Consider the following 126,965-nt stretch of genomic DNA (forward strand, 5'->3'; position numbering starts at 1 on the left):
ATTTTTGCAGTCCAGCAAATGGAATTTCCTAAATTTAAGTATAAACTGAATGGGACGATAGTATAGTACTATAATAGTAGTATAGTATCTTCGACGCTGAAGAATAGGCCTGGGTAGGCCGGTCACCGATTCTCGTGAAGAAAATAATGCACTGAGAAAAAATACACTCATAAAAATAAACGGGTCGTACTGTTCAAATAGTATTTCCTCACGTAGCACCGATACCCCCTTTCCTCGAAGGAAACTGAGTCAGGATGAACCACGCAAGGGTGGAAAATTCATCGTTGTTTGGACTATCCCCATTCATATATCTGAGCCAGAATGAAGGCCTTCCAGTCGGCGCCCAGCCGTCGTGCGGGGCGATGTTAGGCGGTGAGTTCGTGACCCTGGTATTGGCGCCCCTTCGCTTACATAGGCTTGTGACCTCCATAGTGATAAATATGTCTTCTAGTGATTTAATAAGAAATGATTAATGGAATATATCATAAACACAATCATAACGACGTAATATTTGTGAGGACACTTGTTCCATAGTTATTTTTTAATGTTCCATTCACTTATGAATCGCAATTAATTTGTTGAATAATTTACTTGGGGCCATTTTCAAATCATTCAAAAATCTGGAGATAACCGGACAGCGACTACTGACATTTTAATGCTTATACCTCTATGTTTTTACCCTAAAAAGTCCATTTTACTATTCGCTTGAATATTTCTGATTTTCACCTAGTGTCTTAATCGTTAAATATAGTAATACAACATAGTAATTTTTTTAAATGCCCATGCTATATGGTGCTAATAACTCACCCAATGACTGCAAAAAAAGCGATATTGAAATGGTCACGAAGACTCAAAGCGAAATAAAATATCTATCGCTTATATGATATAATGTAATGTATAAAACATGTAATATAATGTAATGTAACAACATGTAGCATATATAGCATATAATGTAATGTATAATATGTAATAGGACCTTTCTAAAATATTTATGTTATTATATTTGAAGCCTGACTATGAAAAAAAATTAGCAAGTGTTTCATAAGAAAAATTATGTGTTTTTGACAGTTTACACGCGTGTCTGTTCAGATTATTGCGCCTCAGGAGACGCAATAGTCTGTGAAAATATTCAATTTAGTGAAAATATGTAATATTAGCGATGTCTTTTATCTCTACGTGGGTCATCTTGACTCACGGGCGTACTAATGCTACAGCAACTCTCTGCTCGTAATTGTATAAAGTAAAGCGTCACTATATGGGCAAATGACCCATTTGTTTCTTTTAGTGCGGGAAGCAAACTCCTTGCAGGGTTTCTAATTTAAATGGAATATTTCTAATCTACAAGTTGCAGAACCGTCTATTAATGTCAGAAGATGAATCCTTTCATTTTATAAATGCATAAGTATCACGATAACATCAAAGTTTTTAAACATTTTTACACTTTTCCGTCCCATATTTTATTTTTTATCTTTGAATCTGTTACCGACCGTAATTTTATGTCACGCTTTTTTTTGTTTCCCTTTCCCTCTTTTCTGAATCAATTTCTTTGTTTTTTTACACTCCTGAACTTTTATATTTTCTTAAAGGAAAGTCTATCAGGCGGAATTACGGGACAAAGTGAGACTTTGAAGTTAAAGACCTGAATAACGTTAACCTTTTCACCTCATTATTAATTACTACATTATTACTAAATGTTGTAATTATGAGCGCAAGAGAGGAGGTTATCTTATATTACTAATTGAATACTCAGCACATTATGTGAGAGCGAAAGTCTGCCCTTAAACTCGTATGTTACTTTATTGGTGAATAAAATGTTCGGTAACACATGCTTGGTGCAGTAAATTTATATTGCACATTTTTCGGACGCTGTAAAAGTAGATGAATCCTCCCACCCAATGATGGAGGAATAAATATAAATGTTTTTGAATGAATATAAATATAAATGTTTTTGAAATATAAATGTTTTTGAATGAATAAATGTTTTATTCCTCCAATGATGGAGGAATAAAAATCAATTTTCGCTTGCGTATTCGTTGAAGTTCTGCTGGTATTTTTGCAGCAGCCTCTGCTGTTAATGATGAAACTTCCAGCATAAATAGTTTAGAGTTTTACTAAAATATTGACGCGGGTATTGCTTAGCGGACAGAAAATAATAATTGTCACTTTTAAATGAACAAGTGTACAATATTTGCCTTTTGTAGTACTTAACTCGTGCGTACTCACGGCGTACATACGACATCAACATCGTACAGTAGTACGTATCAAGATTCAACAATTTTTTATTGAATGCACGTTTTCCTCATTGATTGCAATTACCTACTGATTAATTAATTATTTAATTTTCTAAATTTACTCCGCCGTTGTCGGTGAATATAAGACCATAAAGAAGTTTAAATAATTTAAGCGTAAACATTTGTGTAGTTCAAATACAACGTGATGCTGCACTCAAAATACTACAGCCTTGTTTGTGTCGGACGCTTGTGACGAGATATTTGTTTGCCTTATCGTTTAAAAATCTCACTAACAAACATGTTTGGCTTGTTGCTTAGCTAATTAAAACAAGAGAAGCATAAATGTTCTTCTAAATAGAGTGCCTAAGCTCTCATCACAAGCGGTTTTTTTCAACTGCCACATTCAATCAAAATTTAGGCTGAACTATTCTTATTATAGAAACGGTAATTACTGTCTGCTTTTATTTGTTTGAAGCTAATGCTGGAAATATACATGGACTGTTTGAACTCATATCCGCGATACCCATTAGTTTGAGTTATTATCCGTAGGTGAAATTTTATCTTTAATGGTAGAGTGAACCCTGTGACATTGTGAGACGGGAGCACGTACGGTAACCTGAAGTTCAACAAATTTTCATTTTCTCAACAGAAATTGTATTAATAATCTATATAAAATGTTGGTTAGTGTGGACAGATCTTTTTTTAAATAATCTGATTTAGTGACGTGATAACTTTATTCTCTTAAACTTTCTAAACTTATTTTAAAAGAATTAGGGATAGCTGGATATCGAAATCTTATAGGTTAATTTAGCCATACCGAACAAAGCCAGATTAATTCGCTCGTTTGGTATACATAATCTCAAAACTATGAACAGTGATATTAAGATTCGCGAGTATTAAACACCTGAGTGGAATCACCGTGGAAATTGTTTCCTCAAATGAATTAAATTTTTTGCCGTACCTTCAATGGAAATCCGTCAAATTCTGATTAATTGGAACCCAGCAGCCCATTAAGCCGCGACGCTGTCATGCCACAGGAGGTGAGTTGCCGGCACCACACATGCCATTTTTCGGTTCATTGTTTCCTGAACGGGAAAACATGTGATTCGTCAATTAAATTTAGGTTTTGTCTCGATTTCATTAACATCTGCTAATAACCTCAAAAATTTTATGACCTCTTCAATGACTGCGTTTAAGGTGATCTTGCTTGTGTAAAACTTCTATGCAGACGCATTATTTTGTGTACAAGCTTTCTCTCATTGTGTTCATATAAGACATAATTTTTCTGACAGTCCCATAATTTGAAAATTGATAATAATGCTCATTCTAAAAAATATTCTAAGCAATTTCGTTACTATAATCTCTATTTCGCAAGAGATATCTCCTCTGTAATCAATTACAAGGAGAAATCATGTGCATTCTTTATTGGTTTGTCGTAAGTCACAGAATTGAAGAAATGTCTTCCTAAATCTTGTAAACACGAAGCTCTGATAGTTCGCAGGAGTTCTGCACAAAATTTTTCTCGCTCATTCGACAAAACTCTTCTCCTTCTCAAATAATGTAATGTTTTTTCTGTCGCATAGGCTGCTCTTAAAAAGCTGTCTGCACAAAAACCTTTCTTATCAATCGAAATTATTTGCTCGCTAACGCCATATCATTTCAATCATTGCTAACCTGATTCGAATTTGACGTAAATGTTTATGGGAGTTGATTTCCCAGCCCCTCTCTGACAGCTCGCGCCTCACCCTTAATGAGATGCCGAGTATAAGCGTTCGTAATGAGATAAACCTCGAGAGATGATGTAGGCCTCGTGTCGAGATGATGTAAGCATCATATCGAGATGATGTAAGCATCTCGTTTCATTTGAAGATGAACAACATCAAAACAGTTATAACGATCATTGCTCGTTACCGTGCCTGAAAAAAACATGTTTCGTTGCTCATTTTTATTAGGATGCCGATGGTTTAGTAGTCAACTGATTTGGGAGTGCGAATCACTGGCGCAATAACGGGTTCTATTTTCTATTAAAGTTGTGCCATATTAGCAAAGATCGTGTAGACATAAATGGTGTCACAGTTTTTTTACAGAAGCATTACCGTAATTTGATACAGCAACTTTATTATGGAGTTATTATGTAACAGCGTATCATTCTTCTCTCCACTGAATTTAGAGGGTAAACAGCGTATCACTCTTCTCTCCACTGAACTTAGAGGGTAAACAGCGTATCACTCTTCTCTCCACTGAACTTAGAGGGTAAACAGCGTATCATTCTTCTCTCCACTGAATTTAGAGGGTAAACAGAGTATCATTCTTCTCTTGTATTTACCACGAGTAATTACGCGCGAGCAGTTGCGGTATTTACCATGAGTAATTACGCGCGAGCAGTTGCGTTATTTACCACGAGTAATTACGCGCGAGCAGTTGCGGTATTTACCACGAGTAATTACGCGCGAGCAGTTGCGGTATTTACCATGAGTAATTACGCGCGAGCAGTTGCGGTATTTACCACGAGCGATAACATGCGAGCTAAAGAGAATTTAGCTTCTTCCCGCGAAGACGGTGAACGAAGGTAATGAGGACGCTAATTATCTTCTAGTGTAGGCATTAGTTTAGCCGTTGCACTGTCCTCTTGATTCACCACCCGACCCAACTTTTGTTGTTTGAGAGTTTGGCAGGTGTACGCTTTTGTCCTGTATAGGAGTTCAGCAGGAGTACGCCAAGGATGAAGGTGAGTTTTTTAGTGTATTTCCTATTTCTGATTTTTTTGTCAAACATCCTACTGTTGCCAGATGGAATAAGTTTGCCCTATTTTGCACAGCGCTTGTAGCCGCAAAAAGTTCCTCACCCATACACCAGCAATACAAACATCCGCTGTCGCCGTGCCCAGCTGGCTGTGTTTTAACGACATTCACCGCATACGAACAGGACATCAATGAAGATAATTAATAAAAATCATATTGTCTCTTTCGCGGGTAGTGCGGTTAATAGATTTATTATTCCTTTTTATCTATTAATTCTTGTAAATTTCTCTTGAAAATTAATTGGAAACTTTAATTAACATAGAAAAGCTCTTCTTTCTTAGCTAATTACCGCCTAAACCTTTTTATAATGCAATAAAAGATTTTTAATTTGTATTTTTAACACCGAAAATTATAGTAAGATGTTTCCCAATTCAAAATTAGAGAAGTTCGACAACACTCAGAGTAACTTTTGGGTAAAGTGTAGACTTTTCACGCTGACTCCGGAAAAGTTTTGAAGAGCCGTCGGCGCGGAAAGAATCCATGAACAGGTTTCTCTCCGGCCTCCATATTCAGCGAGCGGCTGCGTGTTTCCGTCTCTCTCCCTCCGCCAGACTGAATTAAATTACGCACCTGTTTTCCAAGTGCCTCGCATTAACTGACGCTTGAATTCATTTACTAATTAAGGTAAAGTAGTGAACTACTTCTCTTATTAACGATAAAAGGACGGCTAATTATAACCAGAGAAAGGCCAGCCGTATATTATCAGTGTAATTGGCAACTCTGATTTTTAATTCATTTCTAGCGACCAAAGTTGATACACTCAGCTTCCCTGAACTCCTGTAATCGGGATGGGTGGTTACGGATCGTCGATATATAAGATTAGTTCACGGATTTAGATATGTTTTACTTATTTAAGGCTGGTTACTAGGTAACATTTAACTGACTGCGAATGAAAGTTACAACGTTGGGCTAAAAATGCAACACAACTCTCCTCGCAACACACAACACTCCTTGCAACACACAACTCTCCTTGCAACACAACTCTCCTTGCAACACACAACTCACCTTGCAACACAACTCTCCTTGCAACACAACTCTCCTTGCAACACAACTCTCCTTGCAACACAACTCTCCTTGCAACAGCTGTGACCGTATTTTCACTTTGTTCCACCCAAGCCAACATGGAGTCCATAACCACCACTTTCAAGGGCTTTCCAATACATTTATCTCTAAATTAAACGTGCTCTGATTTTGCATGGGGCAAGTATTTTTCGGGGCATACACAAAATTCACATTGATCAATTTTTTCATGAAACATTTGACAGATCGGATCATTTCAGGGGAGAGAGTTATTGAAGAGCCTGATTTGGAGCTCATATTAAAATTTGATGAAAATGAAATTTGATTCTTCAGCGTCCAAATCTAATTTGCACACCAAGTGAAAAGACACGCTTATTCAAGATGCAAAATGGCTTGAAAAAATTACGATATTTTTAAAGCAAATGTTTGATACTAGGAGAAGTTCTTATCAGTTCTATAACAGAGCAGACAGGCATTGTCTCCACGACTTGCAGCTGGCTGAGTTCGAAGAGCTGATCTACATTTCATGTCTTCCTTGTCACTGGATAGAACGTAGGAGCTTTTATCGAGCCTTCTGACGTTAATTTATTCAGCCGTGACTGACATTCCATGAAATTCTCACTTATCAGTTTTTTAGCACAGGCCATTTTCACACAGGCCATTGTTTTTGTCGTGAGCTTATTTAGTCCTCGGAGTAGTTTATACTTGGTGGTTAACGTTCTATACTAAACAATAACAACCGAATTTATTTTCCGTGCTTTCCGTACGGAGTAAAAACGCAAGGTGGCGGTTACCAGTGTCAGTTTACATGAAAATTTATTTCGTTATTTCTGAACTCTGGAGCAGCGAAGAAAGTATTAATATCGTCTGGGATGGAATAGCCTTTGTGCCTCTACAGGCTGAAAGTGCAGACGGTGAACTTTTATTCCTTACCAATAGTAATTACTTTGTTTCGTTTCAAAATCGTTTATTTTACGATGAGTTATAAAAAGATTACGTGTGCTCATGTGTTTTAAACCTGAGGTTCTTTTCCGCTTCGAATGTGATATCTCTATCACCTACTGTAACATTACCGGAAAAGCATCTCATTTAGCCTGAATTAAATGAAAATTTAAGGAAAAGAGAAAAACAACCTTTTTAAAACAACAAATCTCTTTTTTAAGGAAACAAGAGTTTAAAGGACGGACGCCTGGCTCGCTTGAGTGGGCAGAAATGTGTCGTCCTCGCCTCCACTGATTGCATCGGAGCTTTTTTGGGCATGTAAACAAACGTAAAATTTACGACCACGGCCACTGGCTGGGCAAATTAGACTGTGATACTACCACGGTCACTGGCTGGGCAAATTAGACTGTGATGGACCACGGTCACTGGCTGGGCAAATTAGACTGTGATGCGACCATTGCCTGGTGAGTTATGTGACTTTTATTCAATTGATTAGTATTTCTTTTTTGTGGCATTCGTAAATATAACTAAGACAGCTGAACAATGGGTATAAATACATTACTTTTTAGGCTTTTCTCTCAATTTTTATAATCATACAAGATCAATCCTTGATTTTAATCGATATGCACGATGAATACTAGTTTGAATTTACTTCTAAACATTTTTAACCATGTTAATGTTGTCAATAAAATTTAAAATTTCACGAGCTCCTTGCATAAATGCGAATGTGAACCCCTTAATTTCTCAAATTTCAAATGCATGCATATCGAAAATCGAATGAGCGAGAGACAAATTTTGAAATCGTTGTATTTCTAGAAAATTAAATTTAGATTGTTAACGGAGCCGCCTCCTTCGCAAGCAAACCAGAGAAGCGACTTAAATCCCTAGATGCAACGTTGACAAACGTGTTAAGCAAACGTTCCAGCAAACGAGGGATGAATACTGCATTGAATATTGATTACAAATCAATTAAATTGGAATGTTATCGTAAGAAATATTGAAATAGTAGTGTCATCAAAAAGATATGATCGAAATTGGAGTATCGTCGTAGAAGAAATTAATTTAAATGGTAATGCTATCGACAAGAAATTATTTATGTCGGAGTGCCGTCGTAGAGGAATTATTGATGCTGGTGTGCCATAGTGAAGAAATCTTTCAACTAGGAGAGGCATTGTAGAAAAAATTTTTAATAAGAGATTAGTATCTTAGAGAAATTATTTAAATGGGGGTGCCAATTTAGGCGATAAATCATTCTAGTTAAGATCAATCGTATGGAACATATAATACCATCTATTCACGCAATAAATCATGATTCGTCTGGAGTAGCTAGAAATTTAGCTTTGGAATGTGTAGCTACTTTGATCTTTTTCATTTTGATTTTTCGATCAACTTTTATTTAATCTGCAATGACATACTATCCGGTATAACATGCTCGATTTATCCTGGAGTATTATTAATTAAAAAGCTCTTGCAATACCCAGTATCTCTCTCCAAAACATTAAATTATAATTAATTAGGTTAAAGCGACGAAATCAGCAAACCGCTCTTTATTGGCTGCAAAAGCTATTGAGACATGTGTGTTATTAATATAAAATATAGGTATTATATAAAGTTATATGTGTTATTATTTGTCCACTTGGCGACTGAGAGAGAAGACTTGTAGTTGTTTAAAGACAATCTATCCACCATCTTTACTTACAGTATAGGTCTTTGGAAACTTGCGTGGGCGAATTGCAGCTCGAGAGAAATGGAGAAAGACATTGAGCTGTTGATGCTCTCAGAAGAATTAACGCGTCATTTTTTCTCAATAGTGACACACTTTCTTACCCACAGCATGAGCAAAAAGCGGACGTAGCACTGATACGCCTCTTTGCAGAATAGAGCTTGGCCAGGATGACCCACAAAAGCGTAGAAGTGCATTGTCATTTGGACAAAGTCTCGCTTATTTCTCTGATTATAATATCAGGTGCAATGCTGACATCTCGCGATTAGGGAGGGGTGGGAGCTGAAATCCTCGTGAAATTCGATTTATTTGCTAGATTTGTAGACAAGAGTTATTCTTTCACATGTTACAATTATGGTAAACAATAAAATTGGGGATGCTGTTTCGTTGAAATTCAGGATCATAGGCGTAATATGTACCAATCATAAATAATGACATAGACGCAACATAAGTTTTGAAGTTATTTTCAACAAAAAAGGAGCAGAACTGAAATTATGGATGTGCACTTCATGCATATTTAGTGCCTGAGACAGTCTATCAAGTTTTACAAAATTGTTCGTTTCTAGGATTTTTTTTGGAGTGCAATTCACTCACTTCTTCTAAAAAGAAAATTCTCTAAAGTTTCCAAACTTTAAATGACAGAATGAAAAATTTTTTCGTCTGCAAAAAAACACAATGAAAAATTTTTTCGTGCAATCTAAATTGTTTTACTTCGTCGCTTGAGGATATTCACTCAGGATTAGCTTCAGGATATTTGCGGCTTGAGGTCTTCATTGTTATTTTTAGCAGCAGAACTGATGTCTATTCTCAGTTTGCACTATACGATATCCTTTGGATTTCAAGTTTATTAATGTTTTTTTTACATCAGTTAAAATTAAAATGATCTATAGAGTTATATCACTTGTATTATTTTGAAAAGGAAAATAAACTTTGCTGTGCCAGAAAGAAATACATTGTATACTCGCTTTCCCTCATAGGCTTTGTTAAAAAATTGTCAAAATCTGGATTTCAGGGAAATCTTATTAGGAAAAATCAAAAGTCAAGTCAGCATGCGTGCCTTCATCTGACCTTTGGGAAGCGATTGTTATAATTTCATCCAGCACAAAATTGATAACTTGAAGACATGGATTAGTCATCATAAAATTAATCTTATGTCGCCCATAAACTTCATTTCAAGTAAGGTCAGGCAGGAGTTCCCCTTTTATTTCTCTTTTTCAATATTCGTCGCTACCACTTCCATTTTTCCCACTTTACGACCCGTATCGCGCAATCCACGGGCATTGAAGCTGAGACTTCTGCCTAGGAATTGGCGCTCGAACAGCCCTCGCTACAGCCTCCTGAGCCCTGGTCGCGCCGAGCTCAGATGGCTCGGCGTCCGCAACACATTTCTATAGGCGGTCCATCAGACCAAAGCTGAGCCATGCGCCTACGAGCATCACGTCGGCACGAACTCCAACCACAAAAGACATGAAATAAAACATCGGTTTCTGATTTTTGGAGCTTTCTATACGCACTTCTTAAGATTAAGAAACTCTTTTTCATATTTTTATGCATGTCCACAGTAACAATAACCAACAAAGAATCGACAAAAAGAGTGTGATTTCATACCTTCGGTGCTTTCTACGCTCCTGTTAACTGTCAGGATCGAGCAGTCATTGGAATTTTACAGTCTTCTTTATCTAATTTGATTGTTCATCTTTAGGAATATTAACTTAAACACTAGATTTTAGTTTGCTATGTCGTTAGTTTGAACTTATGGTGTATTAATTACAGCATGCAAAAATCTAATATTGAACACAATTCTTTCAATTTGGATTCAATGGATTCCTAATCCTTCTGGGCTTCTCCACAAATTCACTTTCGCAATCTGGAGGAAATGGCCTCCAAATCTTTCTGGGTCTCTCGGTGGTCTTACAAGTCGATCGTTCGCTCCTCTCTGAGCCAGCGCGCGCTAGGATTTATTTCACGATCCTTACATCTCCTCGGGTACAACACCTGTCTTCTTACATTTATTTAGTAGGGAAGGTTGGTCTTCTTACATTCCTTTAGGAAAGAATGTTGGTCTCCTTACACTCCTTCAGTAAAGAATATTGGACTTCTTATATTCCTTTAGTTAAGAATGTTGGTCTTCATACATTCCTTTAGTAAAGAATATTGATCTTCTTATATTCCTTTAGTAAAGAATATTGGTCTTCTTACATTCCTTTGTTAAATAATATTGATCTTCTCACGTTCCATCATTTAAGGATGTTGGTCTCCTTACATTCCTATGGTAAAACACGCTGGGCTTTTTATATTTCCTCAGTTAGAGAGGCTCGTCTGTTTCTGAAGCTTTGGCAAGTAACGTCGGTTTTCTGACAATTTCCTATATTTCTTATGTATAAAAAGTTAGATTTTCTTATATTTTTTATTCTGACAATCGCGAGTCGAGAAGGCCAGCATTGGGCCGGCTGCCATCACTTCTTCTATAGTGGGTAGCATTTTTTAGTACGCAGCATTTTTCGGGCAGGTTATATCTTGTACGGCGCAGTAACACAAATTTTCTCATTGGAAATAAATTAGTCGCTTTCTTGATAAACGTTACCAGCGGCAAAATTTGTCTGATAGTTATAATGGTAGTTTGGACTGTTTTTCTAGATGATATATCGTTCAAGTGTTCAGGTCCGGTGCAGGATTGGTGTTTTTGGTTTTACTATCGTGATTAAATTATTCCCCAAACGTATTGTATAGTAAGTTCTAATATTGTAGTTTTAAAAAAATAAAAAGCGGAAATTTTATAATTTTCTACACTTTTTCAGCTAGATTTTTTTTAGATGAGATTTTCAGCTAGAGTTTTTTTTCCGATGACGATTGATTTTTGAGTAGAATTTCTGATTATTAACAATCGTCACAAAAAACGACTCTTCAATAGGTTCTATGCAGAAACTTGCTTGACGATGACTGTCACTTCTTGATGTCATGAATCCATGAATATTTTACAAAGTTCATCTTTAGCGTTACATAATTTAAGAGTTGCATTTTCTTATGAAATTAATACTTTCAATTTACATTGGCAACTACGTTGAGGACGATAACGTTGTTGCACATTCTGGGGTCATACTTTCAAACTCGCTAAGTGAACGTAAGTACTTATGCTCTATTTTCTTGTCTATGATTGGTGGATTTTGCTTGAAAGGCCGTCAACGATTGGCTGATGAACTTACGATCTCTTAACTTTTTTTGAAAGTATGAGCCCTGGTCAGTATCTCCTGCCTGATCCTCAGAACAGGTTAGTTTAAGCTCCAACAATTTTTTTTATTATCTGAAAAATTGTTATATTGTATTATCATTTCGTTATTCATTTTTTCAACGACGACTATTTATTAGATTTACTTTTCGGCATACGTTGCTGAGGTTATTATTTAAATTATTATTCTTGTACTTATTATTCATTCACCAAGAACACCTTGTTATATATTTATGCTTTAATAAAAACTTCAGATCCGGTCTCTTTAATTTCGCACTCTCGCTTACTGTGTGGGTAATGACTGGCACTTACCCCACACATCCGTCAGGTTATCTTAGACCTTCTTTCCGATGACAGAGACAACATAAATATGTTCCTCTCCAAATTAATGGCACAAGAAAGCGAGTGTTTATCTCATCAAAATAAACTTACATAACAGATCAGAATCAGCGAAGAGTGTACCGGAAAAATTGAATATATCTTACCGTTTTAGATATTAATTCATTTGAGGAAGCATGGAATGTATTTCAGCCGAAGCGATCTTTACCAAGCCGAAAAACCATTAGCGCAGAAATTAGAATTCAAAATTAAATGCATTCTATATTATTTGAACCAGAGCAACGAAGAAGTTTTTCAGCATTTTTATCTAAGTGAGTACAAAAATTTAACTCTTGCATTCTCATAGCACTTAAATATTATGCACTCATTTTCCAAGTTTTCTCAAATCTCTGTACTTTAAATCAGATCTAAAAATATTATCTGGCTCGAAATTTTTGAGTGTTGGAAGAGCCACCTCGGTATGCTTTGGAGCTCTGCCAAAAAAAGGATACACAAAGTGCCCATGCGCACGCATCGGAAGAAAATCTCAAGCTTCATTGAGCCGTTCATTTTTCTCAGCTAGGACCAAGCAGAAAGAGGTCGTCCCCAGTAAAATGCGACATCCTGTCCTGCATTCACAGTGGATGTGCTAGATTTGCACTTTCATTGCCGTTTATTCTTACGCACGGAAAACTAAATGGCCCATAAACGTCTGCGAAAATTTTTATTTTTAGGTCCGAGTCACGTTAGACGTCAATAAACCGTTTAAATAATTTATAAATATTAACGAACAGTATTGTTATTACAACTTTTATGCCTCTACAGAGCTTTTGTTGTCATCTTAGATGGAGACTTCTCTCAATTATTTAGATGTCGTTGGGTAATTCAGTGGATTAAATTTGACAGGTCACGAGCTGAAACTAAAGATATTTTAAGGCCTTAAATAAAATATGGAAGATAAATTTTAAATGAATAATAACCAAATGGCGAGCTACAGCCTAATGGTGAGTTACAGCCAAATAGCAAATTCTAGTATTATTGGAAAGAATGGTTCGTTTGTTGTTTCAGTGTTAGTTTTTTTTCAAACGATTCTATCCATTTCAAATAAGTCAGTTAATTGTTTAATTGCATATACATATTATAAAATCTTGTAATGACAACTCAATTGCAACGAAAAGTTTTATAACCATACTTCACTGTTACGTATATGAATTATTCACTGTTAGTGTATAGGGATACATCGTAGCTTTTGGCACACCAGCGAACTTATATGTAACGTGCCTTTGAAATTCGATTGAACCTGACGCCAAGACCACTACTTCGTAGAATAATAATAAAAACATCTGATTAATAATTACCTTTTTATATATTTAATTAATCATTTCTCTCATCCCGCCAGTTTTTTCTTCCAATGTCTTTCGATTCCATAGCTCGTCCACCCTCCTGCCCTTCTTTTTCACCGATCATAGGCTTAATTTTTTTTTTTTTTTTGCATTGTAGCCTAGGCGCTCAAGCAGCTTGTCCAGGAACTCTGGCAAGATTGTTCGATTGCTCTCCAGCTTCTGAGCTTTCTTGTCAGCTCGCCAAATGGCCTGATCAGTTCCTGACAGTATAAATGTTTTCAATCAGATCGAACCCTCGATCAGCAGCTCCAAATGTCCCTCAGACTCTATATGTTATCGTCAGCCGCTCCTGACGAGAGGAGACGTACAGAATTCGATTCTTCTTCGCAATTAGGATGTAGTTTTAAATCTTCTATTTTGATCTTGAAATGATTTCGTGGTATCGAACTTCAGTAATAATCATGTTTTTCATTACATTCGGATAGACGGAGGTTTTTGGTACAAGTTTTTGATGCGACTATTCGTACGTACTCTGCCTTCAGTAAAGTTATTCCAATTTGTAACGTTTCAAGACGGACGCTTCTTCTTACCCAGAAGGTTTAAAATTGTACTAAACGAATTTTACTCAAAATTCAGGTTCAACCGTTCAAATATTCATCGTATGGTGTAAGTCCTTCTAATAATAACCATTCTTAATAGCTCAAACAGAGTACAAGTTCTCAAAGGTCATCCCGATGGGATCGCGTGAGCAAAAAATACCATAGCTTACCTGAGCCGATTTATGTCATGAATGTTTCTGAAAGCCAAGTCTCCACAGTGGAAATGTAGTCCATTTTTGTATGAGTAAGGCAATGAATTGTTCAATGATTTCTCAATGTTCGTGAACTAACAACAAATATTTATAATTTCATACATAAAATATTAGTACACCGGTGAATGGTGAAGAAGTTTATGAATCTGAACTTTTGCTCCTGACCTAGAATGTTGAATTTCAACACACACTATGCACTACACGCTTAATACTCGGTTGTAATAATATCATTCTTCATGATTTTACATCTCATCTGATACTTAATTTCTTTTCTGTTGTTGTGCATTAATTTTAACTAATTTTAATATTTTTTCTGCTATTTTTGCCTTTTTTAAAACGTAGGATGAAAAATATTCATCCGTCCAACCGAGCAGTGTTTATTTCATGTTTTCATGACTTCCCGACAGAAAGCGTGGGAGATCAAAACAAAATCATCATTTTTCATACTAAAAAAATTCTGGTCTACATATATTCCTTGCAACACAATTTGATGTATTTGTAGTGTGTGGAGCCGCTCTGTCGCTTCAGTACGAGAAACCATACGTAATAAATCCTTCATAAACTCTCATTTTCAGTTGAGGCTGTTTACACCCAGGCATGTAATCAAACTACATTGATATTCATTGTTTTTACAATCACAAAGCAAAATAAAACTGCAGAGTTGTGTGCGTGTCTCCGCGTTATTTTTCCTGAGATGTGAGCGCTTTTCACATGACTGCTCTATTCATGAGCTGTCAAGCTGCTCGTTCGCCGCAACACACGTCATTGAATTTCCACGCATTCCAATCCCATAAATGTCCCCAGGATTGAATGAGGTGGATTACGATCCCCAGTGCTGGTCAGGTGATGAGCGTTGCGTGCGTTTGGTAAAAATTATGAAATTTTCAAACATCTCTACCACTTCTGAATTTGTTGACCATTGAAATATTATGTCATAATTTCGACGTTATTGTAAACTTGTATGGAATTTGCATATTCAGAATGCCAAAAATACTACCGGAAGCACAGATTTTTATAGTCTTCAATATTTTATGAGTAAATATGGAGAATAACTACAATTCTCATCCGTAATTAATCATTTAGAGCCAAATGTTAACCGTTGGCATTAGCATTCTCCGTATCATTTAAATTAGGTTCTGAGATTATGCTGAGAATGTCACTCCGTTGCAAATTTTCTCGTAGTATACGAGTTGAAACTGGCCAATCTTGAGGCTGCGTTGGTACTCTAAAAAAACCGAGGCCTGAAAATATACGAGTTACTCCGCACCTCTATGGGAATCTACCCAATATTATCCAAGAAACTGAAACACTAAAACAGTTGCATAGCTTCCACTAAGAACTGCTCAAAAGGTTCATATTGCCTTGGAGTTCTGAGCTTGGCTTATTTCTGGTGTCTTGAAAGTCCAAACACTTCGCAATCCACTCCCGCTCGAACTTTGGTGTCAAATCAAGCGCACTTTGAAACGGAGCAATGCCGATCCTCTCTTGGTGAGGCTGGATCACGTTTTTGCCCTTTGATCTTTAGATGCATCTGGAAACCGATCTTAAATCAAACTGAATTATGATCTTGGGCTGCCATTTTATATCCGTCTGATTTTTTACCCGGTCAAAAACTACTTTGCGATGGTTGGAGGTTCGAAAAATCTTGGCTTCCAACTTGGACCAGGTCCCATGTATCACATTCGAATTTTTGGAGAGTGCAACTTTAGTTCACTATTCGGCCACACCGTATTGTCAGGCTTTCGTATTTTGACAGCAAATTTAAGGAATAGATCTCAAGAACCTGGCTTTTCTTCCAATAAATCTGATGGTGTGCCGGTGATACTCGAAATGATCCGTGAAGTTTTCATTGGTTGTCGATCGCGATTCTGCACGGTCGCTGCTCAATATCGTCGGATCGACTCAGCGCAGGAAAGTATTGGAAAGTTCTCATTTTAACAAACAAATATTTCTTCTACCTCTGGCGGATGCAGCTGTCATTCGATAAAGTTTTTATCGAAGACCTTTACCCGTGCAAAAGTTCGCGATTTTTCGTTTTTGTCAAGATTTCCAATCATAAATCGCCCTCACTGAAGTAGTGGATATTAGTAGTTTCTAAAAATGCTGTTCCTTGTACTTTTTCACTTGCTAAATTCCTGTACATGACATCTTTACTCAAATTTTTCTTGCTACTGCTAAATTTGCAAACGTTCTTTCCGTTTTCTTCATTCACGTCACTTCAACGTTCCTACCGTATTTATAATTGTATTTTTTCGCACAGTTCAGGACGTGACATTCTTAATTGATTTTATCTCTTCTTTAGGCCTCCAAGTCTCAAAGATCCCGTCTCCTTTGTTAAAACATTGTAAAAATTTCGAAGAATTTTTGACTTGGCACCAATAGCGGCGGTTGAAAAGCTTCCGTTCGAACATCCTGTTTAACCCAGGATTTCCACCTTTAATTCTGGAATCATTTTCATGGATCCAGAAGTCGATTTTTCAGCTGGCGTTTTGATACTCGTCTCCATTTAATGGTGTGATTTCGTGTTGAAAACTAATAGCAGCGAATTTTTATTATTAAGCGAGGAATTAAATTTTTTACTCAAATCATGACCTCTTTTAAGAGAAATAGTCAGAAATTCTGAGTTGCAAAATGGCAGAAATTAGCAAGTGTGACCAACTATTTTTTAGAAAGATCAATTTCAATTTGGTCGATGTACAGGGTTGATGAACTACACTCTTAATCATAAGCTATCAGCACTGAAGATTTCTCACTTCAAAGGCAACTTTTGCTTGCCTGCTGCAGATGTTCCGCTCGCTTCATCTTGAGACCAAAAAGTTACGTTAGCTTCGGCAAATGGTCAGATTTTTTTCTTTTGCTGACATTTTCAATTTCAGAACGTTGATCTGCACAGTTTTATTGGCAAATATTCAGTTCTGAATCCTCCTAATAAAAGTTCATCTTAAAACGTTTATGTTACGCTGGGCTCATATTTTGCGATTTCATGAAATCGAGATCTATACAGACATTGGGGGGTTAAGGGTTCATGTATATCCCTAAATTATTTTTGGGTCCATGTATATCCCTGAATTTTTTTTTTTTTTTTTGGGCGGGGGTTTCATTTTGGTCAAATTTTTCTTGTCAATTACTTGATAGATTCGAGATTTTTTCAAATTTATATGTACCTATGAATTATTCATACATCCAGCTTCCTTTTCTTCGAGTGTTTCACATTCGAATCGAGATTGAAACAATAAATACGATTTAAATATAATGACAAAGTATCTTCAATAAATTTCTAATCAATATTAAAGTATCCGGTGATCAGAACTCACCTCGTGCGCAGCCGCTGCTGGCCTTTGACTCGAGGCCCTGACATTTATTGGCTTTCATTTTAGTTGTAGTCTTCAACTTCTGTAACAACATCAACAGAAATAACCGAGATGTGCCTGCTTTATGGGAATAATGGTGGGTTCAATAAAATTAGTTTTAAATATTTAATTCCAGGTTAAGAAATTCTCATTATAATTATTTAACTCATTTTAGTTTACATTCACTCATTATAATATAAGTATTTAGTCCAATTTTTGAATTCGGGAGTATGTACCCAATAATACTTTATATATTTTTTGGAGCTGAGGTATCGTGTGTACTTATTATTATTTTGAAAATTGAGCTGAATTTGTGTGTAACTGTTCACCATTGTTCTTTGTGAAGCCAAATATGACCTAATTATCGCCAAAGAATCGCATAATTTAATTTAAATCTTAGAGGTTTCTTACTTCTTTGAATTATTTTAACCTTCAGAAAATAGCTAAGCGATTTTAAAGTTTCCATTCACATTTACCAACCTCAGGCTCTCTTCCATACTCAGAAGAATAAGTGAGTGTTTGTCCTATTACGTATGCACTTATTGTTCACGTATCCTGACCCAAGTTACCCCGGCCATGTGGCGTATCAGTGCTACGTTCTCTCCCTGCTCGTGCCGTGGCTGAGAAAATATTTCACTATTTTAATGAATTATTTTTTGCCGTTTTGGATGCGCCCGTATATAGATAAATTTAATATGCATATATGTATATAAGCATAAATTAGTTATCGATAATTTTCAATGTTGGTTCTCCCACTACTGCAGGCTGGATTTTTTTGCCGTCGTTGTTAAACTCGACTTAATTCGCTAAATTAGTTCTACTTTTGATAATAAAAATATACTTTAATTGAAGATAGTGATTATCTCATAACTCCATGCGTTATTTTACCTCTGTTTATGCAAGGCAGATTATATGAAACACTTTGTTATACTTTTATATAATAACAAATCAAAGCATTAATTTATTCATAGATGGTAAATAATTGACATGCAATAGTTTTAACAAAGACCACTCATAACAATGTGTGCTTGAGTTCAAAATTTGCATGAGTTTCATCCTCTAATTTAAATAGCATTTGCACTCAACTCATTTGACTAAGAATTTTCCCTCATAGCTGGTCTCGGTGTCTTACAAGAACTCTGCTGTTACAATTCATAAAGCTCTACCGGGCAGTCTGCCGTTAATATTTGAAGACCAGTTTATGCCCGACTATTCCGTCTGTTAGATCCCTTTATAATTGCCTTTACCTTTTGCATTGCGTTCTTATCTCAATAATGGGTTTTTTCTTCTATCTACGAAAAAAATTCTCAGCCTTAAATGTAACAGCAGTTGCTTTATCTTGTAAAAAAGAAGAACCATGATATTCGTTTGCGCCTCTAATTAAAATTTTTATACGAAGCTTTAAATACTACTTATCTTCATGAAAAATGTTATCATAAATTTACCGCATTTTCGAAGCTATTTTCAAGAACAATACTTAAAAATCATCGCTGGCGAAGGTAGGGTCAGCGAGTAAAAACTACCCTCACTTATTGAAAATCTTTTAACGTGAGACCCAAGAGAACGAGAGGTGGGCTTATTGAACCTCAGCAAGTTTTCCGGGCTTGTGCTGCACGATGACGGAGTCATTAGGGCTTTCATGCTCCCGTGTCGAACTATCGAAAACAATTACGAGCTCATAAATCCGTCAGCTAATCACTAACGGCTTTCATCACTAACGGCTTTCATCACTAACGGCTTTCATCACTAACGGCTTTCATCACTAACGGCTTTCATCACTAACGGCTTTCGAGCTAAACTCACTAATACAGGCAAAAAATCGGGCACTACATGTACGTAGGCAGCTGAGTGTACTTACCCCGCTACGTGTACTTAGGTCACCACGTGTACTTATAGGCTGCTACGTGTACCTAGGCTGCAACGTGTACCTTGGCTGCTACGTGTACTTGGCCGCCACGTGTACTTATGACGCTACGTGTACCTAGGCCGCTACGTGTACCTAGGCCGCTACGTGACCTTATAGGCTGCTACGTGTATTTGTGCCGCTACGTGTACTTAGGTCACTACGTGTACTTATGACGCCACGTGTACCTAGGCCGCTACGTGTATTGAAGCACGTTTTGATTCTACGGCCCTCGAATAATAGTAACGAGTTCCCCTCTATGTCCCCCTACAGCTAACGTGTACCTAGGCCGCTACGTGTATTGAAGCACGTTTTGATTCTACGGCCCTCGAATAATAGTAACGAGTTCCCTTCTATGTCCCCCTACAGCTCATTCAGGAAGACCGGCGTGTAGACAAAATTGATGTAATTTCGCAGCACGAGTCTATAGAACAAGCTGCACCTCAATGGCCCTGATCAGCCCATTCAGCTCAAGGAAGCTGATACTGCCAGACTCCAAAGATGCTCTTCTTGCCGAGCTCAGGCGGTCTGGCAACGATGATGTCGGGGCTATTGCACAGATACTTTTAATAATGACGATATTTCGTTACCTATTGCACAGCTACCTTTAATGAAGATATTTTTTCATTGCTACCTTTAATAATTATAATATGTCTGTGGTTATTGCACGCTACTTTTAATGATGATAAGCAATATCGGTCGCTAATTAAAAGCTTCCATTAATGCTCCATTAGAAGCTCAATGAATCTACGTCAATTTCTTTCTTTCGTGTCATCAAGGCATCGATTTAGGGCAGTTCTTCAGTCAAAAATTTTTAAAAATAATTATAAATAAGAAAATTAATCATTCCCTACAAGCAGAGAACAAATAAATTTTGTTTTAATATTAGCATTAACTTTCTCTTCTTATCTGAAGCTTTTTAAATCAAATTGCCAGAACATTTTTCAAATTTCAAGTTATTGATTACAGTTCCCCTTGAAAGTTCACTAGAGAATTTAAACGCTCAACTTTGTTTTAAAAATTAACATAATTAATAAAAAACCATCTATAAGGAAAATATTTTCCCCAACTTGATTACTACGTACTTATTCCCACTGCACCCAGTCCAGCATTCAAACAAAGAATAGAAAAGTCTCATCCTTTCAGCTCAAGCTAAAAATTCACACTTGACACCCAGCAGGTCTTGTCATCTTATCGTGGGAAAAAGACACAAAATCTTGAAGTATTTACCCCTGCATTGAATTCTCCGCTGCTCAAATTTTAAATTTTCGTTGCTGAGCTCAAGTTCATTACTTGAAGCAGACAACATCGCAGGCCTGCTGCTCACTCCTGAGCGCTTTGAAAACTGTCTCTTTTGATGTCTCATTAGCGCCACGAGCTCATGCAAGTTCTTCTTGATTATAATTGTTTTTAGATTATCCGATTATCCCGACTCCCTTTGTAGTCCAGGCACCAGGTTGCGGGGCGAGCGTTCATCAGCGCCCTGAGAATTCCATAAGAATTTCTAATGGTGGCAGAGGCTCCCTTTTGGCGAGGATAAGTGTGTGCTGTAAAAGCGTTAGTGCCTACGTCTACCTGCCACATCCAGTACGCGAGCGAGGTTTACTTTTTGTTTGCAGCCCTAGGCCGACGTAGCTGTATCAGGAATAACCCCCGGCTGCCATTCACTGCATCCCTTGCTGAGAGTGGTGCTGCAGCTAAGCTGCCCCATAGGCTGATTTGCTGAAATTCTCGCATGTATTTTTATTTTCCAATATAAATTCATTTGCTACTTTACTTTACAGAGTAAAGCAGATTTTAGAATACCACTTAAGAGTTTATGAATACCTAGGCACCCCATTTGCTTAAGTTGACGACGTGTGACGTTACGCAAAGAATTGTCAATCTGCGACTTAGAGTTATTAACTTCATTTTGAATATTCCTGCCCATTAGAATAAAAAATTAAACTGGTTAATTGGCAACGTTCTGTTACAGCGCTTTTAATGTATGCGCGGTATTTCTGATTCGCACCGTTGAAATTAAACGTGTGTGGTGAACATCTTTAGAATAATCTTGAGTTTTTATTCATAGCTACTAAACGCGAATAAAGTCGTATTTGTAAACTTTTTAACTAAGTTCACAGTAATACCACAAAAACCACAATTAGCGTCATGCATCACGTATGTTCACAGGTAAACATCCGCTGTGAACGTGTGAATGAAACACATGCTATGTTTCATTTATGGGTTGAAACATCTGCCGTAACGGCGTTAACTGCTAGAGCTGCAATTGTACTCTACACAATTGCAATTATTTTATTTCATTAGTTGCTTCATTTGTGTATTTTCTTCTTGATGCTGAGCAGCGCAGCGGGCCAAGCGTCCAAGGTTCCCGCCGGCGAGCGAGTGAACGCGACTTGGAGAACAGAATTCAGGACATCAGAAGGAACAGTTGCAGGTTCGTGAACACCAAATAACTCTTGTATTATCTAGAAATTACAGCAGAACGGAAGAAGAAAATCATTTTTTCCTAATATTCAGCCATACGCAACGGTGAATTTATGTGCCGGGTAAACTTGTGTCAAATTCAAATCAAAATTAAGAACTGAATTTATTAATTTATTTTTACAAACGGCGAACTGTTTGTGAAAAAATAGATGAACAATTCTATGGAATTCTAGGTCAAAACTTAACTTAATATAAATGATCGAAAATTAGCTTTATAATTTTCACTGAACCTGAACTTCTTCTTTGTTTAGAAGAAAATTTGCAAATGTTTGAAGCCACAGCAGTATTCGCCGGCACTTCATCTCCCGCAGGACTGATTCCTTTGGTCGGAAGGATCCCATCTTTGCTAGAACGCTGCCTCGCTATTGAAAGCTCACCGATGCATCCTGGACCCACTCTACGATAGGCGCCGAAGATTTCAACATTTTTATAGCATTAAATTATTTATTTATTTTTCTGCGGCAAATCAAAAAAAATCCCCGAAGCCCCAAGCCCAAAACAGGTCGCACAACTGAATTTCCTGTCTGATCCAACTCGAATATTTCTAAACTAAAAAAATTTCAACAATATATAAAAATTTTTCTTCTATGTCCACCATTTTCATGTAAAAATGATAAAGCAAATATTTCCCGAAATAATTTCCGGCTAAATTCTTGCCACGAAAATCCCTCACCGAGTCTACAGCGGTCCGGTCCGCAGTTATATTTCCATGGCGACTCGGCCAGTCACTGTGGCATTGTTACCTAGCTTTTCTGCATCACTCTCTCCCTCTCTCCATCATCAAGCCCTTCACAGCCGGAGATTGGCACAATCGCTCACTTTGTGTGCGCACAGTTTGCACGGCTGCCGTACCAGTCCATTCCAAAAACAGCAACATTCAATCAATATTCTACCCTTAATCCAGAACAACTCTAAAGCATTTTTTAAGTTTTCGGATTTAAATACATTTTTGCCAGTGATGATCAATGATAATCATCTACTTATTTCTTCACTTAGTTTCGATTTATTGCTTTTTAGGTACAACAATCAAGGATCGCGGCGGTCTGTGTTGGCAAGACGCCTCAGTAGAGGATCGGTGCAAGATTCTTCTCACGCCTCGAACGATGGCCTCANCTGCTGCCTGCCCAAGATGCCGAGAATTGCTACACTGAGATTTGTGGATATTTGTTGTAATTTGACATTTAATCGAGACACAGTGCTTTCAATTTACTTTTTTGTTCTTTTTTCGTCGTTGGTAATCCAATGTACAGCCATGACATCTCAATCCAATACAGCAAATTTTTTATTTCTTTTGTGGATTTTGCAATAAATTGGTGATTTCCTAGGAAGCCAGTCCAGAATGCAAATGAAAATAAATACGAACTGCCCAAGCGGAACAGTCATTTAAAAATACAGTTTTTTCATTTCATTATAGGAGTAATTCAGTATCTCGAGGGCATTCGTTCCAACCCAGCCTAGTCTCCAATTTAGTAACGTTGCTGACAAAATTGTATATAAGTTGGCATTTATCATTAGGACTTTTGAAGTGCACTAAAATTATGACACAGGATTCGTAGTGTGCTAAATTGTAGCCCTCTACTACCGTACGAAAGTCTATTTTTATTTATCTTAGAAAAGGGTGGCAAAATTTGTTCATTTATACTGGTTTGAAGACCAGACAATGAGTTTTATTTATAATCTTCTTGTTGCCTTCCTTAATAAGTCTAACTAGATTTTTCGTGGGCGTTGGTAGATTGAAAATCAGGTGCCCGTGTCGCGTCCAGTACGCGTGCGACATATACTTTTAGTTTGTCGCCTTACAGCGCGGCACGGAGCTGTATTCGGGGTCGCAGCCACCTGCCATTCGTTACAGTTGTGATGTTCCTAGGAGTTGAGCTTCCGCTGTATTACTCCTTAGGTCATTTTGCTATAATTGTCATATCGTCTTGTTCATGTTATAGTAGTTAGTTTATAGTTGTCCAGTGTGAAGTAAAATCGTTTTCTTTCTTCTGACAGAGTAAAGTAAGCTTGAATTCCGTTGACAATTTAGAATTTAAAGACTAGGGCGCAAACCATCCACGTAAGTTACTGGTGATTTGTATCTGTTGCCACGTTCATATTTATTTTAGCCAGGAGTTGTGCGATACTGATATATTGGTTCCTTAAATACCCATGTATACTTATACTTGGTATAAATCTTCAGTTTTGTTATTTCATTTGTTCTGATGTGCGGTATTTGTCCCGCAGTTTTACAAGAAGAATAAGGAAACACGGAATGACTATACTACAGTACTTCCCTTATCATTGTTCCTGCCTGGCTTGATGAGGTGGCCGTTTGTAATTTAGCCAGGACAACCCGAATATACATTTTATATATTTTAACAATGTATCAAAATTGTATAAATCAATGAACAATGATCGAAAGTACAATATAATGTAAATGGGATATTATTCAAAAATTGAATTTGGATGGATATAGTATAAAATAACGCAATATTATAATTCACGTAAATTAAAGCCGAACATCATTTTATAGAATGAAATTTGTATTCATTTTCAAATATTTCTTTTGTTTGTATTTTTTTAATAATTCGTAAATATATTCATGTGAACACTAGTGTAGTTCAGCAGAAATGCTTTCTTTTATTGCAGGTTTCATTGAAGCCCAGAGAATTTTTCTTATTGACCTTTTTTTATTCTCCAGTTGGAGAATTAGGCTTTTGATAGGAGTTGAAAATTAAAAATATATGGTTGCCTATGGACCTTTTATTAAAATTTATGGCGTTTAGAATGCAATTACATACACTGTCAAGTATGGGAAGAGTTTTGCAACACTTAAAAACGAAATTTCGAAATTACGTTAGAGCAAACATAGGGTATTATGGATACAGATTGAAAATCAAGCTTGAATTACGAGAACAGTTTCAACGTCCTGACAAATCCGGTGGTTTGTAAATTAATAGCTGAAGACTCATGCTTGATAATCAGAGCCTCAGCTATCGCCAGTCTCGTGGTGTCTGGGCATCTCATGACGATTCTAATGTGGGTCTCCAACGTCGCGCGAGTGAGGGTCTCATTATGAGCCTCTCTCATGTGGTTCTTCGGTCCTCCGGTCTGGAGGTGGCATGTTAGGCGGCGGCTCAAAGTCGTGCTGGTCAAACCGATGTAATTTACATTCTGGAGAAGTCTTCAACCTTCTTTGTAGCATGAATATTTGTAAACAACATTGGTTTCTTGTAATGTTCCCGACTTTTTGCATGGATTTTTTTTTCATTTTTAAATTCTTGAGTTTCTTGTTTTTATTGTAAAGCAGGAGCTTGATTCGGTCGGTTGCGGTTGTGCTTCTGATACTAATCATATTATTCAGCACAATGGATTTGAGGACTCTTTCATCTGTCGTATAGCCTCTAGTTATCTGGTTTTAGTAATAAATTGTCATAATAATTCCGTTGAATATTGGTTCCTGTCCGTTTGGTTTTGACGTGCTCGATAGTTTGAAATTCCGTTGTCGATGGTTTTATTCGCATATCCGTTGTTACTAGAATTTGCTTGCAGATCTGGAGTTCAGTTCTTAAGTCACTAGCGGAGGTTCAGGTTTCAAATGCTCTATTTATTAGGGCGCGAATAGTAAAGCAAAACGTAAATCCGTACACTTCACCCCAGTGAAACTGTCGACCGGCGGTAGAGAACACGGACCAATATCTGCCATACTTAGCGAGAAACCCGTTATGGGCCCATGGCCCGCAGTGGGCTCGCTGCCCCATGTTACACTATATGTTAATTCTCGTAAATTTAAGCCAAACATCATTTTATAGAATACAATTTGTATTCATTTTCAACTATTTATTTGTTTGTATTTTTTTGATAGTTCGTAAATATAATCATGTGAACACTAGTGTAGTTCAGCAGAAATGGTTTTTATTGCAGGTTTCATTGTAGACCAGAGAATTCTTCTTAATGACAATTTTTTTTATTGTCCAGTTGGAGAATTAGGCTTTTGATGGGACTTGAAAATTAAAATATATGGTTGCCTATGGACATTTTATTATAATTTGTGGCGTTTAGAATTCAATTACATACATACATTATCAAGTAGGGAAAGAGTTTTGCAACACTTAAAAGAAGAAATTTCGAAATTACTTTGGAGCAAACATAGGGTATTATGGATACAGATTGAAAATCAAGCTTGCATTACGAGAACAGTTTGTTGACAGTCCTGACAAATCCGGTAGTTTGTAAATTGATAGCTGAAGACAATGATAGGCGCCGAAGATTTCGTGAACATACAGTTATCTACATATTAAGCAAGTTTTGTTAAAGACCAGAGAATTTGTTTTATTTATTAGCTTCTTGTTAGTTTTTTCAATAATATCCATTCGACATATGTATCCAAATTCTTAATTTCTATGTATCCAAATACTGTGGACATACTGATGATGGGGACCTTAGCTTTAGCTAGTCATGTGGTGTCTGGGCATCTCATGACGACGCTGATGTAGGTCTGCAACGTTGCGCGAGTGAGTGTCTCACTATGAGCCTCTCTCATGTGGTTCTTCGGTCCTCCGGTCTGGAGGTGGCATGTTAGGCGGCGGCTCAAAGTCGTGCTGGTCAAACCTATGTAATTTACGTTCTGGATAAGTCTACAACCTTCTTTGTGGCATGACCATTTGTAAATAACATAAGCTTCTTATAATGTTCCCGACTCTTTGTATGGATTATTTTTAATTTTTTAAATTCTTGAGTTTCTTGTTTTTATTGTAAAGCAGGAGTTTGATTCGGTTGGTTGCGGTTGTGCTTCTGATATTATTCAGCACAATAGATTTGAGGACTCTTTCGTCTGTCGTATAGCCTCTAGTCATCTGGTTTTAGTAATAAATTGTCATAATAATTCCGTTGAATATTGGTTCATTGTCCGTTTGGTTTTGACGCACTCGATAGTTTGAAATTTCGATGTCGATGGTTTTATTCGCATAACCGTTGTTTACTAGAATTTGCTTGCAGATCTGGAGTTCAGTTCTTAAGTCACTAGCGGAGGTACAGGTTTCAAATGCTCTATTTATTAGGGCGCGAATAGTACTGGTTTTGTATCACTGTGGACATTTTCTCACTTTGTTCAATACTTTTCCGACGTCTGTAGGTTTTCGGAAAAAAACTTAAGTGACGAGCACATTATCCTCTACCTGCACGAGTATGTCGAGGAAGGGAAAAGACAGATTTAATCCTAATTCGCAGGTGAATTTCAAGACTGAATTGAGTTCTCAGGCCACGCGTAGCTCAGTCATGTGATCTTCGTCTCAAACAACGACAATAAAGTCGTCGACGTATCGGCAGTAGAGCTAGAGCTTGATTTTTGCGTCTTGCGAATACGTAAAGATACGACAAAATAGCGCACAAGATTCGAAATACTGAGTATGTGTTAAATAATGTCTTCCGCTGAATGAACAACGAATTTGAGTTTGAGAACGTTTTTCCTTAAACAGACAGTAAAACTTCCTTCAAATGTAAGCCTAAACTTTTAATCAACACACCGACGCTAGAGTCACAATTGTACATCAAATGACAGCCAAAAATAATTTTATATACATATGACTAAGTTCATTTTGTTTTTGAAGCTTGACTTCGCAAAAAAATAGCGCTATTCTATTCTGATTCCATGATGCTTATGTATCGAGTTACTACCTCGTCCTGGAATGTTATTCTTAAGGGAAAAAACAGTTCAGAGGGTATTTCATGCATTTCTTGGCAGACAGTGAAGAGGTGAATTTTGGAAATAAATAGGATTTTTAATTAGGACAGTTTAAATTTATTTATTTTTAAAATATTTGAACTTTCTTTGAATTTCAATCTGGGAAAAAACGGAAATTCCATGCCTAATTTTGATAGCAACAAAACATACTTTAAATAACATTCGTTTGATTCAAAATATTCAAATGAATAGGGATTCGCGATGAAATTTTCGAAATGGCATAATTGAAGAGGACAGGACGCAAAATAACGGTATTTGTAAACCTAAAAAATTATCAATTCTGAACAACGCCGGATCAGCCTTGGAGTTTTTTTTTTATCTGCAGACCGAAATGAGAATTTTTGAAAGTCGAATGTTATACTGTTCTATTTTAATAATACAATCAAACAAAATTATTGTGCGACCAATATAAAATCTTTTCTATTGATATTTGGCCACATACACACATCAATGATGCATATTTCAGTAATAAATACTTGAACAAATAAATTTATTAATCTCATCTTATGGTCACTGCCAATGACAAACGATATCTAGTTCGTTTCAATCTACTTTGAAAATTTCCTTTGATTGAAAACAGAAGAAAAAAATCATCGTAAAAACTAGCTCTTCCGCTATATTCTATTTTGCACGATAGAAAAGAAAACAAAAGCTTTATTACCCATGAAACTACGTCTGGTTGGGGTTTCTTCCCTACGTCGCTTGTCGTTTCTCATTTTGCGGGAGCCAAAGGAAGCTCAGCGACGGTTTTCCCTGAAGTCGAAATTTTTCGTGACACACCATGAAAAAAAATCTAAAACCAGAACTTGCTTTCCGACGGACCCATTTTTATCTTTTATATTATTTTGTTTTTGAAATGGAGTCACTTTGGTTCTGGAAGCCAACCAAGGAAGAATGCATTGCGTAGTAAAATGGAAGACAATAAAAAAGTCTCACTTCTATAAATTCGTTTACATACTTCTTTCCGAAATATTGTTTTTAGCTTTTGTTCTGTATGCATCTTCTCTCGGGCCACAGTTATCTATGTAACCCAATTCTTAATATTTTCTATTTTAAACACTGGAAAGTTTTCGAAATTTTTCGTATACAAATTCAAGCCAGTTAAAACAAATTGAGAACTGTTACTCTAATTATGAAAATCATTTCATTCTATTTCGATAAAACTTATAGATTCGTTTTTTTAAATACCACCATATTATTTAACTTAATTTTGTTATTAAAGTTGGTGAGCGAGCTGGAAGCGTGGGCCAGCGACTGTACTCTGCTGAACTTCGTGTTTTGTTATTGTGCCTCGACCCAAACTTTAGGAATATTAAGCACGGCGAGATTGTTTAGAACTTTTCCATGTAGGTCTGTTGGAAACTTCCACTGTCTAACAAACTATGGGAAAAAATGTTGAAAATACAAATACGCAAAGAAGTTGTCAATGTAAAAATTATCAAACTTTTTTGCGCCATGAATGAAAATAACTAAAATTTATACGACTTGCAGGATAAACCTTGATGCGACAATGCGATAGCTTTTAAGTGAATGTTCCACAAGACATTTTTTCAGTCGGGAAAATGAAAAATACATATTTCAAGCACTTCATGTTTCACTTACTTAATATATTTGTATCCTACCTGGCTGCAACAGCTAGAAGATACACCGCAAACTAACTTTGATGTTATTTCGCCGCCAATTCCAGGGTTCTTTCATACTTGCGAATTTTTGGCGAAATTTGGATAGAATTTATGCAATAGTTTAACCAACTTAAAAATGTATAACTTTTTAATAAAAGTGTAAAAGTTCATTAAATCGAGCATTGCGTAGTCAAACAAATCTCATTTTAGAACTGGTCTATCAGCCGTAGCTATTAAGGAGATTCAATCATGTTTCTGAAAAGCACTGCCTAATCTCGGGATGCAATCAATCGTCATCGCAACGCTGATCAAGCCTCGCAAGTGGCATACACCAGGCGGCGTATAAAAAAAAGAGTAACTGCCTGCCTTGTTCTGCTTCTGCTGCACTGGGTTCTGCTCTAAATAATTCTTCTGTTCCTTTTCGCACTCCACGAGGATAACTATACCCGTGTACTATTGTAACGTTATGAAATTATTCCGTCTTATGAAGGTATCTGCTATACCGTGAGTCTGCGTCATATCTTGTCTGCTTTGACATGTATCCTGTCAAAGTAACACCAGCAGTGTTGTCTGTCAACCCAACTATTGTCTGTTTTACAATGTCATGACATAAATCTGACTGCCAGTCTGGCTAACTGTTCGCCGGTCAGTACAGTATGTCAGCCTTTGGGTCGATATGCCATCGTTTGCCTTTGTTTTCTGTTAGTTCGTCGATTGAAGACATGACTTTGTATCTCCTTTGTTGCAGGTGCGATGCAGTGCACAGGCTTTGCTGTATCTCTGCTTTACTGTGTGAAGTTAACAGCTTCGGCTTTAATGAGTCGATATTACTGCATAGTTCATCGATACCAAAATCCCCATTTGTGTAGATTTATTATTTATTTTCGGCCGGCATTCTTTTATAAGTATGATAAGATTCCATAATTGTAATTATCCATATAAGGTATGGAAAAAATCGAGAGAAATTAACAAGATAATTAAAAATACGCTTGTTATCACGTAGTCCAGCAACCAGAACTTCCTGAAACCAGATGACTGTATAAAGGGTCATATTCCAAAGACTGCATATGCTTGCTTGTGTAATAGATTCATACAACGGCATGAATTTGTACATAAACACCGTACATTGCATTACATTATATACAGCATAAATTACATGCTAGTGTTATATCTGCCTCATATACACCGTACATTACATGCTAGTGTTATATCTGCCTCATATACACCGTACATTACACGCGAGTCTTATATCTGCCTCATATACACCGTACATTACATGCTAGTGTTATATTTGCCTCATATACACCGTACATTACACGCGAGTCTTATATCTGCCTCATATACACCGTACATTACATTTTAGTGTTATATCTGCCTCAAATACACCATACATTACGCGCTAGTCATATATCTGCCTTATGTTCCCGGCGTTAGTCTGTCTTATTCATTCCAGATATTCAAGCTAACGCCAAGCTTTGCTTCTAACTTTCCGGATAAATTTTTAGAGTCGGGCAGCTATGATAGAAGACTTCTAAGTTGGCGCTCAAGTTCTTGCGAGGCAGGAGATTTTGCTCGTCAAAGTTGCGCTGGTCTCTGCGATCGAACTTCAGTCCAACAAGCCCTCGTGCTGCGTGCAGACAGTAACTTAGGATGAAGCTTTTCATCTCCAATTTAAAGAAAAATGTTCCATATTATGTGAGATTTTGATCAAAATGCGTGTTAACATATTCAGCCAATGGTAAATAATTTTATGGTCTTGCAGAATAAAGTTCACGATTTTATTCATTATTGAAATTTAGACATGTTCGTGCACGATTAAAGAAATTAGTTCAAGCATTCAGTTCATCCTTTGTGTTTGCTTACTTTAGACACTTTACTTTATTACTTTACTTTATTTCTCGAACATCAGAATTGAAGTCTACGGTTTCTGCTACTAACATTTACTTTACTGTATCATCTAATTATGAGAGGGACATTGTGAAGGAACTAAAGACTATTATTCTCATTTCAGTTTTCTGTAGAAATTACCTTGAAATGGTGTAATTTTTTTAATTTAGCACTAGAGAAAACAATCGTACATATGTTCGATCCATTTATTCTTCACTGAACCTGAACCAAATGTCAATTCCAGGAAAGACAAGGTCCGTGTTTTATAGGACACCCCGGAAGAATTTTCTATGATATCGTTTTCTCTGCTCAAGCGATGGGAAACTTCTGTAATACACTAAATTTTCAACCATGTATGTTCATTTAAAGCGTTGTCGAATGTGTCTCATGTTATTGGCTTACACTTCAAATAGAAATTTCAAACTTTTCGTGATAAATTAAATATTCTCATGTGTATGGAATATTAGATATTGAACTAGTGAGCAATAACAATAGCAGTAATTGATCATGGAGAAAACTCAGAAAAGAAACGCTTTGGGAACTAAGAGTAGATGTAGATATAATTGAAGCAGCATGCTACTAAATAAACACGACATGGGATGATGTTTAAATCAAATTGAAATAAAAATGGTTGAATTTATTCCCTGGTTGAATTTATTCACGGCATAATATCAATAAAAAGAAATATCGTAAGCAACTAATTATTAAGCGAAACTTTAATCTCGGAATTTTCTTGATTCAGAGCAATCCATCGCACCGATCATAAAGAAATTATTCCTAATTTTATAGTTAATGAAAGAGATTTATTGTTTTTTATATTATCGTCAACGATGCGTGAATTTGGTACTCGGGTTTAAATCCCCCCGCCCTCACTGCAATCCAATGATTCTGGGACTAGCTCCCTCCCCCTCCAGCCCCACGTCCCGCCCGGCGTTATCTCGAACGCTGGGCCGTCCCGCGGGTGAAGTTTTGTGCCCGTCGGTCCACCTGAGAGCCCAGCGACGCTCGCTCTAAAAGCCCAGTAATCGACTCGCTGGGACCTCAGTGCCCATCTGGCTGTGGTAGGGTAAGGTGTGCTCAAGTTTTCGTCTGAACTTCTGCCACACCTGTTCACGACACGTTCATTCTGATCTCAAGTTTGAGGCAACTTTTGCCAGCGTTTTGACACTAGGTGCTCACGAAAGTTTTGCGAACTCATTTAATACTGCCGCACTAATTCCAGAAGAAATACAAATAAAGATGAATACTTAACTTTGGCAATGAAATATGACAGTGAAGTTAGCGCTCATTAATTATCGATATTTCACACAACTTGACTAATAACCAAAAATCCTTTACTAATGATATAGCTACAATAACGGTCAGAAAGTGTACGCTCACTTTGGATGCTTGCAGTTTCTTCCTCCGACAGATTTTGAATAAAGCATAACGGGGTTTCTTTCAGGCACAAATCAAGCGGTAAAATAAATTGCATTCCTTCTTCATAATTCAAATTTCTATTTGGTGCGCATTAAAATGTTTGAGCTGAAATTGCGTAAATAATTCTGCCTTTATTTTAATGCAAATCTGTAAAGAAAAACTTTAATAACATAACATTGAGAATTTGATTTTGGTATAATTGATAAATTAATGGTTTAGATTGCAGACTATTTAAAATTCGAGAGTTGAGTAAATCTTCATGTTCAAACGTTTGGCACAATTTGCTAGAAAAAATATTTCTTTGATTTATTTCATTTACAATATTCTAACTGCTATAATTCTACAATTTTTTAAAATTTTCACCAAAATCTTCATTGTTTGTAAATTTTTTACAGATTTAGGGTAACTTAATTGTTTGATGTTAGCAAGGCAGTCACCTGACGTGGTTTGGTGTGTTCTGTTGCACACTCGTTAACAACATCTGTTATACGCTGCTTTCGATCAGTTATTCTGCCCAGATGTTCAAGCGTTCCTAGATATATAACTGCTCAAAAATTGTCAACGGCCCTCAGATGTTCAACTGTTCCCAGTTCATCTGCTTCCAGATTTTCAGCTGTTCCAAGATGTTCAACTGCTTTTAGATATTCAACTGCTTTCAAATTCCCGACTGTTCCTAGATGTTCATTTTTCTGCTCAGATGTTCAAGTGTTCTCATATATTCATCTTCTCTGAGATTTTCAACAGCTACATCAAAGATTAGAAGATCGCACCTTCTCTTCAGCAGCAGCTCGAAGACAAGAGCGCCAGACAGCTCAGGTATCACGTGGTTATCGCTACAGCGTAATGAGTTCAAATTGAACGATTTCTTTACGCTGGTGAATGTAGAAAGAATAATTCAAGGACTCTTCCAATATTTTTTATGGAAATAGACTATATCACGGAAACTATCTGAAAAGCAGGCAATGTAAACTTTAAACTTTAATAATTTGATATTCAGTTTCCATTTTATAGAAGAAAACAAATCATTCACTTAGTTAAAGCTCTATGCATTAAATTAGACCCAGTGAATCTTAAAATAAATTTTATCGACTGCAAACAAATTTTAAGTGCGGGAGAGAATTGTTTTACGAGTGTAAGACCATTTTGTTCTACAAAATAATTGTGTTTCTAGACCAGGCCCTGAAATCCTGTACGAGACGTAACTTGAAGATGAAAATTATATTTAGAATATTGCTTGAATGCTTATGGAAATGCAGTTTTTTCCCTTCTCAACTACCGCCATAAAGATGAAACTGACGCAACAAAAAAGCAGAGGTGATTCAATCCCCTACAACGGCAAATTTCCAGAGTGAAAATGGCCCCCTGCGTGCATTTCAGCATTCATTTGTTTCAAAATAATTGAAATAATGTAAAGTTTTTGATCGAAAAACAAATTATAATAATTTTCGATCGGGATTACCAGGTTTTGGTGCGACGTCTAATTACATGACGTAATATACCTCAGGCGCGTCCTCAGGTCGTCAAGCAATGACCATGTCCACGGGTGACATCACCAATGAAGACTCTTCCACTGTCCAGTCTACGGAGCGATACGCCAAGGTACATCTAATTTCCATTTCCTATGAGCACTTTTTGATAGATTTTTCAGACAGTCAACTGCTCGAACTTCAATGCCATACGTAAGTTGCTACTGCACTCACGTCACCGCCCGTGGATATAAAAGATATATTTCATAAACAAAGCTTAACCAATTTTGTAGATATAAAAAATATATTTTTATAAAATCTCCCAGATGCAAAGTAAAACCTAACATTGATTCTTTATTATTCAATATCTTTATATATGAGATATTTTAAGATATTTTCCGTAATAGATTCGTTCCCTTAGCTCACCTCGCCCACAGAGAGACAACGAGCTTTACTTCCATTCAATAGATTAAAAAGGATTTTCTTTCATATTCTTATTAAGAATTAAAATTTTAGCCTCAAACTCGGGAATAGAATTTAAAACTCGGAATCTGAGTTCTGCAAATTCAGAAACGTAATATTTACGGGAAATTTAAAAATTTAGAGATTGAGAAGAAAAAACGATCGCCTTTTGCAATAATTTGTCCACAATATCATCCAGGAGAATGAAGCGAAAAAGGCTGTGATGCAAACGAATAACCAATAACTGACACCCAAAAATATAAAGATACAGAAATGCATTTATGCAAGCGATACTGTACAGGATCTACACGGACTACACTCAATGGTTTAAGAGACAATTTCTATGTTCAAATCATGGTTACAAAATAGGGCAAAATTACTCCCGCAATCGTACCGCTACAAAGTCCCACCGCGATTATGCAAATCGCTTGTTGATTTCGCATTTCAACGTCGCCGGAGAACCAAAAGTTTAGTTCCTGCTCGACCATCCATCCTGATATCCGTGGAACTGATAAGCCTCTTTGTACCATGTTGAATGGTTAGCTAGAGAGGCTTCCAAATATCTCATTAGCATGCCATTTCTGGTTACTGCTCCACATTAGCATGTATTTGCTGGTTGCTGCTCCTCATTAGCATGTAATTGCTGGTTGCTGCTCCTCATTAGCATGTAATTGCTGGTTGCTGCTCCTCATTAGCATGTAATTGCTGGTTACTGCTCCACATTAGCATGTATTTGCTGGTTGCTGCTCCTCATTAGCATGTAATTGCTGGTTGCTGCTCCTCATTAGCATGCAATTGCTGGTTACTGCTCCTCATTAGCATGCAATTGCTGGTTACTGCTTCTCATTAACATAAAAAAATGCCATTGCTGGTTACTGCTCCTCATTAGCATGACATTGCTGGTTGCTGCTCCTCATTAGCATGCCATTGCTGGTTACCGTAACTCATTAGCATGCAGTTACTTGTTTCTACATCTAATAAACATGCTCCTAAAATATCTCATTATTTATAATCCATTTCAGACGACCAATCTCACTGAGGCAATAACAACAAGTGTGTAAGAAGCAAACTACCAAGTTCCTCACCACGTTGGTTCGCGTTCCTGATATTTCGCTAACACTCCCAACATATTTCCCAGAAACTCTAGCAACTTACTTAGATGTTATAAGCACGACCACTTCATTTAACGAAAAACCTATTTAAGTGAGTAAGTAAACTAATATATATTTTATGAGAAAATAATATGCCAAAAAAGCTCATTTTACTCCACATGTTTTTGATGCTTTATTAATTACTAAAATCAATTTATGAATCATCTTGTCTTTCTTCTGCAGAATTCATTTTATCCGCGCGCAAATTCCCGTGCATTGACGACAAATTAGATCTCCAAGATATTTCAAATTATTTGTGCTTCAATCTTCACACTTTCTCTACCCATTTGCCCAACAAAAATTTCAATTTTCCACCTCTTTGTCCTTTTTGTCTGAACTTCTACGCTAATAATTTCCGTAATGTGCGACTTTCAGTCAGAATTGGCAGAATTGTATTCTACTTCACACTCGTGATTCGCCGCCGAAGACAGCGTTGTTTGTTGGCCATGTTTTTGCTACGTGTCTGAATGATCAGCAGATGTCTCGTCACCGACGTTGTTTTTTTCAGAAATGTTTTCTTTTAGCACACCGAGGGAAGTCCATTGTTTCCGACAGCACTAATTGCTGTTCTCTAGCCTCCCCCAGCGCAGCACAGAGCAACCAATCACGAGACATATAGAAAAACTCGGAAAAGTTGCGCTGTTGAATTGACTGCTCAGAATATTTTATTCATTAGAAATCTTCCTTCAAGTCGAGTTATCTGATAATTTTTACATGCGTTTTGCAATTGGTGTCGAACTATTTAAAAATTTTACCGATTTTTTCATCCCTTTTACGAATTTCAATAATTCCTAAATATTTTTAGGGACGCATTCCAACACAAGGAAAAAATAAAGCCATTTTTCACCCTGCATTATTCAGCCAGGTGATCGAATAGCATTATCCATTAGCCACATTATTATCCATTAGCTCCAGTAAGAACCAAAATTTTCTCGAGAATCTTTATTGGCAAATATTAACACTGAAATGTGATTTTGACTAATGCTGACAAATGACTTGAATTGGTATTATTATTAAGTTTCCTGAAAATAAATAAGCAAACAATAATAAATATGTAACAACGAATAGACTTGAACATAAATATTGTATCGTAATCAGAAGCATCAAAGTCTAACCATTAAAAGTGACTCATATATTCACAAAATTGTACACTCTTGACAAACGACAGTAATTAACCTAACATCCACTTTAACTGTTCCTATTTACACGAGACATACCTTACACATCGACGGCAACCAAAAGACTAAACTATCTTCCGTAATTCGGCCAAGGTCACGTCAAACTTCCTCTAATACAAAATGAGAAATGTACAACATGTCCAGTCCCTAACAATATTGTTTTTCACGTTTTCAATCCTAATTTTAACCTTATTAAACATAATAATACAAAACAACTCAATTAAAACAATCACTAAGTAAAACACACGAAAAACAAATCCCAAATAAAGTTCAAACGCTCCTATAGCTATATGTTCTAAGTTCCGTAACGGTACTAACTCTTTCGAACGGCAACTTGGAAAACTAACATACTCGTAAGTAAGGTGAAAAGTTGAAAAATGCAAACTGTATAAATACCACATCTTATATTTCCCTAACGCCTACAGTGTCATATCCTTATTTTTTCGTTCATCGGTAATTGGTTGTGACAAGTGTCAAGTGGCAGCAAAGAGGCTGCTGGAAGTCACATGACATCCATCTCTTGAGAGCCACAACTTATTTCGAGCCTAACTTCAATTTAGTTCTTATTTTGCGGATGAAAGGAAGCAAAATAAAACTTGAATAGATCCGCAGAAAATCATCAGCTATTGAGACATTGATCGAGCCTTCATATTATGAAGTTTATGCATATGTGAAGTTTATTATTAGCGGGATTTATGCATTTTCACCGTATAAGAACGTATAGTTAATTTGTTGACACTTTTTTACAGTATCCTCGCATGAAATGCTCGGAAATTGGCAAACGGTAATGGAATCATAGGTAGACAGGTAAAGGCTTTACTTCCGATAGAATCAGGCAGAAAATCATTTGATTTTTATTGACCAAACGTTGCCCCCTTTTGGATTGTCACATTTGACTCATTTATTCGAATTTTGTTATTATTATTAGCATTCACACTAACATAAGGGGATCTATGGACAATCCATCACAATGGATCGTCTCCAATGACCACCTAACAAGTTGCTCACTCATCTTACCTTGTGTTGACTAACTGGCAAACAGTTGACAGGAAACTACCAAAAAATTCAGAAGAAACAGAAAATAACTTGACAGGAAACAGATGATCAGTTTACAGGGAAAAACCAATTAGTTGACAGTCGATCTATTTACATTTTTCATTGAACTTCACAACATTAACGAATAAACGAGAAAAAATTAAAAGCTAAAGGTTCCTGAAACTTCAGAGTACTGTAATATTTGACAGTTTTTCCACCCTTTAGCTACTGATATATTAAGCGTCGTCGGTTTCCTTTGTATTCAAAGACCGGGTAACGAGATTGGCTGTCAGAAGACAAAGGCTTAAAGAACGCCCCAGATTGGACCGAAACGTGTTTTGTCGGACGAAAGCTCTACTGTAGCCGCGAGTATAATTCACATGCCTGCAGACCTACTCGTCACAACGTCACAGTTGGGAAATTCAGGCAGGAAAACAGGTCCTGCGGATTCCCCGAGTTGGAGCAGTGATATAAAGAGCTACTGAAATGAGTGAGATGAGGGTAGAGTGCTCAAAGGTCGTCTGAGATAATGAAGGTGGTGTTCAAAGCTGTAGATTAGTTGTCATAAATATATGTAGGTTTCAAACGGACAAATCGTCCGTCAAAGTTTTTGATTTTTTATAACTCTTCCTTATATATAAAAAAGTGTATTTGTGAGTTCTCGTGACTCATTTTCTTACAGACATTGCGTTCTTGCTGTAAGTTCTTGATGCAAACGCTTCATAGTTATACATATTTCCGGTCGGCGGCAATTTTCTGAAAACATTCATTAAAAATTGAATGAAGAGAACGATTCGACCAATTCAATTCAAATTGTTCCACAAACCAATTACTGCATCTGGCGTAAACTACCGAAGATTTTATTGTCTAATGTTGTGTGATATCTGCAACTATTTTCATTTTGCCAAGTCCGCTTAGAGCGCGAGGCGTGTGAAATTTTGCAAGCTTCCGTTTACATTAGCCGAGCGTAACAAGGCAGGACAGTTCTGAGTTCTGCAACTGCCTAACTACTGCATCAAAGCAACGCTGCAGGTTCTGGTAACTCAGAACCACGCTTGTTTTTTTTCTGTGTTATTTGTTCAAAATTAACCGATATTCTGAATAGTTTCTGAAGCATAATTACATATTTTTAAGTTCATCGTTGAAATAGTATCACCATTGCATGTACATCCCATCCAGCTCACTTGTAATAAAATGGCATTATTACCGTAGTATCGTTCTAAGTGCGACGATATGAACGCCAGAGTGTCTATGAACGACATAAAAATTCGCTGATGCTCAGTAAAACGTACCATTACTAGAGACAACTCTGTGCCAAATTGTCCTACTCGTGTCAATTTCGCAACATAAATGCCGACATTCCTCAACACGCAGCCATATATATTTCATTCGATGAAATTCGAATATTATAGAAAAAAGAAATACCGGATCATGAGCAAGTGATATATTTATGTACTGTATATTGATTACACTGTTCCTCCGCGTTACTATAGATCAGCTTCCTATTTCCTCGTATTATTAAAGACGATGTTTCGGAAATAAAGAGAAATAAACCCGATATTGGAATTGACAGTTGGTGGGTGGCTACCAGCAGCCGACATGCATAGGTCATCCAGCCTGATTGTTCATAGAATGCACGATCAAGTTTCATAAAGGATAGAATTCATATTTACTTTTTAAATTAACACATAAAATTGTGCATTGAAAATCCTTCGACCTATTGTTGTCTACTAGTTTTGAGGCTGAATGGATGTTAAAACGATGAATTTTTCCATCGCACGTCAAAATTTCCTTGCCAGAACTGATTTAATTGGCATAGCATCGTTATATAAGGAAATAAAAAAGTTTTCTCATGGCATTCCATTATACCTTCAAGGGATCGCAGCAATCGTTTCATGCGAACAAATTTTTCAAAGCGATATTCTTCAGGATCGAAATAACGAAGAGCAATTTTGTGCCTCATTAGAACAAAAATATGTTTTTGCATGAACAAGAATTTCAAATTATTTATTCGAATTGATTTTTATTATTTACCGAATTCATTTTAAGTTCGATATTAGGGAAATCACCTAAACTAAAGTAGCGGTAATTTAAGGTTGATTGGTTGGCCTAAGCTCTGCTAAGGAAATGAAGCCTTCATTTAGAAACTATTCAATGATATTATCAGCATATCAGGTGTCGTATGCATTCCATTCGACATTAGTGAAAATAGCGGTAGCGATGTTAATATTCTTTTGATATAAACAGCAGATGAAACGAGTCCTTTCTGCACTCACAGACACGTCAGGCGAGATTTAGGACTTTTTTCGACTTATTTTGTGTGACCTGCGGAGCCCCAAATTTTTTCGGCCAGTAACTTTTCAGTTTAGTTAATGACTGACAATAATGCTTTAGATTAGAATCATTTTAGCTTCTGCTCTCATTATTTGAATGCAAGTATCATTTCTGATACATGATTTTGCTTCAATTCGATTTTCAAGTATTATTGAGTATCTCTATCATCAATTTTCATGTTTTTCCAAGCTGTACATTCTCGAAATACTATATTGCAGTCGAAATGATGAAACATTTTTGTTCCATAGCATAATCAACTGTCATCTTAACCACTTTTATACACGACCGTGTTCATCACCGTACCGCTTCAACGCAAGCTTTTTATTTTTCATATTTTGCATCACTTGGTTAACCAATACATGAACGCGAGGATGGTCTTCAGCCGTAACGAGTGGCCACAAGAAGAATGACGGGGAATCATTTAGAAAAATGATTACTTGAGTCAACGCTGATCATCTAAATCCTGTAGCAAATAGCATACTGCCGAAGTGTCCACCAGGCTCTATTTTTTACACGCTGCTTGGTTGACTGAAGATTGGAAATAGGATAATCATCCTACTTTCAGATCAGCCTTGACTTGTTCCCTGTCACGCCGGCGTACAATTGGGGTTGCAGTTGCAGGCAGGAAAGTTGAACTCAACTTGCTGGAATGTTTCGTATTAACATGGAAGATCTCGTCAAGTACAGACTCACAGAAAAGTGAAGATCGTGACCATTTTTTCGGTTAACTTGTGAGCAAGAATTACTGTGTGATCATAGAAATCCGCTGACAGTAGAGAAGACATTGCGTTCATGTTAGGACTTTATATCCATATTATCAGCATGCGTCACATATCTCGGCCGTCTCTGATTTCCAGGAACCACATCTCGATGAAAATAATGCCGGGACAAGGACAGGAAAATAACGATCGAGCATGTAATAAATCTTTCTAGGATTTATTGTAAATAAAATTAACTAAATAGTTGGAGCCGTCCACGGAAGGCGCAACCGAGCTGCGCCACCCCTTCTTCCACACGACCTATCTCGTCAGGACACTCATCCTAGATAGAACAAAAGTTCGGTCACGACCAAGTAAAAAATTAGAAATAAACTGCTAATCAGTTGCCCCTTAAAGTTCTCAATTTAATTAATTATCAATTTCATTCAATTATCAATTTTAATCAATTATCAATTTTAATCAATCATCAATTTTAATCAATCATCAATTTTAATCAATCAACAATTTTAATCAATTATCAATTTTAATCAATCATCAATTTAAATCAATTAATAATTTAAATCAGTCATCATTTACATCAGTTGTCATTTAAATCTAGGAAATAGGCAACTAATGGGGAATGTGATATAATTAGTCAATTTAGAATGAAGACATATGGCCCTGCCCGCAGTTGTCCCGAGGTCATTATATTAAGCTATACCTGAGGACCGGGTTCGTTTACCAAAGTAGTGAAGGTAAGTAAGACACATCTGTCCAGAAAACATATCTTGTACACGGAGTGGTAATACATTATGATACAGAGGTATATGCAACGGCGTCGACCGTAAGGTCGGAGAACTCTACCGACACGTTACATCGCGGAGCGCTTATAAATTACTGCGGGGGCCTTACTTAATGTTGCTAGCTCTTATATAGGCTTCGCTTCCGCCCACTACTAAGGTCTTGATCGCGTGATCTATCACGTGTCTTCCAGTTGTTGACTCTTCATCAATCTCTATCAGGTCAAGTGAATATTACGTCTCAATTACATACAAAAATAATGATTATAATGAGACGCCAGATTGACACCGGACACAGTTTTAAGCACATCGGTAGTTTTTATCTGAACAGCCAATTGAAGTATCAATTCAAGTTACATGAATAGTAATTTAACTATCGCTAACAATTCAGTGTATTGACCTAATTACCTACACGCATGCACTTCTAAATGTAAGCATCACTGCGACCACGAATAGTTATGAGCTACACTCGTTATTCCTTGGGTAAGCAATTAATTATTAGTGTTATATACCTATTCTCTGAAATTCTTTCGTGTCGAGCTATTGCTTCTTCATGACGGAATCGCAACAGTGAGAACCTGTCATAATAATCTACATGAACCTGTTACGAGGCCGTTTTCGGGCTTCGTTTTTTCACCTACAATTCCAAGCCTCATCATCAAACAAGCTCTGACGATTTATTCTTAATCATTTAACAAAGAAATTGATTTGATTACATTTATTTAACTTAACGCCAATCATTATCCAATCATTGCTGCACATTTATTTAAAGGTAAACATGTTAAACAAACGAAAGAGTTGAATAAACAAAAATAGTATGTAATAATTCACGTCTACATGCATTGTTAAAAGGGGAAGAGTAAACCGCACCGTCCATGAATGTTTGTAGATTATTAATAGTTAATAATCGCGCAGTACCCAAAACAGAACAAAATGCTGTAATTTGACAGCCGCTCGCTCCATTTGTTCAACAAAATGGGCTCAGGAACACTTGCCACATTCACCTTGACTTGCCCGACATAAAAGCGCAAGAGATCCAAGAATCAGATCAAGTTTCCGCATCCATATACCATAGCTGCCTTACTCAGTACCTTCAAAACTTTGTTAGAATTTCAGGTCCTCCTAATTCTTGTTCTACTTTGGCTCCTGCTCCTGGGACGCCCTTAGCAGAAATTAATTAAAATCTCCTGAAAAGATTTGGGCCTCAATGCATAATGAAGGGTTCATTTGAAACAATGACTTGATTACCGACTTTCTTGTAGCACTTTTTTCCGTGCAAATCTTTTGAAAGTCTTTGTAGGAACAGTGGATGCTGCAATGGTTGACGTTAGTTCGCAACTTATTGATAAGTTCCACGTCTCATCTAGAGAATTTTTAAGCAGCTAAATTAGCTAAAATAGTTCCAAGAGCAATATTGAAAGCTGCGCGCATGAAAATGGGGCTCTTGTAAATAACAATAACGAACTTTTTTTGTCGCCAAATGTGCCAATAAATACATATTCGTTAGATGTTGATTTTATAATATCGTTGATTTTATTTAACCGTTCCCTCCATTGAGTTTTTTTATTGCACCGTTTTATGCCCAATTAAACGCGTAAGCCTTCCTTTTGATCGTTTGGTCAGCATTTTCGTTTGAAAGCTCTACGACTGAGCGAAATGTTATTATGTTTTGAGTTGCCAAACCCAATTGTATTCTAAAATTCAAGCGTGCTCATTTTTTTGCGAATAATTTTTTTTCAAATAGCATACAAGAATAGAAAATGTATTTCATTGAATGTTTGTGCTCAATTTAACCTAACAGACAACAAAAAAAATTTTCATTCTGCATATTTCGACTCGCTTCTGATTTTTTCAAAATCAGAATAGAGATTACGAGGAAAAAAATTTAAAATCCTTTGCTAAAACAACAAATTGCTGGTCACTCGAGAGTTTCTTTTATTGTATTATTATGAAACTTTTCTCATCTTGAAATGATCTTTCTTTTTCTACATGCGTGTCTGATTAACGCATGAGCTGCTCTTCAACTTAAAAGCAAAGTTAGAAGTTGACTTTTAGCTTCGGTGTTGCAGACTTTTTCTTTGAACTTGCGCCGTAAAATTCTAATGAGCCTTCAAGGAGGAACCAAACAAAAGTTTGTAGTTCTCAAGTGTCTCGGCCACACTCGGCTTTGTTTATAAAATCTCTCAAGAAATGGATGAACAATACGTTACGCTTAAATTTATTTCCTCAGTGGTTATTTCTAACATGACTTGAGAGTTATTTTAATGTTCTGCCCTCTTGCTTGATTTTTAGATTAGTAAATCTTCATATGAGCCAAACTTGTTTGAATGCAAAAAAAATAATTAGTTTTGCAGCAAAGTTCTTTAGCGTAAAGTGATCAGAAAAATTTAGTACATTTTTTCCTTAAGAATTTTGTTCCATTAGGCTTGATTATGTCTGGAACATTTAAGTTTAAGTAAGTTCAAGACGTCACCTAAAATATCTCATGTTATTTATTCGCTGTTATATTTTCATATAAAATGCACTAAATTAAATAAAATTACCGTGAAAAGTTACAACTGGGCCGGCTCATTGGGAAAATGGAATGGATAATGTTGCCCATCCGGCAGCACAAGCAAAGACAGACTTAGCATAGATACGCCCTGTTGCCTGACATAATTGGGTCAGGATGATTCACACAAGCGCAAACAATACATCACTATTTTAACAATGTCTCACTTATTTTCCTGAGTGGAGAATTCAAGTGGGTCCACGAGAAGAGAATTAAGGGAGATCGCCTGTTCGGTAGCAGCGTCCCCCGCCTAGGGCGTGTCGGCCGACCATTCACTGGGAGAAATTAGTGGGACTTTGTCCCGTTATTTAGCTATGCACTTTTTTGTCGTTTCGTGAGTCGCCACGACCTATTTGAGCTTGGCAAAAGGGCGTATTAGTGCTGCGACCACTCGCTGTGAATGCAGTGGGTGAGAAAGTGTGTCACTATTTGGACACTGTAACCCATTAATTTTACTGCGTGAAACACGACTGCCGTTGACCCCGAAAATCTTAATCCATATTTAATATTTAAAATAATTTATGAGTAATGTACGGTCACTATAGGCCCGCATCTAAATGCATAAATTACCTATTATTTTTGCTTTTATTTTGTAGCCTGACATCGTAGCATGGGGCCGAGTCCCACAAATCCCTCTTTATTAAAGCCTTTCAAATGATTAGAAATTTCTATAATATTTGATGACTGAGACTTTGCATCTCTCTATTGAAATAATAATTAAAATTTTCTGAACATGTTATAATCTATTGATTGACTCTTGATTTTCATTTTTATTTCGTTGAGCTATGACAGGTCCAGAGAAGTTTTTACTATATATACGTTCGATTTAAGTAAAATTCGCCTCAATTTGCTAATATTTTCGTGAAAATTGGCCTCAATTTCTAAATTAAACTAAAGCTCGAAATTTACTGCCAAGTTTGAAGTTGCAAACTTTCAGGGAAATTTTCGCATCTAGCGAAACTTACTTATATCAAAATATCAAAGCTCCTCGTAATCCTTTCTTCCGTCATCAGATGCCTGGAACTAGCGATTCAGTTAGAACTTTCTGGTCACTCGAGCTGACCTTGATTGTGAAAGTACACAAGAGCAACAAAATACTTTGAAGTAAAGTCACGTAAGTGACTTTACGTAAAGTCACGTGAGTAAAATAGTTTGAAGTAAGTCACGATTCACGGACCAATTGCCTGTCCGCTTTCCGCATTCCTGCACTCATGCCCAGCAATTTTTGTCACCGAAATATAGCTCGCTTTTTGTCTCTTCATTTCGAAGCGACGGTGCAATATGGTTGCCTTTTATTGTGCTCGCATGAAATAGAGTTTTCTATTTCCAGCCGAAACAACCAGAGCGCTCAGCCAAAAGAATACATTCCTGACAACAGCATTCCTGCAATTCAATTTCCAGTGGGCCTTGCCCAATGAGCTCATTTGAATCCTGGTGTTTTAGATTTACAAATGAAATCCTCTCAGTTAACCGCTTGATGTAACATGTAGTCTCAAGTAGTGAATTTTTCGATGCAAGAAATATTATAATATATGTTAATCGTCATCGTTAGGCGTACTGCCATTTAGTTCAACTGTATAATGGATCATAAGTAACGCGGTCTCAGACGGAATTACTTCTATTGCATTATCTGATTGTACTATATTTCTACTGAGCTCTCTGATAGAACGCGTTGTACTTTAAAACTGAACGCGTTTTTCAGTTTGCCAGCCGCGTTCGATCATGTCCCGCGCACCGCCTCCTGACCTTTAGGGATTTCAAATCGCGCCTTCATCCCCCTTTTTGTTGGGATGTTTTTTCCGCTACGACGAGTATTGGTTATTCGTTCATGTGTTGCTGGTGGTTGCTGTTACTACTTCGTTTGTGTGCATTGAAACATCCACTTGTTTTAGTTTCGTCGCACAAACATGATGGAAAACGTTTGTGTGCATTAATTAAAACATTCACTTGTTTTAGTTTCGTCGCACAAACATGATGGAAATGTGGTTTATCGAAAGCATTAGAAGCAGTGCGATTATTACACATTGGCAGGCACTTACCGCAATATAGTAGCGGTATATTTGAAACATGTTTTTAATCTAATATTGCTCACAGAGTAACAACTACAGCAGCTGTGTATGCTGCTGCCTTTAATGCAGCTGCTCCCTCACTTTGTCGCGAGTTTGGCCAAGTTGTAGTAGGCCTAGACATGAAACTTGACAATAGGAGGAAGCGTCATTCTTATCCAATGCGAATCAGCGCAACAATCTATTATGTTTACTTGAACATAATCACCATCTTATTCTTAGAGCAACATCGTCATCGCCAGAGCCATACTGGAATCTTACGTCATTACCGATACATAATCGTATAATTACAAGACCGTCATCGCAAACTCCATCATTGTGTATTGAGCTACAACACTTACAACTCGGAGTCGACCGAATAATCTATGCATGAATCACTCTAGATTATAAGCAAACACATGGACGCTGAGGCTTTTAACTTCGAAGGTAACTTCTTGATGCATTTATAGATTAAACAAGGCGATGATTACACCAGGTTAATGGAACAGCTTATCTAATCTTTCAACGTAACAGCTGAGCCATTTGTGAGAGTGAAAGTCAATTTGTCTTGCACAAAATGCTAGCGGTTCTTCACGAAAGCTTCTACGTTTTTCATTCAGACGTGTACATTTATTGGCTGCGAACACAAATTAGCGACTGCACAAGCTTGTCGCTTCTTGATGTCTATTAAAATTGATTGTTTCTTTGCTTAGCTGTGCATTTCACATGCGCTCCTCCCTGTCTCTCATATCTGGAGTGTCGGAGCAGTCTCCGAGGAATGTATCTTGTCTTGATTTGATTAGATATTAATTTCTACAGTTGGAGCCATAGATAACATAATAAGTTCTCGTGTTTAAACATAGAGAATAAAATAATTTCTAAAACTAAATCCTCCGAGAACAGCATTGAAGCCATGGAGAACAAAATAAGTTCTAGACGTGATACCTAATCGAAAATAGTTATTTCTAGTAGTGAAGCCTTTGATTATATAGTAAGGTCGAGTTTTGAAGCTCCATGCAACATAAAATATTTGCAGTATCAAAGCCATAGCGAGCATAGAGAATAAAAAATTGTACTCTTTTGCATGGCCAAACCGAGTCAAAATGACCCACTCGTGGCCCAAAAGTGCATAGCTTTTCCCACTCATTTCCCTAAGAGGAGGAACTCTTCAGGGCAAAATTCTGCGAGACAAAAAGATCATTAATAATTTGCATCAGCAGTATTGGCCTTGAGTCACATATTAACCAGAGCATATTCATAGATCAGGCTGCCTAGAAGTAAAAGGGACACGCAAAACAAATTAGGCATATTCTCCTAATAATGACTTACTTTCTGCTCGTAGCACTGATACGCAATTTACCGGGCCTAACTGTGTCACCATGACACACACAAAGGCAAAAATGCATCACCATTTGGACAATGTCTCAGTCATTTATCTATTGATTTCAATTGGTAAACAGGCCGATGGAGTCATAGGTTGTGTCCGGCTGAACGAAAACGAAAGCTGACCGACCCATTCCCGGATTACTTGAGCTCCGAATCCGACCGCAGCTCCAATAAATAGTTAAAAATATCTTTCTGGATACATCAAAAGGGGGTTCTCAGTCTTCGTCTGCCTATACTTAACCTTGATTTGAGTGAAACTCGATTATTACAGTAAAAACACTCTGAATGATTTTGTAATCATTGATCAATTTCACCACTATTGTTATTTACACCATGTACAACAACCTTTTTCACATTATCCGCATGAATAAAAATGTGAAAACAATTTTTCTCAATTGAGAGAGAGAATTTTATTCTCATGGATATATTTTACAGTAACTTTTCTTTATATTAATTAAAACCATCTTCCTCTCTGCAATTATCAGTTTTATTAATTTAGTTGCGGTCTCAAATCAGTGAAGAAATATAATGTCGGAACTCCCAAGCCTCCTCCAGATTTATCTCGCTCGCCGTGAAGAGAGCGTGAGGACCCACGGGTCCATGGCGCTCATGGCCACCAATGCTATTTTGTTCTCTGAACTTCAATTTTATTTTATCGTGGTTCTAAAGTTTCTTTTTTTCACATAACAGATTTTGGTCACGCGCGGCAGAGACTCTTCTCATTACTGCTATACTTGTTAGCTGTGCGGCAGTGACAAGAGGCTCTCGTGGCATGCGTTTTTACTTAAGTATTCGCTAATGAGAACTTATTTCGCTAATGAGAACTTATGATTATAAGAGAAAAGCTTGACCAAAAAAGTGTAAGGTTTCTTATCAACTTGGTTTAATTCGTTCTAGAATTTTAGCTCATGATGCAGCTGTAAAAAATGAGACAAAAAATATAAAAAATCTGAAAAGATTTGAAGTTCTAGTCCTCTTTTGTTTCGTAATTTCAATTTTAGTTTTAGAATTTTTCATTGGCTGAGGATTAATTTTATATGCCGAACAATTTACATGAGATATTTTTTGAAGAAACATTTCTGATCAATAATTTTGTTATCAGTGCTAGATAACTCGAACTTCAAATTCGAAATATATAAACCGGATAAACAAGTTCCAACAATGGCCGAAGTAACAGATATTGCCGCACTCTGTCACAATTCAATGTTAGAATTTACGGTGCAAGTTCTCGCCCCTGACATCACCACTTCGACAAAATTCCTCGTATTGCCGATAAATCCTTGAAACTGGCTTCTTCTGACACGCCTGCCGCCAAGACTCGAGCGCAGCATACAATGGTAAGCTCTGCTATTATCTTCCATTTATTTATTACTAATAAACTAAAATATTACTTCAAAGAAAGTGGACATGTTCATAAGTGTTGATTTGAAATTATTCATTATCTGTGTGCGAAGTAATCAGTTAATTACTTATGGCTGTTGTTTCTAGAGTTTACGGTCTGCACTGGACTCGAGGCTGATTGTGGAGACGTCCTATAAAATTTTATCGATATCGTATCTTTAAGATACAACGGACCTCCAGAAGACGATCATACGAATTTAGTGTTCCAGTTGAATGTTGGATTTGTTAATCAGTTACCAAATTGATTCAACTATCATGCTCCACTCATTTTTATTCAGTTCTTTCTCATTAAATTGATGTCTCGAGCTACGTTTGAAGCGGGATCCTCTACGTGGCAATAGGGGCTCGGTAGAAATTGTTTAAAAAACATCAAAATGTTTTATAACTGGTAATTTTAATCTATCATCTCAATTTCTATCTCGAAATGCTTAAAAAAATCCATCTTCTTCAGAGGAGTATAATTTTAACATATTATCTAATTCTCTTCAAAATTACATTTTTTTAACATTGGTTGAATGTTAAAGCACATTACTTTTCGAGGTAATACATCGTAAAATTTGGTCTTTCTAATAGCTAACTATTTTCTCATCTCATTAAATGAATGTTTTTACAATCAGAATGCATGTTTAATGCTATGTTATATGTTTCGAGAATATTATAATCAAATTATGTCATGAAACCGATAATTTAATTTTCATTAGTATTACACAAAAAATTAGGTCAAATAGAAGTAGTAAATAAGTAATCTGTTAATTTCACGGAACAGTTCTCTAACGCCAATTCCTGATCTCCGTCAATAATTCAGTTTTGGGTGCGCGCAGTGCGTGGCTGCGACTGCAGCTGAAACGTAATTGACGGTTCGCTATTTATGCTGGCAGCCTTGCCGAATAATTATTAGGTTGTTCGTTATGCTGAGTGAACACTGAACAGTAAGTAGCAATGTTTATCATTGTGTTTATTGAACTGAAAATAAGTAGTTATACATGTTACTAAACTATCAACATAGTTTATCGATAGTAATTTTCCTTTCCAGCTCAGACAATCTTTGTGGTTGCCATAGTGGTACATAATAACCGGAATGCAGGCTCAGATAATTACCGTTATTACCATTATGTTGCATACATACCGCATATCATCAGAGGTACCGCTTATCCTCTGCTGTCTATTCTCCCGGTGACCGATGTCAGTGAAGTTTTCAAGTGCTCTTATATTTAGAAGTGCAGCGGTGATGCTTCGTTACAGCGCGGCTTCCAAAATGATAGCAAATCCGAGGCTCACAAACCCTCTAAGCCCCAACACTGCAGCTGCGTCACCCTCTGCTAAATAACAGCAACATTGTTCAGGTGGAAATAACAGCTGCATTTCCCAGCCGGACATTACACCTGCGTCTCCCGGCTGAGTGCCTTGCTGGACAAAAAATAACTGTACAAAAAAAAACATCTTGATGTAAAAGTAGTCTCTTCCCTCCACCTGATCTATACGCATCTAAGACAGTTGCACTTCGTTGATGAGCAACTCAAGGACTGTCTTTTGACTGCATATTTTCCGAATTTCTTTTGTTCGAGTTTTGTGATCAAGGACAAGCAGACAACATCATTCCGGTGGTGGTTTATTGCCAGCCGCAGGGGCAAAATGCGCGGCCGCATCTGCCTTGCGAACATTGCCATGCAAGACATGAATTACGTGCGCTTTTGCGGCACCATTTCTGCGGCAAAAATACGGCGTGCATACGATGACGGACGTCCTTGTCAGTGATGGAGTCACCATTTGTTCCTGGTGATAAATCGAATTTCCACGCAGTGGCCCGTCATGACTGTTGAATGTGAGGTCCAATATATGCATGCAGGCGTCGATGTGGAACGCGGTCATCAGCAACGGCAAGCGAATTGTTGAGGATATTTGGGCGTTACGGACTTGCAGTGCTCGGTGCAATGTCTGTCTCTTATACACATCTAGATGTGTATAAGAGACAGGTAAGCATCACTGCGACCACGAATAGTTATGAGCTACACTCGTTATTCCTTGGGTAAGCAATTAATTATTAGTGTTATATACCTATTCTCTGAAATTCTTTCGTGTCGAGCTATTGCTTCTTCATGACGGAATCGCCACAGTGAGAACCTGTCATAATAATCTACATGAACCTGTTACGAGGCCGTTTTCGGGCTTCGTTTTTTCACCTACAATTCCAAGCCTCATCATCAAACAAGCTCTGACGATTTATTCTTAATCATTTAACAAAGAAATTGATTTGATTACATTTATTTAACTTAACGCCAATCATTATCCAATCATTGCTGCACATTTATTTAAAGGTAAACATGTTAAACAAACGAAAGAGTTGAATAAACAAAAATAGTATGTAATAATTCACGTCTACATGCATTGTTAAAAGGGGAAGAGTAAACCGCACCGTCCATGAATGTTTGTAGATTATTAATAGTTAATAATCGTGTAGGTGCCCTAAACAGAACAAAATGTGATAATTTGACAGCCGCTTGCTCCTGTTGTTTACCAAAATGCGCTCAGGAACACTTGCCACATTCACCTTGCCTTGCCTGACATAGAAGCGCAAGGGATCCCAGAATACGATCCAGTTTCCGCATCCATATACCATAGCTGCCTTACTCCNGTTCATATTGCGGTGAAAGTCAACAAATTTCATTTGGTAAATCGTCAAACAATGTCCGTACAAACCACGGTGGTACTAAAACTTCAGGTATATAATAAAAGGCGCAACGGGAATGCCATTCGTACAGGAGCTTGCCAGTCTAGTGGCAGAAACTTTTACTTTTGTTCAGGTATTATTAGTTGTCTTCTCATTACAGCCTTGCAAGTCACGCTGCTCAAGAAGATCGTTTTATTAAAGTCATTGGAAAGTTGACTTTATTGGCTTGTTTTTGGCTATTTTGAATTAATTAGCTCTGAATTTTTTTATATTTTCCGGCGTCTTTTAGTTATATTTGTGTTGCATAGGAGGCAGAAATTTGCCACCGCCCTCAGTGTGGGAGTTCATAACTTTGGTGATTTTGCATCCTCCGGGCAGAAAGTATAAACTTTTAAGTTATTTACAATTTGTGCTTCCTGTGACCATCGAAGTTCTTCGATAAATGACGAGGTTGTTGAGTCCTTTATAGACGTCATGTGCGTATCGCTTGCCGAACGTAATGTGCGTGTCACTTGACAAACGCCATGTTCATGTCACTTGACAAACGCCATGTGCATGCCGCTTGACAAACGCCATGTTCATGCCACTTGACAAACGCCATGTTCATGCCACTTGACAAACGCCATACGCTTGACAAACGCCATGTTCATGCCGCTTGACAAACGCCATGTTCATGCCGCTTGACAAACGCCATGTTCATGCCGCTTGACAAAGGCCATGTGCATGTCGCTTGACAAAGGCCATGTGCATGTCGTTTGACAAACGCCATGTTCATGCCGCTTGACCAACGCCATGTTCATGCCGCTTGACAAACGCCATGTGCATGTCGCTTGACAAACGCCATGTGCATGTCACTTAACAGACGCCATGTTCATGCCGCTTGACAGACGCCATGTTCATGCCGCTTGACAGACGCCATGTTCATGCCGCTTGACAAACGCCATGTGCATGTCGCTTGACAAAGGCCACGTTCATGCCGCTTGACAAACGCCATGTTCATGCCGCTTGACAAAGGCCATGTGCATGTCGTATGACAAACGCAGCGCTGTGGCAAGCGCCGTGCAGGTGACAGTGAGCCATAAGGCCTCTCAGAGCACCAGCCAGCCCCGCTTTATCAATGGAAGCAAGGCGAGCAATTATGCAAGCTTTGTTGCTATATATCATGCCAGGCATCGGGACTTGTTCTTACTGTTCCTCTTTGATCTTCAGTCTAGGTATTGTTCTCCTTGTCGAGTCATTAATCTACATGTTTATGCTGATTAGTCGAGCGCTGAAAAGTCATTCCTGCAACAATGTGCATTAACCCTCGCAAGACTCCATAATTCTGCAGCGTTACAATAGTACGATTGTAGGTGTACAATTGTACCTATGTAGACAGAAAAAGGTAAAATGTCATCGATTCATTAAGCAAAAGAATAAGCATTAATTGCCATCATAAGCCTTTGGAAAATAATTATCTCTTCATTCATAAATGTTCAAGGCATGAAAAGATGCTTTAAAACATGAAGAGATGCAATAAAATTGAAAAAAAACAAAAGCAGATATATGACTGATTTATTAACTAAGAAGTAGGAAATGGATTTCAAGAAGAGACTTGTTTTATTCCGCAACATTGATCGGCACTGTAAACAACTATTTTATTCGAAAAGATGTCAGAAATTACTCAGCAGCTTGGATAAGTCATTGAATTGTAGTACCATCTCATGGTACGTGTTAAAGCTCGACGTTCCGCATCACTTCAGAGCCGACTTAACAGACACAGTTTACCTGTATACTGTAAGCTCGATTATTCGCTACTTTTCTGTCAGCTAAGATGAGGAACCGCCTGTGACTTGGTAAGAATAGATTATTGCAAGGCAATCTTTGTCAGCAAGCTTATTGAAATATGCACCGAAATATGAATAATATTTTACTGTAAGATATATTAGTTAGTGGTGTTCAGTAGACTATTTCTTGTGAAAGTAAATGTTCGTGATGGAGATTTATTATCCAGATTTGTATTTTAAAAGTTGATTTTGTATCGATTCCAGAAACCAGTTAATAAGCACCTCAACACTGCGTCTTCTTTTAGCGTCCTGTATGAACCTAAAGGATCTCCATTAAAATTCTTTACAGTATGAGATACTCAGGAATAATTGCTATTATGTATACAGGCTAGTGTCCATGAAGAGAAATAAGTGAGATTTTAAAAAAAATTATGAGAAAGATTTCTTTCAAAGAACTTTGTGAGAGATTTTTTCGAAAACTTTTCTGCCCTTAAGTGGGTCATTCTGACCTAGTTTGTCCTGAAAAGTGCGTCTCAGTGCTATGTTCGCACTCTGCTAATATTTTTGCTAAGAAAATAAGTCAATATTTGGACTATTCGATTTTTCTTGAAGATTTCTTGATTGTCAATTTCTAAATCGGAATTCAAAGAGTTTTCCAGTAGTCGATGAACTCGCAATAATTTACCGTTTTGTATCAGCTTTTAAAATGACAGTTTGAAGAAATGGTCATGGTCCGTGTTAAAAATGATAGCAGCCTTTGCAGCGTCCAAAGAACGGCCTACAGTCGATAATTAGGCTACAGGTATGCACGAGAACAGCCATGTTGCATGAATATGAGCCAGTGCTACGTTGAATGTTCGAAATATACCCTAGGAACCAAACTGTTTTCAAACTAACCCGTTGGTGAGGATAAACTAACCATTGCTTCTATCGATTTAAGTCAACAAAACGAAAACAGAGAAAAATCTACGAGTCACTTAAAAATTGCGTCCATGTTTATCGGGAAAATCGTTTCGTTTGCGACGTTTGTTGCAATAGACAAGGCGTGTGTAATGGCTTTTGTAACTACAAACAATTGGCTTGTGTAACGATAACTATACAAAAACTATGCTAGTATACTTTAAATTATTTTTAGTTGGAATCCCTGCCACATCGAAGTTTTAGAGCGTGTTAAACATGCAAAGACTTAAGCAACAACCATCGGGCAAATACAATGGAACCAATTTTAATTATTCAAAGCGAAAGTAGGCTTGCTCATACCCTTTACTTTGCTCCTTGTCTATCAAAGTCACCATTTGCTAGACACTAGCGAGCTCGAAGGTGCAATTATATTCATAATTCATCCTTACTCAGGTCGCTGCTTCACTGCAGGTTCACTTAGACTCGTAATTTCGAGGAGTTAGCCTAGCTGTCTGGCCTGCAGCCTTTGTGTACACGTAATATTCTGGCTCAAGTGGGCCATTTGCGCGTCAAAATAAATTCTTACAGCGTATCCTGTATGCGCGGCAAACGCTTCAATGGAAATTACACGACGCCCAGACTTGGAAGAAATAAATATATTCTTAAAAATAACGTGCACGATGTGGGGTAATTATCAATAGTCATTATTATTATTAACTAATTATTCATAATAATTATTGTTCATTTCTTCATAGCAGGCGATCAGACTGCTAACCATTTTGAAATTTTAGGGGATTTAAATGAATATTCCCGAGTGTGAAATTATCGGCAAACAGTGAATTCAAAAATTTTTAACGCTAATATATGAATTTTAATTTGGAACCTTTTGTGAAATTTTTTATTAATATTCTTTAATCTCTTATCAAACAAATAATTTTGCGCAATCAGAGTATATAAATTTTTCACAATTCGATTTTCAACATTTTATTAATGGTTCAACGAATTTCGAAATCTGCAATATTAATTGAACAAAAGTTACGTTTTTCGCCGGTTTGCTACCAAGATCGATAGAAACCAAGTTCTTTCAATAGATTCTCAAGGCGAATATTTTTCCTGAATTCAGAGATTGTAGCATCGACAGCAAATTTGATGTTTAAGTTGACAAATGAAGTTCGTGGAAAAACTTCTAAAGAATTGGTCGCGGATTTATCCACTGAACGACCAAAGTTTTCGGGGCATCCAACCGATCGTAGGCTCGTCTAACTGGCGCAACCTAACAACAACGTCTCGAGTGTTTCAATCTGCGCAATTAACATTTGTTTGGTCATGCGTGTGCTTTTGCCTCGCCTAAAATGCGGGCGTCGTGGATTTTTTTAAAGAGCTACTCTTTTCATCCAATAGTAATTGACTTAATTAATTGTTTTTGATGATGTTTACATGATGACTTAATTTTGTGGGCCTCTCGTCATAATGTCTTTATGAATATCAGTTCATTTTTCTATACATGTTATTTAACTCGTGTCACCTCTAGAAACTTCTGCTCCCGGGTTAATAATGAACTAAATTTCAAATTAATGAATTTCATGAATTTCAAATGAATAATTTCCTGTCTACACCCGTGCTCTGCGAGTTTTATGAACTTCTTTTCGCAATATCTGATTGAGAAAAACCTTTCAAATACAAACAAACTATCATGAATAACATAACTCTCTGCTTTCCTGGATAATTATAATTTATCTCCGGTGTATTGAACGTGGTCGTTGAAAATTTCTTTCAACCACGCTGCTCGCACCGTAAGTGGAATTCTAGAGTATAATTATTAATCCCCTGATTACATTATTTATACGTCTGCCGTTGGTGATCTCGAGATTATTCATTAGGTTGTCTCTTATATTAGAACTCTCGTTTTTGCCTGCTTCCTGGAGACTGAACTTTTGAACGTGGTGCGGTGCACTCAGTGCTGGTACAATCTGAGCTGGTGCACTCTGGGCTGGTGCACTCAGTTCTGGTGCACTCAGGGCTAGTGCACTCAGGGCTGGTGCACTCAGGGCTGGTGCACTCTGGGCTGGTGCACTCAGTTCTGGTGCACTCAGTGCTGGTGCACTCTCTGCTGGTGCACTCAGTGCTGGTGCACTCAGTTCTGGTGCACACAGTGCTGGTGCACTCAGTGCTGGTGCACTCTGTGCTGGTGCACTCAGTTCTGGTGCACTCAGTGCTGGTGCACTCAGTTCTGGTGCACTCAGTTCTGGTGCACTCAGGGCTGGTGCACTCTGGGCTGGGGCACTCAGTGCTGGTGCACTCAGTTCTGGTGCTCTCAGGGCTGGTACTGGTGCACTCAGTGCTGGTGCACTCAGAACTGGTGCTCTCAGTGCTGGTGCACTCAGTGCTGGTGCACTCAGTGCTGGTGCACTCAGTGCTGGTGCACTCACTGCTGGTGCACTCAGCAGTTCAAGTGCGCACGGAAGATGAAGTTTATTAGCAGTTCTGTTGTCGAGGATGACAGGGCGACCTGCCTTTGTCTCCTGAACTGCATTGAAAAATCGCTTTAAAAGGAAGAGCACAGGCTGAAAGACCGCTTTTTCTGCCATTCCTGCGCAGGAAAATAATTTACTGTGCTATCTGCAGCTATTTTTTATGTCCAATGTCTTCTACAAATGTATGTCTTCATCTATTTTTTATGTCCAATGTCTTCTAGAATTTGTTTAATCGTCTTTTAGGAAAAGTATTGATTCTAATTCTCATTATAATTTCTTTGATGCGTTGAAATAACTTCAAAAATAACGGTAAATAATTTGAAAAAATAGCCCAGAAAATGTCCTTAAAGAAATTAAATTATTATGAACACATTATGCCTATATTTAATTCAAATAAAATCTTAAATTACCTACAACAATCAAGGAACAGTAAATTGATTTATTTATGCATCGTATTTGGATTTCAATTTCTCGAGATCTGGCGATCACAAACGGTGATTCCTTTGTAGCCGCTAAGCCTAGCGTTTCGCTTCATCAGAAATTCGTTATACGTCAAGCACCGAACAAATTTGTCCCATTTTGCTTTGGCCGCCACAGTTCCGTAAAATTTCCTTCTGGAACCGCGGCTGCTCCATTAGCGATGCATGAGCATCGGCGCGCTCGATGTTAGCGGCACTTCTCCACAAAGTCAAACGCTAATTTGACAACCTTTATTCTAATAAAATATGAGCTCAAGATGTGTGGTTACCCCAGAATTGGGCAATACATTCTTCACATGAAGAATAATTGTTAAACTTTTTTAACAACATTCCCAGGTGTAATTTAATGGCTTTAGAGACTGTTGATATTTATTGGAATTAATACATGTTCCATGAAAATAACTCTGCTGGTGTCTCCCAATTTATATTCATAATCGTATCTTCTTAGACAATTTAATGGTAGAAATCGAGGCATATTCGTTATTTCTCAAAGTAAAGGATTTTAATTCAAGCACGAATAACAAAGTTCAGTTTTTATTAACTTACATTCAATTTTGTTTGCATTTGTGCTTGCCTACATATCGCGTATCTGTTCTTCGTCTGTTTGGCTCCTGAAATCAGCACGAAAAATATTTCTTTTGAATACGACATCGCAACGGGGATTGTCTATTTTTTAAATGTCATGCAAAGCCATTGTCAACCAATGGCAGATATCCTAGCTTATGATATTGTTTTTTATTCAATTCCATTCATCGATAACATTTTTCGAAAATACTTATGAATACTTTTCAATATGTGCCTGAAGCATCTAAATATTATTTTGTTGTTGCTCGGGTCACTGTTAGCCTAATTTCGTCTTATATTATAAGCTGGTAATTCAATACAGAAGCAATAGGAGGATACATTAATATGTTAACCGGTTACGCGACGCTTAACCGTGATCACTTAAGAACAAAACATCATGACAAACAGTTACTAAACAAAAATTATATCTGATCGTGCGTCAACATCACGATTTAATGCGTCTATTTATAAAATAGCGATTAAATTGTCATCATCAAAAAAATAAAAACATGTAACCTGAAGTGTGCATATCAAATTGTTCCCTACCTTTCAATCAATCGATTTGTAAAAATATACTCACTTCGACGTGAGCTTAGGCAATTTAATTTACGTTATGGCGAACTCGCTGAAACTTTCAGAAAAGAAAGCCTTCAGCCACAGCCTTCCTCTTGTCTGCAGTTAACGACCTATGCAGAACTTCTATTAGTTTCACGCCAGCCTAAATTGAAACAAACTTAGTCATCAACTTTGCTCTGATTCCATCAATTTTTTTCGATGTTTGGAAATTTTGAAAATCAAATTACAAATTTTAATTTGACTTAGTACGAGTTGTGGGACCCGATAAGCTGTAATTAATCTTTTATTTCGAGAGTTTAAACAATGTCAAGTAAATTCGGCATATTTTTATTGAAAGCGCTCGGGAACTAGCTTTCTTTACTTCAAATTATTAATTTAAAGAAAGAGAAGTTAATTAATTCTAATTAGTCAAATATTATATTTGCGGATACAATTACTTGTATTCGTAAATCATAAAAAATTCTTATTATCTTATTCTAGAATTTTGAACTGATAAAAAGCTTTTTTAATGAAAATAATGTGTATTCTCTCGGATTTATTTTTACTTCTATAAGTTTTTTCTGCAAATTAAGAAACAAATTATATTTGTATCCCTTTTTAAGTTTTTCAAATTTATCCCACTTTATAGAATAATTTTAAGGTTTTAGGAGAATGTTTGACCGACGATTATATGCAAATCCTAAACTCGTATGCCTTGATACAGTTAAATTGTTTTAGCAGCCTTCATCATACTCATCATAAACTCGCATGCCTTGATACAGTTAAATTGTTATAGCAGCCTTCATCATACTCATCATTTTCGTATCACGAGCTCCATTAAACAAAAAAATTTGGTAGCCAGATTATAAAAGGCTCAAAATACAGGCCCTTCCCTAAGGAGACTGATTAAGTTTTATTATGAAGTTTATTTAGTCCCATTATCTCCGAGCGCCGAGCGATCTTTCGTTTCATCCAATTTTTTATTCTCTCTAACGGTAATTGAGAAAGACCTCTACAAAATTTTCTGAAATATTTCAGAGCGTTATTTTGAGGTGAGCTCAGGTTTCTGAAGTATTAAATAGCACTCTGTGATAATTTTTGCTACAAGCGTGACCTATATTACGATACTAATGTAACCAAAGAATTAGTTCAAGATGTGTCGCGATTTTGTTCAGCCAATATTTTAATAGCAAAAGATGTTTATGCTGCTTCGAAAATGAAAGTTTTAAAGACATAAGCACAATAATTAACAGCGTCCCCTGAAAACTGGTAATTAATATACATTTGTTCATGTAACATTATAATATTTTCTGGTTTACAATTTCTCTTGCACATCAACAAACATTGAAAATACAGCCACGTTGTAGCATTTTTGCTGCTTGCCGTGATATTTCCTTTAGCAAAAAGCAAGAATGAGTCCGATCGAGACGATCGTCAGCCTCGCCTCTATTAGGTTTTCTTTTTGATCAGCACAAGGGAGCCAATATCGCTGAGGACTTGACAAAATTTTCTTGGGAATTATGAGAGAAACGCAAAGGGAAGGCGAAACGAAACGTGCGGCGCTCATGTTTTATGCAGCAACTCTTGTATAGGAAGGAGTTATCTCCTTGAACTTGAGTATAGCGGGCACACTTGCTGGGCCCTCCGCCCACACGTGCCTCCTCGGAACATTGATTTTGGGAAATATTTAAAATTTTTGTACAAGAATTTGTATTGTATCAAGTGATTGAATTTTTTATCAATATCCATGGCTTGTGAAATATAACTTGTTATTTATTTAAGTGATTTATAGCTTTTAAAAAAACTAATAATAGACCGATTTCCGAATCTAATAATCGATGTTGAGATAAATATCTAACTAGTGAATAGCTTTTTAAGGGCATCACTGGAGCCATGAGTTGGCTCGTGATGAACCTCTTCCCGAACATGCCAATCGATTTCAAAATCACTTTTGTTTATTGGAACTTCCTAGGCCCTGCTCCAATCATTGAACAAATTGAGAGCTTCCTGCAAAAATGCAGTCTAGCCTTCCGAAGCTCACGCTTCATAAGCTGACCGTCCATTACCTAGGCTTTCGAGAGCAACGCTTTTAAAAAACAACAAGTATTCGTGGTTTTCCAAAACACGATTCCACTACGATTTCGGAAATTTTTTCGTTTCTGCTTTTCACCTCTGTCAAAATCTGTAAATATGTTTTTAGTTCCCTGTCGTTATTTTTAAACGTTTATTCATTTAGCTGCTTATCAACTTCGTATTGTTTACATCATTCAACCCACCATATATGTCAGAAACTGTATCGACATCGTTTGGATAATGGCGTATGGGAAAATCGTGACTTTTTGGAAATCCTGGCATTCTTATGGGTATAGAATTGCAACTGGCGCGCTTCCTTTGTTGTTTTTCACTCGTTATTTGCGTAACATTTTTCTTTCCATACAATGGAGGACGCGGTATGCAGGTTCTTTCACTATGGCAACCACCTAGTGAAAGATAAGGGCGTGCAGCCTTAGCTGGAAATGCCTTACAAATATTTGTGTGGATTGTGAACAAAGAAGTCTTTTTGATATGAAATATTCTACACATCGTTCGCGGCATCATATACAAACTGTTTAGAAAAAATTAACGTTACATTAATTGTCTTTCCATTATTTAATGCATGAACATTGCATGAAATGTTACTGTTCCTATGTTCACACTGTTCCTGTATACACAATGTTCTTGTATACACATTGTTCTTGTATACACACTGTTCCTGTATACACACTGTTCTTGTATACACACTGTTCTTGTATACACACTGTTCCTGTATACACACTGTTCCTGTATACACACTGTTCCTGTATACACACTGTTCCTACTAGGCTACTAATTGTTTGTACCTGTGTTCTAGGTTTTGAACTGACGATGGAGCTGGACTCCGAAACGTTTTCTCTTATAAGAAATGGTGAACTTTTTGGCTACTTTCTTTACTTTTAAATTCCTGGTAAATTTGCGACTTAAGCAGCCAAGTGATTTTAATACACACTGTTCCTCAATTAAAATAAACTTGATATCAAATGTTCTTCGCATCGTTCGCTGCATAGAATGAAAATTATTTTTCAACAGAACTAAATTTTCAACATTCTTCACGGAAGCGAGAGGTTCCTTAATATATTGAAAATCAATAATTTGCGTTTTAAACTAAAGTGGCATATTAATTTGAGTTGTCCCTTCTACATATAATTGAGATTAAATTATTGAGAAAATCATTAATCTTTATGACCATCATGCATGAAGGTTGGGAATATTTTGGCAATTATATAACATCCTGTTGTGTCAGCGCGTATAGAATTACATTCCTCGCTCTTCCCAACGGGGTGGGGCTGCACTTGCAGAATAACATTCCTCAAACTTTCCAACAGGATGGGGCAGCACCTGCAGAATACCCCTATTCTTTCTTCCCCACAGGATGGGGCAGCACCTGCAGAATACCCCTATTCTTTCTTCCCCACGGGATGGGGCAGCGCCTGCAGAATACCCCTATTCTTTCTTCCCCACAGTATGGGGCAGCACCTGCAGAATATATCTATTCTTTCTTCCCCACAGGATGGGGCAGCACCTTCAGAATACCCCTATTCATTCTTCCCCACAGGATGGGGCAGCACCTGCAGAATACCCCTATTCTTTCTTCCCCACAGGATGGGGCAGCACCTGCAGAATACCTCTATTCTTTCCTCCCCACAGGATGGGGCAGCACCTGCAGAATACCCCTATTCTTTCCTCCCCACAGGATGGGGCAGCACCTGCAGAATACCCCTAACTATTCTTTCTTCCCCACAGGATGGGGCAGCACCTGCAGAATACCCCTATTCTTTCTTCCCCACAGGATGGGGCAGCGCCTGCAGAATTAGTGCCTCTCGTTACAGCCTCGAGCGCCCAAAATGGAAGCCGTCGTCGGTGTTGGCCGAGCGCCGGATTAACTCAAGCTGAGTCAACATGCCCAGTTTTACTCGCGGGATTTTTCGGTGGGGGATTCAGGATTCCATTCCGGCAAAACTTTTCTTCGGTAACAAAATTATGAATGTTTCGAGTCGCATTTGAGATTTTAATGACTCCGGAAAGAATGTTTCAGTTTTGAATCAGACTCGAGGGAAAATAAACTTTTTTCCGTTTAGTCCTCCGGTGTATGGCGGACTGAAATGAAATCCAAGTCTAATTTAATTAGTAAACTTCTTTGATCTTCATTGTCATTGACATAATTGTCATTGGATCATTGTCATTGGATAAACACTTGGCCTGGTGGCCGTATAAATTAAGATAAATTCCATTAATTGAACTAATTATTCGTATTTGTTCTCCAACATTACATCAAACATTCATTATACATAATTACATTACATCTGATAATGTATAATATTACATAATTATACATTAAATCTGATAAAATGTTTATATTGTGTGACAACATTTTTTATTGCAAGACTTTATTCGATTTTTTAAATTTAACATTTCGGGATTTTATCAATGGTTATTTTACTGCAGCCAATGATACTCGCATCTGAAGTCATGGCAACGCACCTTAACACCTGCGGACAAATGCTTAAAATGAGTTTCCATGGCTGAAGTCCACTAACTTTTTAACTTCATGTATAATTTTACATTAAATAATCATATTCTTTTGGTCCATATCTAGCTTCATCTTTCGCACAACTCATTGAAAAATATCATATTTTCATTCCCTAAATCAAAAAAATTTGTGTTCTAACGTCTAAAGAATATTCTTTCATTGGTTATATATATTCTTAGATTCATTATCCCTCTTGGTCTCCTAAGGCCTTATCAGCCAGATATTTGTCCAAGTAGATCCCATACCCGAAAAGAAGATCCCGAAAAAATTTAGGGAACGATGGCGCTTGCAAAAATTTAACGGTAAAGAATAAGACTTCCAGAGCAAAAAAAATGTCAATTGTTGGTCATCAATTTTTTCGTTGAAAGTTCCATGTGGAGTCGATGGCCACAGAAGCCACAAGATACGGAGCTAGTCCATAAGTTGAGCCTGAATAAAATATTTTTTACATATATTTTTGCAGACTGATTATAACAATATATTTCCATTGTGTTTTCGCTTAGATGTTTAGATATTTTTCAGACTGAATGCTTATATATCATCCAAATTATGGAATGTAAATTCTGAGGTCAGCATAAATATTTTCTGTAACATCCGGAAAATTATTTTTCCCGTCAATAATTTTTGATATTAATTCGTTAGGGCATAATTCAATCATTATAGTGTAATTATTTTCGTTGCTAGTTTCCACATAAAGATCTCTTGATATCAGCATTCAAGTTCTCGTTAATAATTGGCAAGATATCATTATTTTATCTTATTTACCAAAATTTTATACCTCATCCTCATCATTTATACCAGCCCCTATGCACGGTGGTTCTCTAAGCGCGTTTTAGCAGCTCATAATCAAGGTCAAGGTAGCGGAACGTCCAGCTAATTTGCCTCATTTTGGCAATAATAAGAACTTTACCGCCAACAGTCGAGAGCCTGGCAAGGTTCTAACACGCGGCTTGTGGCTTCGCTTCAACCGAGAACTGCAGCACTCTGCCTCCTTAACACCGGCGCCTGTCTTATATCGAAGACACCACTAGAGCTCCTCTGTAGTTTATTTTTTACGTCTTCGTTAGAGGAAAAATTTTGGAGAAGTCTTGTTTTTAGACCGTCGGCTATACCGTCGAAATATATATTCGCCTGACACAACGAGTAATGGTCCGTCTTATGCTCAAAGTTTCTGCCTGATTTTCTTATAATTTGTAGAAACTTCAACTTTTATGGAAATTTAGTTATAAATTTTTTCGGGACGATGCACGTCTTTTCTAAGGCCAAGGAGCACCGCCGCCATGATTCACCATTTTTTTATTCTGAAGCTGCATGATTTTTTTTTTAGAAATGAGCTACACATTTTCCTGCAAATGTAAGGAATATTTCGTTTTATATATAACGTATGATATTAAAGACATGAATTTTTAAATTTAATATAGCTAATATGAAAACAAAGTCAAGAAATTAGTGCTGCCTTAATTTTTCAATTATCCTCTTCACATTTTGATAATAGAGTGCATTGTTAAATTAACATTTTCCTTATTTTTAATATAATTCTAATTAATGTATAATGTATTACAATGTATAATAATGTATAATGTATTATAATGTATAATGTATTATAATGTATAATGCATTTAATGTAATGAATTTCCAATTTAACATTTTCCAATTTACTACATCATTTTTGCCTAGCACGTCCTCAGTTTTATCAGACCTGAAAATACATCTTAATTCTCTGCAGCCCGCCCCGCAATTGCCTCCATTCCTCCAGTAACGATTGCAAAAGAATGCAGTAAGGACCCATGCGCTTTCTGTCAATATTCTTATCAATCTTCTCCTCAAAGATCTTGTCAATCATACCCTCTATTTCAGTACTTATATTTAAAGATCTTTTCTGTCATACACTCCTTCTCTAAGTGCGTAGATTGAAAGATCTCAGTCATACGCCTTTCCATTTCATGCAAAGATTGGAAGATCTCTCCTGTCGTGCGCTCTTTCTTTCAGTGCATTTAATGCAAAAATATTCAATTTATACGCTCCTTCTTTCAGTGCATATACTGCAAGAACTTTCCATTTATACGCTCTTTCTTTAAGTGCATAAATTAAAAACCTTTGCGAAAATGTCAAAGCTCTTTTTTTTTGCTTGGTTTCATCTTCGTTACGAGACGAGGACGCGTTTAACTTTTTCTATTAGTCTTATATCCCCAAGGCTGATTTGACCTCAACTCATTAACATTTAATTCATTTGCCTCACAACAATTTCATATCCTTAACAATAAGCTCGATCGCCTTCCGATTTTCAATAATTAAACGTGTTTGATTATTTTATAGAATAAGGAAACATCTGATAATCATCTGATAATAATGAAACGTCAATAATCATCCTCACGACATAAAATAGTGTATAACTGACTTGCTAAAAACTTACGGAGTGAAGTCTTGACAAAGGTCTTAGTGACGTACTGACTAGTAAAAGACTTACCGAGTGAAGTCATGAAAGGTCTTTGTTACGTATCGTGCGAAGCGAAGTCTTGCCAAAGGTATTTGTGACGTACAGACTGGCGAAAGACTTACCGAGTGAAGTCATGAAAGGTCTTTGTTACGTATAGACTAGCAAAAGACTTACCGGTTTAAGTCTTGTCAAAGGTATTTGTGACGTACAGACTGGCGAAAGACTTACCGATTGAAGTCATGTCAAAGGTGTTAATTGTATAAGCAATCTCTCGTGAAAAAATTACAAAGATAACTTGCAATCCAATCTCATCTCATTGATCGGTACGGAACAATCTTTGCTGAACTCAGCATCCGTCCATTGATCGTTCGAATAGTTTGATATAATCTAGTGAAAATGATTGTGTTAAATACTTAAACGGAATACCAGATGATTTTAAATTCAACTCTTTCCAAACATTTAAATAAAAAGAAACAGAAGAAGCTGAAATAGAACCTTTATCTCGAGCGTTCACCGCATCACTCTTCAGTATTACAAGAGTTTGTTCCAGAAACATGCATATTCTGGAGCGAATAACTTGAAGCTTACCTTCGTCCATTGACTAATCATCTTTCCGATAATTAGATTCGTATCGAGGCCAATTATTGTCACTAGTAAATGTAATATGATTTAAATGAGAAGAGATTAACTCACATGGAATATATTTGCCTTTTCAACAGAAGCGAGAAGTTTTATTTTAAATTCAATCGATTTCAAGTCAAGCAATACGGAATTACAATTTGAGGTGCACACGGAAATTCTTGAATTTAATTATAATTGGCGCATGCAGAAATTATTTTTCCTCGTATATCCATAATTTTTTTAGCTGCATTTCATTTCCTTGTAGGCCTACGACTGTGTTGAGAATCCTCTAGGAACTTCAGCCAAGGAAATAGATGGTCGAATTTTCGGATGTCTATTATAATGAACTTGAATTAAAAATGATATCTTCATCAAATGATATGGAGACATTCTATTATGAGAGCACGAATTTGTCGTTCTCAATTCGTGGAATAGTTTAGATGATGAAATTTTCTTTCAAAAGATCTGATACCTTTAAATCATAATTTGGAGTCAGAACTTTTGAAATCTTAGAAATTTTCTCTTTCACTACGTGGTTGCCTCTAAATAAATTTTGTTTGTAATACTTCAGGTCTAAAATGTGAGCGATGGCCATGAGCGTATTGGCCAGTAATGACCATATTTCCGACTGATGGATGATACCGAGAATCATTGGTTAAAGCTTGCATCGTCAACAAAAATTTTCTTTTTCACTCGTATCGAAGCCTCGAAGTTTGGGTCAAGTTTTACGAAAACCAGATTAACGTCTATGAAAGTTGTAAGAGTTTTACTTGCTCTTACTTGACTGCTTTAAGAAAGTTCTGATCGAGCCCAGAACTGATCGAGGTTGCAGTAGACCTAATACTTCGTTGCTCTCTAGTTACGTGGTCTTTGCTTCAGTGAATACGTTCTGATAAGTTTAATTAAATGTTAAAATTAAAATAAATGATGTTGCGGTAGACCTTATACATCGTTGCTTTCTAGTTACGTGGTCTTTTGCTTCAGTGAATACGTTCTGATAAATTTAAATAAATTATAAAATAAGATTAATTTAATTAACACCGAAAATGCAGTCCGTCTTAAGCGTTGTAAGCTATTGTTTGCATTTGATTCTTAACATGTTTTAAATGTCAGTATTTTATTCGAGTTTTTGGCTGTGTTTTGATAAATGAATTTATGATATCTAACCGCTNCAAGTGAATCTAGAGCCCTGAGCAGAGTAAAGATGTCGAGACTTACATTCAATTACAAATGTTTAATTTTCCAATCGTTTATTGCGGAAGACGAATCGTGAATCAGTCACCAGTTTTCACGAATCTAATTGCTTTGCGATAATGTGAATGTTAGGTTTCCTCGATTGGCATTTCACTTTCAATTCATTTTGATTTGTCATTCAACATGATTAATGAAAATAAAACTTTTCCATAGAAGATATTCTATCCACATGGACCAAATCCTGTTCTGAAACCTTCATCTTTATATACTGTATGTGATACTCTAAATACAAAGGTGAAGCTAACCCATTTTCTATATTTATTTTCACTGGAATGAAAATCTATTTAAAACTTCACTACCAGTATTGCCCGTCAAATATTCATAACGCCACAGCCACTTAAACGTAGCCCGAGAATTTTCAAATTGAGGTGAACAAATTCACGAAAACAGGCAAGTTTGTTTACCTGCATGTCAGTCTAGTTCACACGTATGTCCGCAAGATATTATCTAAGGCGCGCTCATAAAGTACAGAGAAGACAGCCTTGTTGTGTGTTGTGTGCATTACAGAGAATTCAGGAGGCGCGGCACTTTGTCCTACGCGCAAAGTTCTTACTCATTGTACCTGCACTGCAGGCCTACCAAAGCTCTCGTATATAATAACATAATAATAACGTTCTTCAACACGCTTGTCTCACAACGCTGGTGCACCGACGCTCTTTTCTGCACATGCGTTACAATGAAGCGAGACATAACTGGATGAGAGCTCAGCCTGGACCAAGCTGTGTGTCGTCTCTTCAAGATATGAAATGAAAATTTCAGGCCTACATTATTATTAAACACGTCTACAATATTTCTTTGAATTGTACAAGTTTCTTAGAAACGTGAGTAGAATATTGTCTGGATGCAACATAATCGCTTCTCTGAGCCAAATGCACTGTAAAGCATAGATTCAAATGTAAAAACGGAACGTATTTCACTAAAAGTAAAATTTACATTAACCTTTTTTAGGAGACCCTCTTTCTGGTACATAATCCTTGGGCAACTTCCTGGTACTATTCCCTGGAGTTTCTGGAAAATGCAACTAGCGCTCACATAGTTCGCCGAAATCTCTAGCAAAAATTTCTTCAGAAATTAACACACTTCATTCGCAGTTGTTTTGCAGCTAAAACCTCCGAGCCTCTTACTTCTTGCCTGCTGGAAGACAGGCAGTTCTCAGAAGCCGCGACCAAGTCCCGCTGTATTATAAAGAGGAAACGTTCACTAAAACGCGGTGACGAAAGATTTATTTACTGTTCACGAACGTCATCAAGTTGAACGTCAATTTGAAATTACGTTAAATTCGGTACGTAAGAAAGTCTTTTCACCGACTGATAATTTCTGCTGGTGGCATCGCCAATTATGATATCAGCAATCGCACAGCATAATCATTGCGTTTAGATAAGCATCATGCATAAAGATTAATATTTAAGCTTCGAAATTCATTTCCAACAACTAATCGGCTTCTGATCAAGGGCCAAGATTCAAAATAAATTACAATTGTTAGGACCCAAAGGAAGGTCTTGGCTGGCATAAGCAAATTTGTCCGAGCTCCCGTTTCATTTATTTTAGCTCAAAATATCGCAAATAACATCATTTCAATCCGGTTAAACATTTTTTCTTTACATTTGAATTGTGAATAGAAATTTAACTCAAGTTTTCGACTTTTTTGGTTTATGAAAATATCGAGTTTGCCTCTAAAGCTCCAAAATATTTAGGCTTTTTATAATTTTTGGATCTCATTTGACGCTCGTCATGCTTCCCGTGTTCAATGATAAATGGTTTTGAAGAATAATTACTTTGTACGCAGCACTCAACCCACGATTAACTAATTCATCGCATTCTAAAAATGAAGTTAATGACAAACTCAATTTATTCGAAATTATTAATTCTTACTTGTAAATGAAAATATTTAACAATAAATTTATATGATATTACCAAGTTGTGGGAATTTCTGAGAAAACTTTTTGACTCTTTGCGTGACTCATTACGTGATTCATTACTTTTTTATGAAGGACACAACTTATTTTAATTTTTTTTAAAGATGGATTTATGAATGGAGTGAATCATATAGATGATTGTTAAATAACAAAAAAAGCCCACTGAGCCAGCCAATCAAAAGAGCAGGGAACTTACAGCGGATGTTGTGGGCGTCATTCAAAGCTACTTAATAGGATCATTTATCTGGCATATAAATAAGGTTACGTATATCGAATTAAAACTTAGTGACGTGTAAAAAATTTAGTACTATAGGATAAAAAAAAATAAAAAAATAAGCCGTGCTGGTGACAGGAATTCAGCCTTTTTAACCTGATAATTCTTAGGGTAAATTTCATCTCCATTAAACTTGACGCTTTAATTTCTTATTTTTATTTCTATTTATTGGCTTTGTTTTCCTTGTTTGTGCAGTTCAATAGTTTGCAAAAAGAAGAACTTCGAACCGCTTGGTAAGACTCACGATAGCAGATAGTTTGGTAGGAATGTCCTTATTCTAAACTGACCAAGCATATGTTCATGTCTACTACACGTGCATATGTTCATGTCTACTACGCGTGCATATGTTCATGTCTACTACGCGTGCATATGTTCATGTCTACTATACGTGCATGTGTTCATGTCAACGACATGCGTACAGAAAATGACAATTAAATTAAAATGATTTACAGCAGTTATACAATATGACACTTCCATGCACACGTTAATTTAAAGCGCAAAAAAAATTGTCAATATTGTAATGAATTTATACGATGTTTTCATTCTTTTTCTATATTTTTATTACCTCTGTTAATGACTCGCACTGATACAGTAAAATGGAGCACATGGAGAAAAAGAATGAAACCTCTTTATTCAGGTTGAGCTCAGATATATATGTTGAATAGATCATCTTGTGGCAAAAGTAGCTTAAAACGCTTCCAAGCTCCACAGACGTGTTACTCTAACTCTTGCCTCCTGATCAACCTGTAGCTGACAGTATCCTTGGTATCCTTAGTAACCAGGGCCTATACTTCAAAAAAAAAGTTAAGAGATCGTAAGTTTATCAGCCAATCATTGACGGCCTTTCAAGCCAAATCCACCAATCGAAAACAAGAAAGTAGAGCGTAAGTATTTACGTTCACTTAGCGAGTTTTGAAAGTAGGGCCCCAGACAGACTACACATCGTCAGCATGCGAGAAATCCACTAAATTGAACAAAACTGTTATCTAAAATTACCGAGAGAAATTTGCTAAAGACCGATTTATCAACAAAAAAATCTATGGTGGAGAAAAAAGTTTAAAATTCTAATAAGATATAAAGGTTTTGTGACAGGCAAAAACTCGTAGCAATACATAACATAAATGTTTAGTTATAGTTACAAGAATGTGCTCATACATCATGTAGGCACGGGTATGGTGATGCCACACATCATGTAAGCGCAATAATGGTCATGTCTCGCATCATATAAGAGTATGATCATGCCACACGTCGGCGGCAGTCCCCTCTGTTTTCCTCAGAGCGGAAAGATAACAAAGCCACGGCAGATAGCAGCTAGATTATCTTATCTCATTGTGTTCGCCCCGCAGAAGAAACAACTTAGTTTGAGATCTGTGTTCGACTGATAGTTAATTACAAGGCAAGATCTAATTGCTCTTTGAAGTCAGGCTGGCTCAGAGATCCAATTTAACGTTCAATAACAGCAGTTTTTATAGCATTCATTTACTTTAAAACTGGAGGGCACTCTTTAGAGAATCTGATAGAGATCTTAATCGGTGAATAACTCCCTGAGACTATCCAGCAAACTTAGAAACAACTCTTAATAAAACTATTCTAATAACTCTGAATAAGATTTTCCGCAAACTCGCAAAAAATGACGTGGAAGATTATCTTTACGAAGAAACAATTGTAATTTCTGAAAATGTGCTCAATTCGTATTTACTTTGTTTTCCAGGAATTTATCTGCCCTACACAATGTTTCGTTATTATTTTTCGGTTACAAATAACTACAATTCTGAAGCGACATTTTGACTCCTAAAGCCATGTCTCCTCGACATGAAAATAACTATGGTCTTCCAATAAAGAGTTATAAGCGTGTGTACGACAAAGGAGAAACTGTGTGGCAATAGATATTTCTGCAGCGTTTCTGTGGTAAAGTCAGGTTTTCTGGTCAAGTTGCTCATGCCAAAGATTAATTGCTGCGCGAGACAACTGCTGATGAGATCTGAAAGAAGAGTTTCTAGCAGCAAGCTTCATTACCCTCACAACGCAAGACTTGAACCTGTTTAGCAAATTTTGCACAAATAGTACTGATTAATTATTTTATTACTTTATTATTACTTTAACTACATGATTGTTTAACTACATTCAACTTTTAGCGAAACTATTATGCGACTAAACTGGGAAAACTTTAAAAACATTCTTGCCTCGGGTCATTTTTAATCTGATATTTTAATCAAAACATTTTTCGTGCAGAAGTGATTTTGTTATGATATTTTTTATCGTAGTTGCTCCCTCACTATATGCCCAGGCAATGGCATTCTTTTGATCCAATTTATTGGAAGCTCGACGGTGTTGATGCTTGCTACTCCCCTTTTGATGCAATTTAAGGCTGTCGACGTAGACTTTCTGTGTATCTTCGATACAGTTATTGATATAATATGTTTGAAATAATAATGCTTCTATTCATGGTATGGGTCCCAGCTACTGACAGTCTTATCAATTTCGTTGGTTTCGTCAATATCGTAAGAATTATTTGCCATTTTTTATTTATTCTATCATTTCTTAAAATTTTCATATGGTCTCTACCATGTGCTACTAAAAATTAGACGTATTTATGATATTATCATATTTATTTTCGATATCGAATATTCCGCAAACTCAATCAAGTACAAATTCATTTCAATTCCTCAATTTCGATCCACGCTAAAACATTAATTAATATAGAAACTTTTTCATACACACAGCAAACAATTTTTTCGAATAACCTTTTGAAAAGTAGTAATCATTTTTCCCTGCATTGACAGGATAACAATAAAAATATTCAACTTCATATAATTTACGGCTTATTTTCATCAATCTTTCATTAGCAAATTAGAGTTTAACTTCCACTACCCTATGCTCATTATAGTCTCTCTTACGATGGTGAGTCCAATTAATAGAACCAGCACTGATTTATTCCCTATTCTTCCCAATAAATCGTGCAAGTGAATTAGCACCAACCAAAGGCAACGTGTTTATTACTCTAAATTACTTTGTCATTCAGTATTAGGTTCATCGATCGTCAACGGCAACATATTTATTATTCCTAATAATTTTGTTATTCTTCATAGAGTTCATCAACCAACAAAGGCAAAATATATATTGCTCTGAATTATTTTTTCATTCAATATTGAGTTTATCAACCGACAACGGCAACATATTTATTACTCTGAATAATTTTTCATTCATTATAGAGTTTATCAACCAACAACGGCAACATGTTTATAACTCTGTAGAATTTTCTCGTTCAGTATAGAGTTCGTCGACCAACAACGGCAACGTGTTTATAACTCTGTATAATGTTGTCATTCAGTATAGAGTTCATCGACCGACAACGGCAACATATCTATTACTCTGAATAATTTTACCACGTTTTTCTTAGCTTCGTTTCATGTCTGCCTGTCTGTCATCAGAAATTCAAACCTTAATTTAGAGCTCTTCTGAACATCCTAGAAACATGAAATTTGGCATTCATGCTTATGCTGCCTAACAATTCAAGATTTGTTCATCATAACTAATAATTAAAAAACAAATTTAGAAACAAAAATTAAAAAAAAATAATAATAAAAAATGAAAATTCACGTTGGGAATGGGGTTATTTTTCGAATATCCAGACTTGCCAACCCTGGAAATTGATTTGAATTGCTAAAATTTCTAAACTAAAAAGTAGCAAATAAATATAAAACCATTTTTAAAACCACGCTTTTTTGATTTTTACAAAACTAAAAATAATGAAATAAAACAAATAAAAAAACCTTAATATTATTCAAAAAACTTAATGTTTAAAGTTAATGTTTTTTTCTTTTTTGTCCGTTAAGAAAACGTGATTTATAAAAGTTTTTTTATTTGTTTTATTTTAATTCATTATAGAGTTCATCAACATATTGCTCAGTGGTGGCGATGAACCTCAAAGAATTAACGTTTTTTTGAATAGTTAGGTATTTAATTCTGTGAGATTGTTATCTCAAGGTTATAAGCAAAGGATCTTTACAAGTCTAATTATCCTAACTATTAAGCCGAGAGGCGCATAAGAGTTATCTGAGAGCAATGATGAGAGTAGCGACGTAATGAGAGGAGTCGCGAGAGGAGAAGGACTCCGCTGTGCCCAAGAGGACGGACAACAATACTTACAATTAACACCAATGACTGAATAATCTGACTATATTAGCACGATATAACCTTCACTAAAAACAAATATAGAACCAATAGTTAACCTCGTCAAACTCATACCTTAGAGTCGTGCTCTGCAGCCTCAGTAGCTCAGACCACCTCGCAGGGAAATACAGGACGAAGTGCTTCTAATTCTATGACTAGGCTCAAAGAAAGGTTGCATGCCTGTCAGTAGTACGGAATGGGCTTACAATACTACAAATTCCATTATACGAGCTTCGAACCCTTATGTGTTTACTTCCGAGAATAAACGTTTTGGAGCATTACATTTTAACATCCAGGAATCAAAGTTTCGAACCCTTTGGTCTTTACTTCCAGGAATAAACGTTTCGTTCCATTGCTTGTTTTATTTCCCCAAATGAACTATTTTGAGTGGGAATTGAATTTTCTGCCATATGCTTCTTATTATTAATTATGGTGAAAAACGATGCAGTTTGGCAGCTGATGACTGCGATGTCTGTGGTGCTAGAGCCCACTCGGCCTCTTAATAATTTTCCAGATGATTGCTAAAATTAAATACTGCCGCTAAACAAAACGACATTTCATTCTAATACAACCAATAATATGTCCTTTCAAATGAATAAAAATAGTTTGCACGTGATCAAAAATTTCAAAGTTCTTTCCTCTATCTATGACTTCCATTAAAATTAGCATGCAATCGTCGTCTTCGTATAAGAGCTTCGTGAGAGTTCTAATATTAGATGCTACCTCTCATCCACAGAGAATCCAATCCAATATGATTCTTTTAATGTAAATTTGATTGAATTAGTTCGGCTCTTACGTGGACGTCATATGGATTATGCCCCTTTCTCTACATGATTCTCTGCATCAACCACGCTGAGCGGCTTGTAGCGGAAACTTGACAGAGTTAATTAACTGGATGGAAATGATAGCGTCTAGTTATGTGAAATTTAATGTTTAGCTATGTACCCTACAATACATAATAAGGGAAAATTATCATTAAAATTATTTAATTCAGTTAAACACAGCTGCTTATGATCATATTCTGTTAAGTTGGATAAAAATTATTATTTTGATATTATGATATTATGAATGATATGATAAATGATATTATCAATTCTTTTAAGTATAAAAACTCGAGGGCAATCATAAGTACTAAAAAAATCCAATAATAGTCTCAGTAAACAGATAATTAATAAGGGATCACAAGGAAATCATACCGGTAGTTAAAGTCTACGGTAACATTGCCCAAGATTTTAGTATCTTCACAATCAGCCTTCACGATAAACAAAAATTTTCTATAAGAAAAATTGTACGCGATAGTTTAATTTAAAATTTTCTACAAGTTTTGGACTCATTATTTCATCTACAATAATTTATCCGATCATTTATTTTGAAACTGTCAATCAACAAGGGTATTTCTCTCGGAATTATGAGTTATTGTTGGTTTTGAAAAATTGTGGAATCGACGTAGCAATTTTCTTTTCAACCTAACATTTTTATGATGAAGGTATTAGCTCAGCTGGCAGTGATACTTCCAATCGTAACTTTACTTGCTGGTTTGGTCGAGCAGCATTGTTGTCGTAGCGGCAACTTATCCCCTGGAGTTATTGTCGCTGGAGCTTTTCCCAAAGCACTACTTTTCGCTATCTCTTCCCCGCATCATTATTTTCTACGCCATTTTGAGTTAACGGAGTAATGAAACTGTGTCTTTACGTATCTTTAAATTTATGAAACGAACTTCAATATTGAACTCAGAGGTTTGGCCGAGACTATACATTTTACATTGTCTTATGTAGCACTTCTCACTCGTCAAATTTAAGGCTGTCGACGTAGACTTTCTGTGTATCTTCGATACAGTTATTGATATAATATGTTTGAAATAATAATGCTTCTATTCATGGTATGGGTTCCAACTACTGCCAGTCTTATTAGTTTCATTGGTTTCGTCATTTAGTGACTAATATCGTGAGAATTATTTGCCATTTTGTATATAGTCTATCATTTCTTAAAATCTTCTTATGGTCTCTTCCATGTGCCACTAAAAATTAGGCGCATTTATGATATTATGACATTTATTTTCGATATAGAATAATCCACAAACTCAATCAAGTGCCAATTCATTTCAATTCATCAATTTCGATCTACGTTAAAACATTCATAATACCGAAACTTTTTCATGCACACAGAACAAAATTCCTCCAAATAACATTTTGAAAAGTAGTAATCATTTTCCCATGCATTGACAAGATATCAATAAAAATATTCAAGTTCACATAATTTACGGATCATTTTCATCAAACTCTCATTAGCAAATTCAAGTTCAACTTCCACTACCCTATTCTCATTATAGTCTTTCATACGATGGGAAGTCCCAATAGAACCAGCATCGATATATTCACTATTCTTCATAATGTTATCGTGCAAGTGAATTAACACCAACCAACGGTAACGTGTTCATAACTCTGTATAATGTTGTCATTCAGTATAGAGTTCATCGACCGACAACGGCAACATATCTATCACTCAGAATAATTTTGTCATTCAGTATAGAGTTCATCGACCAATAACGGCAGCATATTTATCACTCTGAATAATTTTACCACGTTTTTCTTAGCTTCGTTTCGTGTCTGCCTGTCTGTCATCAAAAATTCACACCTTAATTTAGAGCTCTTCTGAGCATCCTAGAAACATGAAATTTGGCATTCATGCTTATGCTGGGTAACAATTCAAGATTTGATCATCATAACTAATAATTTAAAAAAATTAGAAAAAAAATTTAATAAAAAAAATTCACGTTTGGGAATCGGGTTATTTTTCGAATATCCAGACTTGCCAACCCTGGAAATTGATTTGAATTGCTAAAATTTCTAAACTAAAAAGTAGTAAATAAATATAAAACCATTTTTAAAACCACGCTTTTTTATTTTTACAAAACTAAAAATAATGAAATAAAACAAATAAAAAAACTTAATATTATTCAAAAAACTTAATGTTTAATGTTAATGTTTTTTTTCTTTTTTGTCCGTTAAGAAAACGTGATTTATAAAAGTTTTTTTATTTGTTTTATTTTAATTCATTATAGAGTTCATCAACCGAAAACGGTAAATTATTGACACAGTCAGTCATCTTTCCATGCATATTCAAGCAGCAGCGATCCCTGGTCTTTTAATGCCTGCATTTACGCCAGTTTTGCGAGCTTGAGCTCAAGTTCAGCCTCCGATGTCATGTCGTTCTCGCTCAATTATCGTCCCAATGGAGAGCATTTGTAAGTGGTCGCCAAGTAATTGCCTTTATTGAATAAGTCTTAACTGGATCACGACCATGCGTGTTCATGTTCAGGGCCTGTCATTGCTGCATAAATGAATGAAGTTATAATCACGTAATTCAGTGCGTGCTGGATATGAAAAATAGTTGGGGAATTTTAACTTGAATTTTAAGGTTTAGAAAAGAAAATGTTTGTGAAGTGACTCATGTCGTAATTGTACAATATTTTAGACGTTGAATTCATTTGAGCAAAAACATGAATGAAATTTAGAATTTCACTTTTTCGTTTTTCTCTACAGCTGGTGATCGAGATCAACTCGCAGGTGGCACTGTTCAGGGATCTATTGATCTGCATAGGATCAGTTCGGGACGGTCCGGAGCTCAGGGAGAAGATCCGGAAAGTTAGAAGACAGTGCGTGGAGGCCTGCAAACACGCAGCCGCTATTTTGCTACCTGCCATCAAAAAGTAAGCTTTCTAAGCTCAAACGAAACTTTACCTGCCATCAAAAAGTAAGCTTTCTAAGCTCAAACAAAACTTTAACGTGAGTAACTTCCGTGAAGCTCAATTTCGATGGCCGAACTTTATCATGTTTCCATTGGCCATCCATTTGTGAGTTTGGTGCTCCAACTTTGGTTGCCTTTATAAATTGCGATACTTTTGAACTTCTGCATTTTAGAGGCTATCTTACATCAATGGATGGTATTTTCGTGACGCTTAACTTGGCTTAACTGAATTTAGTATTTAATCATCAATGGTGTGGCACAGTTTCCTCAGTCCTTCAGCAAGGCTAGTTTGGACCAGAGTTTTGTTACTATTTATTTCCGGCATTGGACCCCGTGAAATGATCGAGCCATGGTCCAAGAATAATTCACGATCTCTAGCCAATAGTCGTTTTGTGGGTCATTCTGACGTAGTTTTATCAGGTTAAATTTCTACTTTTTATCATTTTATAACTTCGACAGCTGCATGAACACTGACGCACACATATCACTGAGAGCGACAGTGTCACAGTTAAGTATAGTCAACTTACCCTAACTACGACGACCCACTCAATCTTGACAAGTTAGCTGCAAGTTTAACTACGTCAAAAGGCAGTATCCTTGTCTTGGGTAAAGTTTAAGCAGTCTTGGTGTAGCCTAACCTCATGAGCATATATCACCAGACTGCCATGATTTCCCCAGAGTGTTGAACATCTTTTGTCCTCAGCGCGTCTGTTTGCAGCGGTGGCAGCGCCACAATCTTTCTGAGAGACCTTTGTGGTAATCTTGCTCATTAAAACTGTAACGGAATTAAATTAAAACTTTCAAATTTGAGGGAATTTTGTATTTGGGAAGAAAAAATATAATTTCTGTGTGAGCGTTGCCACGTTTCCACTTCCATAAAAATATATTTGTTTATTATATGCCATTTGCTTTGACCTGATATTAACACTGGGAAAGTCTACGACTGGCAATAATCAATGGAATGATCTGTGACCAACGATTATTATTGGGATCATTGGGACATTGAGATCACCGATCATTCACATGATCTTTCACATGCACAGATCATGGGGATTAACTTTCACCTGCGATGGTCAAGAGATGATATCCACCAGAATAACCATTGATGATTTTTGCAGCGACGTGGCAGAAGGCATCCCAGTAGACAATCAGAACTTCGTGCACCTGGTCAGCTGCACGCAACTGCTTGCCAGGGAGCTGAGGAAATGTCGGAGACTTGTCTGCGCGATGCCTGTCGACATGACCGAGTATTATGGTGAGTTGACATGACCGAGTATTGTGGTGAGTTGACATGACCGGGTAATGGCGAGTTGACATGACCGAGTATTATGGTGAGTTGACATGACCGAGTATTATGGTGAGTTGACATGACCGAGTATTGTGGTGAGTTGACATGACCAAGTATTGTGGTGAGTTGACATGACCGAGTATTGTGGTGAGTTGACATGATCGAGTATTATGGTTATTCGACGTGACCGAGTATTGTGGTGAGTTGACAAGAACGAGTATTATGGTGAATTAAATGTCAACAAACGCATTTTTCTAATCATGTTCCGAAGCCATTATATATTATGACCACATACTGTACTTAAAAGATTTACAGGCTACTCACCAAAAACCCAGGGCGAGAACTATATGATATAAAATGCTGAACATACCCATTTGACTTTGAAATAATTGCGTGTGTCTTGAGCTCATCTATGGAAGTTCCACGTATTTAACAAGGTGTTCGGCTGGAAGCCTCATGAATTTGGCGAAATTGTTCCTCGTCATTACTAATAATAGCTCAATATTAATTTATACTATTCTAGTTTAAGAATAATTTGTATTGTAGTGTAAAGTAATTCCTAATTATAATTTAGGACGAGAAGCAGTCAACAACAAGACGATGGTGTCGAACAATGAGTTTCCGCACCATTTTTTGTAGAGATAAAGCTCAGTTCCTTACACGGCACTTACTCAGTGCAGCGGGCATGCTAAGCCTCTAGTCTTTTGACTGATGACTTTGAGACAATACTGGAGTGTGAGGAGAAACTAAAGTAATCAACAGAAATTAACTAAAGAGAAGGGACTTAACGAAAGAGCAGGGACTGAACTAATGAACATGATCAACTAAAATAAACATGCCACTTTTCTTCTTTGTATTCACGGCATGGATGAGTTCCAATAACTAAACACCAATAAACTAAAAACTTCATTTTAGGTCATGTTATGTTGTGTTACGTTATGTCATGATTTTATAGTTCATAATTCTTTCAGACAGTAAAAAGTAATTCCATCATAAATCAGCAGTCTTGCACTCATTCAACGAAATTCTTAAAGAAATTGGTTTGCAATCTTCAACGTACCTCAAATTCAACGTACGTATCTCTGCCCAAATACCGAAACTATAGGCCAACGGGGACCGACTAAGTTTGGGAGTAATCATTGGTTTCTCAGAGCTCGCCAGCTGTCTGTACTTGACAAACAATTCTCTCGATCTGATGGCTGATCACCGCGAACTTCAGAGCACAATGCTATTCGTACGAGGCGCCTTTTGGTGGACAATATAACGAACTCGAGGCCGAACGACCGCCACATGCATACGCTTGGCAGCAGATGCGAAGGCCGTTGATGGTCGCGGCCGAAATTCTGTGTTGGTTCAGAGCTGTGTTGACCTCAGCCTCCTAACTTAATTGAAATAGATTCGCATCAAGTGATGCCTAGTTTATTTTCACCGCACTTGAAAACTTTAATGACACGAAAAGGTATATTTGCTACGAGCTTATATAAGTTCCACCACAAGCACCCCTCTGCCATTGTTCAAATTTCAAACTATCTACATTTATATTCTAAAACAAAATACGAATTTCAATTAAACTTGTATCACTAACTTTGCAATTGCATTTCATTAAATATCATTCATTTGTCAAGGCAAGACACTCCAATAGTCCTGCCTTGCCTAGCCGCGGTGGCTGTTTTGACGTTCCTGTATTGAAGTTTCGTGATGAATTGAGTGCGTCGTCACCGGAGCGCTCGATCTTTCGAACGCTTCTGTCAACACTGCACACAAGTTCCTCCCACACATTCACTCACTCTCTTTCATGATGAATGGAGTTCGTTTATTAAATCTCTCGAACGCTTCTCTCAAGACACTTCACAAGTTCCTTCCTCATGCTCCTCACATTCCTCAAGTTCCTCACATTCCTCACATATCTCACATTCCTCACATTCCTTACATTCCTCACATTCGTGACATTCCTCACTTTCCTTACATTCCTTACATTCCTCGCATTCCTCATATTCTTCACATTCCTCACATTCCTCACATTCCTCACATTCCTCGCATTCCTCACATCCCTTACATTCCTCACATTCATGAAATTCCTCACATCCCTTACATTCCTCACATTCATGAAATTCCTCACGTTCCTTACATTCCTTACATTCCTCACATTCCCTCTCATTCTCTTTCATGTGAACCACGACCCTCGTGAATGCTATCTCCAATCAGGTCCAGGCTTATCCTTTTGTCATTAAATGAAAAGCAAGTGAGCTTTCCAGATAACATTGAAATGCAGGGTATGGCTATATCTTATCTAATTTTTTTTTTTATAAAATTTACATGGTTCATTCACCATAAAAACAATTTATAAATACACGAATACCACATATTCTTAGCCAAGATTTGAATTAGTGATCAATCTAAACTTCTTCAAGGTATTCAAGCCTATATTTTCCAGCTAATCTAACCGCTTTTTTATGTTCAGAGTTAACATTGTTAAATTTTCAGTTAGCTCTCCTTCAATATGTGCTGTACATGCCAGAATAGCATTCATGCATTATATGTTAATTGTTTTTACAGCTTTAATTTGAATTCCGCGTGATGCTAAATTGTTTAATCATTAAAGTTGTTTTGGCATTTACTCTGCTATGGCTTAAATCTATTTCATCTTTTGTCGTGCAAAATAGCAAACATTTTTCAATGGATATTCCATAAACATTGAGCAATAAATTTCTCAGACATTCCTCACCGGGCGGTAATTATTAATTTTAATCACATTCATCACTCGCAAAACCTCCACCTTCTTCTGCTGCGTGAATATTGCACGCAGTGCGTGTCCATGGCATCATGGCTCGTTATTCATCCATGCTTTCTCACTTTAACTCATCCATTCTTCAACCTGATTTTCTAACTTTGATGTAAATGTGACTTTCTGACTTTGATGTGACTTTATATGTAAATTCTAGATTTTACGAACTGACGATGGAGCTGGACTCCGAAACGTTTTCTATAAAAATATGAATTTATGTGGACTATTCTTTCTTTTAAATTTTTAGTTACCTTGCGAATTAATTAAGCAAATAAGTGATATCAATTCTTCAACCTCATAACAGAGGATGAATGGTCGCAGACATTACGGCTCTCCAGGCCGTACCAGTCGCTATTTTAGAGCGCAAAAAAACTCGAAAAACTAATGTTTCTCAAACTTGATATGCCAGCTCAGCCATCAGAGTGTATTCCAAGCTGTCATGCAAAGTATAGCCGATTGTATTAATAAATAAATTAGCACGAACATTCCAGCGTGAAAATATTTTATTTTATTGACATAATTGACTGATGTTTTTGGAGTAATACTTGAGTAACATCGAAGGAACTGTGTTGGCCTCAGTCAAGTGCTGCCCTCAGTCAAGTGTTGCTATCAGTCAAGTGTTGCCATTAGTCAAGTGTTGCCATTAGTCAAGTGTTGCCATTAGTCAAGTGTTGTCCTCAGTCAAGGGTTGCCCCAGTCACGTGTTGCTCCTTACCAAGTGAGGTCCTCAGCCAATTGTGGTCCTCAGTCAATAGGCTCAGCCAAGTATTGTCTCCAGCCACATGCTGCCCTCGGAGCTATACTTGTGAAAGACTCTCATCTTTAGATTATGGACTTGCATGAACACATTTTTACCTCGGTTTTAGTAATGTATGATATCCCTGCTCCTTTCAAATCATTCATTAATCACACAATTTCATATTATTTGCCTGAAATAATTGCGATATGACAACTGTTATTCTTCACATGCGAGATTGATGTCTATATTCGAATTCGATAGCACGTAGATATTGATTTGAATTAGGATATGAGCACACTCTTGACTAAACTCTTCGGCTACGTCCTTGACCAATAACCATTCGAATATCTAAAAGTGAGATTGGTGTATTTTATCGATTTATAATAAATTTGCAGAGTTTCAACCTTTGTAGACTGCAATTGTTTGATATAAAGTTTCAGCTATTTCGTCATTTTTTGAGTGTTTAAAATGGATCATGGTCTAGAAAGAGCATCGTACCTTTCGGATGAGACTCCAACATAATCGTAATTCTTGGTCGTCTTTTATCCAAATAAAGAATGTTAACCTGCCTAGTTTTATTCAATAAATGACTTGAAAACTCATTTTTGTGAGCCGGGAAATACCTGTTTCGTCGTTGTTGAGTTGCTTTGCTAAGTTAGTCGTATTTCAGCTGGCGGTTCCTTTCAAATTAAGGGGAATTTACGTAATGTGTTTGAATCTTTTGTTGTTGTTATGGGAAAGTTGCAGCTCGGGGAAATTCTCTCAAAAAAGGTTAATGAAGGGAATTACAATTTGAATAGAAATGCGTTAGGGGCAGGGTGTTACACAGCTCTCAGAAATATCAATTTCCTCGAACTCTAATACTTTGATGAAAAATTAAATCGAATTCCAAATGATGTTTTGATGTTCATTGAACTATTCAACATACGCTGCATTAGACAAATATCGTACTCGTGATTTTATAATATTTTGAATTCTTTACAGATTTCTAACTTCTAGCGTCTCTTCTTATTCTTTTTGCATGGTAATCACAATCTGTTCCTAGCCGTTCAAGAAGTTGTTGACGAGGCCTTTTAAGATGCGAGCAATTTTCCACAATACATGCAATTCACTCAAACCAAGCCTCCTGAGAAAGTTAAGTCTTCAAAATATTCTTCCCTGCAGGTCCCGAGTCTTCCCTTCCGTCTAATCTCACCCACATTCAGAGGATGAGTGAGATTTTGTACAAAAATTAATGCACTTTTGCCCGCTATGGGTCATCTTGAACGGGTTTGACGGGGCAAAAAGGCGTGTCAGTGCAACGTGCGTAACGTGCATCACTATTGAGACAGTTTGACCAATAAGTTTTTCTAACTGCAGGAAACTGGAAACCAGCGTCAAAACGAAGATTTTCGAAAGCTCAAAAGTTTGCTCCGACGTTTGCTTTAGGAAGGCTGGATCCTGGTCCATTCCGTGATTGCATTTGTCATTCTTAAAAACTGTGGCAGTTCGTTGACAAGGGCAGCTTCCTGCTTCCAATTCTGTCTCCGATAATATGCCGGCCTCGGATGAGGCACTACCTTGGCTCTTTTCGTCGCCATTTCATCATCACATCAATATACGCTGAGAAAATATATAACACAAGTTTATTAACTTGAGTGAATTTAGTAATTGTTCTTGTGTAAATTAAGCGAATTCGTAGGAATTTAATTCGTTTTGAAATTTAACCCCGAACTTCAGCTTAGAGAATAACACAGACTTCAAATACAACTATATCGAAATGAAAGAAAGATATGAAAGAAATGAAATTCTTCTTTTCAATCATCGTCACTCTAATTTACGCTAATAAATCTGCTACTTTTTTCCTTACTTTCTAAGCTACCTCATTCTCTTCATGACATAAATTCATAATCTCGTACATGATCCAATTTGGTCTCCAGCATATAATTTCACATAATGATACAATATCATATCCATAATATAATTTTAAATCGCTGAAGTAAATTAACATCCACCAGAAAATTTGAATTCAAAAATACAATTCAAAATCACTGAAATTATTTCGCCCGTTACTTTTATAGGTAAGAGACCTTTACTGGCCATTACTCAATTCTTTTTATAATTATCACGATCCACATTGAGCAATATTTCTCTGTTCTTCAATGAAGATTTTTTCGTCCATCAGAAAATAAGCCCGGGCCTTCTGGTATGGGTGGACTTGGGATCCTGTCCCAACTGCTGCTCTGCAAGTCCCTGCAGCCAGACTTCCACCAGGAGGAGATCTGCAGCCTCACCAAGGATCTCGAGGACATCGAGAACATCCTCAGGGATATGCTCGAGTTCATGCCTAAGGTAAAGCTACGAGTTTTTCGTTAGGGACAAGCATTAATTATTACAGTTCAATTATTTTGTCTCTATTGTTTATTTTCAATCATTTAGTCTCAATCGTGACGCCTTTTAATTATCTAATTTTTAACCAATTCAAACCCAAGGCTTATTAGTTTCTAGATCCCGTTCTCACCAATACATTAGTCTAGTGGAACTCAAGAACATACTATTTTTAAAAATTCACGAAAATATTTTGCATTTCATGGCAACAGGAAGACAGCGACTTACGCCACCTCGCACTCACGGGCGAAGACGTCTTCAGCCTGTGGAGCAAGAGACGCACGAGACGTTCCCTATACAGGAACATGAGCGTCTTCTGCTGCTCCTGCAAACCCACTTACATATAGCAGTTACCGCGGCCTGTGCTGCTCTAACTCCCACCGCGCAGCCCACATATAGCAGTTACCGCGGCCTGTGCTGCTCTAACTTCCACCGTGCAGCCCACATATAGCAGTTACCGCGGCCTGTGCTGCTCTAACTCCCACCATGCAGCCCACATATAGCAGTTATCGCGGCCTATGCTGCTCTAACTCCCACCATGCAGCCCACATATAGCAGTTACCGCGGCCTGTGCTGCTCTAACTCCCACCATGCAGCCCACATATAGCAGTTACCGCGGCCTATGCTGCTCTAACTCCCACCATGCAGCCCACATATAGCAGTTATCGCGGCCTGTGCTGCTCTAACTCCCACCATGCAGCCCACATGTAATAGTTACTTAATATTGAACATATTGGAGTCTCGGGACATTATCACCAAATTCGCGAACGATATCGCGCGACAAGTTCTGTCACGTTGTGGTGTTTAAGCAATTAACTGTTCATCTTTGGTGATTTGCATCAGGCTACTTAGGATGACAAAGCATCTAAGTATTTGCAAGAACATTTCTACAGACAATCGTTGCGTTTTACCAAATTTGTTTATTCCTCCGATGTTTTTCATCATATATATTATAGCTTGCGTGTGTTTGTTGTTCACGGGGAAGGGAAATGGTTTGAAATAAATTTTTATTTTAAATTTGGCGGGTATAAATTTTTCAAGAAAACTATTAACTGAATTCAGTACGGCTGGATTCGAGATGACAAGGTGCCAGATAACGTGGATATTATAATTGCAGGGAATCCGAGGCAACGCCTGGTTATACATTTTCTCTACACTGTCAAATAATATACAAAATGCTTGTTGATGATCCATTCAACTCGCAATGCTTTTTGCGTTGCATCAATATCATCGAAAAATGTCGAATAGTAAAAAGTTAATATTAGAAATGGTGAATTCTTTCCACAAGAGAATCCGAGATTATCACCTGATGCACCTGTCGGGATTTGGTGATCGGGCCAAATTACCTCACAGAGCTTGACGCTGATGTACGGAAACACAAGAATTAGAATAGACGCAAACAAAATGTACGTGGTATTCTGAGCTCGACTTGCGCTGCAGTATCACGACCGGGTTACAGGAGAGGTATTTTACCTGCAATTCATCCACGATCGCTTTGGAATTTTTAATCTATAATCTATAAGAAGCCATATTTGGGAATATAAGGTAAAATGTTCCATGAAAACGAACGGTAACTCGCATGGTTTGTTCCTCGGTGTTGGCGGTGGGAGTGGATGTGGTAGGGATGATCAGATGTTGGTGTAGCGTGTGTAGGGATGATCAGATGTTGGTGTGGCGTGTGTAGGGATGATCAGATGTTGGTGTGACGTATGGTGTTTTTGGTAGGGTTGTAGAATGAGTGTGGTGTATTGTGTTTGTATTTGATGGTCAGGCTATATTGTGGTGAGGGTATATGGTGGTATGGTGTACGTGATGACATGACTCATGTGGTTGTGAGTGTATGTGGTATAGTGCATGTAATTGTGATGGTGTAGGTAGGTTATGGTGTGTGTAAAGTAGGCAAGTTGTGTAAAGACCTTACCAAGCCAGAACTGGAAACATATATCCCTCAGACTGGACTGGAAACATATATCTCTCAGACTGGACTGGAATGTGATATGAATCATTCTCTTGATTGAGTCGTGTTCCGACAAATTGTACATTAAGGATTAGATTGAAAAGCCAATTGTTTTGTATTGTTCCTACGCTTCTTTCACGGTGGACCTCGTGACACTTGATAATATTTTGAAACGCACTATTATAAACAATATTTTAGCCTCCAATGCACAGTAATGTTGTAATCTTAATTTGTGTATCACCAGATGAAGTTGTGATCTTAATATTAGAAAAAATAATTATTGAATCAGCCGTAAGTTTTATTCATGTATTGCATGCCTAGATTTAACGCAATTATAAATAGGTTCCGAGAGTAATAATTATTATACGCTATTGCATAATTTAGAATGAGATATTAGCTCTTGTAACAATTTTGGTGAGTGACTAGAAGTAGTATTCGTTAATATGTAGTAAATAGGAGATTAAAGCGAATAGAGTTATAGCATCTTTTTTCCACTTTTATTGTTAAGTTTTTGAGCTTCAAAATTTTCAACCTGCATAAGTACCTACTAATTTAACTAATCTTGAATCCTGTAGACAAAGTCGAAACTTCTCAGTTCTAAAAAAAGTCATGTATTGATTGGTTAATAATAATTGAGGACATGGCAGATGAAAAAGTCAGTTAATCGATTTGTTAATAATTGATAGCCTGGCAGATGAAATTTACATAATAAAATAGCATAGGTCGTCCCATTCCCGTTCACACAGTAAAGTTTCAGCTGGCAGGAATAACCGCATCTATCCATGGTCATTATTTATTCCTATTGTTACTGGCGATACTTAGGCGAAGAAATGTGCCAAATTGCATCAAAATGTTGCGCATGTTGCTTTTATTATAGCTGCGCTGTATTAATAATTAGTAGTGGCCCTCATGATTAATTCGGTTAGCATGATCCTTGCAGATTGTTTTAGTAATGTATTCTAACTCAAAGTATCCCGATTTAACTTTTAATGTTTAATTCTTTCGTTTTGTTAGACTATCATATAAGCATGACAATGATTATTATCTAGTACTGTCAGTGTGTGCAGCTTTGCGCCTAAAGATTCCTCTATAAACTGAAATAGTTCAAATGGACTATAAATACTATACTCTGGTGATGGTCGACTTTGCAATAAATATATTTTGTACGTTTAATTCTTATCCTCTACTTATATATTTCGCATTTTAAACACAAGATATATGCCGGTTCTTTCGCTAACTCATGTTGTAAGTTTTATATCTAAATATTTGTAAGTTTTATTAGTGCAAATTCATTTAATATTAGCAATAGAAATTTCTCTGATTTTATGAAAATTATTACATGTTATGAGCTCAAATTACGACAATTACTGTTTTTGTTTTATAATATGAGCAGTTATATGACTGAATTCAGATGCTACCAATTCAAACAATACATATGCAATATAATATCTCAACATGCAACTCAAGAATTAAACTACTGATATTTATTAAATTCTTTGATGATAACCAAATAAATATTTTTCTCAAAATATAGATATTTCTCAACTTTCCGAACATGCGGAAAACATTTTATTCGATTTATTGCGAGTTGTGTTGTGTGAACAGGATCTTGGAGAGAGTCAGCTGCGTTCAAGTGCCAAAATAGAATGCTTCATGGAAATAGGCTCGAGACTACAAATGGAACCAACCATCACCTCACTGCTCACAGAACTAGGCCTCACCTCCCTATCACACTCACAATGACTCTCACACTCTTACAATGGAACATCCGCAGTTTTAGGTCAAACATCCCCTATAAAAATTAATGAAGAATGAGCATTAAAACAGAATAATCGATCAGCCGTTCATGCAGGCATTGCGGCTGCGGGGACGTCAGGACGGCCGACGGGACGGGAGGTTGGAAGCGAGGTTCATTGCTAAATGCTAATCACGTTCACCTGGATGCAGTAGGCCTAAATGCATCACTGACGCTTGACGGTGCATAGTCATGATAGTGGCAAACCAGAGATTTATTAGAATAAGTTCATTTTTAATTTCCTCATTTACTCAAGATTTCAACATATTTCTTAATAAATTCTTATGTATGATAATTCTGGTATCCAAGATACTTTACTGGTCTACTTATAGGACTCAAAAATGAACTTGAGGAAGAGTCTAAAAAACTCTCTGCTTTGCCACTATGGACTGCCGGACTGGCAAACCAGTAATTTTTTAGAATCAGTTGATTTATCATTTTTTTCTTCATTTACTAAAGATTTAAACCAATATCTTATGTATGATGATGCTGATATCCCACTTTCCAATATCCATGAATGATACTTTGCTGGTCTTAGTGGTCTAGTTACCGTCTACTTATAGGACTTGAATCTAACTTGAAGCAGTGTCTAAAAAAACTCTCTGCTTTGCCACTATGCAGTCGGATGGTGATGACCCGGCATCATTCAGATTTCAGATGATGATGATTCACTGTCATCTGATGATCTGAATAGGATAATCTGAATTTTGATAGCCTAGGCAATGGCTGATGCCAAAGCAGACACTGATACTATTTTGGAATCAGTTTGAATGTCAACTTGTCAAAGCCACCAAAAGGCATGCGATTACCCATGGCCATAGGCAGGAAGATGTGCTAGGTGCACAGGAATTTATGTCTTCAATTTTTCATTCTGCGTGCTGCGCAGTAATATGTCAAGAAAAAAATTCGCAGTGTGCCATTACTATTTATAGCTTATAGATTAAACATGGGTGCATGGCAACAACAATACCAGACATGCGGTGCAGTGGCAATGTACTTAGGGTATTAATAAATAATAACATATAGTTCAATCCCTTAAAAGTACAGAGACGAGAGACCACAGAACCAGAAGTTACCACTCTCACCAGAGTTGTAGACTAAGTAATAATGTCACTTGTTTGCTTGAATTGCAAATTCACTAAAAACTTGAAATCAAAAAAAAAAAACTCCACAAAAATTCATAGTAGGTATCTTTAAAGAAAACGTTTTGGAGTCCAGCTCCATTGTCTGTTCGAAAATTCTAGAACACAGATAAATCCAGTATGGAATTCTGAAAAGGTAATATATTATCATGTTAACATAATAAAATGTATCAAAAACTTACCACCTTACACCTTCCACCAAAGTGACAATTGATACTCATTACACTGAGCTCGTCAGATCAGAAACTGCGGACACCCGGACAGCCGCGCTTCCTTTATCTCGCTTGCGTGTGGTTCGAAAACCGATAAAAAGTCGGCGGCTCTTCCCAAATGCAAACGCTAGTCGTGTATCCGTATCAACAAATTTTTTGTAATGAATATGTTCCAAAATAAAATAAAAATTACGTCATCTTTCGCAAAAAGTTCTCATGATTTCATCGATACCCACAAAGTTCTCGAATCCACACGAAATGATGGGATAAACTGCTAAACTTTCACGGCGTATGGCAATATTGTGTTGACTGTTGACATTAGACAAGAGGGTGTCAGACACCTTTTTTTGGTCTTGTGAAGTTCGATTTCACAATAATTAGACTTGATCCACATTCCATACTGACATTTAAATGATGGAAATTTGTTTCAAATTATAAATACCAATTAATACGCGTCCAGACATACATTTTTTCATGTTTTTTGCCTATTTTGTCAATATTGTCTATATAATTAACTTCACCTCAGATTCTAAATGATTTCGTCTGCCATCCCGCGTTTTCGAACGTTTTGTGTCTTTTAGAAAATTTTCGTTGTTTAACATGGGAAACTATTTCATTATATAAAACATNGACTTGCAACTTCCAAGTGATTAGGTACCTACTTTATAGAAACTGAGCAAGTTAGTGACGTGTTTTAAGCCTTTAAGAAGTTCATTTTTTGCCTCAAGTAACAATGTTGGATCGAAAAAGTGGTCTTGGTGGATCGAAATAATATATGAACCTTCGAAATTAGAATTCCATCCTGGATAAATCAGTAATTAGTACAGGCTAGATTACAACAAAAAACCTAAGCTGTACAATGGACTTAGTAAAATCCTACGCTGTGAGTTGTAGATTTTTTTAGACTCTTTCTTTTTAGGCCTATGAGTGGACCAGTCAAGTATCATGCATCATGGATATGAGTATTACCATACATAGATGATAGATAGAATAGTAAATAAAATAAATAATAAAGCATAGAATCAGAAATTGGTTTCCAATTTCCAAAAAATCTCATGTTTGTCACTATTAGGTTTGCTGCAGGATTGGAATTTTCCTACTTATGAATGAAATCTTGCAGTTCCAAATTGACAATTTTTCTAGATATTTGCAATCTTGCTACCCAATCTTCTCATTTTGTTAATAATTAGGAGTTGAATATGAAAATCTGTTGTTGTTAAGATAATTATGCATACACTTTAATACAAAATTAAAATACATGAGTGTTATTTAGAAAAATCATGCATGAACATTTTTTGTTCTAATGAAGAACTTTGAATAATTTCTCTTTTCTCAGGTTGCATTTCATGACAGCAGAAAGCTATGGATGGTGCCAAAGTTGGAAAATATGAACATTTTCTAAATGATGTGCTTCGAGTGGATCTACAGTGAGTATTAATTTTCTACAAAGCCATTTGCAGTTATTACATTAGAATAGGGTAGGCTATTAATCTGTATCAGTTGCTCAATTAAATTATGTTTATTCTGTTTTTAGTTTGTATATTACTCAGTTTAGTGCAGGAACATTTACTGATGTGTTGCAGCTAAAGCCCCTGGGGTATTGGAAAAATTGTAACTAAATCAATAATTGTTTGGAGTATCATGTGATGTACCTATGTTTGCATTTATTGTCTGTTGTAATAAATGAAATCTTGTTGCCTATCTGATGTCTAATAATTTTTTCAGAAAAGAAGTAGCAAACCGAGACAGCATCTGTGAGAAAATTGCTATTTACTCCCAGCTTGGCCAAACAATTGACTGCATCACTAAAGTGGACACTACAGATGGCCTCCTAACACAAGTCAACATTGGCTCCAATTTTTATGTTCAGGCTCATGTGTAAGTTCATTAAGGCCCTGATTGAAAACCGAGAGGCTTCGAACAGACTCGGCTCTTCCCTAAGCGTTTCCTCACTAATTAGGATAGTCTTTACTCCACTCGCAAATGAGATGGCGATATGGATTTTGGTACTTACCCAGCTATTTATTTATAAGCGTTGACCAGTAACAAAAAATATGTAAACTTTGTATTAAAAAAGTTTTAATGAGAGGAAATTTCAAGAAACTTTGAAAATTATTGTTCATCATGTCTGCGACTTTTTTACTTTTTTTGAGATGTTAACGGGTTGTAATTTTTATTCTCCATTGAATGGTATACTCGGCATTCCTTGATCAGCCTCCTTGTTGTAGATATTTTCTACCGAAAAATAGTTATGATCAAGCCTGCTGATATGCGGAGGGAAAATCCTGCATACTAGCTGCTCTAATGGAGGCGTTGTGCAATGTTTGAGGGGAAAGAGATGTCGTAAATTACTCAACTGTCAGCTCACGACGGGTGGCATGGTAAAGGCGAAGTCAATGAGGGGCGAAGAATAATACGTGGCCAGTGGTCGGTCTAGTCCAATTAGTTATAGCCGACCGTTGGCCATCCCTTGGCCACCTGAAAGCGATCAGTTGCCGCGAAGAAGGGCCTGGCTAGGATATCATATTACAAAGAGTACAAGCTCGAGGGTAGCGACTGGCCGAGCTTTGGGCAGATCAAGGATTTTACACGATGGATGCAAAAACCCGCTCTCAGACTTTGCTGCCTTTTGACTACAAGCCTTAATTGCTACAAATTTTATATTATTTCCTGAAGTTCTTTATAGTAACTGAGTATTATCCATTTTGATAAAGGCAATAAAAATAAAATTTTTAGTTTGGTTGAAGCTAAAGCTAAAAACACAACTTTGAATTTTGCCTGCGACTTTTTCACTATTCCCAGCTTCTGAAAATGTCATATGTTCAAAATAAACATTTCAATGAATTACATTTTAATGCATTTAATTTCTTCAATAATTTTTATTTGTGATTATATGTTTTAATCCGATGAAATTTGCAGGCCTGATCCTTCACGCATTTATGTTGATGTTGGGCTGGGGCTGTATGTGGAGCTGACTCTGACAGAAGCTAAAAAAGTTGCTGAGAAGAAAATTGAGCAGAAGAACAAGGAATTGGAGGCCTCAAGCAAGCGATCTGTGAAAATTAAAGCTCAGATAAAGTTTGTTGTTGAAGCCCTGAAAGAACTGCATACTATACAACCTTCCTGTGACTGATTATTTCCTGAAAATAGCAGTAACACTTGTTTAAATTGAGCTCTGATACAATTTGTTATGTTACGAGTTTAGCTTTATTTGCTAGTGATATCATTAGTGCCTTTAATTCCTAAATAATTTTGAACTGTGATTGAACTTATCTGAGTTTACAATTTTGAATGTAATCATGATGGAGGAAATTAAAGTAAAAACGTCATCAGTAATATTGATAATTGTAATATCCACTGTAGTGTCATGGCTTCTACCGCTTTTACTGGGAAAATATTCTGACCTCACGTATCCTAGAATAGCCTTAGAACACCAGACCCATGAACTCATCACTATCAGTGACCTGTACAAAGATGCTAAATTAAAACAACCTAGTGCTGGTGGAAAAGAGAAGAAACTACCTGAGTGTCCAGCCCAGCCATCTGGACTTCAGGGCTTACAGTTCCTGCCTCCAGACATAGAGCGGCTCCAAGTTGAGGACGATGAGCTGTGGGCAGAGAAACTGTCTCGTGCATGGCACATCAAAAGAGGTGGATTGTGGCAACCATCACACTGCAAGCCACGTTATGCTGTGAGAAGAATCATCAGTGATAAGCCTCCTAATACTAAATGAATCATTATAATATTTTTCTATTTAGTTATTTTATCATTTGTTTCTATGTAATTTGGTCGAATTATACTCTGGATTAAGGTACGTATGTATGAGAAAAATCAACTTGTTGCTGTCCTAGACGACCAACTGCTTTATTAGATGACTTCTTTATTACCTATGTTGCAGTTCTCTTAATAATTGTTCATTAATAGATTAGCTCTTAACTGTTACTTTCATCTATATCTGTGTCAGTATATGTTCAATTAATCTTCCTGCTCTTTGGGAAGCATGCACTTACGAGAACAGTTTTGTTAAAACTAAGAGTAGAACTTACGTGTATACTCTTTATTCAGTGCTGGTCAAATCTAGATCAAATCTTTTTAACTAAAAAGAAATATCCTTGCCAAATTTTGCTTTGGGGCTAGTCACACATTTGCTGAAACATGAATTTAAAAGAAATTTTCTGCAATTACTAAATTTTTTTAAAACTGCAATTGCTGTAAAAAAAACTGCATTCAAACTTTGATAACAGTAAACTGCAATAAATACCTATACATGTTTTATTTACTGTTTCCAGGTGAGTGTGATTGTTTGTGTGCGCGACAGACAAGCTCAGCTGGAAGCTTTCCTCCGCCACATGCATCCATTTCTATCGCGGCAGCTGCTGCATTATAGGTTACTTATGATATTAGTTTAAATCATATCGGGTCAAGAACATACTATTTAAATTTATCTCTATGAAAATTTCCTTTTTTTTTTTGTATTTCTTAGATTTGTAAATACTTTGAAATTCATGTCCATTATTGGGTTATTTTGAAATGTCTTTTAGATATTTTTTCAGCCTAAAACGCTGTTTAGGTAGCACTTTGCTGCTGGTCCGCTAGTTAGCCCTTCTATATCCCTTTATTGAGAAAATATCCCCTTCCTGTCCTCTCATTCAGCCCTTTCTCTTATCCACTTATTAACATGCAGGATTGTGGTGGTGGAGCAAAACAACTCGCTTGCCTTCAACCGCGCCAAGCTGTTCAACATCGGCTACAAGGAGGCAATTAAGGCAGGCAGGGACGGCGCCGAGGCGCTCTGTCTGGTCTTCCATGACGTCGACCTTCTCCCGCTCAACGACTTCAACACCTACACCTGCACCTGGTCACCCAGACACATGAGTGTTGCTGTTGATTCTCTCAGGTTGGTTAACTAAAATATAATCGCTCATTTGTCGCCTTCTACAATAACCTTTGTCAATGCTATTCGTATAGGATGGACTGGTAACGAAAGTTACTGCTACTATATGCTTTACTGGGGTGCACTTACATATCATTAGTCCGCTCAAGTCGTAAGTTAACCAATATTTTGAATACAAAATACTAACTTGATTCATCAATAATTCACTGCATCGTTTTGGAGACCAGCTGCATCGTCAGTTTGATGACATTGTTAGGAACAACAATTCAATCAATAGAGACCAAAGTTTGAGTAGAAAAATTAAAACCCGTTTACCGGATAGATGAAATAAACGAAACGTATTATAATTTCTGTCCACGTCAGCTACCTATAACAAATCCACAGGTCACAGATCACGCACTGTCACTTATTACTTTGTTGTAGTACCAGCAATCATTTTTTACATATCGGTGATAGATCAGAGGGAGACGTCTGACAATAGTTGAACTAGTATAAGGGTGACAAATGAGAAGCACATTTTTGCGGATGTAGTTTGTTGTTCGCCTGTGACGTCACTGATCCCGGTGACGTCACAGGCATTAACGGTTATTCACCGAAATGCGATCAAACCTTTCAACCAATCCATCATGGGAATGACGGGATTGTTTACGTTTCTCGATCTCAGTGACGTAACAAGAAAGCTGAACTGAAAGACGGAAATCCTCGTGGGTCAACCTTATACACCGGTAGTTCAACCATGCGTCCGACGAGTATGGGAGCTTAGAGTTAACAACCCTAATGTATAAAATAGCAAATTCCTAGTAAACTACGGTCCGCAATACAGTTACTACCGTAATGTCGGGATACCCGCTATTTTGTCATAACAATTCCTTACCCAACAAAACCTTTAAAATAAAAATTTCAAGCGGATAATAACTGCACATTCTCAAGGATTTCCGCAGGTTCAAGCTGCCGTACCGCAGCCTGCGTACTTTCTGCCTAAACCATGAAATTAAAGCACCATAATTCGTGAGGATTTCGCAGGTACGAGCTGCCTTACCGGAGTCTGCGTACTTCCTGCCCTAACCATGAAATTAAAGCACCATAATTCGTAAGGATTTTGCAGGTACGAGCTGCCTTACCGGAGTCTGCATACTTCCTGCCCAAACCATGAAAATAAAACACCATAATTCGTGAGGATCTTGCAGGTACGAGCTGCCGTACCGCAGTCTGTGCGGCGGTGCAATGGCCATCACAGCGCAGCAGTTCAAGCGCGTCAACGGCTTCTCGAACGCCTTCGAGGGCTGGGGCGCCGAGGACGACGATTTCTGCAACAGGTTGCACGACCAGGTCTGCTTCGACTTCACTGTGTCCTTACAATTGTTTCGTATTGTGATTTGTCCGATTTTCTCCTTTTTAGCTTAGATTTGCATTATTTTGTAGAAGACGCAAATAACAATTGCAATAAAAAATAAAGCCTGTGTCACTTCTGGGCCTGAGCCCTCTTTTGCTGTTATTCAAGCCTGTGTTGCTGCAGGGCCTAAGTCCGATCTTGCTGTTATTTAGGCCTGCGCTGGTGTAGGGCCTTAGCTGAATCTGCCTGTTATTCAAGCCTAAAGCCTGTGTTGTTGCAGGGCCTAAGCGTGGTGCGCTTCAGCCCTGAGGTAAGCACCTACACGATGCTGCCTCACGCCCCCGCCACCGCGGCGCCCCAGCGCTTCACCACCCTCAGCAGCCGGGACCCCAGCGGCCGTGACGACGGCTTGTCGTCCCTCACCTACACCATCGTCGCCACCGACCATCATCCCCTCATGCTACACGTTACCGTCACCTGGTGATGACCATCCGATCATAGGTTACGCCACTACCAGCATTTTTCAATATTAGTTCTTATTAACATCTATCTTCATAGGCTACTAAGTTATCACAGCTAACTGGTCATATCATATATCAATTGTAAGCTAGCATCAACTATAGGCATTCCTTACTGTTCCCTCTTATTAATAGCTTTCTAGATAATTCCTCGTAAGTAAGCCGAATTACATTTATTTTAATTAAAAAATGAATTAAGTTAAAAGGATTTTCAATTTTTTCTCTGTATGTGAGATAACGCCTGTAATATTCAAACCGTGCCGTTTTGATCAAAGATTAACGCTATCACTATTTCCCTGCTATATATCATTGACCTTCTATTGATTGTCAATTATATGGATGCATCGAATCAATAATCATTCTTCGTAGTTTAAATCCTCATCGCGTAGCAAGATGGATGTTGTTTAAATGAGATTATGCAGCTTGTAATAAAAGTGAATAAATAAATTTTCGTTTATTTGTAAGGTTTATTTTTATTGTCATGAAATCAGAACATCGTTGACTTCAACTTAAGCAACTTTATGGAACGTTCAATCGTTGCTCATTTCATGGTCTAATTAACTCTTAACCCTCTACCGCCTGACGTGAGTAACCGGAGCAATATTGTTACAAGCCTACTTCCCAGAAATGATACCTACGTTCTAGTGAGCGCAAAATGACTTGCACTGATGGTTGCCGCCACGTAAGACTTTAAAATGTTCTCTGTTGCGTACAAACGTCCTCAGGTTGCTACACTCAATAGTTTACGTGTAATTAAAGTTGAAAGTTATGTTCCCGGAGAGTGACATACGGCGGTATAGGGTTAATGAGATAATCAGACCGAACAGATAGAATTTTGTTCTACCTTACCAGACCTGGTATAGGGTTGACAATAGCCCGAGTCAACATCGGTGAAGACAACACTTCTCTTCAGCGACATATACTTTGTGTATTTTTGTTTTATGAAGAGTAAAATATAGACTGAGTGTCATAGTTTTAGAAAAAATACTCCTTATCGCAAGGTTACCCGAAGTCATAAATAAATATAAATACAAGTCTTTATCTAAATTTGCTTTCAATAGATGTAAACACAGAGGATTATCATCAACAACATTGATGCGCAATCGTGTCCTGAGACAAATTATTACGTATAAGGAATTCTGTTGACGTGCTTACTGGAAAACTACGAAAATCAGGCAAAACATTGGCCTCGTACTCAAATATTTCCCTGTAATCGTGTATTTCTCACTTTAATTTTGACAGATTCATTGTCAAAGTAGAGCGCTATGACTAACAAGGGCTCAACTGGAACTAATCGGGTATCAAAGGAGTAAGAACATCGACGCTTACGATAATATCGTGATAAAGGCTGGAATTAAACGCTTCTGAGCAAACTAAAATAATTGGTTTTCCCGAACTATTAAGGATTTATTCTCGCAAAAGAATGCAGAACGGCTAGTATGTGATAGTTGATTTCCCCTGCCAATTTCACAAGTGAAAAGTTACACTTTTACGCTTCATACTCACTATCGAGAAATTTCCCGAAACTGAAATCAAGTATTTACTTGACCTCTGTTCGGATCAATACGCAGGAGCTGTAACAATACTTGATGCGATTGCAACGAAAAATTTAAACGAGATTCATATCGGAAAGTCCAAGTCTGAATCGCGGACAACTAAACCCACCCTAAAAACACTAGCCTGATTTAGTTAGACAAAAAATAACACCAATGCAGCTCACGAAACATAATAATAAATCGTTATTTCTCCTGTATTCGTCGTCGCAAATTGAAATAACGAACGACACTAGCAATGTACTGGCAGTGATCTTGGCTAAAATCCTCTACATATAAACCAACAATGTAATTATTAACAGGGAATACATTCAGAACCTTCTTCACCTCATTCATCTTTGATGAAATCATTAATATTCAACAAAATTATAACAACTGGAAGACTGAAAATCCAAGAATCCAGTTGCCAACATTAACGAGTGAAATAAAGCTGTTGGCAGCAGTTACTTCAACAAGTGAGTGAAAGAGTTCAGTTTATGTGCAAAGCAACACCAGTTAGATACCTAGGTAACTGTTGTTAACTATTTCTCAAAATATTTCAGCTAGCCACAATAAGCTGTGTCCTACAAAAATCGTATCACTACGTGAATCAACACTAAAATGAAGGAGCTAAAACATTCAGGCACCAACATCAGCACAGAAAAATAGATGAATAACCCTAATAGTAACCTACTCGTTTGTATAGTATCGTCATAAACGAACTCAAGACAACGAGTTGGTGACAAGCACACAAAGTAATCGCACAGGAAGTCAGGCAGCTCTACCGCAATAATATTCATTCTAGCAAGCAAATAACACAGTATCGAGCGCTATAATCTACAAAATTCAACAGCATGTCACAGATAATGAACGACTGTTATTTTTAAATAACAAGGTAAGGAGTTAGAAGGAATTTCTCAGTGAGATCGCTTCCTCAGATTCACCGCTACACAATGAAACTTGAGGTTGGGGCATAACTAAGATCAAACTAACAGAGCTTTTGCAACGTTAACTCTTACAATAACATAAGGTTCCTCTCTACAAGTCACCTATTATATAGAAATATTCTATTTCTTCGATTCCCTACATATTTTCTTGGAGAAATCGTCAAATCGTTGTTTGATGCCCCGAGACATTGCAATTTTTTAAATCCCTGTTTATGGTAAAAAGTTCCATTGAGGAATTCTGAGCTACTGTAACACAAATTATTCTTAATTAATTAAGACACTCCACACTTGTTTATCACAGAAAAGTCAGTATTTGCTGATTCTTAAATTTATCCCCGTCTTTTTAAATGACACTATATTTAGCACAAATGAAGTCAATCTTCATTGATCTTCTGAAGCACGATTTCCACAAAATTTTTGAGTTACAGAGAAACTAGGCTAGATGCTTTTCCTAGACTTCAAAATTTCATTATTTTACCTTCAACATAACAATACATGTAAATAAATATAACCAATAGAAAGCAAAGTGATTCTAATAAGACGAAAGGCTGATCAGCACGCACATAAATAAGTAAACAGCGATGGCGAAAAAAATTCTCAATTCAAGTATGTAGATCTAGAAGCGCAGTTCTTGAAATAAATGTAGTTCTATAAATGGACTCCTGCGAGAGATCTGAGACGAACTATACATGACTCACTTATATCTTGTGTTCGAGGCCTGTGGAAACTGCACAAACAAAATTCATTATTAGTTTCAATCGCGCTGACGACAATCAAGTGATCTTAGCCTTAGTTGAATGCCATTATTGGATTTCACCTGGCATACACGCTATGATTTCTGCATTCACAGCTTGAGATTGTCAAAAACTCAACTTTGCGTCAATCCATTATAAGTAAATTAATTTCTTATATTTGACAAAAAGAGAATAGACGATATTCACGGTTGATCGAACTCGATAATATATTCAGACGATTCTTATTGGTTAAGAAAAATAAGGTATGAGAAGGCGACTCCTAGTGGTGAAGGATCCTTCCAAAGGAAACGATTTTGAGTGGTAAAGGCCTACCGAAAGAAGAAACGACTCCAAGTAGTGAAAGAACCTACCGAAGAAAGAGACGATTCTTATTGGTAGAGGAACCTACCTAAGGATACGAAGATTCTTATTGGTAGAGGAACCTACCTAAGGATACGATAATTCTTATTGGATAAAGGAACCTACCGTAGGATACGAAGATTCTTATTGGGTAAATGAACCTACCGAAGGAGGTTACTTTGAGGAGCGGCTTGGCGCCGAAGCTCTCGTTAGGTCTGATGCAGGCCTCGGGAGGAGGGCTCCATGTCGACAGCGGCCGACACAATTTCGCTATCCTCTGCAAGATTAAAATGATGAAAATATTGATAATTGGGGATCAGCTCCTTATTTTCCACAGCTGAACACACCGGAACACGTGGCTGGTAAAGATTTATAAATAAATTACTTATGAAGAATAGAAAACACGAAATGTACAAGATAACAGACACAACCTACAAGATATTCCTTCTTCTCTCTCACTATGCTCCTCTAATGTCTTTGCCACCGTACCTATCAACTAAAAACTTGACACTCATGAATGGCACCTCTGTGATGATACCCCTCCCTCTTGCACCCACGTATATGACTTGTTTCTACCTCTATTATGATGCCCCTTTTAACATATTTATGACCCTCGTTTACCTCTGTGAGAGCGCCCCTCGTTTACCTCTGTGAGAAGCCCCTCGTTAACCTCTGTGAGAGCGCCCCTCGTTTACCTCTGTGAGAGCGCCCCTCGTTTACCTCTGTGAGGGAGCCAATCGTTAACCTCTGTGAGAGCGCCCCTCGTTTACCTCTGTGAGGGCGTCCCTCGCTCACCTCTGATAGGGCGCCCCTCGCTTACCTCTGTGAGGGAGCCGGTCTCTCTGCACACTTGGTAGAGGGCGACGACAGGGATGAGGGCGACGGAGGAGAAGGACAGCGCCCACCCCACGATGTTCGCCCACCGCGGGAAGTGGTAGTCGCCGTAGGAGGGCGCCTCGTAGAACAAGAACGTGCCCGCCAGGATGGTCTGCAGTGACCACCATTTTCGGTTCATATACATCACTTGAGGTTCATATACATCATATGCGATTGATATCCATAATCCGTTCAGATTCATATTCGGTTCATATTTATGATCGGTTCATATTCATATTCGGTTCGTATTCATGTTCGTACTTCGGTTCGTATTGCACTCATGCTTGCGAAGAGAAACATGGCGATAACAAGTATAACACCACACTGAATAAGCACGTCACGTAAATTTATTAATCATGGAGGCAGCATATAAAGGAAAAATGTATTCTAACTACGGATTAAGATCAGAAAGGAAAAAAAACTTTACAACATAGTTCAAGAAGCTGAACGTGCAAACAGTCGTCATACCAGAAAACCTTTATTCGTCTTCTTCATCGATATTTTATCGAATGCAACCGTGTGCATGCGTGTGCACTGTGCACCCTTAGTAGCAAAGTGGTACTTCAATTAAGGAGTATCCACTGACCATGAAAAAAAATAATATTCTATTTCATACCATTAAAAACAAACATTCTAGGAATGAATTGAAAGGCAATAGCACCACTCACGAAGACCATGAGCGGCATCCCGAATTTCCATATGTTGCGCCAGAACCACCGCGGGTAAGGATGCTTGCCGAGCATCAGCTTAATATCATCCATGAAATTATCCACGCCATAGATCCACGTCACCACCAACACCTGCACGAGCATCAGTAGAGTACGAACATAAAAGTAGAGTAAGAAACTAAGTTGAGTACGAACAGATAAGTAGGGTAAAGTATACAATGAGTATCAGTAGAGTAGTGTTGAGTAGACAATGAGTATCAGTAGAGTAGTGTTGAGTAGACAATGAGTAACAGTAGAGTAGAGCAGGAATACCAGTCGAGTATCACATTGAATAATCTTCACTTGGCTTCGGCGATAAAAAAAATCTACTGGCCTGAATTTAAAAAAATGTAAAAATGGCACTCATATTTATTACCAGTTCAGCTCGTTAATTAGGTCAATGTTTGGCAGATTTCTTTGTAGGAAATACTAATTTAAAAACCATACCTCGATGACGCCGACCATGAGAGCAGAGAAGGTAGAGCTGTAGGAGTCCATCATGTTGAGGACGTACATACCGGCCTTGGTAGTCATAGAGAGTCCTACGCTGAACATGACTAGACACGCGGCCAGCAGCCCCCATCTGTGCGGTACAAAGTCATGTCTTAAAAATATATTCTTATGCTATAAATTCTAAACTAAAATAGCCTTATGATCATCTACTGGTTCGATTGCATCACATTTAACGCAATTTGAATCTTAACGTCATGGCTCGTGCATTTGTTTGGTGCTCTCGTCGCAATAAAGTCGAACTCCGCATCGAATCAAATTAAAGTAAAATTTCATATCGAATTAAAGTAGCATTTCCAATCGAATTAAAGTAGCATTTGGAATCGAATTAAAGTAGCATTTAAAATCGAATTAAAGTCGAATTTCGAATCGAATTAAAATCGAATTTCGAATCGAATTAAAGTAGCGTTTTGAATCGAATTAAAGTAGCATTTCAAATCAAATTAAAGTAGAATTTCGAATCGAATTAAAGTAGAATTTAAAATCGAATTAAAGTCGAATTTCGAATCGAATTAAAGTAGAATTTCGAATCAAATTAAATCCGCACTTCTCAAAGTAGCACTTAGTGAAGTCTAGCCCATTCAGCGAGCCCCTCCCTCACAGATCCTACTGCAGTTGTGTATCTGTGTGCCATATAGTGGAGGGAGAAGGTCGCAACACCTTGCCAATGTTCAGCACCTAGTAGTGATCGAGTGACAAAGAGGTTACTAGCGGGCACAGGATAACGGGTTCGAACCCGGCAAGCTGTGGAAAATCTGAGGCGTGTCTTGAAGGCAGCGCTGGCCACCGGTTATAGAGGCCTGAGTGGCCATACATGTGTCTTTCTGATCTGTACCTTAGTTTACTTTAAACCTTGCAGAACTGCATAAATTTGCAACGCTGTAATCGTACCGATTTTAAGTGCAGATTTGCCCATGTAATCCGGCAAGGGAGAAGCCCAGACCTGACAAACTTACGAGCAGTGGAAGATGAGTGGAGGATGAGTGGAAGATGAGTGGAGAATGAGTGGAAGATGAGTGGATGATAAGTGGAAGATGAATCGAGGGGAAGATGGCACAAGAGGAAGCTCGGGTTCGTAGCGACACTCACTTGTAATTTTTCCCGCGCAGTGAAGGGAAGTCGTCAGTAATGGTCGTGATGATGGTCGTAAGGATAGTAAATTGTGTGCCCAAGCCCAGCGTGAGCAACATGGCGAAGAATAAGATGGACCAGGCTGGTGACACTGGAAGGCGGGCCACCGCCTCGGGGTAGGCAACAAACGCTAGTCCAGGGCCTGGAAAATTGGTCCTTATTCAAACCTTTTCATTAGGAAAAAAGTTACGAGTTCGATAAGAGTTAAGTTCAAAGTTCAAAAATAAGTTAAGAGTTCAACGGCGCAGGCCATCCTTTGACGGCTTTTCAAGCTAGATCCACAAATCACAGTTAAGTTTTGATAGTATGGCCCTCATACACTACTGACCGTCAGTAGACATAAGAATAATGTAATTAGTGCGTAATAAGTAAAGTACCTCACTAANTCGTAAATATATACGTAATATGCTTTAATGTGCTTTACGGCGTAATCGTAATGCTTTATGGCGCTTCGTTGGCAGGTTTTAGGCATTACTGAAATGATCTTCGTGGCATTTAGTTAAGATCATTGAATTAAGTGAATGTAAGGGGGTTATTTGGGATAATGGGGTTAAGTGGGGGGTAAATGAGGCTAAGTGAAGATAATGGCGTTGAGTGAAAATAATTGGATCAGGTGGAGATAATTAAATTATAAGAAGATAAGGGGATAAGGTGAAGATAACGCCGAAGAGTGAAGGTAATGACGTTAAATTAAGAAAATTGGATCAAGTGGAGATAATGGCGTAAGTGAAGATTAATTAAAAATACTAGAATAAGCTCAGGTCAAAAAATACAATCTTTCTGCATCAATTGAGCCAGTGTCCATTAGCAAGATACGCTCATTACCTAGGCAGCGGTTGTCAAACTTTGTTCACAAATTGTTGCCCAATTTAAATATTATGATATAAGCATGTAACTTCTTTCACAAATAATGAAAAAAGTAATATATACGGCATTACGGAAACTATCGTTCCTCATTTACTTCTCCAAAATTGATAGATTGTCCAAGTGTAATTTAATTCAATATTCCAAAGAGCTTCATTCCATTGAATTTCCCCCACACCGTAATTTAGTACAATTAGAGGGTTATTTAGTAAAAAATTCACCAAATAGTATTTAGCTGGATTTTAGTGTAACCATTGGGTAATTTTATTACAACTATTGGTAATTTTATTACACCTATTGGGTAAATTTGTTTATTATATATCCCGCATTTAAGAAACACAGCTCCAAGACACTTGTCTAGGTATCTTTCCCGACTCTAGAACGCAGCATCGATCGTCAGACTCGCAGCTCACGTGTAGCTTCCTCGTCTCTCGTCCCCGGGACCTCGATCAATACCAGCCAACCTCGGGACTCTTCCTCAGCAACACGAGAGTTCATTTCCCCAGAGCGTGGGGAAACTTCAGCCAGTGACAGCGACTCGAGAGATACATGTTCATTTCCCCATAGCGTGGGGAAACTTCAGCCAGTGACAGAGACTCGAGAGATACATGTTTATTTCCCTAGAGCGTGGGGAAACTTCAGCCAGTGACAGCGACTCGAGAGATACATGTTCATTTCCCCATAGCGTGGGGAAACTTCAGCCAGTGACAGAGACTCGAGAGATACATGTTTATTTCCCTAGAGCGTGGGGAAACTTCAGCCAGTGACAGCGACTCGAGAGATACATGTTCATTTCCCCATAGCGTGGGGAAACTTCAGCCAGTGACAGAGANCAAAACTCACCTCTAAACTTAAGCCAACATATAATTTCGTTAACTAAAAGTGCACACTTTTAAGTGGTAGCAGGTAATCTACTCACAGAAATGGCAGCAGGTAATCTACTCACAGAGATGGTAGCAAGTTTGTCCCACTGCGGCGTGAGGTAGAAGTAGATGCCGTCCGAGTAGCCAGGTAAGGTGGCAGCTTTGATGAGCAGAACCGTCAGGATCACGTACGGGAACGTCGCTGTGAAGTACACGGCCTGTACAAGGAAATATACGAGTTGCCTTATTTACGTTTTCCTTCGACTTGCCTTAATAATTTCACAACAATGTCCATACAATGTTCCTCATGCATGCATCATTTCACCAAATTCATATCAGTGTGACACATAATACTAGAAATTATATTGTTATAATTGATGTAAGTTGACTTCCATTTTATAATATTTGTGCGCACACTAAAGGATTATTGAAATTTTGGCAAAATCTGTGGCCCGTGTCAGTCGTCGCAACTAATACTAACTTGAAAATGCGTTGTAATCCATACTTCCATTTAGAAGAACTTAGTTATTCGAGAAACTATCACCCAATGCATCAAGATCTCGCACATAGAAGCAAATATAAGAAACACCTTCTCTATTCTGCCAGCAACAGATCACGTTTTCAACCTGAAAATAATCAGTAGGTATATTAATAATCTTAAAGATAAATTAATTCGACCACAAGATACTCTGGGATTAATGAGTTGCACGAATAATCTGGATAATGGTTTAATAACTTTAATTACTTTCCGCGTAGCGAAGGGAAGTCGTCAGTGATGGTCGTGATGATGGTCGTAAGGATAGTAAATTGCGTGCCCAAGCCCAGCGTGAGCAACATGGCGAAGAATAAGATGGACCAGGCTGGTGACACTGGAAGGCGGGCCACCGCCTCGGGGTAGGCAACAAACGCTAGTCCAGGGCCTGGAAAATTGGTCCTTATTCAAACCTTTTCATTAGGAAAAAAGTTACGAGTTCGATAAGAGTTAAGTTCAAAGTTCAAAAATAAGTTAAGAGTTCAACGGCGCAGGCCATCCTTTGACGGCTTTTCAAGCTAGATCCACAAATCACAGTTAAGTTTTGATAGTATGGCCCTCATACACTACTGACCGTCAGTAGACATAAGAATAATGTAATTAGTGCGTAATAAGTAAAGTACCTCACTAACCTTGTTTCACCACCGCGTCTACAGGCTGCCCGAGCTCGTGCGCCATGAAGCCGATGACGCCAAAAATTACGAAGCCAGCGAAGAAACTTGTCAGGCAGTTGCCGAAAGACACGATCACGGCATCGCTGTAAAAGTTACCAAGAGATATGATCACGGCATCGCTGTAAAAGTTACCGAGAGATATGATCACGGCATCGCTGTAAAAGTTACCGAGATATGATCACGGCATCGCTGTAAAAAGTTACCGAGCAATATGTTCACGGCATCGCTGTAAAAGATTTCGAAAAATAACTTAAAGATACGATGCAAAAAGTAAAAGACATCGATAGATATGATCACGGCATCACTGCAAAAGTCAGTGTTAGATTTTCGACTTTAAGTCAAAATTCCTGCGTTCCTTTAAATGTAATATCTGTTTTCACTCATGTATGATACGATTGATTTGGTAGGGTGTGAAATACGTATTCAAGCTAGCAGCTTATATGTCAAGCTCAACTATTGAACTCTGTATCTTGTTACGCAAATAAACCTATAAAGTACCAAGGCCAAACCCTGTTATACGAATGCAGCTACAATTTACCCAGTCGAACGGATGCAGTTGACTTCCATTTTATAATATTTGTGCGCACACGAAAGGATTATTGAAATTTTTCTTAGAATCTTTATACACGTGGTACGTGCCAAGTCTCGCAACTAATACCAACTTCAAAAATACATTTTAATCCATACTTCCATCTAGCAAAAATTAGTTTCCATAGATCACCCAATGCAGCCCATGAATCCAGATCTCGCAAATGCAAGCAAATATAATAAGCACGGTTTCTATTCTGCCAGCATCAGATCATGTTTTCATTCTGAAACTAATCAGTTACATTAGTAATCTGGAAAATAAATTTATTTGACCACAAGATACTCTGGGCTTAATCAGTTGCACGAATAATCTGGACAATGTTTTCATAGTTTTAATTACTTTCCCCGTAGTGAAGTTAAGTCGTTAGTAATGGTCATTCTGATATATGACGATATCAATAATGGCGATATGATATATCGTCAATAATGGTCATGGTAAGGATACTAAAGTGTCACAATAAATCACCTTGCCGAAGGAGTTAACTCCTTTAATAAGGACGAGGTAGACGACAGCCCATGCCACGGCGAGGGCACACACGATCTGCAGCTGGAAGCCCCCGATGTCGTGGAAGCCTTCAGAGATGTCCAGCACGTGCTCGCTGACACCGTTCAAGGGACAACTTAGTTATACTTCTAACGTACTTAGGAGTTAGCTTTCTGCTTAACATAATTCAAAGTTAGGTATCCGTTTCCAAATTCATTATGATAACATTATATTGTCATAGGATAACCAACCTCAACATCTCCGTCATCAGAAGCATTCTCACCAAAGTCAGTCTCCAAATGCGGAGACATGTAATCATCATGTTATTGAAGAACCTACATCAAAACTGTCATCAGCAACGTTTGTTCAAAGTCAATTTCCAAATGATGCAACATAAATCACCAAGTTATTCAACGATCCACACCAACATCTCACACATTCATCACTACACACACCAACATCTCGCACATTCACCACTACACACACCAACATCTCACACATTCATCACTACACACACCAACANGTCAGCCAAGACTCACTGGAAGAACTCGTCTGCCGGGCTCTTGTGGGCGAGGACGGACTGCTCGACAAGCTTCCACTGCTCGGGGCTCGTCGAGTTCATGTAGAAACATGTCCCGTTGAGCATCATCAGCCCGCCGTTCAAATTACATTCTTGGCTGTCGACATTCTTGCATACTGCAAATACAGATTATATTGATAGCTAGATTATTAGTTGACACTCATCATAATCTCAAATAATTCGATGCGTTTCCGTTATCTTCTGATCCATTGGCAGTACCCTCTCAGTCCTACAATTTACAATGAAATATTCGGCTATCGTACAACAAAGCTGACAGACTCGTTCGAAGACTGATCATAATAATACGTTAAATAATGGACTTTGAAAGTTCCAAAACATCACATTTAACAAGGCCAGCAATTAGTAAAAATTCAAATCTAAAGCATTTTTCATAAGAATTTTTAGGAGGCATTGTTTCTTGTAGGTGATTAATGAATCGTTCACTCACATTTTGTGTTCCAATCATTGCCACAATTGGTCCACGGTAAGACACTGGTAAACGATGAATAAATATAGTAGATAGCCCACGCGATGATGACGTTATAGTAGCAGCCGATGTAGAAACTTATCATGAACATCGCATAGCCGATGCCTGCAATGAGAAAAGACCGATGTAAAGGTCTCAATCATTAGCACGTAAAAACTCCATTAAATATATTTTATACGCCTCTTGAAGTCCACCACAAATTCCAGCATCTATCATCTATCATAATGAACTGTGCGCCAAAACAACAGACAAGAAAATAAAGTTGCCGCTTGGACCTAAACAAACTGTGAAACTTAATACGAAATCGAGCTTTTCCCACGGTCAAATTTGTTGGTAATAAACCTTTTGCTTACATTGCTGTAAATCTGCTCACCATTCCACAATTATAAAATAAAATGAATTGTAATGAGACACTTGCTTACCAATGGCACCAAACTCGGTCACGATGACCCCACAATGACAAGAAGCGCATCACTATTTGAACAAAGATTCATCAATTTCTCTGAATGAGCGAGCATGAAACTTTGCTAAGACATCAGCAGGTTCAACGAGCTGGGCACTGCTTCAAACCATTTTTCATACTCATATCCACCCTACATTTTTCCATGGAATTATGTAAGATATGCTATTTGAAACATTAAGGAACTACGAGTAAAGGATAAATTTTTAAAATTTTTATACAAGTTTCACGCGCACTAACTAACCTTTAAATAAATGGCAAAAATGACAAATTTTTCAGATGTCGAGGAATCCATCCTGACCATTTACTCACCATAAAATAAAGGATAAATTTACAAAATTCAGATGCAAGCTTCACGCTCATTAGCTCACCTTTAAATAAAGGGCAGATTTTCCAGACGGTAATGGGACCTTCCCTGCCGAACTGTCCCAAGGAGAGCTCGAAGAACATGAGCGGCAGCCCGCACGTGAGCAGCATGAGGCAGTACGGTATGAGGAAGGCACCTGCATGACGAAATATTTTAGTCTACCTATTGCTCTGTATTATTATCACATCGGAAGAACTATAAGACAAAGACATTAACGAAGAATACGAGTCTTTTATGTTATAATCAAGTTTCTTAATGGCACATCAGCGGAAGAGCAGGTATAACTGAACCCCAATGCGTATTTCAGCTCTTGATCGATCTAAGAACAACGTTCAGGACTCGTGTTCATGCGTTATGGAGCTAAATATATTAAGAACTGTAATATTAATGAGGTAATAAGAACGGAGGAGGTAATAACAGCGTTACCTCCTCTATTCCTGTAGCAGAGATACGGGAAGCGCCATATGTTACCTCCTCCGTTCCTGTAGCAGAGATACGGGAAGCGCCATATGTTACCGAGGCCGACGGCGTAGCTGAGGGAGCTCAGGATGAACTCCACCTGCCGCCCCCACGAGGGCCGCTGCTGCACCGCCGCCCCAGCATCGTCCCCGTCCTCGCACACGTCCGTCTGTGCACAGAACACGTCCCGGCATGAGACAGACACGTCACGATAAGGGGATAAGGGTTCCAAAGGCTGGATCCCTTGTGAATCAAGTCACGAAAAGTTCAAGAATCGGCAACAGGCCATGGGCCTATTTCTTCAACGCCGACATTTTTATTCTATTCTATTCTATGTCATAGGTCAGCCGTGTCACAAGGTCAGGTCGGGTCATGAGACAGACACGTCATGTCATGAGACAGACACGTCATGTCAAAAGTAATTTAGGAGTAAGACAGACACGTCATGAGAAGGTCAGGTTTTGGACCAGCCAGGCACCAGCATCAGGGAACGCAAGTTAATAAATAGCATAGCAAATAGCGCCAATGGTTCATCGCAGATCAAAAAAGAGATAAAAAAATATCCGATTAAGTTTGATTAGATTTTTGATGCTGCTGTACTGTTCAACTCGTGTTCATCATAATTATAAATCAAACTTTCAGTGGGATGTTCGATTGTAGATTCATTTGAGAAGTCTTATAGCAGAGCTCATAAATTGAACGTCTCCTGACAAATTAGAAGAGTTTGAGAGCTGATTAAGGAGTACACCCGCGTCGTCTTCATTAATTGCTAATTTCAACTTGGCGGTTTAGCCGAAACTTGTCGGTCTGTGACTGACAAGTTCTTCTGGGACTGATTTTCTATGTCAGTATCAGCGGTCACTTTTGGTCTTTTAACTGCACCTCTGCCTTCTTGACATCAGCCAATAAATTAAACGCTCTCAATTGTTTACATGAATACCAAGAGACCTCTCTCATTGATGTTAATTCATGGAATTCTGCATGAATAACGTCGTTAGTCTATGAAAGTTTTATGAGAAGGAATGTTTTGTTCGTACACAGCAGCCTTTAAAGCCCAGAGCATTTACGGATCAATTTTCCGCATTTTTCACACCAACATGATCGATGCCTTGGCACATAAAGAAAGATCATCTTTCGCCCTCACCATTCCAATACATGGAGTGATCATGAGAAATTAATCTTTAAGCGGAGACCGTCACACAGGCTGGCGAGATCAATACGCCATGCAAGGCTTCGTGACCACACAAAACACATGAAATAATAGGGTCACACTGCTGGTTTATCATGCTAACATTATAGCTATATCGCCTCGCTAACTAGCATCACAGAGATCATCGCTAGCTCTATGGTCTTGCTCACTAGCATCACAGAGACTATAACTAGCTCTATCGTCTTGCTCACTAGCATCACAGAGATCATCGCTAGCTCTATGGTCTTGCTCTCTAGCATCACAGAGACTAGCACTAGCTCTATCGTCTTGTTCACTAGCATCACAGAGATTATCGCTAGTTCTATCGCCTCTCTAACTATGCATCACAGAAACCAGCACTAGTTCTATGGTCTTGCTCACTATAGCATCACAGAGACTAGCACTAGCTCTATCCCCTTGCCACTTAGTATGACAGAGACTAGCACTAGCTCTATCCCCTTGCTAACTAGTATCAAAGACGCTATCACTAGCTCTATCCCCTTGCTAACTATTGCATCACAGCGACTAGCACTAGCTCAATCCCCTTGCCACTTAGTATCACAGAGACTATCACTAGCTCTATCCCCTTGCCAACTATAGCATCACAGAGACTAGCACTAGCTCTATCGTCTTGCTCACTAGCATCACAGAGACCAGCGCTAGTTGACGATTGGCAAGCATTGAGGACGATTAATAAGTATTTATCCGTAGACAAGAAGTTATAATAAGTCAAAACTCTGCGGCGTTCGACAATAAATGTTATAATTCCGACAAAANATAAGTCAAAACTCTGCGGCGGTCGACAATAACGTTATAATTCCGACAAAATAATCTACTGTATGTTTCATGATACACAAGTGAACTAGAATTAACGGAATGAATTGATAGATGATGGCTAGGCAGATCAATTACGTTACCATCGAGATTATGGGTCAAATTAGAGTCCAGCACTACAAGTTATTGGACTCAACCGCTCAATCATTATTCTTCTCGCGATGCAGCCCGGAATTCCCACTTGAAGGTTCGATAACTCGTTGTTGAAGATGTCTCTGTTCTTAACTTTTCGACTTAACTTTTGTCTCGAATTAAAGAATTTTAGTACTGAAAATTAATAACGTATCACAAACATAGTCGTTCTAATAAATTAATTTACGCTCTTATTTATAGTGACATGGGCAGGTGTTGAAAGCGCGCTTGTTCACTTCCCCTCAATTTTCAATCGCGAGATGCATGTGTCGATTTAGAACACAAAATACAGCACGTTCTTAATTTCAATTTGGTTTATTGGAGGTCCTCAAGATACGACCGTCTAAACGTGATATGCCTGATAAAATTTCCCGTACATCACAATGAAACAATTTCGAAGGAAAAATCATGTTCATACTATTACACAGGCGCCTTGAATGAAGCTGACGATTATGCATTGTGTGGGACGTGTTAGGAAATTAATCGTCTGCAATCAGTTTAGAATGAAACTCGCAAGCCTTTACAATGGAAATGTCGACATTACATCATTTACTTGCAGCAATGTTTAACCACATAGCCACACAAGCCACCTTACCATAAGGACCGTCAACACCACTGAAACGCTAGTATTTTTACAGTTTTCAAATAATACTTTCAATTAAACTACTTCACGCTCAAAGATAAATTTCAAAAGAATATCAATATCATCGGTGCGTTGGCAAAAATATAATATCTTTTATCGTGAGTTAACCAAATATGAACAACACATGTTGTGCACTAGAGATTATATGGAGAGAAACGGGTAAAGTTCAAGCACTTATCTTGAATTTATAACGCACATATCCTCTGACATTAGCTGCGATGCAAAGCTTGAAATAACTATCGCTTCTAAAGCTCGCTGAGACCAAATCAAATGTTTTGAACTAATGAATCCTATAAAAACAGAATCGTTCCCTTGCAACATCAACAGCATTCACAGTAAAAATCACAGTATTTTAAGAAGTGGTATCAGGAATGACGACGTGCACAAGAAAAGGCTCCTCTCAAACATCTTGCATTTTGATCTGTAACCATGCATGGTCACTAGCCAGAACGTTTCTGCAAGACTATACTTGAGCACCAGTATGTCAACAGGAAATGATTTAATAATAATCTAGCGGTGTAAGCTTTTATTAGACACTTTTGACCTGTAGCTGATTCATAAGCTTCTGGCCACCTCGCCGGTTACGACTTGAATTTTCAAAGCTTGTTGTGAGTTTCGAAACTCCACCTCGCTACTCAAATCTTGGTGATTTTAAAACTCGGCAATTCCGATGATTCTGGCAGCTATCAGGCCATTTCTTCGAGCAGTTAATGTGGCTCAGGCGATAATAGCGAGCCATAAATGACATGTTTCAGTGCCGTAGCGGTCATATGACACGAAATGGCCACGTGTAAGTATCGTGGCACAAAGGTCAACAGGGACATCAATGGCGATCAAAAATAATTTGAATAAATACTTATTCGAAAGAGGGTATGAATGATCCAATAGCTCCAATCTATTAAAAAAAGCGCTTCGTTGTGATTTTGAAAAGAATGCGAGAGTCGAATGAGAGAATACGAGTAAAATCGTTATTTAGCACGAGAAGAGCCACACTTTCGATATGAGACTATATTTACTCTTTGTAATGCCTCAAGTAACACAAAATGAGACTTTAAGTTAAAGTGGTATTATCGACTGCAACTAAGTGACGCAGGTTCATCAAATACCTATTGCTGAATACATAACCGTTTGCAACATATACATAGTCGTGGATGCCATGCTTAATCGTGTACATTGTACAACATACTAACTCGTATACGTACCCCACGCATCGTCGTAAACAAACTATACATAATCGTGTAGACAATAAATGGCCGTGCGCACTGCACATAATTGTCTTCACAATCGTCTTGTGAATTTGACACATGTGAATGTCGATAAATGATTGTGTACAATATACATAATCATGTAGATCAAATAGTTCTTGCTCATTAACAGCAGAACTAAATCATTTAAAAATTTAGACTAGGGTATGAGAGAATATTTTAAGAAAAACATGTAAATACTGTTGCAAATCCATACCAAAATATAACAACTGCAACTCTGCAAGCGAGCAGGAGAACAGCTTTTCAGTTAGTAAATTAGTAGAAACAACATATGAAAATAGCCTTCGTATCATCTCTGTTGAGAAGTAACTGAACTCCAAAAATGAAGTCGTATTTCATCAGATCACAAAATTAGCTCTATTTTCTAGCAGCGACTCACTATTCACTAAACGTCTGCCGCGTGTCTCAATGTGGAAACGCGGCACTGCAGTTGGCGTTGTCTAAAATTACATTATTACTGAAGTGTCTTAAAATATCACAGTCATCAGATGCCCCAGCATCATTATGGGGCGGATACATGAACTAGACTTTGGCACGACCGAGACCTTCCGCAATCACTTTAAATTATTCGAGGACTGCACTAATTTCACGTCTACGTAGACACTAATATCAATACGCAGAGACACTTCATACCATGGCAAAAACTCGTTGTGCGAGACAAGCTAAAGCTTGAAAAACGTAATTTCTAGCACGGAGACTAGCGCCCAGTGAAAGTGATCTCACATGAGCTACGTTATTAATTCAACAGGCATTTCCGATGACCAACAAAGTTTTATTGAAATGGTAGCAAAGATAAAACCACAAAGTGTTAAGATATCATAATAAATCTAGATAAGGATATTGTGTATCCTCTGCAATGCGATTTTCCCGCTACGCTTCGTCAACATCGATAACAAGTTTCCGGCACGGCACTGACACTAGTTTCAGGAGCCACCTGGTGATGAGAAATAATACTATTACTGCAAGGCGCTGCGTTGAAAAACATCCTACATTTTAGGTTGATCGTTCTACACGTTTTCTTCCAAAATTTTAACGCAAAAGACACACTCATCGTTATGACTTTGCCAATGTGAATGAGTATTTGTTGCTACTGTTGATTCATTTACTTGCAATGACAATTGTCGTTTGCGTAATCGTCATTAAAGGGCAGGCGACGTAGGCTCATGAGTCATGACACGTCTACCGTCAATGAAACAGGAGTCGCCATTAAACGAAAACTGCATGTAATTCGCCGCTCGTCAATTGAAACCGTATAAAACTACGATTTTTACGGCTCCATTACCACATCATACAGGCAAAGCCATTTCGTTGGCGTTAGAAAGTTTTGGCACAGTTTTTTCACTAAAATCAATCATTTCCATTGAAGGCCGGCAGCTTTAATGAAATTAAGGTCAACATGACAAGTGAAAATGAGATGGGCGGGCCGCCCGTCCCAACACAATACTAGCTCGATGACCAAATAGTACGGCATTCATACCGTCGTTTATACGACGGTGAAATAATAATAATTCATTGTGGCAAACGAAAGATTCGAGTTTAAAAATAAACTTTACGATCACTAGGGTTAATTTTGATTTGGCGCTCTAAAAAATTTGTCGGCAAATTACGAGTTCCCATTTTTTATCAGAATTTTTAGCTTAGTAGCCTCAGATCAGCATCCATTCATCTCGCAAATTCTTGATGCCAAATTCCAATGCTAAATTGATATTAACATCAATAATGGCTCAGCAGACATTACAATAGAATATGTTTCTACAGAGCCAGCTGCAACCGGGTTCGATATTGCATCAGCCAGCAGCCAGCTGACTTTCCTCAACTGGCGGCGCGCTAGGCATTGAAAATTGTGAGGGCCGGCGTGCGCCGCGCAGGTACAGATAATATAGAGCACGTGCTTGGTGCTACTGGAATCAATGGTCATTCGATATTTGAAGATACATAAATTTTAATGTAGGTGCAGAAAGACTCACCTCAAACGTGTCTAAGTCTGCCGGGTCTTCGAATTTAATGCTATACTTTCCTCTCGAATTCATTTCAGTTTCACCTTCACGTTAACAACGATCGGGAAAAGGACTGTTTCATAAGAAACTTTTATGGTGAACTTTACCAAAGGTCTTATTACCAACTTTGTTACTATGCGTGTTTCACCCTCAGTGCCAATGACATTGAGATCCGCAATTATTCTGTCGTTTCAGTGACTTTCTGTGATAGATTCTTAGAGCGAACCATCCCTCCTTCGCGAGTGTCGGAGTCTAACTAAACTTAGTAAACTGTGACTGTCTAACTGAGTCAACTGACTAAACTCCCGCGTCCCGCCGGACCCGCCCCGCGTGTCATGGAAATGATGGTACGGTCGAAGGTTTCTAATCATTCATAGCGCTATGCAACTGTTCAAGTTTTAAGAAAAGATCAGTGAGAAACTCTGATCACCATTATAGCTTTGGCATTCTAGCTTCAGACATGTTAGCAAGGTTTCGGATTTTCTTTTCCAACACTGCCTATCTATTAACACTTTCATGTGAACACTATTTACTTCTCTGACACAGAAGATAGGTATATCAATCACCTTCTAAATGTTAATAACCTAGTAGCGTATGTATAACAGAAGGTATAGTACCTAACAATCTTCTCTTCTCTTATGGTAAAACATCCACTGACTAATCATCTATACTCCATCAATAGTCGTAGCATGACAACAAATCAATATGCTGAATCAGCCTTCACGTCTCAAGGCTGTCTGACGTTCAAAGCTCTGATGAAACTGTTGCTAAAGTTAATTGTTTACTGGCACACAGAGTAAGAAAGCAACGTTTGACTAAGGGCCGCGAATCGACTAACTACCGTCAATCACATCTAAACGGGAATGCCGCAGTATTTATACTTTGTTGGGCTACAAACGGTAAAATATAGTACTTGTATATCGTAATTTTTTTATGTTTTTGCGCTACAAAGAATTTTGACAAAACATTTCAAATTTTACTAGAAAATTTTTAGCGAAGTCTGTTAACAACACAGCTATAGCTAAAATGCTATTACTATTAGCAGGATCACATGGCAATCATTACCTCAATAGCTTGAGACTGGCAGAAACTGCACCTGATAAAGAAAGTGACAAACAAAACGAAATATAAATCCCCCAAAAAAACTTCACGTATATATACTGTATGCGCCAAGCATGATGAGTATCAGAACACAGTAAAGTTTTAAATGACCTTGAAATCACCTCTAGCAAAATGAAGTCTAACAAGAACTGCCAATGACAGACCCATAAACTGTCTACAATAAGGTATAAAGTTTACTACGGTTTTCTTCTTCCAAACTAGGTAAACAATCTATTACGACTTGGCGAGAAACGATGTACATATCTTATCGCAACTTCCTCTTTTCCATTTAATACTCTGTCTAGTTCACCTGATAACGAGAACTTCGTGCAACCTTATCCAGGAAAGCTGAGCATCAGCCTGTTTTAAAACAGTCATCATTTGTGTTCTCGTAAATCACGAGCATAATTTCGTCTATCACTAAAACCTTTTCACATCGATATTTTCGCGTAGGCGTAAATTGCTCGCTTTTAGAGGTATCTTAACCTATCTTTTCACACTTCCGGTTAGGGTTGCCAGATGGTCTTTTTCCGGACAAATACCGCGATCTTTTTTCAATTGTGTTGGTAGACTAAAATTTATGATGGCGATGGTTCCTTGTCAAATTTTAAAAATTGCAAAAAATGGCCGTTTTTAGGTCATCGGGCAACCCTACAAGTTCCGACCTGCTTCATTTCTTCGGGTCTCCGGAAGAAATGAAAAGAACTAAAATAAGTATAAGGACAGTCATTTTCCTTTGGCTTTGGCCCTTGCATCGTGCCAAAGGAAACATGCCTTGACATTCCTGGCTTTTGTCTGCCATTTGTGTTGATTTGCTCTGAATATATAGTATAGTAGTATAATATAGTGATGTCGTCGCTGAAGAATAAGCCTGATGTGGCCTGTCGCCGATTCTAGCACTTTTCATTACTTGTTTAGACGGTATCTAAAAACAGGTCCTCTGACCGGATCTTTTCCAAACTGACGATAGGTTTAAATAGCTACCTACTAGACTTCCACCAGGTTCGATATGGTGCTAGGCATTTGAAGTCTGAATACCTATATATTTTTCCATAGCTTCATCTAGTCTGTTCTTGCGAACGCGTTAATACTCGGAGTGTCAACGATGTAATCGGGGAGGCTGTTCCACAAGTCGTAGATTCGAAGCGAGAAGAAATGTTGTAGCGTGGATGAGTTGCAACGCATTTTTTCAGTTTATAGCGGAATAATTTGGCGGATATAATCTATAAATAAATTATAAGTTTATAGCAAAATAATTTTTCGGATATAAGTTTTCGCGATGACAACTGGGACAAACGTTCTCAATTTTTAGAGCAACGACAATGAAATCGTGTCATTTTAAAGTCTAAAAATTATCTGTCATTACATGTTCAAAAAGATTTCAAAAGTTTTCGAGCCCTTTTATTTCTCTTCAGTACTCACTGGAAAAAACTCTATTTGATGTGGTAAACCTGAAGACCAAATAGGTTTCAAACATTGTTTGACTAGAATATAGTTTTATTCATCTAAATTATTACTTGGAAAAAGAGAAGACAGTTTATCATCCACATCAATATGTTCCTATACCACTACAGTGAGTACACACGAGGATTCGTAGGTATACTTCACATCAGTCGGTAAGTATGTACCTAATAATTGATCTCAAGGACAAGTTTGAATTGATATCATTTTATTTTATAATTTCAATTTTCGTAGCAACTTGAAGGCCAAACCACTGCCAAGACTCGGAAAAGTGGGAAGTCGGTCGACTAATCTTAGCCACCTGCAGCTGGCGTCTCGTGCTATTGATGTAACAAGTGAAAGCTGACGAGCGCATCGGGAACGCAATGCAAGGAAACGACGTGTGATGCTAAATTTGGAGCTCCCTCAGTAATTAGTTATTCACTGCCCTACTATAATATACTAGCGAGTCATCGACGCGAGAGCACCGCGAGCAAAAGACTTTCACTATATTTCGCTGTAATATTTATACATTGGTTCCTCGGAATGAATAGCAACTAACTCATTTCATTCTCAAGGCTCATGCTAAATTATATAATGAGTACAAGTCCCTACATCTTCTGTAAAAAAAAGAAAGAGCAGAAAAATTATAAAAGTAAAAAGGTGCGTCCACAGAAAAAAATTATCATCGATTTGTAGAAGCATTACACTTGTCAAGAACTACTTGTTTTCCGTGTAGTTTATATTCAATTGTCTTAAAAACAAAAAAAAATCGAACATTCAAGTAATATTTTCGCAACGGCTGAACTTTTTGAAGCTAACCTAAAGTGGTTAAAATGCACTATTTTGGTCGAGTGGTGAGTAGTCTCATGAGGTGTTATATAAAAAATTCTAGCGCCTGCAAACTACTTCTTAACACGTTTTTTTAAATAAATCATGATGTCATCTGATATTAGGCCATGCTGGCCTGTATAGCCGCTCCTTTACCATCCGACTACCTGTCATGATTTCGACTTGAATTTTCACAGCTAGTCTTGGGTCTCCAACCCCCAACTCGCTGCTCTAATCTTGGTGATCATTACCACTTGAATCGAACTTGTATAGATATGAAAACACCCAAAGAGTTATTGCAGTGTAAAAAGCCGTCAGAAAAAGTTCGTGGAATTTCGGGATTTGCGATGCTTTAATCGTGATAAATTTCTAACTAGACCTCTCGATTTCAAATTAATTATCAACTTGAAGTTTCAATAATTTTGGGCGTCAGGAGTAAACATTCAAGGTAATTTGCCAATAGCGAAGGAAAGGGGAATGGTAAAGAACAAAGAAGCTAATAAGGAAGTCATGTACGAAAAAAAGTATATTTGTTCATGTATATTACTGTTTTTTCTGAATAGAGGTAACATGACTTCTTGAAGAGTATTTTTTCATTTTATGAGAAATAATGAATTTTTGAGGATTATAGATGAAAGGATAGTGCACAATAAATTTAATAACAAAATAGAAGAGTTCGAAGGATTTCAAATTCGCGGTCACGAAAGTGCGAGCCAAACTCAGAAAGTGTTTCGAAATATTTAGAGCGCGTCTTGACCTTCGTCGCCGCCTCGCGCCCTATTATCTGATGCAAGCAAACGCACCTGCGTGTTGGCAAGGCCGGTGGTCATGCATGCAGTTGCCTTCTATTTCGTGCCGTGCCATTTGGATGGATGCCGTAATTTATCTATTTAATGGTTAATAGACGGATCTTTTCATAAGGATGTCGGAATATGTAATAGTTCGTGATCATTAACGGTTCGTTCGAAATGTTGCCGACATATTCCTAAACTATCGATAATCTATTGTAAAATTTACAACTAAAACGTGAAGCTTTCTTACGAGATTTGTGATCTCAATGTGCTTGATTCGTACGGGTAAATTATTTATCAATGTGAAGACTGAACTGAAAAATCAGTAATAGCAAACGACAAGAACAAGATACCTAGCATGTTTGACCGGGACAAACCGGTCAACAAAATACAAAGGTCCTATAAACGGTCCTATAAATACAAAGAACAAAATAAGATAGTCAATAATGTTGACTGTTTAATAGTCTCGTACATAAATTCCATCTAGGGCACTTGGTCGAGTTGTTAGAAATCCTGGCTCTTGGCCATATTGGTGCGCTTGTACCCTAACCAACGCTTTCGTGTCAATATGTGGAAGGTTAACTAACAAGTTGAAAAATGTGAAAATTTTACACTTCTATGTGTAAAAAATACTGTTAGTGGCATGTTATGTGACATTTTTAAATTTGGATGAAAAACTGGTAGTGGCATTTTCATGTGTAAAAAATACTGGTAGTGGCATTTTTATGTGTAAAAAATACTGGTAGTGGCATGTTATGTGACATTTTTAAATTTGGATGAAAAACTGGTAGTGGCATTTTTATGTGTAAAAAATACTGGTAGTGGCATTTTATGTGATATTTTTAAATGTGTAATGAAAACTGATAGTGGCATTTTTATCACCAAGTCAAGGAAATTACAACTGCCAGAAATGCGCAAATAAATAATAAAAGGGCATCAATAAACTATCCTGTGCTACTATCTACCGATAATGTGGGTCCTCTTCTTTTCTACGTCTTATCTGAACTCTAAAATGTTTCAATTGTCTAATCAATGATAAATAATGATGAGTTTTTCGATATAAAGTTTCAGATACATGGCAGTTGAAAAACTATTTTCCCGTGGCTGAAGTTATTACTTGAAAATCAGTTCTGTCGGAAAGCATATTTTAAACTTCCTTCTTGTCATTAGAGTCAATACGATAGAAACGCACTGTTTTGGTAATATTTCAACATATCGCACTGTGACTGTAGGAATTAGGCCACGTATAAATTAATATTACCGATTAACCATCAGTGCAGCTGCCAGCGCTAAGAACATATATGATTCACTGACCGTGCTGCTGCAGCTCTCAGAATTCCTGGTCATCAAAGAAGAATTGCGATGCGTTGGCGAGTCTCCCGAATATTCACTGTCAGAGTGTCTTCCCACGCAGCCGTCGCTCAAAATCACGTTCCGTAACCCATCGCGTGACTCCATTGCATCTAATGTTCTCATATGTCACACCAATTAAAATCTCACCATCAACGCACTTGTCCAATTATCCTACAATTTAAATCGCAAAATGACAGCGTTGTTTCAAGTATTCTACAATTCAAATCACACAATCAAAATGTAGTTTCAATTGCCCTACAATATAAATTTCAAAATCAACACATAGTTCCAATTATCAAACTATTAAATTCCCCTAACCAGCATAAAGTTCCAATTATCCTTTGTTGTCAAATAAATTGCAGGATTTTATATTCATTTACATGTATGCTGCTGGGCCTGTCAATTAAGATTCGCTATATAAATAAATAAAAGTATTTCTTCCCGAAGCAGGTTTTAAAATTTCAACTCCCAACACAAAATTAGTAATCCAATCGTTACCAGGCTTCCATACACTGTCACTATCGTAACTTTCGTTACCATAGACCTTGACTGTAATTACTGTATCGTTCGTTACCATTGATAGTCACTGTCACTGTTGTACCTTTCGTTACCATAGACCCCCACCGTAACTTCTGTATCGTTCTTTACAATTGGTCGTCACTGTCACTATCGTAACTTTTATTAGCATATAGACCTTCACCGTAACTACTGTATCGTTCGTTACCATTGCTCGTCACTGTCACTATCGTAACTTTTGTTACCATAGGCCTTCACTGTAACTACTGAATCGTTCGTTACCATTGATCGTCACTGTCACCATAGTAACTTTCGTTACCATAGACCTTCACTGTAACTACTGTAACATTCGTTACCATTTATCTTCACCATCACTACCGTAATTCACTATTCTCCGTAAAATAAGCGACCTCGTTGACAACGAACAGTTGTTCATTCAACGAGTCCCCGCGAACGAGTTCACCTTTTTGAGGCGTGCTCACACGCGGACTATACGCTCGGTCGGCGCAGAACGTTGTTGATGTTGAGACAATGCCAACGGTTGAAGGTCGGTGCTTCGTTTCTCATGCTTTGTCATCTGGGCGTCTGGTTGCTCTCAGCAATAACACAAATTTCCTGAGAAATGAGGTTAAAAAATATGTTTTTTGTCTAATCCATGTCATCCATGTCTGCAACAGCGGTGGTGCTCACATTATTTCCTACGCAGCTAATGACAGCAAAAGAAAAGTCTGTGTTTCAGCGCAGTACACAACTACTGCATGTTTTTTCCTCTCGAGTCTACCCAAATATTTCCTAGACAACGCGATGACAAATAATTTCGAATAATAACGCTTAGTAAAGTACTCATGCGTTCCGTGAACATTTTGCTGAGACTCTACAAGCACACTTATAAAAGTTAAAAGTGAGCTTGAATATTAATATGAAATTTTATAACGATAATTATAAAAACACATTTATTGATAACACAGCTGAATAATACCGCAATAACCCTGAACAATCAAATAATTATGCGTTTCTATATTAAGAGGCCAGGTCACGCTAGCCTATAAGAATTCAGAACACGATTATTTGAGGGAATTAACCTACCCCCTCTACCTGTCACGGGCGCTGTCTCCCCTCACCGCCCCCTCTACCTGTCACAGGCGCTGTCTCCCTCACCGTCCCCCTCTGTCACGGGCGCTGTCTCCCCTCACCGCCCCCCTCTACCTGTCACGGGCGCTGTCTCCCCTAAATAAAAACCCGTACAATAGTGAGATGAACTGCGAATTTTACTATTGTTCCTCATTAAGGATCCCACTACTGGAGTGTTAAGGGAGTAATAGTCCATTAAAAATATATCCTACTTACAGCAAATTTTGCAAGTATGTTTAAGTGACTAATTTTTGTAGAGAGAGTGCGCCAATATTAAGAGTGTGCAAGGGGGCAGCGTTTGAAGGAAAGCCGCGATATAAACTCAGGGCTGCTGTTTCCAAGTTGAGTCGTCAGCGCACGCGCCTCCGGCAACCATCACATGGCTACTGCAATCTGCAAGGTTAGATTTAAATAATAATAATAATGAAAAGTCTTCTTACTGCCAGGTCAGACATGTATTTTTTAATAGTAAGATGTATGTTGCAGTGTTTCACCTAATCATCAATTGCACTGAAATCTCTTCCAATGCATGGTAAAAAAATGTCTTGAATGTCAGTAGTAATATTTTAATTGATTTGAAATTTTCTGTTTTTTTTTTCTAATTGAAGGGCAATGAGATATCCTAGTTAATTATTAGCCCTTCTATTTACTCACAATTTTTTATTACGTACGTATGTTATAGTACATTCGCGTAGCAACGCATTCATCCCCATTGTTACGTTAAAAGCTGATCTCCTGGAGCTCCTATAATNATACCTTCTAGCGAGTTCAATTCTCTATTGAAAATCAATTAAAATGTTTTAGTTTTTATATCTTTTGTATTGGCTGTCGATCCATCAGATTCATTACAATTGTTTATTTTTGTTCAGAACAATTTGCAAGAGTATGTGGCTGCTCAAACGGCAGCAATGGAGAAAATGGCATGCAAGATTGACGAGCTCGTAGCCCAGCAACAGCTACAGCAGGAACAGTCAAACCCAAGTCGATTGACTCTTATTCGGATTTCAAGTTTATCTGTTTCTTATAATTTAAATTGGTATAGGTTTCAAAAATGATATATTACGGACTGTTGCTGAAATGTGAGGAAAATTATGTCTTACCGAGGAAAATTTTCCTCATTTAATTTTCTTTTCCTCAAAATGTATTTATCGATGAAAATCATGTTTTTAATAATGTTTGCCTCCTATTAATGAGGAGACATCGGAGGTGCTACTTAAATGGGTCAACGTGTCTCCAATACAGTCCTCCCTGGATGTGACGAGGCTGACGTTGAACTTTGCCGCCCACGCAAAAATGATGAACCAAGATCATAAGGCGGAAAACGATCGACTTAAGAAACATGTAGCAAGATGAAGCTGTTGAAACCAGAGCCAAAATACAGACTGAGATTCATGACAAGCTGGAGCCACTTGACCTTCGCTCCAGTTGGATTGATGAAAATTCAAGTTGGATTGGTGAACTCGTTTAGCGATCGCCACCCTCAGACGCGACCTGCTGCAGGGGGAGGCCCTGAAGGAAAAAATATAACTCAGTACTCACTGCAGAGAGTGACAGAGAGCGCATTTTCTCGTCGACAAAAACGCGAAGTCACGGACGGACAGACAGACGGACATGGCGAGCACAATAGTGCATTTTTTCCATAAATGAGAAAATGCGTCAAAAAGGGTTTGAATTTCGACATGAAGTGCCTTAAAAGACCCTCGAAAGGATTGACTCGAGTCGAGTACAAGCCGACGCCCTGCAATCTGTTGCCCGCACCAATGCCTCGCGATTGTTCCAAGTCGAGCGGTGTCTACGTGTGTAAGCTCGTGTGCTGCTCAGGGATGTCGCGTGTGTTGCTTTGCGGCAATCGCACCGCTCCTCGATGCTCGCGCGTTTCATTCTCAAATTGCACTGTGCGTGCATTGCAGCGCCCCTGTGCGGGGCGTCCATCGCTTATCTTGAGAGATGTTCTTCTTTCGGGGCACTCTCTTGCTGAGTAGGGCGACCAATGGCATAGAACTTTGTATGGTTGGCGGCTGACTGAGAACTGTTATTGGCTCTGGGAAATCTGTTTAATTAAAACAAAGTTTCGCGACGGCCCCTGTCGGGTGTTGACGCGACGTGATTTCTGCCCAGTGCTCTGAATGTCTAAGGGACGAAATTCATCGAAACGCGGGTTAACGGCGGGTGCAACTCTGATCTGTTAGCAGTCTAAGTCTTGACCTGAACTAACTGCATGCACAGAGACCTGACCAATTTTGGGATTGTTCCAAATAAGTTCCGCATCGGCTGGATTAGTCTAGAAATTGTGAACGAATTTTGATTCAATTATATGGTTACTGACGTATATGAACACAATTTTCAAACAAACGGCATAAACCCGATATTAATGTAACAAACGAAAGCTGACGAGCGCATCGGGAACGCAATGCAAGGAAACGACGCGTGATGCTAAATTAGGTGCTCCCTCAGTAATTAGTTGTTCACTGCCTTACTATTATATACTAGCGAGTCATCGACATGAGAGCACTACGAGCAAGTCTTTCACTATATAATGAATACAATTCCCTACATCTTCTAGGATGGTATTTTGAGTGCATAAAAAGATTATAGAAGTAAAAAGGTGCGTCCACAGAAAAAAAAGATCATCGATTTGTAGAAGCAATACACTTGTCAAGAATTACTTGTTTTCCGTGTAGTTTATATTCAATTGTCTTAAAAACAAAAAAAACAAAAATCGAACATTCAGGTAATATTTTACCGGTCCGAGACTTCAGCGAACTCGCGTACGAACTGGCCTGCGAACCCTAATGCAAAACCTAACTTCATTTTAAACTCAAATACCCATAAATCCGTCAATGATGAACGGATTTTATTCAAATTTGAAATATAAGTAGATAATATCAGTAATTTGTGGACGGAATTTTTTCAGATTTTTACATCAATAACTTTTTTGTTAATACGGAAAAGCTAACTTCATTTTCAACTCAAACACCCATAAATCCGTCAATAATGGACGGATTTTATTCAAATTTGAAATATAAGTAGATAATATCAGTAATTTATGGAAGGAATTTTTTCAGATTTTTACATCAATAACTTTTTTCTAATGCTACAAAATACTGAAACTTGACCTGACTAGGACCTAACCTGCAAGGTGAACGTGAAGTTAGGTTTTCTGTATTAATAAAAAAATAATTAATGTAAAAATTTGAAAAAATTCCGTCCACAAATTACCGATATTATCTACTTATATTTCAAATTTGAATAAAATCCGTTCATTATTGACGGATTTTTGGGTGTTTGAGTTGAAAATGAAGTTAGGTTTTCCGTATTAATAAAAAAGTTATTGATGTAAAAATCTGAAAAAAATCCGTCCACAAATTACTGATATTATCTACTTATAATTCAAATTTGAATAAAATCCGTTTATTATTTACGGATTTATGGGTGTTTGAGTTGAAAATGAAGTTAGATTTTCCGTATTAACAAAAAAGTAATTGATGTAAAAATCTGAAAAAAATTCCGTCCACAAATTACTGATATTATCTACTTATATTTCAAATTTGAATAAAATCCGTTATTATTGACGGATTTATGAGTGTTTGAGTTGCAAATGAAGTTAGATTTTGCATTCGAGTTCGCAGGCGAGTTCGCAGGGGAGTTCGCTAAAGTGTCGATTCGGTTAATATTTATTTTCGCAACGGCTGAACTGTTTGAAGCTAACTTTAAGTGGTTAAAATGCACTATTTTGGTCGAGTGGTGAGTAAGATAAGTCTCATGAGGTGTTATCTAAAAAATTCTAGCGCCTGCAAACTACTTCTT

At 37.5% G+C, this 126,965-nt stretch overlaps 3 protein-coding genes across 3 annotated transcripts; 2 read left to right on the forward strand and 1 right to left on the reverse strand.

Moving 5' to 3' along the window:
• Nucleotides 1-34,244: 34,244 nt before the first annotated feature.
• Nucleotides 34,245-88,051, forward strand: LOC108681736 (regulator of G-protein signaling 7-binding protein). Its single transcript, XM_018170804.2, has 5 exons — nucleotides 34,245-34,407; nucleotides 77,545-77,711; nucleotides 78,868-79,004; nucleotides 84,726-84,892; nucleotides 85,141-88,051. Exons 1-5 carry the CDS (start codon nucleotides 34,336-34,338, stop codon nucleotides 85,273-85,275), a joined length of 678 nt encoding a protein of 225 aa, XP_018026293.1. The 5' UTR covers nucleotides 34,245-34,335; the 3' UTR covers nucleotides 85,276-88,051.
• Nucleotides 88,052-90,875: 2,824 nt separating this feature from the next.
• On the forward strand, nucleotides 90,876-97,244 carry LOC108681737 (beta-1,4-galactosyltransferase 4). The gene is made up of 9 exons (XM_047884849.1): nucleotides 90,876-90,917; nucleotides 91,371-91,461; nucleotides 91,760-91,912; nucleotides 92,954-93,161; nucleotides 93,313-93,726; nucleotides 94,325-94,422; nucleotides 94,720-94,932; nucleotides 96,117-96,258; nucleotides 96,543-97,244. The coding sequence occupies exons 2-9, from the start codon at nucleotides 91,397-91,399 to the stop codon at nucleotides 96,744-96,746; spliced, it is 1,497 nt and encodes a 498-aa protein (XP_047740805.1). The 5' UTR covers nucleotides 90,876-90,917; nucleotides 91,371-91,396; the 3' UTR covers nucleotides 96,747-97,244.
• A 904-nt stretch (nucleotides 97,245-98,148) lies between these two features.
• On the reverse strand, nucleotides 98,149-121,684 carry LOC108681735 (sodium- and chloride-dependent glycine transporter 2). Its single transcript, XM_018170803.2, has 14 exons — nucleotides 121,473-121,684; nucleotides 109,948-110,104; nucleotides 109,481-109,612; nucleotides 108,611-108,754; nucleotides 108,122-108,278; nucleotides 107,565-107,697; nucleotides 105,388-105,522; nucleotides 104,855-104,978; nucleotides 103,536-103,719; nucleotides 102,384-102,519; nucleotides 101,898-102,029; nucleotides 101,174-101,341; nucleotides 100,519-100,630; nucleotides 98,149-99,986 (listed from the first exon to the last, which is right to left on the reverse strand). The coding sequence occupies exons 1-14, from the start codon at nucleotides 121,632-121,634 to the stop codon at nucleotides 99,958-99,960; spliced, it is 1,905 nt and encodes a 634-aa protein (XP_018026292.1). The 5' UTR covers nucleotides 121,635-121,684; the 3' UTR covers nucleotides 98,149-99,957.
• Between the last annotated feature and the right edge of the window lie 5,281 nt (nucleotides 121,685-126,965).

Source organism: Hyalella azteca, unplaced genomic scaffold, assembly GCF_000764305.2.
Source record: "Hyalella azteca isolate HAZT.00-mixed unplaced genomic scaffold, Hazt_2.0.2 contig16311, whole genome shotgun sequence".
Classification (NCBI taxonomy): Eukaryota; Metazoa; Arthropoda; class Malacostraca; order Amphipoda; family Hyalellidae; genus Hyalella; species Hyalella azteca.

Coding starts and splice junctions, on each gene's coding strand:
- LOC108681736 (XM_018170804.2), top strand. CDS start 34,336: ATGACCATGTCCACGGGTGACATCACCAATGAAGACTCTTCCACTGTC. Junction 34,408..77,544: donor CTACGGAGCGATACGCCAAG/GTACATCTAATT, acceptor TTTTCTCTACAG/CTGGTGATCGAGATCAACTC. Junction 84,893..85,140: donor TGCTCGAGTTCATGCCTAAG/GTAAAGCTACGA, acceptor TCATGGCAACAG/GAAGACAGCGACTTACGCCA.
- LOC108681737 (XM_047884849.1), top strand. CDS start 91,397: ATGGATGGTGCCAAAGTTGGAAAATATGAACATTTTCTAAATGATGTG. Junction 91,913..92,953: donor TTTTATGTTCAGGCTCATGT/GTAAGTTCATTA, acceptor TGAAATTTGCAG/GCCTGATCCTTCACGCATTT. Junction 96,259..96,542: donor GCAACAGGTTGCACGACCAG/GTCTGCTTCGAC, acceptor GTGTTGTTGCAG/GGCCTAAGCGTGGTGCGCTT.
- LOC108681735 (XM_018170803.2), bottom strand. CDS start 121,634: ATGAGAACATTAGATGCAATGGAGTCACGCGATGGGTTACGGAACGTG. Junction 107,698..108,121: donor CCGGCAGACGAGTTCTTCCA/GTGAGTCTTGGC, acceptor GAACGGTGTCAG/CGAGCACGTGCTGGACATCT. Junction 104,979..105,387: donor ACAAACTTGCTACCATCTCT/GTGAGTAGATTA, acceptor GTATCTCTCGAG/TCGCTGTCACTGGCTGAAGT.